This window comes from Eptesicus fuscus, chromosome 6 (genome assembly GCF_027574615.1).
Source record: "Eptesicus fuscus isolate TK198812 chromosome 6, DD_ASM_mEF_20220401, whole genome shotgun sequence".
NCBI lineage: Eukaryota > Metazoa > Chordata > Mammalia > Chiroptera > Vespertilionidae > Eptesicus > Eptesicus fuscus.
The window spans coordinates 35403780-35547958 of NC_072478.1; the positions used below are offsets into that span (position 1 = coordinate 35403780).

Below are 144179 nucleotides of genomic sequence, written 5' to 3' on the forward strand. Positions count from 1 at the left end.
AGGCAAGAGCATACAATGGAGTCAAAACAGTCTCTTTAATAAATGGTGCTGGGAAATTTGGTCAGATACATGAGAAAAAAAATGAAACTAGATCATCAATTTACACCATACACAAAAACAAACTCAAAATGGATAAAGGACTTGAATGTAAGTCGGGAAACCATAAAAATCCTACAAGAATCCATAGGCAGCAAAATTGCAGGCATGTGTCGTAGCAATATCTTTATAGACACAGATCATAGGGCAAGAGAGACTAAGGAGAAAATAAACAAATGGGACTACATCAAAATAAAAAGCTTCTGCACAGCACAAGAAAACATCAAGAAAACAACAAGAAAGCCCACTGCATGGGAAAACATATTTGCCAATGTTATCTCCAATAAATGTTTAATAGTCAACATTTACAGAGAACTCATACAATTTAACAAAAGGAAGATAAAAAATCCAATCCCAAAATGGGCAATGGACCTAAATAGACACTTTTTGAAAGAGGACATTTAGAAAGCCAAAATACATATGAAAACATGTGCAAAGTCACTAATCATCTGAGAGATGCAAATGAAAACAACACTGAGGTACCACCTCACACCTGTCAGAATGGCTATCATCAACAAATTAACAAATGACAAGTGCTGGTGAGGATGCGGAGAAAAAGGAACCCTCCTTCACTGATGGTGGAAATGCACATTGGTGCAGCCATTGTGGAAAACAATATGGTGTTTCCTCAAAAATTTAAAAATGGACCTGCCATTTGACCCAGTAATCCCACTTCTAGGAATATATCCCAAGAAAACAGAAACACCAATCAGAAAGGATATATGTACCCCTATGTTCATAGAAGCACAATTTACAATAGCTAAATTTTGGAAACAGCCTAAATGCCCATAAGCAGATGAGGGGATTAGAAAACTGTGGTACATCTACACAATGGAATACTATGCTGCTATACACTGAGTGGCCAGATTATTATGATCTCTGAACGCATAATAATCTGGCCACTCAGTGTGTGTGTGTGTGTGTGTGTGTGTGTGTGTGTGTGTGTGTTTGTATTAGAGGGCTAGTGCATGAATTTGTGCATGGGTGGGGTCCAGCCAGCCTGGCCACGGGGAGGGGACATGGGCGGTTGGCCAGCCTGCCTGCTGGTCAAACTCCTGGGCGAGGGGACAATTTGCATATTAGCCTTTTATTATATAGGATATACACTGAGTGGCCAGATTATTATGCCTTCAGAGATCCTAATAATCTGGCCACTCAGTATAAAAAAGAAGGAATTCTTACCATTTGCAGGAGCATGGATGGAACTGGAGAGCGTTATACTAAGTGAAATAAGCCAGTTAGTGAAAGAAAAATACCACATGATCTCACTCATTTATGGATAATAAAGAACATTATAACCTGATGAACAAAAAGATAGATACAGAGGCAGAGAAGCATCAAACAAACTGTCAAATTACAGCGGGAGGGCTGGGAAAGATTGGAGGGGGTGGTTAGAGATCAACCGAAGGACTTGTATGCATTCATATAAGCATAACCAATGGATGCAAGACACTGGGAATTGGGGTGAGGGCATGTGACAGAGGGGTAGGGGAGGCTGGGGAAAGGTCAATGGGGAAAAAAAGGAGACATATGTACTACTATTTGTAAGACTTAAATAATAACAAAGACACGAATGAATATTTAGGCAAAATATCATGGTTGCTTCCAAGTATTTGAAAGAATGACATGAGGAAGAGGGAGCGAAGTTTTTCTATGTCATACCAGGGTATAGAATCAGAACAAAAGATCCTTTTCTATTTAGGAGATACTTTAATATTCAACATAACAAACAACTTTATAAGTTTGAGCTGTTCAACAAAAGAAGGGGTTAAAGAAAGACTGGGCAATGATACTGAGGGCTGCTGCCCAAGAGATCAAGCATTGGATGAATAAGTATACAAGATGATTGCATTAGGATAATCCTTACAGCATGAAGACTATTTGACTAAATCCTGCCAGGTAGAGGAATGAGTTGGAAGAAGGTTTGGCATTATAGCTGGTTGATTGGCTTGGAGGTGCATGTCTCCTAATGAGAAGGTCTCTTACAACATTCAGGGCTGCTTGTAAGAAACCAGCAGGGCCTGTTATAGTTCTTTGCTCTGCATTCCTGTTTAGCCTGTCCATACACCCATGAAACAATTTTCTTTGCAGCTTGCAAAATCTACTTAAGCTATTACTAAACAAGAAACAAGAATACCACAATAAAGTAGCAAACACAGGAAGTTCATTACAATTTGTCCTTATTGTAAAATAGGTTCTTATGTAGAAACTTATAAATTCCTCAGAACCACCTTGGTAGATTCTAAAAGAAAATAGAGTGTATTATTTTACATTTTGATTTTGAGGTTTTGAGGTAGTTTAACCCATACAGTCTGCTTGGAATTCTTAAGAGTCAACTTTTGGTAGTAAGTCGTGTAGGAACTTTTTTAACCTTTATATTAATTTTATTTTTCCTCATTCTAGAAAGCACATGTTGGTATGTTTCTGTGTTTATCTGCACATTTATTAAGAAACCATTATTTCGTGCCTGGTGACCTGGTCCCAGTGTACAGTAAAGAGGAAGCAGAGTTGAACTGTACCATTGGAACAATAAGATTGATTGACTATATATATATATATAATTCACACACAAGGAAGTTATTTGGCATTCTCTATAATTTGTAAGAGGGTCAAAGAATTTTGAAACCAACAAGTTAAGAGAATACACTTTTTAACAGTACCTTTCTATTTCATTGTGTGGCTGCATGAGTTTGAAACCAGTTTTCTATTATTGGTATTTATGTTGCTCCTATTTTTATTATGAAACAACACTGAAAATCACTTCTTTGTACAGACATCTTTGCATACATTTCAAAAAATTATTTAGAAAAATGTATAGAAAGAGAATTGCTGAAGCAAGAAGTATATAATGAAGATACTTCTACAGAAAACAATCTCTATACAATAAGGACAGTGAGTTGTCAGTAATGGTGAATCATAGAATGGTCTAGAAAGGATGCTGAGAAAAGTTCTAGAAAAATATCCAATAACTAGAGGCCTGGTGCACAAAATTTGTGCATGGGGGGGGGTCTCTCACCCCGGCCTGCACCCTCTCACAATATAGGACCACTGGCTCCTAACCACTCGCCTGCCTGCCTGCCTGATTGCCCCTAATTGCTCGCCTGCCTGCCTGATCACCCCTAACCATTCTGCCTGCTTGCCTGATTGCCCCTAACCACCTCTGCCTCAGCCCAGGCTGCCATGGTTTTATTCAGAAGGATATCCAGAATGATACCTAGTCTAATTAGCATATTATGCTTTTATTACTATAGATTTGTCTATACTTATTTCTCTCTCTTCACCTTTCCTCAGTCTCTTTCATGTTTTGCTTCTCTAATGTTTCCTTTTTGTTTCCTTTGTCTATCTCTGACACTAGGTAAAGTATTTGGGGAGCTGTTGTACTTGACCATCACTATCAATATTATGCTAATCAACTTAAGATAGTATTTTCATGAGATTTGGGGGAAAAAGGTTAATGGGATTTACATGCTCATTAATTTCTTATTACACATTTATGAATTCAGTGTTCTATGGATATTTATTCACAGTGCTTTTGTTTAAAGGTGGAAAATCTAAGTGTCTGGAGAGGCCTACAGCCTAAATTAGCATTTCTTACTCAGGTTGGAGAGTGGATGATTTAGAGGGCTTTGAAGAATTTCCAGGCTCTCTACCACAGAAAAATGAATGTTCTGGACTTTTACTACATTCTTAGGAGACAGAGGTGCAAATATATAATTGATGAAAAGGAAATTACCATCAGCTTCCTTAGGGCTTAATCCAATTAGCTGTTATATGGGCAAGTCCTAGGTGACTCCTTAAAATGAGGGACAAATCTCTCCCTTAATATTTTAGGGAGTTAGAATGAGCTAGCATAATCCCTGAACAAAATAAATTATCTACAGAAGTCAAAAAAATATATGTATCTTCCTTTAATGTATACATGTAAATATAATAAAAAATGATGAAACTATTGGCATAGCATTCCTAAGAGCTGAGCACATAAATGCATCAGTGTATTCCCTCTTTCCATGCAAACAAATAAAATTTGACTGCTATCTGACACCACACATTAAAATTAACTAAAATTGATTAAATGTTTGAATATAAGACCTGAAACTATAAAATATATAGAACAATTACAGGCATCAACTTATGGGTCTTGATCGGAGAGGGGTTTTTGTGAACTTGACTCCAAAAGAAAAAATGAATGAGACTGCATCAAACTCAAAAGTTTCTGTTAACAAAACAAAAAGGCAACCAACTTACTAGAATAAGATATTCACAAATGATACCTCTGATAAGGGGCTAATACCCAAAATATATAACTAACCTATACAACTCAACAACAACAACAACAAAAAACACAAAAAAACAAAAAACAAGAACAAATAATCTGATTAAAAATGGGCAGAGGATCTGAATAGACATACTCCATACAGGACATACAGGTGGACAACAGGCAAATAAAAAGACACTCAATATCACTAGTTATAAGGGAAAATGCAAATTGAAACCATGAGGAGATACCACCTCACACCTGTTGGGATAGCTGATAAAATTAGAAATAACAAATGTTGGAGAGGATGTGGTAAAAAGGGAACACTCGCTTACTGCTAGAGGGAATGTAAAATGGTGCAGCCACTATGGAAAATTTTAAGAATAAAGCTACCATATGACCCAGCAATCCCTTTTCTGATTATACACCTTAAGTATCTGAAAACACTTTTCATAAAGAAAAGTATGTACCCCTATGTCCATTGCAGCATTATTCACAATAGCCAAAACATGGATACTACCTGTCTGTCAATGGATATTTGGATAAAGAAGATGTGGTACATATATACAATGGAATACTATTTAGCCATAAAAACGATGAAATATTGCCATTTGCAACAACATGGGTTTGCAAAGAAATTTAATAGAACTGTTACTCTAGGCATGTCATTGGGAGTTAAGTGTAGAGAAAGAAAATCATTCTTTCCCCTATAATCATTTTAAGTTCATTGACTGAGGCCCTGTAAATTAAACAAAAGACAAATTAACAAGAGAGAGGCAAGCAGGAGCTCATTAACATGTACACTGTACATGCACATGGGAACACCCAGTAATGAATCACTCCAAGTGGTGATTAGAACTTGGGTTTATATAGCATCTTAACAAAAGAAAAATAATTTTGTAGAGAAGTGACAACACAAAAGAAAAATATTCTGAGCTTTTAGAGGCATCAAATTGTGGAAAGGCAAATACATGAGGAAACTAATGATAGATAAGGGCTAGTTTTAGCAAAGTTCTGCCTATGGACTTATAAGGGTCTGGAGTTTTATTCGGTGATTAACCGCTGTTCTTCTTGGGAGAGATAGGAGAGGGGACACCTTAACAGATGTTATGTCCTGCTTTTCAGAAAATAGTCAGAGTGTAGAGAGCTTTTTAAATATCTACTTAATTGCCTTTAGCAAAAAAAAAAAAAATCCTTATGCCAAAGTAGTATATTTTGGGTTGTCATATTCTACTACCCTTCAAGGTCATCACAAACCTTCTTCAATGATGCAATTCAGAAAAATGTATTTCTTCATTTTATTAAGGCTTTTGCATGGAAAAAATAAATTTTATTCTGTGGGTGTTTAATTCATGGAAGTGGTTTTAGATTTAATTAAAGAGAGAAGCTGTATTTTTTCCGCACTTTGCCAAAAAAATAATTTTACAGTACCATTCACCCTGAAAGGCTTGTGTGAGTTTTATTTTTCATGTATATTTAAGTATTGAAAAAACATAATAAAACAAGGCCACTCATTATTAATATGTACTCTATGGAATAACAGATGTTACAAAGTATCCTGAGGGCAAAAGAAGCTGCCAAAATTAAACACATCAGTTTTAATAACTCTGGAACACATTTTTTGCCAAATGTTTTAAGTACAGGAAATGACTTGAGCCACTCTGAACTTCTTTTTATTTAAACAGCGACTAAAGGTTGAGTCTCTAAGAAGATCTGAGGCTAATATCCAAAATTTATAAAACAACACCAAAAAAAAACACCAAAAAAACAATCCAATTAGATAATGGGCAAAGGACTTGAATCCACCATTCTCCAAAGAGGACATATGGATGGCCAGTAGACATATGAAGATATGCTCAGTGTCACAAATCATCAGAGATATGTGAATTAAAACCACAATGAGATATCACCTGACATCTGGCAGAATGGCTATCACCAATAAATCAACAAACAATTGTTGGCAAGGATGTGGAGAAAAGGAAACCCTCGTGCACTGTTGGCGTGACTGCAGATTGGTGCGGCCACTGTGGAAAACAGCATGGATTAATTTTATCAGAATAGAAGTTTGCTTAAAGGAAGAATCAGAAATACTAGTATTTGTGGACTTGTACTGTGCATCTATGTGCACATATTTATGTTACAACCACAATGATTAAACTGGCATACAAGTGAAGGTCAAGTTAGTCTCAGTGTGTGACAGATGAGTTTCTTTTAGTCTCTGACAACATCCTTAATTCCAGCTCTATTGTTGACAATTTTATTATCAAGGACAGAAAAACAAGTCAAAGTACAAGTAGATTGGGCCAATAACATCAATATTTGCATATCCAGTGAAAGTCTTAAAATGTACTCATCTATTTGCATTTGCCACATGCCCAGGTTATATTGCCAATATAATCCTAGATTATATCAAGGATATTGGAAGGGAAGTGGCTTTCAAGTGTTTAGAAAATCTAAGTGTCTGGAGAGGCTTACAGCCTAAATTAGTATTTCTTACTCAGGTTGGAGAGTGGATAATTTAGAGGGCTGCACCCTCTCGCAATCCAGGACCACTGGCTCCTAACCACTCACCTGCCTGCCTGCCTGCCTGATCACCCCTAACTGCTCACCTGCCTGCCTGATCGCCCCTAACCTCTAGTAGTGTAAATGACACCTGGAATTGTCAAAATAAAGAAACTAGAGAATGATGACGCATTTGTTTTGTAAAACCTTACCCGTCTCTCAGAACCCAGCTTAGAAATTATTTGCTTTGGGTAGCTTAACTAATCTATTCTCCATTTACTCCCATTTGTAGATAATTTGTTTCCTCTCACGCTATCTCTATGTATTTTTAATGACTCCTGTACTTACTCCACCTATTGTAATTTATTTATTTGCATATTTGCTTGTCTTATTAGATCAAGAGTTCATTATAGGCATGGATTTTTATTACTCCAGCTTCTAGCTCAATGCTTTGTACATTGAAAGCATTCATTCAAAATGTGTTGATGCATATTGCTAAGTTAAAGAACCAAGTCTGAAAAGGCTACATACTGCATCATCCCAAATACGTGGCATTTTGGAAAAGGCCACGCTACAAACAATGAAAAGATCAGTGGCCAGAGCTTTGGGTGGAAGGGAAGAGAGGTGAATAGTTGGAGCACAGAAGATTTTAGGGCAGTGGAACTATTCTGTATGAGATTGTAACAATGGATATATGGCATGAAATGTCAAAACGACATAGCATTATACGGTGGTTGGCAAACTGCGGCTCGCGAGCCGCGGTTTGCCGCTCTGTTGACTAATGAGTTTGCCGACCACTGGGATAGGGGCTTAATCACAAGGAACAGCAACAGCCTGTAATTATTGGAATCGAGAGTCTAGGTCAGTGGTTGGCAAACTCATTAGTCAACAGAGCCGCAGTTTGCCAACCACTGGTTTAGCACAAAGAATGAGCCCAGTGTAAACAATGGCCTTTAGTTAATATTAATGTACTGATACCTGGGTCACCAATTGTAAAAAACATACCACACTAATACAAGATAATAAGGGAAATATGTTGGGGCCCAGAACTGACAAGTTGGGGGAGCTGAGAGAGTACATGAAAGCTCTGTACTTTCTGCTCAATTTTTCTATAAACCTAAAACTGTGCTAAACATTCAAGTGGGTTCTCCTAAGAAATGTATTGAAAAATAAAATATTTGGAGGGCATGATTTTGTTTCAAGTTACTGAGTAAGGTTAAATTTTTTTTTCTTGAATATTAGAACTGCCATTTTAAACTGTATTTAAAAACTCTAATGTCAGCATATTAAGATAAATTTGGCTTGGGAAGTTAAGGAGATAGCGCCACAATTCAGAGAGATATGCACATGGGAGGAAGATCCAATTCTGTGAGTAGTTGGAGGTGAGGAGAGGAGAGTGATAATAAAGTAAGTTAAGAATTTTTCTCATGCTTTGCTCTTTCAGTTGAAAACAGACAAAATATACCATCACCTGCTCTCCTCACTTCCACCAACTTATAAGTTGCTTAAAGTCAGAACTTATTTCTTTACTTTTAAAAATCTTTGCCACCAGTCACTTTGACTATAAGTGGGAGAGGTAACTTTAAGTTAAACTGAATTGACTTATCCAAGCTGGATTTCAGTTTGTACTGTACTCTATAAAACTAATAATTTCATATTTTTCTTTATTTGTTCTTTCTTGGCCCAAATAATTTCTCGTTTTGATTATCTTGAATTTTCAACTGTGCATATGCTTTCTACTCCCCTGGGCCTGCTCTCAGGTCTGTTTCTTTAACACAAGGGATCACCTGACCCTGCCATATTCCAGTCTGGCTGCCATCTACTAGTTCACAGCAACAATTGAGATCATGTTTACCTATTTATGCTGAAATTTAAATTTGATTTTATTCATTACAATCATATTTTCTAGTTGATTTTTATTCTGTTGCTTTCCTTTAAGAATTACCAAGAAACCCTTCCAAAATTGCTATATATTTCCCCTTTCTCAAATCCTTTTGCTAAAATTCAGTCTTTGGAAATGTGTTTCAACTTCGCCAGGAACTTCCTGGGATCAATGAACACTAAAGGATGTTCCAAGCACAGGGCTGGATACTTTCACATCCATCTCATCACTTACCCTGCCTTTAACATTGTTATAAAAACCATTATCCCCACCTCAAATTTTACACAATAGCTGAGAAGGCTTAAGTGACTTGCCTCTGGTTACACAGCTGGTAAGTGGTAAGCTGGGATCCATGTGTATTGCTCTTTCCATTTAGGAAGGCTTACCTTTCCCTTCTTCTTTCTAAAACTCAGCCCAGAAAAATCTGGGTACTCAGCACCACCTAACCATACAGTTACTCAATGCCCAGGATCTTATCCCATATAATTCTAAAAATTGCCTAAATATATCAACAATGTCTTCTAGAAATGTTACTCAATCCCAACATAAATCAGAAAAAAATGGTAGTAGGTAATGAGCATCATACAATTTGGCAGACTTTCAAATGTACAGCAGAATAATATAGCAGTAATGCACAGGATGGCGTCATATTCGACAGCTCTGTCATTTACTAATGGTGTGAAGTTGGATAATTGACTAAATATCTCTAAGCCTCACTTTTCTCTTCTGTAAATCAGAAGAAATCATAATTGCAACTTCATAGCATCATTTTAGAGAATAAAAGAGATAATGTGTGTAATCCTCTATAAAGCCTATTATAGAGCAAGCCCTTAATAAATAACTACCATTTTCATTATCATCACCATCATTGCCACTATCTTGGAAACATGTTGCAGGAAACTAATGCACATCTATTTAACCATATCAAGCCACTGTAACCCTAAACAGAAAAATATACTCCTCTTCCTAGTCTAATGTGAGGTTTCTGGGTAACTTTCAGTACCCATAAATCCCATTAATTTCTTTTTTTTTAATATTTTATTGATTTTTTACAGAGAGGAAGAGAGAGAGGGATAGATAGTTAGAAACATCGATCAGCTGCCTCTTGCACACCCCCTACTGGGGATGTGCCTGCAACCTAGGCACATGCCCTTGACCGGAATCGAACCTGGGACCCTTGAGTCCACAGGCCGACGCTCTATCCACTGAGCCAAACCGGTTTTCGGCCCATTAATTTCTTCAGGAAGATAGCATAAAATGTACTCCCTGGAACAGTGGATATAGCTGATAAGAAATCTCCCAGAACAAACAGTTCTTTCCTGTCCTGCTCTCACTCTTTGTTTCTTATTGCAAGGAATTCTAAGCCTGGATGAGAGAGAGCAAGAGAAGAAGAAAAAGAAGAAAAGGAAGAGGAGAAGGAGGAGGAGGAGGAGGAGGAGGAGGAGGAGGAGGAGGAGGAGGAGGAGGAGGCAAGGGATTGGGAAAGGGAGGGCAAGCAACTTCCTTTGAGAGATACATGGGCTCTCTTATTAAGTCAAGTCCCAAAGTTACAGAGGGGGAACCTGAGGATTTCATTTGCAGATGCCCATGTAGCTTGATCACATCAGCCTATATTAGGGCAAATTCCCTTGACTTCCAAGTCACAGATTCTAGACATTCCAAATCTGGTGTTCGGTTATGTATTCTAATTCTCAGAACCAAAAATAGCTTCAATGATGAAAGTTTTTTTTTTACCTTAATTTATAAGGGCTATTACATTTACTACCTTAATAACACTAAGGATTTATGAAACATGGAAAACCATGTATTAAAAAATCTCTTCAATGCCTAGGCAACGAGCTTCTGAAAGTTTGCAGTACCCTCTCCCCTCCTCTCTGGACTGCTCCTAAACTGCTCTTAGGATTCAGGAGAAAAAGCACCTACTACAGGAGCCTCCTCTCTCCTCACCCCCCTCACTCCATATGTCTTTCTGACTCACACTCCCATACACCTGCCTATGTCCAAATTATTGTCTGCCTCCCCAGCCAGCCTAGGTTACAAGTGCTATTGAGTGTAACCATTTGTTTTATCTACTGCATAGCTTCATGTCCTAGTGCAGGACATATCTTTGGTGCCCAAGAAACATTTTTTTGTATAAATTGTACAATTTATATATGCTTAACATATGATATGCAAATAACTTTGGAGCAGTTGCCACACGATGTGGGAACACAGGTATAGCAATTAGTCAGAGGTTCCTCACTCTCAATCCTGGGGTCACCTGCAAGAGAGGAATTTCTTCCTCCCACCCTCACCCTCTGTCACACGCCACTGCCACGTTTTTGGCAGCTGTAACCTTGGCCATTCAATTCTGTTCCCACTTCCTTTGCCTTCCACTTCTTACCACTCACAGGAATATGATGCCTCGTCAATTACATATCACAACTCTGGCTCAATTCTTAATACATTTATAAGGTTCCCCGATATAGTTTTGGCAATAAACACACTTCTATTTCCAAATTGGAAAACCTATCTTTTATAAGAGGAATTGTGCCCCCAACCCCACATTCATCTGTTAGAAGCATCACCCCCAGGACCTCAGAATATGACTGTATTTAGAGAGAGGCTTTTAAAGAAGTAATTAAGTTAAAAGGAGGCTGTTAGGATGGGCCCTACTTTAATCTGACTGGTGTCCTTATAAGAAGGGGAAATGTAAACAGACAGGAAGACTCCAGGGGCTCATGCACACGGGGAAATCATGTGAAGACACAGCCAGAAGGTGGCCATCTGCAAGCCAAGGAAAGAGGCCTCAGAAGAAACCAAACCCGCCAACACCTTGATCTTGGATTTTCAGCCTCTAGAACTGTGAGAAAATAAATTTCTCTTGTTTAAGCCACAGACTGTATTGTGCTGTTATGGCAGCCCTGGTCGACTAATACATCATGAAAATTTAAAATATCTCACCTGTACTTTGGAACTATAAATCTATCCTTATCATCATTGTTTTTCCATTGTTAACTAAGTGTTTATCTCTGAGTCTAGAAATAAATATAAATATTCAGGAAGAACCTAATAATAATAATTTATCGATCACCAAATAGTGCCAGGCACTATACTGGGAGTTTTATGGAATGTCAATTTATTCCCCACTTAGCAGGAAACCTAGGAATTAGCCAAGAGGAAGAGACTGCATTTAACAACCATTTGTCTAAGACAGCTGAACGTAGTGGAAATAGCAAAAGCTTTAGAATTGCATGAAGTGGGTTCGAACCCAGGTGTGCCGCTAAATTTCAAAGTGTGACCTTTGGGTAGGTCACTTGTCTTCCATGAGGCTCATCTTCAGCTGTAAAAAAAAAAATAATAATAATATTTACCTTGCAGGGTTGGTAAAATGATGACATTAGATAACATAGAAACAAAAACATAGAAATAATCAAGAATAGTCAGCTCCTCTGTTGTAACTTGTAGAGGCAAAGCCAAGACAAAAACCCTGCCCCAATATTAGAAGAAATTGCCTTATTTATGCAGGGTTTTTTTTTGTTTGTTATTTTTGTTTTTTTGTTTCAATAAAGAAAAAAGCCTAGCCCGGCCGGCATGGCTCAGTGATTGAACATCAACCAGTTGGATTCCCAGTCAGGGAACATGCCCGGGTTGCAGGCTCAATCTCCAGTGTGGGGTGTACAGGAGGCAGCCAATCAATTATTTTCTCTCATCATTGATGTTTCTATCTCTCTCTCCCTCTCCCGTCCTCTCTGAAATCAATAAAAAGAAAAAAGCCTATTTCTGTATTGATTTACATGTTATTACTTAAAGATTAAAAACGCTTATGCTTACTAAGTGACTAATGTGTCTGTCTGAGCTGGGCCTGTGACTAGCTGACACTGGGATGTCTGTGCTCACTCCTGGGCACAAGGTGAAGGAAAAGCAGGCTCTGCCTTAGCAGGTCAGAACTGAGTCAACTGAGACTAGCGTGTTTGTGAAAATATGTATTTGATCCAGAAATTTAATTTAAAAAAAAAAAGTGCTACTCAGGAGTCTGTCATATGTTGAGTCAAAGCCACCTCCTTCAATATTAGATAAGTGACCTTGGCCCAACTCCCTCACCTCTTTAAACCTGTTTGCCTTATCTGTAAAACGACCTCAGTAAGAACTACCTCACAGTTGGGTTGTAAATGCAATTATATACGTATAGTGCTTAGTGATAATAGCATTTACATAACATTTGCTGTGTGCCAGAAACTGGTCTAAGCACTTGACTTGTATTTATTTAATTCGGTATAGTCTTCATAACACCGTTATGAAGTGGGTACTATTATCATCCTCATTTTATGGATGAGGAAGCTGAGATTCAGATAAGTGAAGTAACTTGCTCAAGGTGACACAGTTTGGAGGTGGGGGAGCTGGATTCAAACCCTGGCAGTCTCTCTGTGCCAGGCTGTGCTTTTAACCCAGGATGTCTGCTCCTGACTGTTCAACACCCAGTACCTGCAATAGCATGGCAGAAAAATAATCATCCCTCTTAATTTGTCTGTCAGTTCATTTTGCTTCATTTTATTTGTTTTTATCTTTAAAAACTTTAAACAACTAAACAAAATACAACCTGTAAATAGGAATGCTTTCACAAAATTATATATGGATGGTGGTTTGTTTCAGTTTTAACTTAGTTTTAGTTAAGAATCATATTTTTCATAACTCTAATCACGTTGAGGATAGAAATATATAACTAATGTAAATGAAACTGAGTAATGCTGTAAGAAATGTATATCAAACTCTATCTCCGCGCCCAGCTGGTGTAGCTCAGTGGTTGAGAGATGACCCATGAACCGGTTTGATTCCCAGTCAGGGCACATGCCCAGGGGGTTGCTGGCTCAGTCCCCAGTAGGGGGTGTGCAGGAGGCAGCCAATCAATGATTCTCTCTCATCATTGATGTTTCTATCTCTCTCTCTCCTTCTCCCTTCCTCTCTCTAAAACAAAAACACACAAAACCCCTTGGTGTGTGTGTGTGGTGAGGGGGAGAGGGAGTTAGAGATGTGTTTACTGGTATACTATACATAATGCCCTGTAGAAATTTTTAAGTCAATATGGACATTTAATATAAAATATAATAAAATGTCAAAACATTCTTCTTCATACCAATGAATTTTTTTCTTTTTTCTCTTTGGCATTATACTTACGATTACAGTGTTATTATAAAGGATACACATAGGATGAGGTATGGGAGGGATGCAGGGCTTCTGTGCCCTCTTCATGAAGTCAGGGCATATCACTATTCCAGCATATTGATGTGTTCACCAACCATGAAGCTCCACTGAGTTTTGGTGCCCAGGGTCCTTAGTGAGGTTTCATTATATAGGCATGATTGACTATATCATTGGCCATGTGATTGAACTCGATCTCCAATACCACCACCACTCCCCAGAGGTAGGACTGGCCCAAAGTTTCAACCCTCTAATCATGTAGTTGGACTTTCTGGTGATCAGCCCCATCCTAGAGGTCCACCATAAGTCACCTCATTAGCATAACAAAGACATCACTCAGGAAATTCCAAGGCCTTTCGGGCAGTCCATGCCAGAAATCCTGGACCAAGAGGAGACAAATTCTTTGTCATAGCACAGTTGGGAAGATTGCCTAGAAGTTCAGTAGATAGACATTCCAAGTGAGTCAACTATTTTAATATGACTGAGGAGCCACTGCCAGCCCTGGCTCCAGGGATCATCTCTCCTCACTCTAGCTACCGACCTCCCTGTGAGCAAAGCATTGTCATGTGAACAAAACAAGCCCCTATTTCTCAGAGACCCTGTTAGTTGAATCTTCTGTCATATACATTTGACCCCATTCCTAATGGATATGAGGTTTCTACAGGTTTAGAATTCTAAATTCTTATTGAAGACTAATAAAGTATAAAACACTGTCCATGGTGCACAAATATTGTTAAATATAGTCCTGCCTTCCAGGAATGCACAGCACTGGGAGGAGAAGAGCTCAGGATCCATGGACATGTTGCATTCTTTGTGAAGTCAGAATGGTTTGAATCCAGACTCTGTAACCTTGAATGAGCTCCTAAGCTTGGTAATCTCATTCACAAAATGGGGGAAATGATGCATTACTTATTGTGAACTGATGTGTGGAGGGTGAAAGTTAATCTTTTGTAAATTTTATTTTTTAAATTAAATTTATTGGGGTTACATTGGTTAATAAGATTAGATAGTTTTCAAATGTACATTTCTATGATATGTGATCTATATATTTCATTGTATGCCCACCAACCAAAGTCAAATCATCTTCCGTCACCATATATTTGGTCCCCTTTACCTTCCCTCTGATAACCATCATACTGTTGTCTGTGTCTATGAATTTTAGTCTTATATCCCACATATGAATGAAATCATATGGTTCTTAGCTTTTTCTGACTGACTTATTTAGCTTAGCATAATATTCACAAGGTCCATCCATGTTGTTGCAAATGGCAGTATTTCATTTTTTCTTATGTCTGAATAGTATGCCATTTGTCTTAGAGAATATTTTATGACTCTGACCCCAAAAGTAAGGAAAGTAAAGGGAAAAATAAATTAATGGGACTATATCAAACTAAAAAGCTTCTGCACAACCAAAGAAACTGCTAAAAAAAAAGGGAACCAAACAAATGGGAGACAATATTTGCAAACAACAGCTCCAACAAGGGGTTAATATCCAAAATACTATATAAAGAACTCATACAACTCAACACCAAACAAACAACGCAATTAAAAAGTGGGCAGAGGACCTGAATAGACACTTCTCCCAAGACATACAAATGGCCAACAGATAAATGAAAAGATGCTCAACTTCATTAGTTATTAGGGAAATGTAAATCAAAACTATGAGATGCCACCTCACACCTGTTAGAATGGCTGTGGTCAACAAGACAGATAATAGCAAGTGTTGGAGAAGTTGTGGAGAAAAAGGAACCTTCATTCACTGCTGGTAGGAATGTAAATTGGTACAACCATTATCAAAAACAGTATGATGATTCCTCAAAAAATTAAGAATAGAGTTACCATATGACCCAGCAATTCCTCTTCTGGGCACTCACCTGAAAAATTTGAAAACACTTATTCGCAAGGATATATGCACCCCTATGTTCATTGCAGCATTGTTCATGTTTCTAAGACATAGAAACAACCAAAATGTCCTTCGATAGATGATTGGATAAAAAAAAGTGGTACATATATCCAATGTATTTTTTTCAACCTTACTTTTAAGTCACATTAAAAGGAACCACAGTATATAGAAAATCTCATCATCTGGTTCAAATTTTCTGACTTCTCTTGATTGAACACCCATCTCATGTTTATCTGAACTTCATTCATCAAGTACAAGCACATACTTTGAGCTGGATGCTGGAGACATCCAGAGATAAAGACACAGGTCTCCTTGCAAACACTCAAGAGATAGTGAGATAATTACAATGTGATTGGTATATTCACTGTAGAGTTTTCCCAGCTGAGTTGGAAGACAAGTGAAGAAAGAGGGAGATGAAGGACAGTCAGGTGAGCAGATGCTGTAAGACATAGGCCTGATGCTGGGAGAGTGGGGAAGGTTTTAACCCACAGGGTTTCCCAGTGTGCAAAGAGGGGCTATGGCAAAGACATGGGCATAGAATGCCTCCCAAGTTTAAATATCTTAAGGATTTAAAAATGAAGATATCTACATGTGATCAGATCTATGTTTTAGAATATCTACTTGGAGGTCTGTGGAAACTGAATTGGGTTTAAGAAATTCGGAGGTAAAAATTCAGAAGGCTAACTGCTATTGCTATCATCACAGGAAAATGTCTAAGGGTATGAATAAAGACAATTGGAGTGGAAAATGAAAAGAAAAGGTTAAGAGGTACAAACTCTGCCTTAAATTCCAGTATTTTCTATGCGCTGAAAACAAACAAAATAAAACAAAAACAACAAGCAAAACCTCTCACATTTTCCTCTATCTCATGTATTTTATATGAATCCAGAAGTAATTAGTTAGCACTAATTAATATGTACTGTGCCTTATAAATTTACTAACACTAATTATTGTCATGAAAACTTCAAAGCATTTCTTTTCCTAGCTTTCTTTTCCTATGTTCATCAGAACACTTTGCATCATTAACTGCTTCTATCTTCTCAAGACTATTTTCCCTATATGTGCTGCAACCCTTTGCTCTCCCAACACGTTCCTCCTGTCTCTCTCTATCTGTATCTCTCTCTCTCTCTCTCTTTTTAAGTGTGTCCATGTTCTTTTATTTTTTTCTTTATTGATTAAGGTATTACATATGTGTCCTTATCGCCCCATTGCTCCCCCACTTCCCCCCTACTCGTGCCCTCACCCCCCTGTTGTCTGTGTCCATTGGTTGGGCTTATATGCATGCATACAAGTCCTTTGGTTGATCTCTCCCCCTTACCCCCACCCTCCCCTACCTTTCCTCTGAGGTTTAATGTCTGATCGATGCTTCTCTGTCTCTGGATCTCTTTTTGTTCATTAGTTTATGTTGTTCATTATATTCCACAAATGAGTGAGATCATATGATATTTATCTTTCTCTGACTGGTTAATTTCACTTAGCATAATGCTCTCCAGTTCCATTCATGCTGTTGCAAATGGTAAGAACTCCTTTTTTACCGAAGCGTAGTATTCCATTGTGTATGTACCACAGTTTTTTAATCTACTCATCTGCCCATGGGCACTTAAGCTGTTTCCATTCTCCAGTCGCTTTTGTTAGTTCTTTCCTGACAAAGAAACTGTTCCTGTTCTTCTCCTGTGGTCTGTGCATGTGCTAGAGGTGTTGAGCTTTGTTTGTTTCCTCTTATTTTTGTCCGCTGCTGTTCCCTTTCAATCTGATACCTCAACTTACTCTTCACATTACAATTTTAATTATCATGATAGAATATAAATATCTCTCTCCTTGTCTTAATTTCTCAATATTTTTTCAAAATTTGTTTTCTTATTCTTTTAAAAGAAAAATATTTTTATTGATTTCAAAAAGAAAGGGAAAGGCAGAGAGAGTTAAAAATATCAATAATGAGAGAGAATGGTTGATCAGCTGCCTCCCCCAACAGAGGCACATGCCCTGACTGGGAATTGAACCCTTGATCTCTTGGTTCCTAAGTAGAAGCTAAACCACTGAGCCACACCAGGCTGGGCAAGACCCATTTTAAAGCCACTTTGAGGACCTGCTTCCGTGGCTTACTGACAACATCCATCTCTCTTATACAGCATCCCCAGGCAGCCTTCCCCACTGAGCCAATCCCCTTCCTTCTGTCTCCTGTAAGCAGCAAAATAAAAAATACACAAAAGTCACCTCCCCAGCTGCTTAGATTTCTTTGTTCATGAAAATAAATGCCAGCGGGTATTAGGCTTACGGACAATAAAACTGAAGCCTTCCGGTGATAACATGAAACAAAGGGAAGACAAAGAAAGAAAGAAAAAAGTGACTGGATCATCAGTACAGCCCTGGCTGAGCGCATCTCAGCACACAGCTCCCACTCAAGTTCCTGGAGGACAGGGAGCCTCTGTCCCATACTTAAGTCCGAGCCCTGAAGCAAGCATGATTCAAGGGGGAAGCATTCCATTGAAGCCACAATTCACCGGGCTGACAGCCACCTGGAAGTCCCATGCAAGGGAACGATGCACATCCTTGCAGGGAGCTCTCAAGACAACACGCAGTTGATACTGATCTGAAACAGAAGTGCCAACAGGGTTCTTAAAGAACCAGCCCTAAAATCATAGATTCAAGTTTGTCAAAAACAGCGGTGTTACTTATCTCGGCTCGCCCCATCCCCACTCGGAAGGCTCAGAATTCAGACAAAAAAAAAACACGTAGATTGGGACAAAAGAGCAACATCCTTAAACTTGTGCTTTGTTTGCCTTTTTCATTCTTTTGGGGGGAGGGGGGCATTCGGGGAGGGGAGGCAGTAAGGGAGTGGAGAACCCGGTCGCAGGAGTGGGGAACGAAGCTCCCAAGCCTTTTCTCCCACGTCCTTTTATGAAGACCACCTTCATGAAGGCGCACTGAAGGGACAGATTTTTTTATTTTTATTTTATTTTTCAATGACAGTTGACATTCAATATTATGTTGTATTCATTTCAGGCGTACAGCATAGTGGCGGACAATCAGATACTTGACCACGTGTCTCCCCCTCTCCCCCCATTCCCAGTCCCCACCTGGCACCATACATCGCAATTACAATATCAGTGACGGAGGGCAATCTTTTTCAGAAATAACCTTTCTGCTTTCCCCGTCCGCTCGCGGCCAGTACCGCAGCCAGCGGTGGAGGGAAGGCTGTGTGACCTGGGTTCAGCGAAGAGTCAGGAAGGCAAAGATCGCGCGGCTTGGCTCCTGGGAGCGCTCGGGGCAAGGTGACACAGCCCTGGGTGCCCTGGCGCTGGCTTGACAGTTTCCTCCCCGCCCACTCGCAGGAGGGCGCCGGGCCGGGGTGCAGGCGCGCGCCCGGGGAACATAAAAGCTGCGGAGGCGCGGAGACGCCCAGCAGCGGCCGCACCATGCACGTGAACGGCAAAGTGGCGCTGGTGACCGGCGCGGCGCAGGGCATCGGCAGGGCTGTGGCAGAGGCGCTGCTGCACAAGGGCGCCAAGGTAAGAGCGGCGCCGGGCCGCGGGAACGTTCTCTGCTAACCCGGAGGCTCACCTCCCACCCCCCACCACCATCCCGCCTGCCAAGCCGAGGGGGGTCCCAGGGAGGTAGGGACGTTGCGCCCCCAAGTGCCCACCGTGCCACTTCCCAAAGCTGCCGAGGCCGGTGCCCTGGAGTAGACCTCCAAAGCGGCTGGGAGAAAATCCGACCTTGAACCTCTGAACGTCAGGTGCCAACGGGGAGCAGCGTCCTGTTGTTTTTGTGCTGTTCGTCGGCGCGTCTAATTCCCCGAGCAGCGCGGGACCTGGGCTCCTCTTCTTTCCCCGCAGGTAGCGCTGGTGGACTGGAGCTATGAAGCAGGTATCGAGTGTAAAGCTGCTCTGGATGAGCAGTTTGAACCCCAGAAAACTCTCTTCATCCATTGCGATGTGTCCGACCAGGAAAAACTGAGAGGTAAGCGAGGAGATCTGTTCATCAACGCGGGACGGACGCTCCTGGAACAAGCGATAACCTGAAGGCAGCCGGTGCCAGAGAGTCCGCGTGGGGCAGGCAGCTGGAGAGCAGCTCCCTCCAAGCTCCAGGGGATAGCTTGGAGTGTTCTGCTTCCTACTGACATCCCAACAGACACTAAAAACGAGGAGGGAGGGAACCCAACCCTGAGAAATCCTTTTATTTTAGTCATTTGGCAGCGCATAATGTAATCAAAATCCCTTTGTGTATTCAAAGACAGTGCTGCTAACAGTAATTATTAAATGATTGAAACTGCAGATGGAACCTGGAAAGTTAAACATAGGCTAAGGGACTGTGGCAAACAACAACTGCTCCCAGAAAGTTGGAAGACACAGATGACAAATGTGGCAGTGTTTCTCTTTTTAAAAAAGTACTAGAGTGCAAGGTCGAGGGTCATCATCACAGACATGCTAGATGCTGTTAACCACGTGTTCTCTTTGGTTTTTCCCCTATGAGATAGTAGTTTAAAAATAATAATAGCTGTGCTACAGTGTTAGAATGGCAGAAGAAAAGTTTCTATCAGACTTTCCTCAATGCTTTCCTGTTTCCGTCTACTCACTTAAAATAGAACAATCTACTTGTGAAATACGATATTGGCATATAAACGGATTCGGTCATATAGAGGTCCAATAGATATGCATGGAAAAAATGCTTTTCTGGAGAAAAAAAAAATAGAAGAATAAATATTTGTATCTCACAAAGTTTTATTGAAACACGGAGTAAAAAAACTTTCATAAAAGTCACTCTGGCCCTAGCCAATTTGGCTCAGTGGATAGAGTGTCAGCCTGAGGACTGAAGGGTCCCAGGTTCGATTCTGAGTTCAATTGTGGTCAAGGGCACATGCCTGGTTGGCTCGATTCCCAGTGGGGGGCGTGCAGGATTCTCTCTCATCATTGATGTTTCTATCTCTCTCTCCTTCTCCCTTCCTCTCTGAAGTCAATAAAAATATATATATTTTTAAAAGTCACTCTGCTACTCCTGTTCTTAAAGGAACACTGAAGTATGGCTTTCTTTGAAAATGTTGGGCTATTCTGTAAGAGATTAGAAATAGAATAGCATGTTAGAAAGGAGTGTTCCCCTACAGTTAAGAGAAATTATTTTAAAGGAAGATATGTAATTAAAATCTGAAAATGCTAATAAAGATTTATAATATGTATTACAAGCATGAGTAGAAGAGAGCTATAAACACAGGGCTGGTGGAACATATTTTGCCAGAGGATAAAGGTTTGTTGATTGCACATGACATTTTGGATCAAGAATAGAGGCATGTCAAATCTCAACATCCATGCAGGATGGAATAATCCACGGTATAGATCATCTGGAAGCTATTTCTGTCTGAATTTATGTAGTTTCACATGTGACATTTAACCTTAATTGTTTTTGCTTTTCTGTATTTAAAATAAGTACCTTGGCTGTAAACACATTCCTTAAGGATAAGTGATTGTGGAGGAGGAAACTTAGACACATAATGAGTGACCAGGAGAAGGCATGTGGTCATGAGAAATCCACATGTTGTCTGGACATCAGCACATATTTGCACTTCAGGAAAACACGGCATTAACTCTTCCAATTTCAGGATTTAGTGCTGCCTTAATTTTTCAAATGGTCTAGACATGTGGCCAAGGGAGACTTCATTGAAACCATGCAAATACAGAGGTGAAAATGTTCTTGGAGAAGAACAAGACAGAACGCATTTTATAAATGAAGAAATGCAACCCCATGGTGGTGGTGCTGGGGGGAGTGGGTAAGTTATAAAGAGTACCACATCATATAAACATCACCAAGAGCTAGATTGCCAGTTGGTGGGGCCCAGCATTCAGTGGTATGTCAGAAAGAAGATAGTGTATTGTACATTGGTAAGGTCAGAATCTAAGAAATGCAATGGAGACTAAAATGAGAAAAGAAAATTAAAAAGTAATTTGACGTACATATTTTTTGTTTGTTTTAGGATAACTCTATCGACAGTTGATTTATTTTGAAAAAATCCAGTATTAAAGAGTATCAATACATCTTAGGATTTTAATTTACTAACTCTCTTCATACAAAACACTGGACACTTTATACATTAGCTCAAATGATGACTAATAGACATACATATTTAACAACCTAATTTCCTATAAGGTGGATGTGGAGTTCTGAAGGGAACCTTCTTAGGATGGAATGCAAAAATAAATAAACAAAAAGAAAAGTTCTTAAGTGTTTTCTACTAGAGGATCTTTCCTAGAATCAATTTGAGATCTTAAGAATTATTGTAAAAATTCCATGAAAAAGGAAACAGTTTTCATTTTGTTGTTTTCCATTCCAGTATGGTAAAGGGTACTGGAAAGGGCACATATTAAAAAATCTTGTCACTATTTTTGACAATTAAGTTGCATAAGGAATTATCTTTTGGGGAACTCAATATGCCCGGTGGTTGTTCACAATTCTATGATTTTACTTGGATGTACTTTTTTTCAAGGAACTCATAAGTTGGCCCCAAGACCTGAGAACATATATTGTCATTTGGAAGAGCAACCACAATTGTTATTTATAGTCTCAAGTAATAGAACTACTACCAATGGTACAAGGCCCCGGGAAACAGTTTAAATCAATAAAACTATGCAAAAGTCAACACTGAGGAATGTGTTTCTCACACAAGAGTAGGAAAACCTAGTGTGAACTGGCTAAGGAGGGTTTGCAAGAACTGGATATGTAGTTGGACCATGGAATGAGTGACCTTCAGGCTTCAGAATCTATGCAAACTATACCTTGCTTAAACACAGTGGAGGTTTTTTTTTGTGTGTGTGTGTGTGTGTGTGTTGTGTGTTTTAAAAATATATATTTTATTGATTTCAGAAAGGAAGGAAGAGGGAGAGAAAGATAGAGATAGAAACATCAATGATAAGAGAGAATAATTAATTGGCTGCCTCCTACACGCCGTACACGGGGTATGGAGTCCACAACCTGGGCATGTGCCCTGACTGGGAATTGAACCTGGGACCTCCTGGTTCATAGATTGATGCTCAATCACTGAACTACACTAGCTGGGCAAAATTAAGGTTCTTGATTCAGTAGGTCTGTGGTGGTCATAGATTCTGCCTTTCTAGTAAGTTCCCAGGTGATGCTGACTGATGCTGCTGGCTCACAAGCCACACTCTGAGGAGCAAGGCATTGAGTCACTAAGAGTGTAATGTTCGCTATCAGGGTGGATACATAAAAATGCATGCCATGGCATAGGATATGACTTACATGTATATGTGGAAAGTAAGAACATATCTGTAATGTCTCTTTTTTGATATTAGATACTTTCAGAAAAGTTGTAGACTACTTTGGAAAACTGGACATTCTGGTCAATAATGCTGGAGTGAATAATGAGAAAAACTGGGAAAAAATGCTGCAAATTAACTTGGTAAGCCATCTTAGCCATGTTAATTGCCTAAAAGTGTTTAATAATGTGATTTTTCAAGAAAAATTGTTCTTATATTCATAGAAACAATACAGTGACTACAGAAAGCTAGAAAAAAAGCATTTCCTTTTATAAATAGGAAGATATTTGAGATTTTTAATTATGAAAATATATGTCTTAAAATAATAACAGAAAATATGAAAGAGAACATAATTTATTGCATAATTTAGGAGTTGGCAGACTATGGCCCACAGGCCACACTAGCCTGCCACCTGTTTCTGTGTAACCTGCAAGCTAAAAATGGCTTTTACATTTTTAAGTGGTTGAAAAAGTGAAAAGAAATGTAAAAAAAAAAAGACAGCTATAGTTATTCATTTACAAACTAGAGGCCTGGTGCACGAGATTTGTGCACTGGGGGGCATAGGAGGATCCCTCACCCCAGACTGCACCCTCTCACAGTCCGGGACCCCCTCGGGGGATGTCTGAGTACTGGCTTAGGGGTTTGGGCCTAAGCCAGCAGTCAGACATCCCTCTTGCCGTCCGGGGCTCTTGCAGTCCAGGACCCTTCATTCCTTACCACCACTGCCGCTGCGCTCACCAGCCATGACCCCGGCTTCTGGCTGAGCAGTGCTCCTCCTGTTGGAGCACACTGACCTATATTGAGCATCTGGTCCCTGGTGGTCAGTGCGTGTCATAGCAACCGGTCGTTCCACCATTCAGCTGATTTGCATATTAAGGTTTTATTGTGTAGGAGGATTATCTCTGGCTACTTTCATGCTACAGTAGCAGAACTGAGCAATCGTGACAGAGGCCTATGATATGTAATGTCTAAAAATTTACTATCTTGTTCTTTACAGGAAAAAAAAAATTGCCAGCCATGACTTAACTTATTTATTTAAAAATAAATCTTAATTTAATAAATCTTAATTTATTAAAAATAAATCTTAATCTTAATTCTAGGAATATAACAGAAAACAAAGCCAGTGACTTTTGAACTTTGTAGTTACTAATAATTTTATCCTGAAAGTTAGTGGGTATATGCATGTGTGTGTCTGTATGTGCATGTAGTATATTGTGTAAGTTTTACAATGTTTGATGATTCTTTCACTTTTACTTAAATTATAAAAATGTAAAATTAGGAAGTAAAATTTGTTTCATCCATTGTATCACACATTTGTTGGTTATCCCATTTTATGTACACACCTGACAAAAGATATTGGGGTTTAATAAAACCCAAACCTTAGCTAAAGGAAAATGTCCCAGCTGAGCTGTGCATGAGGCCACCCTGGCCTTGCTAAGGTCACTCTCACTTGCTAAGTGGGTATGGGTAAAGAACAGGGAGTGTCCCCTACTTCATGATATCCAAATAGGAGATTATAAACTCCTTCAAAAAAGGAACTGTGTTATGTACTTTATATTCCTCTCTCATAATCAGCCCAATATCTTGAAAATAGTGCTTGGTCAATAAATGTTTGACTTGTGCTCGCTTCAGCAGCACATATACTAAAATTGGAACGATACAGAGAAGATTAGCATGGCCCCTGCGCAAGGATGACACACAAATTCGTGAAGCGTTCCATATTTTAAAAAAATAAAAGTAAATAAATAAATAAATAAATGTTTGACTTGAATCAACATTCCCAGAAGTAATTACTTAATTGTATTAATAATTTGATGGGTGTAATGAGAATTATACTAATTCACAAAAGAGCTGAATCTATAAGCATCACTTTGATAAGGGTACAAAGTTGCTCCCCAAATTTGATAGATGCCTAAACTCCTTTAATTGAAAACAAAAGCTTCCATTTAAAAGTACAAACACCCTCCTTAAAATTCTTTTTAAATTTTGTCTCAAGTGTTCCTGGATAACATTATATTCAAAATAATTTAAGACCTATATATCAAATTTCCTCCAAAGTCTTTCTGGTGTGTGTGTGTGTGTGTGTGTGTGTGTGTGTGTGTGTGTGTGTGTGTAGAGATACCTAACAACTGCTTTTCCTGAATTAAGACAATTCTATGATTTATCTTCTACTTTAAACTAGTAATCTATACTAATAAAAGGGTAATATGCTAATTAGACCGGACATCCATCCAGATGTCCTTCCACACAAAGCCACAGTGGCAGGGGCCAAGGCAGTGGTGGTTAGGTACAACCAGGCTGGCAGGGGAGGGCAGTTAGGGGGCAATCAGGCTGGCAGGCAGGTGAACAGTTAGGAGCCAGCAGTCCTGGATTGTAAGAGGAATGTCTGACTGCCAGTTCAGGGACTGGGCCTAAACCAGCAGTCAAACATCCCCCAAGGGGTCCTGTATTGGAGAGGATGCAGGCCGGGATGAGGAACCACTCCCCCACCCACACGAATTTTGTGCACCGGGCCTCTAGTGTAAGTAAAATAAAATGAAATATTTTCTAATTGTGAAACATGATTATATCTCTTGGCTAAATAATGCTTTATCATGGCATATCAATGTTTAATGCACCATTGAGTTTGCTTAGTTATACCTAATTTAATTTTGTATTTGTGTCTCTACTTATACATGATTGTAGCTTATAATTTTACTTTCTTGCAATATTTCCATTTTGTTTGAGTGGCAATTATTTCTTTGCTGACTTTTATCTCCTCAATCTGTCAGTTTTTGAACAGAATGAAATCATATCTCAAAGGAGAGATGTTAATCTGCCTGCCTTTTTCAGTAATTCTGTTAGTTTGGACTTTATTTTATAAACCTATAATATTTGGAGCATAAATTGCTAGTGATTATAATTCATTGATATTTTATTTGATTTTTAAGTTGTATATCTTTTTGCAACCTATGATGTTTTGATCCATCCATATTTCCATATATGAAATCAGTCATTTACCTAGACATATCATCTTGTATTACATTACTTTGAAAATATAAGTAACATTTTATGTTAAATTTGTCTCTTGCTGACAGTATAATATGAGATCTTACTTTTTAAATCCCATCTGGGAACATCTGCTTTTTGTACTTGTGAATTTAAACCACTTATATTTATTTTTACTTTTTTTAAAATATATTTTTTATTGATTTCAGAGAAGGAGGGAGAGGGAGAGAGAGATAGAAACATCAATGATGAGAGAGAATCATTGATTGGCTGCCTCTTGCATGCCCCCCCACTGGAGATTGAGCCCGCAACCCAGGAATGTGCCCTTGGCCAGAATCGAACCCAGGACACTCTACCCACTGAGCAAAACTGGCTAGGGCTATTTTTACTTTTTTATTAAGATTTATTTCTTCCATTTTACTTCATATTTTATATTTACTAACTTTCCTTTTTGTTTTTGTTCTTTTTCTATTTCCTTCTTAAATTCCATTGGATAGCTCTAATTTTCTTCTGCTGGTAAGAAAACTGTATGTTTTATATTTAATCTTTGGTGGTTACCCTGACTTACTATGAATTATATTTCATTGTATTCTTTGGTTGAAGGATAAAAAAAAAGATAATACAACCAATTGAGAGCTTCATGAATTTTTAAGAATATATTTTTATGAACTTATGCTACTCTCCAGAACCACATAGTGACAAGAATTTTTTTTTTTTTTTTTTTTTTTTTTTTTTTTTTTTTGCTTCGAGCTAACCTAATGAAAAGCACAAATCATGCTGCAGCAGCTTTCTCCCTTTCAGCTCTGATCACTGGCCAGGCCGAGGAACCCCACCCATGCACAAATTTGTGCACTGGGCCTCTAGTGTTTTCACAATAGGCACCTACTGTGTCTTACCTCTGAGAAAGCAAATGTCAGAAAAGTGTGCAACAATATAAGAAACATGGAAATAGTAAAGAGATTGTCACAAAGGATTCGAGTTGTCTGTCTTCATCTAGCTGAGAAAGCATGTTTGCTTGAACATAGCCTAGGTGAATAAACATCTACTCCAAGCTTGGAAGTTTCCTAAACTACCTGAAAATAGGAAATTCTGAAAGACGAAGGATATTTTATTTGACTCCTTTAGTTACAATTCACTGTCCTGGATTCTTCCTCATTGAAATTTAGCTGGCCTGTATTTTTCTTTGGACTCTTCTAACATAAGCCACTCCTTGGCTTAACACCAGGGGCTGGTGGCATTTGTTTAATCTTACATAGAATAAGACATAACCTTTGTTACCCATATATAACTAAAAACATGTTACTGCCCCACCTACTTAAAACACTCATTGCAAGAGTAGATTAGCGTCTGACCAATCATTGTCCTTCCAACTTGATTATCTCTGTTAGTATAATGCAAATATTTGCGTGTGTTTTATATAATAATATTTTAGACACTGTTCTGAATGTAATTTGCCACACACAATTCTGTGTGTTCTTCTGTACATTTTTCTATATTCTGTCCTTGTAAGAAAGTAACCACTTAGTTAAAGAACCTTACTACATCTCTCCCTCTTCTGAAATCTCACACAACATATTTATATGATGTACCAATTTTAATTTTTTATTATTTTAATTTTTAAAAATCTTTATTGTTGAAAGTATTACATATGTCCCCTTTTCCCCCCATCAACCACCTCCAGCCCCCCCAGGCCATCACTGCCCCATTATCTGTGTCTATAGGTTATGCATATATTCATACAGGTCTTTGGTTGATTGCCTCCTACCCACCCACCCTATCCCACCTTCCCTCCAAGATTCCACACTCTGTTCCATGCTTCCATGTCTCTGGATCCATTTCATTCATCAGTTTATTTTGTTAATTAGATTCCACATAAGAGTGAGATCATGTGATACTTGTCGTTCTCTGACTGACTTATTTCATTTAGCATGATACTCTCCAAGTCCCTCCATGTTGTCTCAAAGGGGAAGAGATTTTTTTTTTTACTGTTGCATAGTATTCCATGGTATAAATGTACCACAGCTTTTTTATCCACTCATCTACTGATGGGCATTTGGTCAGTTTTCAGATCTTAGCTATTGTAAATTGTGCTGCCATGAACATAGGGGTGCATACATTCTTTCTGATTGGTGTTTTGGATTTCTTTGATGTACCAATTTTTAAATTTTATTAAAAGTATCATTTTTAGAATGATTTTTATACATGTGTAATTTATGATAGTATGCTATAAATTCTTCAAGGTAGAAAATTATTGATTTGTGTATGGAGTAGATATTCAATTAATATTTATTGGGTAAACAAACTGCCATCCTATGATACTTTACATCCATGGATATTTAATTTTGGATTTTAATGCAATGTTTGGGTGATTTCCTAATATCTCAGTATTACCAAAAAGTATTATCTGTCTTTTCACCTTGACTCCTTATCAAACTTACCCCTTCCTTATCCTTTGATCTCACCACTCTTCCCACACAAGAGGTACATTAAACCCCTTCCCAGTCTTTTGTTTCCATTAGGTTATTCTGTACTTCCTCCTTAGTCTGAAGCCAACCGCAGCAGCCTTCTGTGTAGCTGCTCAGAGCTTACTGGGAATGTTCAAAAAGAACTATTTGCATAATTAGCAACGGTTATCTTGGCAATTCGGCAAAGATAAATTTAACTTTAAATATTGATAAGGACATTCTGTAATTATTGTACATTCTGAAGCTTTGATAAACCTAAAAAATTCAACCCCACACAAGTGGGATTTATAATTTAATTTGGACATGTAACTAGCATATATTGAATCCTTTGATATACTATCTAATAAAAGAGTAATATACAAATTGACCATCACTCCAACACACAAGATGGCCACCACAAGATGGCCAGCAGGAGAGGGCAGTTGTGGGTGATCAGGCCAGCAGGGGAGGGCAGTTGGGAGGGACCAGGCCTGCAAGGGAGGGCAGTTGGGGGGGGGGGCAGGCCTGCAGGTGAGGGCAGTTAGGGGTGACTGGGCCAGCAGAGGAGGGCAGTTGGAGGCAACCAGGCCTGCAGGGGAGGACAGTTGGGGAGGACCAGGTCGGCAAGGGAGGAAAGTTGGGGGGGGCCAGGCCTGCAGGGGAGGGCAGTTAGGGGTTACCGGGCCAGCAGGGGAGGGCAGTTAGGGGTGACCGGGCCAGCAGGGGAGGGCAGTTAGGGGTGACCGGGCCTGCAGGGGAGGACAGTGAGAGGCAACCAAGCTTGCAGAGGAGGGCAGTTGGAGGCAACTAGGATGGCAGGGGAGGGCAGTTAGGGGCAACCCAGCTGGCAAGGGAGGACAGTTAGGGGTGACCAGGCCAGCAGGGGAGGGCAATTGGGGGCAACCAGGCCTGCAGGAGAGAGCAGTTAGGGACAATCGGGCTGGCAGGGGAGCAGTTAGGCGTCGATCAGGCTGGCAGGGGAGTGGTTGGTAGGTGATCAGGCTGGCAGGCAGAAGTGGTTAGAGGCAATCAGCCAGCCAGGCAGGCGAGCAGTTGGGAGCCAGCAGTCCTGGATTGTGAGAGGGATGTCCCAGATTGGAGAGGGTGTAGGCTGGGCTGAGGGACACACACCCCCATGCATGAATTTCATGCACTAGGCCTCTAGTGTTTAAATAAAAATGAAACAAAATAGATGGTTACTGCTGGTGATTTTCTTTTCAGAAATACAAGATTTGAACTTGGAAAGGGTATACATTTAGAATTAGTTAAAACTACATTTTAGTCCTGAATTTGGAATTCATGAACTTTTATTTCTCTGATCTTGAATTTCCTGGTTTGTGAAAGAATAAAGATAATGTCTAGCTTAAATAAACCATGATTTGTATGAAACAACCAGCACAGTGCTACTACAAAATATTCACTCAATAAATTGCCTTTCTTCTCCAAAGTATAAAAAGCTACATTTTCTTCTTTCTCGCTGTCTCATTTCTATGTGAGTTGGGTTCCTCTCTCCTACTCTACTTCAAAATGAAGAGTTGAAGAAATGGTTAGAAACATTGTTGTCAAATGTACTCCCTTTTCTTGGTTACCAAGATGTTGATTACAAATTAAATAAGTAACGACTTTCTATTATTACTACTCTATAATTTCTAAAGATCCAGTTGAACTATTATCATAGTTAGGCAGAGCTGGCTAAATTGTAAGTAATTTCTTCAAGGGGGAAGACAATAATATTTACCCCCTAAACAAGCAAAAATGGAAAAATACTGACCATGAAAAAGGATTTCAGGGGGGAAAAAAGAAAGATCATATATATTACTATATTTCTTGAGAACTGTATTGGAGAAAAGACAAGAACCTGAAAGGCAAAGCATTAGACCTTGTCATGTAGAGTTAGTCCAAGAGTGTTTCCATTTGAAAAGTTACTCAGTTCATATCCTGACAATGGATGAGAAAATTACCCTTTGTGCTCCTCCTCCACCAAAGACGTGGAAATCAATCTTGCTTTAAAAAAAATTATAATAAAACGTACACATTCCCAACTTTTCTAGCTGGTTGCATCTTGTAGATGTTGAAAACACAAATGTGGGGTGTCAGCAGAGTATAAATAACTGAGAAAAAGCATAGTGCCAATACGCATAAACAGAAATTCTGTTCAGACATGCTGGAGACTTGGGCAAAAGCTAGCAGCATCTAACTAACTTCAGTCATTTCAGCCATCCACAGTTTCCCCTTCTTATATAAACCATTAATGTTTTGTGTTTCCATTTTAAAGGGAATCATGTGGAGATTTTACTCATTATTCCTAAGCCTACTTAATATCCCAATGATACATGGCTTAAGTGAATAGAATCTTCAATTTACTTTTTTGTTCTAAACTCCTGTTAGGTAGAGAGGCAACTCTGAACTTTTCAAAAAACTCCCAAAGGACTTTTTAAATTAAAGGAAGGTAAACAGTAATATGTGCCCTCATTTCCAGACTCATTTTGTATCATTTTCTTTGCAGTAGTATAAGGAATGAAAAAGGTAGGCGTTAAGATCTCAAAAGAAAATTTCCACCTTTTAGAAATCTGAGTTGGAAGGAAGAGAAGTTCTTAAAAAGGAAAATAGGATTTCAAATATAAGTTTCACATCACAAATTGCTTTGAGTAGTGGTGAATTCTTAAATGTTAGAATACAACAGAAAGGGTGTCTACCTATGGCGATGAGCAGGGAAGCAGAGTAAACCAGCAAAAGCACACTTGTATGCCGTGATGAGCACAATGAAGTGACAGACATTACTGAAGACCGTGTGTCCCAACTAACAAAAATCTCCCATTCGAACTGGGTAAAAGTTATGTGACCTCACTCAGCAGGGTTGTAGCGTCAGGACTGTTTGAAGTTGCATCTCAGTGATTTCATCAGGACCCAGTTTCTTATCTACTTTTCCACCTGCCATCCTTTATTCCTTTAGTTTCATGATGAGGATGCTGCCATCGCGCCTATAGAAAGCAATGGAAAAGGAGTAATATAATCATTTCTTTCTGGTTTTCTTAAAAGAAACAAACATTTTTCCATGAGCATCTTCTCCTACCACCCTTCCCCAACCCAACTCCTTCACTCCCCTCTAGCCAACTGCCCCCACCTCAGGTCTTACTGGCCAAATATGGGTCACGTGCCATCTCCAAAACTAGTCTCTGGCAAAGAGAATGGGATTTCCATGACTGAATTAGGTTAATCAGTGTCTACACTAAAGCTGGGAGATCACCTTCCTCTGTATTACCTGGCGGGAAAGTAGATACAAATGCAAAATAGAGTTTTTATTTTCTTAGATCTTGTAATATATAATAGTGGAAATTAAGGGAATTCACTATTATATATTGCAAGATCCAAGGGAATTAAACAGAGCAGATGAATGCAGACTCCCCAGGCATGAGGACCATATGCTTCTAATAAGGGTAAATGAATTTTGTATCCAATCTTTTGAAAAGAAAAAAAATATATAGAATTCTTGATGATGCTGAACATTGAGTTAAAGTTGACAAAACACCATAGGGTTACAATCTTTGTCATAAACTCTCAGATTGGGCAACTAAGTGAAGTTTTGCAGAGATGTGATAAGCTCCACAACTTTAAGCAAACAAAAGAGAATCCAGGTCAATGCAATTTCAAAACCCTTCATTGATAACAGTTGTTGAACTCTGCCTGGGATAGTAATAAATGCATGGATGTATGATTATATGACAGCGTGTAATGTCTGTGTTGCTTTTCCCATTCATGCCCCTGGGTTAGGTTTCTGTTATCAGTGGCACCTATCTTGGCTTGGATTACATGAGTAAGCAAAATGGAGGTGAAGGCGGCATCATTATCAACATGGCATCTTTGGCAGGTAAGGACACTTGTTTTGTTAATAATAATTTCTTATTGGTGATTTGGACCACAGAAGTAAATCTTCAAAGTACATTCATTGTCATCTCGGGTTTGAAATTGAAACCTTGTTTAATTTTTGTTTGTTTTATTAGTGGCTCTATGGAATTTTCTATTGCATATCAAATGTTTGGACTATATATTTACTTCTATTATTTTAAATCGTGACTTCTTAAGTTATCTTACTGAAGTACTCTATAAACACACACACGTGTGTTTTCCCAGAGTTACTGTTTGTCAATGGTTTTCGTGAGATTCAGTAATACATGTGAAAGCACCTTTGGCAAAGTGAAAAGTACAGAAATACGTAGGGTATCGCTACGTGATTTTAATAAGAACATGGAGTTTTAAAATATGGCAGAAGTAGTGGTTGGGATATGCTGTCGGGAGGCCAAACTTTACCTCTACTTTCTTAGGGTCTCTAGCTAGGCATGAAAATTAAGCTGACATGAAATAGATTCACTGGAGAAAAACATACAGATTTTTACAGGTACATGGGAACCTCCAATGGAAAACGAAGAGCCAAAGAAGTGGCTAGTCCTAAGCGTTTATAAACGAGGTTGAACAAAGAATATCAATTGTGGACAAGTAACTAAAATATACAGGAAGGCTAGAGGAAGATAACAGATATTTTATTTTAACAAGGTCTGCTTGTACAGATTTCTCTTGGCCTTAATTCCTGGTCTCCGGTGATAAAAATGTTTCTTTCTTTCTTGTTTAGACAGGGCATTTTTACATTAGATTTTTAACTCCTGTTTTCTGGAAGAAAGGGGAGGCCCAAATGCCTTTCATGCACCTGCTGTTTTTCAAGTCTTTTAACCTCAAAATAATCCTTATGCCAAAGTGGCATACTTGGGGGTGGCCTAGCCTGCCACCCTTCAATGCTAATGTGTTATAATAAATAGACTGAAGGACATAATGCCTAAACATAGGATACTCAGCCCAGGGTGAGGTTCTTGTTGCAGGGAACCTCTGCTGGAGGCAGTCATTTGGAAAACAAGGCTGGCAGACGCTCTGTCTTCACTATGGAGCCTTCAAGGTTACTGTGGCATTGGTGGACTCCTCTCCAATAGAAAGAGAACACCGAGAGGGCATAGCTGCTCTTTTGAACCCCTCTCCCTCATGACCACCCCCCCCCCCACCACCACCACCACCACCCAGTGATGGCAAACTTCACTCTTGCTCACATTCCAGTCTGGATTTGCTCTCATGGCTCATCTAACTACAAGAGAGTCTGGGAAATGCAGTCTAGCTGTGTGCCTGAGGAAAAGTAGATTCCAGTAGACAGTTAATGGTCTCTACCACCACGTGCAATCCAAACTGCTCCACTCAGGGCAGTAGGACCTACTATCAGCTGGTATCATGTTACTCAAAAGTAACTATCAACTGTCAGCCAGAGCTTTTGGAGCTACTTAGCCAGATCCCTTACTTTTAAAATTCCAGAAGAGAAATGAATGGTTCTTAACTAGTTCAAGGGATATTATGAAGTTTTAGAAGTCTGATCAATAGTGACAGCAAGTCTAAACTATTCATGTCTACAAATAGTGAGACTCTCTTAAATTATCTGGTTGGTTTCCGTTAGTGTGGTCATTTCACAGTAGGTGCCCTCTGACCTTGTCCCCACCTCCCAGCTCCAATAATATCTGGGTAGTCAAGTTTGGAGGTACCTATGACCACACCTGTGTCTAATGGTCAGCATTTTCCTCATTCCACTGGGAATAGACGGTCCTTAAACCACCAAAACCTGCCACCAGTGGAGACTTAGGAATCTCCTTTAGAAGTTTTAAAAAAACAACAACAACAAAAACTGTTGCTTAAAGACAAAATGGCATCCCTAAAGTTATTATAGACCTAATTCTATAATTTGTTCAGGATAATCTGGCTGTTATTCCTAATATGACATCTACTAATTTCAATTCTAAGGCTAGATTAAGAGGTAAGAGCACGGGCCATATGTAAAATACTTGACCTCAAAAAGGACCAAATTTCAGTTTCTGGGAGGCTAAAACCTTAAAGGTAAATTGTCAAGGTTTAATCTACATGATTTAAAAATAAAGCCATAAGAAAGAAATACATAAATGATAGGAAAATTAACAAAAAATATTTAATTTTTATTTAAAATGTAAATGTGAATAAACCTGTTGGTGTTCAAGAGACAATTGCATGGACTCTCTCTCTACAGCTGGGAGGGTTAGCAAAGCTTGAACCAGGAGCACTATCCAGGAAGCCCCTTGCCCTGTGTCGCTGGAGGCACTGATTTCTTCTTAGGAAGGCTGGAAGGCCTCGGGTTGGATCAATTTAGGACTCTCTGGAAGACATTCTGTACCATAAGAGGAGGTTTCCTTCCCTAAAGACCATAAATAGAGAAATGCAATGTATACTGCTTTTTATCCAATAAGAACATTCATTGAGCACTCACTGTTTCCATGATACTAGTTTAAGTATTGTGTATGCATTTACCTCATTAATATTCACAACAACCCCGTGAGGTAGATTTCATAATCTCCACTTGGTGGATAAGGAAACCTCGGCAGGAGAGTTTAAGTTTCTTGCAATAGTGTTTAACATCAAGGAAGTGGTAGAGCTGGAATTCATGTGTAAGCAGCCTGATAAAAGACCTCACGTCTTATCTGAATTATCTAATTCTTCTCTCTATGGTGTATCTGTTAATCTCTCTAACCACGTCCATCTTAGCCCATGAAATAAAAAAAAAATTTTTTTTAAATAATTCTTACAATGTGATTAAGCCACTGTAATTTTCTAGTGTCTTCAGGCCTCTTGGGCACTGCTTTAATATATTTTTAATGCATTCTATTATATATTGGTGAGATATATTTATTAACAAGAAAAATACTGTAGCTTTCTTGAGGTCTACGGATCTTTCTTGTGGAGCAAATATTTCAGATTAAAAATAAAAAATTATTAATATATAATGAGTTAATATAACTGATAATAAACCTCTATATTTTAAATTAGGTGGGCAGAAACATAAACCTACAATTCACAGAACAGATAGAACAAAATGGCTAATAAACAGGAATAGATGGTCAGTCTCATGAGTAATCATGATGATGCAAATGAAAACAAAAATAAAATTTAATGTGTTCGCTATCAGATCAAATAGTCCTGACTGGCCAGAATGTGGTGAACAAGGATTGTCAAATACTGCTAGTGTTTGTGAGCCACTGCTTTCATCTTACAATTATGTTACTAAACCTTCAGTGGAATCTTAAATTTTTTCCCCATTTTACACACAGAGTAAAGCCCTGAAAATATTTGGGGAGCTTACCAAAGTCTCAAGTCAAAACATGCCATTTGAGAAGAGCAATTTGGGGATTACAATTAGAGTTCCATTTGGCTTTCTTGGCTAACAGCTTGGTTTATCATACTACCCATCCCTGGGTGTTAATTCTCTTCTTACCTATCTAAGAGCCAATATTTGAAACCATAATAAACAGTATCTTTTTCTCGTCTGCTTGATTCAGTACCTTCATCAGTATGAAGGGAGACACCCTCCCTTCTTGATGCTTGGCGTCCACACCCGGTGCATTTACACTGTTTCCTATTGCCAGGGGCCAACCTGGACAGCCTCTGCTACCTCTCTGCTCACCCAGGGCTTTGTCACTAAGGTGCCCTCATCTCAGAGAGAATATTAAAATGTATTATCTTGTATTTTGTCCACTCACCAAGAGCTTCTATTCTTTCCATAATGAGATTAGTTTGACAAAAATTCAGAATGTTATAATAGTAGAAGATAAATGTGTGGACCTCTCTGGCTGCACACTTTTCTCAGAAATATTATCAACAATTTTATACCCTTGAAGTCATAGCATGTTGGTGGAGGTCAGCCAATCAAAGGTCTTTGAGAAGTTCTAGAGTCAAATTATTTTTCACCCAGCTTTATTGAGGTATAATTGACAAAATTGTAGAAAAAGTATTTCCAATGTTTGCTTCCTTTTGTTTTCCAAACTTTCCTTCCTCACAGATTTGTCCTGTGCCCATCCTTATGCCCTTCCTCCCCTCCCCCATTCCCACTCCCCGCTCACTCAATTAAAGGCATAGCTGTGGGTTACATTCAACTCAACCAGTCTATCATTATGATCTGTTGCATAGATTGAGTGGAGTCCTTCACTGTCATAGTAAAAACCTTGACACACTGGTTTGGGCAGAGAAGTTAATGAGTAATGACCACTGACGCAGAGTAAACCGAGTATCAAATGCAATTAATAAGTTTAACAAACAGAGGAGTAAAGTGGAGAGTGATTCCTCAGCATGTTGAGGGAAGGGTGTGCTCCAGTCAGGAGGCCCAGAAGTTGTTCTGATCATTGTCAAACACATAGACATTTCATATGAATTTTTATTTGTAAACAATATATAAACCTGCACTCATTTTGCCACATTCATCCTTAACTATCAAAAGAGAAAGAGTTGGAAGGAACAACAGAAAAGAGTGAAGCTGGTTTAATGAGATAATTAAATGTCTGTGTTCCCATAAAACATCCCATAAGAGTCAAATATGCTTCTTAAGTACTTAGTTGCTAAAAATGGTATGAAGGACAAAGTAGTTGTCACAGGAAGAAGACTCTATAAACCTGCTTCCATCTGCCTACATACTCAGCTACTGAGGTCTTGGTATTTGGGGGGCATTCTCTGTGCCTCTAAGTCACGAAGTGGCATTTTGTGGGAGATCCCATGAGAGTCTTATTTACTCTGAGCTGAAACATTAGAATCTCAAGAAAACACTTGAAAATCATATATTTTTTAGCATGTCTTAAATATCAATCCAGGGACATACCTGCTTGTGCTATAAGTTTTACCTAAAACTAGAGGTCCAATGCATGAAATTTATGCAAGAGTAGGCCTTCCTCCCCACCCCCCCCCACCCCCCCCGCCCACTGCCAGTACTGGCTTCTCTCTGGCACCCAGGACCAGGCTTCCCTCACAGCCCCAGCTTCCTCTGGAAGGTCATATGGAAGGACGTCCAATCTAATTAGAATATTATGCTTTTATTATTATAGATAATATCATTAACTTGCAGTGTGTGTTAAGGTGGAAGTGCTAAAGTTACTACTTTAAGCAACAAATTCAAGTTAATCAAACGTATGTTGAGTATTTACAGAAAAACAAAAAGGAGGGGGGGACACAAAATAAGTAGGCAAAGTTTCCACACCAAAATCTATGTAATCAGTATCTTGTATCAATATGGCAGGACGAAATCGAATAGCATAGGCCATTTAAAGAGAAACAGGACACTGAGTTGCAAGGTCCTGGGACCCTCATAGCCTGAAGAGCAGTGGTTGAACTGAAATGTCACAACAGACCAGAATTTTCAGGCAAAAAAACATTGATCACCTTCCTTCATCTCTAGGCTAAAAATAAAAAAATCATGTGGTTCCACCTCTGCATATATGCTTGAGACAAGGCACAGGGCCTAACAGAGTTAGCAACTGCCAAGTCCCAGGCTTTATGATAAATGATTGGCTCTGTGATATCACATTTAACTTTTCAAGACCCTTTAATAGAGATCAATTTAAAAATCTTCAATATATAGTTGAACAACTAATATCAAACAAGTTTCATAACTTGGAAAATGTGGTGAAAATTAGCAGTGGTAATAAAAGTAACTTTATTTGCTATATTTTAGTGTATATCATGGATGAATAAGCCTATATTTCTGGATCTTAATTGGTCAGATGCCAACGGCTATGAATATGTGAGCTATCTTTCTTGCTTAGTCCTGGCACAGTTCTCCATGGTGTTCACTTTGTAGTCTTATGGCATAAAATCATTAAGAAGACAGACTAGAAGGAATAAGTAAGAATGATTAAATAGTTATAAATTGACCTTTTGAGGAATGGATAAATGTTATGGTTTCCTAGCCTGGGGAATGAAAAGACTACTAGGTAATATCTTCTAGGATTTACCCTGCATAGATAGTACCTAAGGACTGGGAGTGGGTCCTAAAATTCTACTGCTGAAATTCTGATTCTGGTCCTTGAACCACACTTTGAAGAGCCAGCCTCCAATTTGCAGAGAGATCTTCTTTGAGGGGCTAGGAAGCTCATCTCAGCACAGGCAATGACTGAATTTTTAGGAAGGTGGATTTTGGTGGAACATGAGGAGCAATTTTTAGGAAGTTAACAATGTTAATTCTTAAAATTACCTTTCTGGAAAGATTTTAATTATAGAAATGTAGTTTTATGAAAGCTTATGTCACTTTTTATGTCAAGTCACACTTCAGACCTTATGGTATTTGTTATGGTAAACATGAGGTTGAGGGTAAAAGCAGCATCAGATAACATGTCCCGTTATGTGGGAAAATCACATAATGGGGAAGTCCAGCAGTTACTTTGGTCAGCTTTCTGCACGAACATTGATGAGAAGATTTTCAGTAGTTCTCCTTTTTTCCTCGTGTTAGAGAAGTGATGGTTGAAAACAGAAAGGTGGGTAGACCGTTTTGTGTTTGTGGGAGGGTGTTTTGGGCGGTAAAGAAATGTGAGGAATTCAGATTTCTGCTTTCTGGCACTGCTGCTGAGTTTGAGTTGTCAGGGAAAGATCATTATCCTTAGATTCTCAACTTATTTTTCTAAGTTGAATTTCTTTCGCACTTCTGTATAGTTTGTTTTACAGGGCTTCTCTTTATTTAAAAGAAAATGATGATATAGTACACTTGCCCTATCTGAGCAGATGCCAGTTTTTAAGATAATTTTTTGAGCTTTTTATCTTCTGTAAGATGTAGGGATTAAAGTTATCTCTTTTAAATGTGGGTAGAAAGAATATTAAAGATAGAAAAACAAATATGGAAATTATGTTTTATTTTTCAAAATGACTTCCTTATTTCTCCTATAATTATACATGTAATTTCCAGGCATTTATTTTTTTATAATTATCTCATCAGTCTGTGGCCATTTGATGTTATTATCTTGAGTGGTTATAGAAAATATGTCTCTGTCTTATGGGTAGATTCTCTCCCTCTATTGATATTGTTTTTCTAAATCTATAGTTATGATTGACATACACCTGTTACTAATTAGACATGTTATAGTTTAAAAACCTTTATACAATTCTATAAGTAAACTTGCACAATGGTGGGCCTAGAATAAGTATTGAAAAATGTGTACTTTCAAAATGTAAGTTATTCATTTTTAAGCGCAAATAAAAGATTTCTCACAACATTAAACAAATTTATATTTCTTTAGAGACTACTTTCTCATTGTCACAATCCTTCGCTTTGTTGTTACTCTTAAGTCCTTTAACAGTAAGACAAATAAGTTCCCTGTGCATATGGGAATTAATTTGCAAGATTTTAAAAGCCCAAATTAATTCCAGCAACTAATTGGTCCTGTGTCATTCTACTGGCAAACCTTCCCTAAAGTTGGATAGGGTTGATCTGGCTGTTCTATCAATGAAGTGCTACTCTACCCCTGTACCTGGAGTCCTCCCATTGGTTTTACACATTTCAATAGAGTATTTTTAAATACTACTTCATTATATTTTGTACTTGAAAGGTACTATACATAGATCTTAGATAAATGCACTTCTATAAATCCTTTTGAACTAGGATTAGCAACAGTCCACAACTTGCCAAAATCCAGAAACTATTCCAAGTTAGGATTCTCTAACAGATTTTAGTGGCATTTAATTAATATTTTTTAAAAAAAGAATAGCAAATAGTAATGCTTATTATTTGCCAGGCCCTGACTTCAGAATTTTACGTAAATTATCTCAAGCAAGACTCAACAGTAATTACTATTCCTATTCCAGTTCACAGAAGTAAAACAGTGTTACACAGCAGTTACCCTTCCAAAGCTAACATAGCTCATTATGGTGGATTCAGGATTTGAACTCAGCCAGTTTGACACCCAAAGTCCAAAACCACTGTGCTGTAATCCCTCTTGATAAACTTGATTAAGAGGACATTTTTAAATGATTAAATATTATAAGAAGTAACACTCTAGTGAAATTTATTGGGGTGACATTGGTTAATAAAAGTATATAGGTTTCAAAATATATAATTCTATAATACATCATATGTATATTGAATTGGGTGTTCACTACCCAAAGTCAAGTCTCTTTCTGTTACTGTTTATCCCCCTTTACTCTCTTCTACCTCCCACCATCCCTCTTTTTCTTCTGGTAATCACCATACTGTTGTCTGTGTCTATGAGGTGGGTTTTTTTTTTTTTCTTTCTTTCTTAATCCCTTCACATTTTCTCAGTCTCTTTTGCTTATTCATTTTCCTCTACCATAGAGGACTGCTCTGTATAGTTGTGTAGGTTGTAAACTGCACACATTAGGGGGTGCTGTTTATGCAAACTACCACATGAATGGCGTCCCCAGAATCCACACCATGCACACTTGGCACACTTAGCACAATTCTCCGTGTTGACCCTTATTACCAACATCAGAACACATTTTGTTTGAAGCACATAGAAACATTATATTTTGGTGTGTGGGTTTAAGGTAAATAATAGAAGTATGGTTAACCAATACTGAAACTAAACCATAATAGCAATAATGCTATACTTATAAAGAAAAAAATGTGTCTTAAGAACCAATAGAAAATGTTTGATTTCTGAAAATTTTTCACCTAACTAAAATTTTGGATACGGTTGATCTGGCTTGAAAAAGAGTTTTTCTTCCTCCATTTAATATACCTTTTCAAAGCAACAGACTGAGGTAGATAGTAAATCTCTCGATTGTAAGTCAATTGAGCTGCTTGAACCTTTCACCTTCCTCCCCAAACAACATGAGCTTCAGCACCTGCTCCAGCTTCTCCACAAACTACTGGACCCTGAGCTCTGTGCAGTTAGTTGCCAAGCCATCGGGCCCAGCCGGCCAGCAGCCTGTCCAGTGTCTATGCAGGTGCTGGGGGCTCACGCTCCCGGATTTCTATGTCCCACTCCACCAGCGTGTGGGGCGGCTGGGGGCCTAGAGGGTTGGCTTCGGGGATGTCCAGGGATCTGGAGGGTTATAGGGGTCATCCAGAGTGAGAAGGAGACTATGCAAAAAAGGCTGATAATCAGAGACTAGAGAGCAAAATCTGGGAACACCTGGAAAAGAAGGGACCCCCAAGTCAGAGCCTGGGGGCATTATTTCAAGACCATCGAGGACCTGAGGGCTCAGATCTTTGCAAGTTCAGTGAACTAAGCCCACATCACTCTCCAGATTGACAATGCCCATCTTGCTGCTGATGACTTCAGACTCAAGTATGAGATGGAGTTGGCCATGCACTGGTCTATGGAGAGTGACATCAATGGGCTTCAAAGGCAGTGTGACTGATGATGCCAATATCACTCAGCTGCAGCTGGAGACAGAGATCGAGGCTCTCAAGGAGCAGCTACTCTTCATGAAGAAGAACCACAAGGAGGAAGTAAATGGTCTACAAAACCAGATTGACAACTCTGGGTTGACCATGGAGTTGGATGCTCCAAATCTTAGGACCTCAGCATCATGGTAGATATCTGGGCCCAGTATGAAGAGCTGGCTCAGAAGAATCAAGAGGATCCAATCTGGTCCCAGCAGATTGAGGTGAGCACCACAGTGGTACCTTGCTGACCACTGACTTAGGTGCTGCTGAGATGATAGTCACAGAGCTGAGACATATGGTCCAGTCCTGGGAGGTCAACCTGGACTCGATAGGAAATCTGAAAACCAGCTGGGAGAACAGCCTGAGGGAGGTGGAGACGGGCTATGCCATGCAGATGGACAGCTCACTGGGATCCTGCTGCAGCTGGAGTCAGACCTGGCCCAGCCACGGGCAGAGGGGCAGCACCAGGCCCAGGACTATGAGGCCCTGCTAAACAAGGTCAAGCTGAAGGCCAAGATCACCATCAACCAGTGCCTGCTGAAAGAAGAGGAGGACTTCAATCTTGGTGATTCCCTGGACAACAGCAACTCTACACAATTTCATCTAAATGACCACCACCCACAGGATTGTGGGTGGCAAAGTGGTGTCTGAGGTCAAGGACACCAAAGTTCTGAGGTGTTAAGGGAGCAGACGGGGGGCACCCCTTGGGGGAGCAGGAGGCCAAGAAGAAGTTTATATTATTGGGAAGTGGGAAAGAAAGTTATTTGACAAGTTGGGGAAAAAACATTATAGATCACTAACCCATCCTACCTATTGGACATATAAGAAGCAACAGCTAACATCTACATGTATTGTGGAGATAAAGAAAAGCTCTCTATTTAACTAAATTAATTGCAACTTGCCTAAATAAATTAATTGAAAAATATAATTCTTTTTGTTTATCATATCCCCAAACTGGAAAGATCCCACATATCTATCAGCAGGTGAATGTATATACAATTGATAAGTTTAAATTTAACTTTACAGTGAAATACTATTCAGAAAAGAAAAATGCCCTATTGATACACACTACCACATGGATGAATCTCAAAATTATTATCCTGAGTGAAAGAAGTCAGACAAAAAAGAGTTTCACTATATGATCACATTTATAAAAACTTCCAGAAAAAGCAAACTAATCTATTGTGACACAAAGCAGCAGATCGGTGGTGGCCTAGGGGGAGGGGAAAGGCAGGAGAAAGAGATGACAAAGGGACATCAGGAAACTTAGGGAATGGGTATGTATGTCTATTATCTTGATTGTGGTTGTGGTTTCATGGGTGTACACATATGTCAAAACTTATATTGTATGTCAATTATACCTCAATAAAGCTGTAAAAAATATAAAGAGAAAAGGATGCACAATTTCTGCACATCTGAAATTAATTTATGCAGCTTTTGATCTGTATAATATCAAAAAGTGAAACAACGCAAGAGTAAACGTCTTTGCAGGATAGCAGTGAAAATGTCATCGAAATGTTACAACAAGATTCATAAAACCAGGTGGCATTTTAAAAATGCAAACAAATTCCTTCTCTTTCTGGCTGCATGCTCAGTTCTACCTTTAAAGGAAAGTATATGACTTGTGCTTGCTTGCTTCTTAAACAGAAACAACACAACAGTATTTGACATATTGTCCATTTGTGACTCTTGGAACTAGCTTGGGTTCAGAAGTTCAGTGCCTCCGCTTACGTAACAAGAATTCATTCCAAATTCAACTTTGACAACACTTATGAACAGCATCCCTGTGCTTTTTGTGGCTGTGTCAGCTAGCTTATCTCTGATTCGGGTTCACGCTGCATTTCCTGCAGCCCGTGACCACCATCCCACAGCCACACTGCCTTTGTCTGAGAAACACTTAAGGAGAGGGTACAACAGCAACTAACTTCAAAGAACAAGAAGCGGCAACGCCTGGTGCAACTATTTATTGCCTTCATCTCAACTCCTAATACACCTGTGTACACGGTGCAGGCATCATGACTTCTTGTCGACTGATATCGCCGAACTTAAGTAACTTACACATTTACTTAACCTACAAACAAAACAAAACAAGGAGGGAACCACCTGTTACAGTACTTAGAGATCACTGGGCGGACGCACAGTGTGTGAATTATCATTCTCGGGATTTAAATTGCTCTTGGCAGGCACCCAGGGAGTGGTTAAGGTCTGCATTTATTGCTGAACTTTGGCACAACATGCTCACCTGATTGGTGGTGCTCTGGGACTAGTTAGCTGGGTGGAGATGAGCACGCCTCAAGCAGAATAATTGAGCATTATTAGCATGACTTTTGATAGTAATATCATTAGAGTAATCAGGGATCGCTGTTTCTTGACTCAGAAATCATGAATTTTAAAAATGTGAAAATGAGTTTCTTCAAGGAATTAGATAAAAAATGAAATTAACAATTGGTTGTAGTTAAAAGTCTTACTGTTGATTAGATGGAGAATTGACAATTATGAGAGATAGGCTTGATAGTAATAGTTACTATAGTAAAATGAGTTTTTCTTGCTGTTTTTTTTTTTTTTTGTGGGGGGGAGAATTGGACTAGAAGGTAGGGGAGAAAAGATGCTATACATGCTACAGTATTGCTTTTTCTCCAGACCATGAATTTAATTATATTTTTGATTAGTTCCTATTGCCTACATGTGGAAAGTTAAGCAAATTCTAATATTGTTTGAATTCTGTACATGATTATGAAAGGAAATGAATTAAAACCATGGATTCTCTAAATTCCACTTAAGCAATTTAAGCCTCTTCAGCCATTTGGAAACCTTTAAAAATGTAGACTGTGTACTTTTGAAAATCCAGACTTAAAGACTGAAAATGAGATGGTAATTTACTGGATTTAAAGATGATTCTCTCTAAGTTTTAGATAACATTGACTTCTCTTGACAGAAAGTCAGGGAGACAGAAAAAGTTATATATTGCTTTTGATTGCATCCCTCAGCTGTAACTTACCTACAGTGCATTCTGGGCAGTGCAGTAGATAGAGATCATGGAAGGAGTGACCATGCTAAGATGAGTGAGTTCTACAAAGCTGTCTGGTGATTATTTCAGTGTATTTTCTAGATTAATTTTAAAATGAACAGGCACAAATTATTTATTTGTAAAGCAATTATTGGGTTTCATCTGCTTATTGTTTAATAAAATTGTTTAAATTTGTTGTTTGTTTTAGGACTCATGCCAGTTGCACAACAGCCTGTTTATTGCGCTTCAAAGCATGGCATCATTGGATTCACACGCTCAGCAGCGGTGAGGATGTAACTACCACAATATCTCTTTTTCTCTCTGTATATATGTGTAGCATGCATTCTACACAGTCGAGGGGAATAAGTTCAGAATTCAGTGCATCTGAGTAAAGCAAGAATATTATAGTTCAGTCTTTATTATAAAAAAGAAACCTAGAGGCCCAGTGCATGAAATTCATGCACTCAGGGGGTCCCTCAGACCACCTGTGCCCTCTCACAGTCCAGGAGCCCTCGGGGGATGTCTGATTGACAGCTTAGCACTGCCATGGAGACTGGAGAGGTGCCCACCACCACTGCTGTGCTCACCAGCCATGAGCCCAGCTTCTGTCTGAGCAGCGCTTCCCCTGTGTGAGCACACTGACCACCTAGGGGCAGCTCCTGCGTTGAGCAGTGCACATCATAGCAACAAGTCATTCTGCCGTTCAGTCGATTTGCGTATTCACCTTTTATTATATAGGATAGTTTTAGATCACATAAAGGGCCAAATAAAGAGTAGATCATTTTATTTTTTTAACATTTTTATTGATTTCAGAGAGGAAGGGAGAGGGAGAGAGAGAAACATCAATGATGAGAGAGAATCATTAATTGGCCACCTCCTGCACACCCCTTACTGGGGATCGACCTGCAACCTAGGCATGTGCCCCTGGCCAGAATCGAACCTGGGACCTTTCAGTCTGCACAGCGGCACTCTATCCACTGAGCCAAACCAGTTAGGGTAAGAATAGATGATTTTAAAATGAAGTAGATTCTGAACATAAATGTGTTATTGAAAAATATTCTAAGACTAAATAATGGGAAGATAGTTTTTAATTTTAAAATTTACTCCAAATCTAAAAAGGATTAACTTCAGCTTTCCTTAAAGAGAACTTGCAGTATGCTCCAGCCGTTACCTGTCACTGAGTGAGAGCATAGGGAAGGGCAAAAGGGGTGGGGCAGGAATTCACTGGGTAGTCAAGGAGGATGTCTCCATGGAGCCCTAGGGTGTAAAGTGTACACAGCTTTAAAAAAAAAATTTTAGACCTAATTGACCATGTGCATTGATAATGTAAAAGGGGCCCAGCTGGCATGGCTTAGTGGTTGAGCATCGACCTATGAACCAGGAGGTCATGGTTTGATTCCTGGTCAGGGCATATGCCTGGGTTGTGGGCTCATTCTCCAGTTTGGGGTGTGCAGGAGGCAGCCGATCAATGATTCTCTCTCATCATTGATGTTTCAATCTCCCTCTCCCTCTCCCTTCCTCTCTGAAATAAAATTTTTAAAAAAGATAATGTAAAATGCCTTTCATAATAACTGGAAAAAAAGGTAGCTTGGATGAAGCTAGATAAGCAAGGGAAAGTAGGATGAGAAATGACTAAAGATGTAAGCAAGAGCCAGATCAAGAGGGGTTTATGGGTTGTAGTAATGAGCTTAGATTTTATTGAATGTGAAACCATCAATGTATTTTTTACACATAGGAGTGACAAGATCAGATTTCCATTTCAACAAGACCACTCTGACTGCTATTTAGAAAATATGTTGAGAGGACAAATGTAGGAGATGAGGAAAGTGGGAGGTCTCTGCAGTGGTTAGTCTAGATGAGATACAGAGAGAGTCCAGACAGATGAAGAGGGAAATATTAACAACAGAAGAAATACTAGGATAAAGAAAACAGATGTGTGACCAGTAAATGTTCAATCAGAAAAGATAAGAAGCTCTCACAATCTTAATTTAAATTCACTGGAAATTTAATTTGCCAGGCTTAATCTTTAACTCAACTTTGAAAGAACACATAAAAGTATTAAAAATCAAAATAAACCTCAAAGACCAGAAATCTCATATTTACAATTACAATACTGGGAACTTACACAGTCAACTCTTATTTCTGATAGTTATGGTCTATAAAGTCACTTTTAAACACTGAATTAGAATTTCCTTGGAGCCTCTGGTCACAACATTTTGGTCAATTAATACATATGTGAATTTCTGTGTAAAGTTTTATGTGACTTTCTGTTTAAAGATGCCTTATTTAATATGTATTGTATGGATATTGAACTCATGGTCAATAGCACCTATACCTCACGCTTGAGTGAAGCTTATCTAACACACGTATTTTCTCTATAAGGCCTGCTTGGGAACTAGACATCGATTCAGCACTATGCTTGGGCGAAGGGGCATTTTAAATAGCAAAATCACAAACAAAAAGCACAAAAATAAGAAAACATGGACTAAATGCACTGTGAAAGGGAAACTTGTTTATAGTTAGAAGAACTGAAATAAGAAAACAGAGTATTATTCTGTTGAACCTCAGTTGGAACATTGGCATTGGGCAACTCAAGTTTCTCACTGCTCTGCGGCTTGTCCACAAATGACCCTAAAAGCCCCAGGGAATTTGGGGGTTACAGATTAATTTTACCAAGTAAGCAAATGGAATCCCCAAATAATCAACTACATTTGGTTTTACAGCTAGTTCCAATAAATCAATGGGGTGGAAATTAAGCCAAAGATTGTCAGTCTGAAAATACTTAAATTTGTCTTCTAGATAATTAAGAGTATCTTTAGAATCAATCAAAGTCTTAAAACTTTCCACTAGCAGTATTATTTAAGCAACTATTCTGTTATACAACCCTAATCTTTGAAAGAAGCAGTGTTCACTAGATAAGAGCAGTTTAGATAATTATTTTCAAGAGTTTTCCAGTAATATTCATTTAAAAAATTTAATTAGGTGAGGCTTTCTGGAATTAATTCAACACTTTAGATACATATTCTTTTACTTTCTGCTATGAACCAACTTTAATATTGTCATTGTTATAAAGCCACAAGGATATCTGACTAGTATTTTTCACATCAGAGCCTTTGAATAGCTTTAATTATCAGTTTGTCCTATGCTGTGCATTTGCAAGTCTAACGAAAACTGACACTTTCTTCTTCAAATTGGCAGATGGCTGCTAATCTTATGAACAGTGGTGTGAGAATGAATGCCATTTGCCCAGGCTTTGTCAATACGCCCATCCTTGAAACCATTGAAAAAGAAGAAAACATGGGACAATATATGGAATATGCATGCCATATCAAGGATATGATGAAATACTATGGGATTTTGGAGTGAGTAAAGCTATACCTTTTTTTATTTGATGGAGCAAAGCACTATCTATACTAATAAAAGGATAATATGCATATTGGTCAGGACGCCCTCACATTAACAACTGAACAGCAGGCTGTGTGGGGCAACATGGCCGGCAGGGGGGTTAGTGAGGGATAACCAAATGACTGAACAGCAGGTTGCGTGGGGCGACCAGGCCAGCAGGGGAGGGGGGGCAGTTGGGGGCAACCAGGCTGGCAGAGGGGGACTGTGAGGGGTGACCAGGTTGGCAGAGGGTGGCATTGAGGGGCGGTCAGGCCAGAAGAGGGAGGCAGTGAGGGGCAACCAAGCCAGCAGGGAGGGCAGTTGGGGGTGACCAGACCGGCAGGGGGGGCCATGAGGGGCAACCAGGCCGGTGGGGATGGAGGCAATTAGGAGCCAGCAGTCCCGAATTGTGAGAGGGATGTCCAACTGCTGATTTAGGCCCGATCCCCGGGATTGGGCCTAAACTGGCAATCGGACACCCCCAAGGGGTTCTGGATTGGAGAGGGTCCAGAATGGGCTGAGCCCCCCCCCCCTGCACAAATTTCATGCACCAGGCCTCTAGTCTACATATAAACAATAAAAAGGGGGAGGGGGAATAAAGTTTTAAAGTTGAGAAACTAATGCAAACTTCAAAGTTTGGTTTTGGCATACTCTGTGAAAGAAAATATCTTTTCTGGGTTTCTGAATAGAATGTGTTTATACATTATGAATTTTGCTTAAAGATATAGACAATGCATTATTAATACTTTTAGCCACAATCAGGCATAGTGTGAAAAGGTGATGTTTAGTCATCTTTGGAAGCAGTGATCCCTTATCTGCCTAAATTCCAAGCCATATTTACTTATACCCTTTGTGAAATTTCATATGGCCCCCTAACTTGAATCATTTCTATACTAAACAATGGATCAACACATGTATTTGGTGAACAATGTCTGAATTAAAACAGTCAGATTTCATAGTCATAGCTATCATGCTGATGGAATCAGACCATCTGGGATCAGATCCCGACTCCACTTCTGACCATGAACTTCTCCATCAAGCTCAGTTTTCTCACATGTAAAATGGGGATAATATTAAAACAAACTTAGGGGACTTTTGAAAGTTCACAAATAAGTTGATCCATGTAAAGTACTTAAAACAGCAACGGAATCAACAGACATGCAATAAATGTTAGCTATAATTCTTTCTATTTTTACTCTAATAACATTTCTGTCTGATAAGTCTAAGATGTACCGGTAGGATAAAGATGAGAAAATAATAATTTTGTCAATGTAAATAATAAATATAAATCCATAAATTCTTTCTATCAAAATGATAGCAGGTTAGGCTTGGAAATCTACTAGTTAATTTATCATATAACTTAGTTAATATCTAATTGAATAAAAAATAAAAAATGTTTATCAGCTCCCTGATAAATATTTCCCTATTACATTTTAAAGGTAGTAAATTATTCAAAAGTATCTAAAAAATGAAGTGAAAATTATGCCTTCATCTTTAGTTTAAAACACCAGCATTCCTTTCCTTTTAGCCCATCAACGATTGCCGATGGATTAATAACACTCATTGAAGATGATGCTTTAAATGGCGCTATTATGAAGATCACATATTCTAAGGGAGTTCATTTTCAAGACTATGAAGCAACTCCACTTCCTGTAAAAACTCAGTGAACATCTTATGTACCAGCTATAACTGAAAATAAACACAAGTGACTTACATTCAGACCATATCTTCATTTGAATATAACTTTCAAAGTGAAATGTTATTGTAGGACACTTTCCTTCATGCATTTGATGTTTATTTTTTTTCTAAATGATTAGTTAAATATATAGATAAAAAAATTAGGAACTGTCAAAAATATGATGTGAACCAAAGCTAGATTTTGATCCTATGGTCTAGAGGTAATGATTAAAACAAAGGATATTCAAGGAATATTCTGCTTTTCAAAAAATGTATTTAAATTTGTGGTTCATAAATATTGTTTTTCAGAACATCATTTTAAAGGGGATACTTGAATTGTTATTTAAATCAAACCAGATGTAAAAAACACGCCTCATTTTGTTTCAATATTAGCATTTTAAAAGAGGGAGGCTACTGACAATGGCAAATTTTTAGTAACAATAACTTTTACTTATACACCAGCTTTCAGCTGAACATGTCAGCTTTTAAAGTTGCGGCATATTTGGCAGCAGTAGTTAAGGAATAAATTACAGTGTGCATACAATCCTAAATGAAAATCTGATGTATAGGAAAATGACAGAATGTAACTGGCTAAGTTGCTGATCCACAGTTCAGCTTCCCATCTGGGAAAAGCGTTTTTTTCCTCCTTGCTTACTTTAAAAACTTTAATTGAATCCAAAAATCTCAGGAATGAAATTTGTAATAGCTACAGCAGAAAAAATAGTGCTCCTAAAGTGTTATATTTAAGATACACTTATTAAGAAAACAAATACAGATGTAATTTTTTTTTCAGATTACTTCTCATTTATTTTTACTAATTTCAAAAGTGCCTTCCTTTCAATGAAACTTTTTTCCCCTCTCATCTCCAGAAGTTACGTAGTGTTCTATGTATAGCTATGCAGAAGAAGCCAATTTGTTGCAGCTTCAACTGTAAATGTTTTTGTATGCTCAGAACCATAATCACAAGAGGTAAAAATAGCTGTGGTGTATTTCTGTTTTCCCTGTCAGGTCTTTTAAGATGGGGTCATTAAGTGCACCTGCTTTGGGTAACCCTATTTACAAGCAATAATTAAAGCTAATAATAGTGAAAGCACAAGATTTCTATTTCATTCCTTTCCTCTTATAACTTATACAAAATACAAAATGTAAATGTTGTATAAGTGATTCACTGTGTCTGCTAACTCCAGAGCTCCCAGCTTGGAACAAAATGTATCCACTTGAGATTAATAAATATTTCCTAGAGATCCTGAAGTGTTGCCATATCCTGCTCTGTTTTAATTCTTCCATAGAGAACAAGTGGCCTTCACTTTTAAAAGGGAATTTGAATATGAGTAACTGTTGTCTAGATCTTCACATAATGTATTTTAAAAACCACCAAGAAATGAACATCAATGAATGTCTAATAGAGATAAATTGTATAATTAGCACAACTTTGTTCGTACATTATGGCAGTGACCAATCAGTGAATAACGTGGGTACTATATGTGGTGTGTCACTTATTGTATGTATTTTTCCACTGTAATGTTTAAAACTTTAGCTTAAGCTTTCCATTTATGGATAATTCTTTGTATTGGCAGCCTTCAGTATACTTTGTACTTTGAATTTTAACTTTTTTCAAATTAATAAACTATGAAGACATTTACAACGGAGTAGAACTAAAAAAAATGTGATTTATATTTTAAAAAGTTCTTTTACATTAAAATTTATCTCCTATAAGTAGCTTTAAATAAATCGATAATGTTATATGATATCTCTATATGCTGGTTGAGAAAAAAATAAATATTAAATTGGGGGGAGGTTTAGTTTCCTTAATTGTATTTTTCAGTGAAAATCCTAATGTGACTAATATGTATTTTTCAAATGTCTTTTTCCTATAAATGAAGTAGGGCTCGCAAAGCAGCAAAACTAAAAATGTGTGGGCACTGAAAAAAGATTGAGATTTGCTATTGACATTGAAATGTCCAACAAACTTCTTTTTTCAATATAACAATACTCTTAGATATTTATAGTACCATTTAAGATACAAGTGATGATGTAAATGATTTCCATCTATGCTTTATTTATTCATAAATTTAGGACACAGAAGAGGTCTGAAAATGTACATTTTTAATAAAATCTAAAGTCATTCACATACTAAATATCATTTGATGGGTAGCTTTTTTCTTACATTAGAATTTCAAAGGGCGCATTTACTGGTGCACTGGAAAAGGTGATTGGATCTAAGGTCACAAGTGATGTCATCCATCCTCCATCTCTGTCCTCTTGCTGGCTTCCCTCCTAGGCAGCTTTCTTCATATGATGCTTCCAGGAGCTACAGCCTGAACCTCTCCAACCTCCAAACTGGCAAAACAAGAGCTTGTTTTTGGCAACAGAGCTCATTTGCCTTTCTTAGCTTCTGTGCAGATTACCGAGACATTTCGTGTAGTCGGAGAGACACCAAATGACATGCCTTCCCCAGACCTGGTAGAATTTGGAGGGTGCTGGCGGACACAAAACATGGGCAGGAAACTGACTTGCATCCTATGGTCTAAGAAAAGGAGAGGGATAATTTTCAAGAGGAAAATTATGCTGCCATTACCAGAACAAAAACCAGAGATAGCCTCTGTAGAGGAAGACAGAGTGAACAACGGATTTGTTATGCCTTAATCCTTTAGATAAATTTTCACAGACTATCGTGGTTCCTATAACATGCCTAGATCCGTATGTATCACATTGGATAAGATACGACAGAAGAAAATGAATAAAAAATGCAGCAGGCATATATGTTCGTGCTCATGCATATATGTTCGTGTTCATTCTCAATGTAAAATATATTTCTTATTGTGGGCCCAAGCGAAAAGGGTTCAAAAACTACTTGTTTTAACCTTGACTGCAATCACTGCCTCTAGACATCCTTCATTTCTGAATTTCTGACTGTTACCATTTTAATCCTATAGTTCCATTCAAACTTATTAGCACCACTTCTAATTCTTCTTACTAAAATTTCACCATCAGCATGTAGTTACACCAAATTTTAATAGGGCTTTGTAAGTTTAACTTTGAATCATTAAACTATTCCCCATCCCCAGATTTCAAATAACACTGACACACATATATTCACTCATTCAACAAATAAATTACTGAGCAATCTGGGGGCAAAATTTATATACACAAGTTTTAGTATAGGGTGTCTTATGTAAATATTAGTGCAGACACATATTGATTAAGGTCTGATCTGGAAAATGGCACTGAAGTCTGAAAGAATCTATTGGTTTCAAAAGTATTAGAGCCTGGCCAGTGTGGCTCAGTGATTGAGCATTGACCCATGAAACAAGAGAGCCCTGGTTTGATTCCCCATCAGGGCACATGCCCCAGTTGCAAGCTCGGTCCCCAGAAGGGGATGTGCAGGAAGCAGCCAATCTATGTTTCTCTCTCATTGATGTTTCTATATCTCTAGCCCTCTCCCTTCCTCTCTCTCTCAAATCAATTTAAAAACATTTTTAAAAAGTATTAGAAAACTAAAGAGCCAAACATGGAATGATAGTACAATCCAGTGTCAACTGGAAAACAGAAATAACTAGGTATTCCATCACTGAAAATGATTTATTCAGGAAAAACAAAGGATTGCAATCCAGGACATGCAGACATGGTGAGCCACTTGCACACACTGCCCCCAGACAAAGATGCAGAAATTGTTAAAGTGTGTATATATGTTTTGGGGACACCCTGTACAAAAGTACAAGAGATTTAATATTAGAATTCATGACGACTTCAGCAAGTGTTATAGATTAAAAATATGATAAACATTCTTTTTAATTTCTCAGTTTTCTTTTCCTATAGAAAGGAAAAGAAAACTGAGAAAAGGGGTGGTTAGTCTGGCTGAAAAGAAAGAAACGTCAATTGAGCCATCAGCTGTTAAAGTGTGTATATATGTTTTGGGGACACCCTGTACAAAAGTACAAGAGATTTAATATTAGAATTCATGACGACTTCAGCAAGTGTTATAGATTAAAAATATGATAAACATTCTTTTTAATTTCTCAGTTTTCTTTTCCTATAGAAAGGAAAAGAAAACTGAGAAAAGGGGTGGTTACAGCCACAGAGCTCTGTTGTAAACATTGAGTTCTTCCTATACAGTTCTCATGATGACATAGACTGCTTTTATTTGAAATTGTACAGGATGGTCTATTAAGTGCAATCAGGAAATGAAAGGAAATGGCAATGTAAAAATTGGAAAGGAAAAACACTATCATTATTTTCAGTGGATGAGACTATTAATATATAGAGTGTCCCCCCAAAAAATGTATACACACTTTGAATGATTATAAAGTCAGTGTTTATTAACATACAGTTCATTTTCAAAATTTAAAATAATCTACAGAAATGAGTAAATTTTTTTTTTTGGTCAATGCCTGCTTTCAAATCAATGACCATTCTGGTCCAGGCCCTGCTGGTAATGTGAAGCAATGGAATTGCAAACATCAACAATCATTTTGTTTGGTATTTGTGGGCCCTCAATTCGTCAGCTATAGTTGGTTTTGTTTCATAAGCTTTACCGTTTATGTATTCCCCTAAAATAGTCTAGTGGGTAAATTTTCTTTGTTCAAAGCTTAGTCTGGCTTCAGCCATTATTTAAATCAGTTAAATCTGAAACGGAGTGAAAATTGAGTTATCAGCTTTTAAGGTGTGTATACATTTTGGGAGTGTTCCCCCCAAAAAATGTATACATACTTTGAATAAATATAAAGGCAGTGTTTGTACTTCAACTGCATTTTCAAACTTCCAGTAGCATTTTAGGATAAATCTCCTTTGTTCAAAGGTTAGTCTGGCTGAAAAGAAAGAAACATCAATTGAGCCATCAGCTGTTAAAGTGTGTATATATGTTTTGCGGACACCCTGTACAAAAGTACAAGCGATTTAATATTAGAATTCATGACGACTTCAGCAAGTGTTATAGATTAAAAATATGATAACCATTCTTTTTAATTTCTCCAAACAAGAGGTGGAGTCTATTTCTCCTTCTCTTGAATATGGGCTGGCCTTGTGACCTCCTTTGTCAAAACAATGCAGGAGAATCAATATTGTGTGGTTTCCGAAGAAGCTTTTGTATGCATGTGTCTGCTTTTGTGCTTGAAATCCTGCCACCTCATGAACAAGCATGAGGAGAGCCTGCTGATGGATGAGAGGCCACATAGAGAAAAACCAAAACACTTTTTAATTGCCAGTTCCTAGCCAACCCAGCAGCCAGCAGCAGAGATTGAGTGAGCCCCATAGGAGATTAGCCAAGGCTGACTCACAGCAACAGAACTAAAGTCTCAGCTGAGCCCAGCCCAAATTGCCAACCCACAGAGTTGTGAGATAAATAGTTGTCTTAACCCACTATTGTATGGGTTCTTTATAATGCAGCAATTGCTAACTGACTCAGGAAGGCTCTGAAAACAAGGATATTACAGGAAAAAAGTGAAAATCCTAAAAGATAAAAAAAGACATTTAAAATAGAGCATTGCTGAAACTGGTTTGGCTCAGTGGATAGAGCATCGGCCTGCGGACTGAAAGGTCCCAGGTTCGATTCCGGTCAAGGGCACATACCTTGGTTGCGGGCACATCTCCAGTAGGAGGTGTGCAGGAGGCAGCTGATCAATGTTTCTCTCTCATCGATGTTTCTAACTCTCTATTCCTCTCCCTTCCTCTCTGTAAAAAATCAATAAAATATATTTTAAAAATAAATAAATAAAAATAAAATAGAGCATGTTTAATAACAAAAATTATTAAGTAGCTTCTGGCTTTCTTGGGGGGAAGGGAAGGGAAGGGAAGGGAAGGGAAGGGAAGGGAAGGGAAGGGAAGGGAAGGGAAGGGAAGGGAAGGGAAGGGAAGGGAAGGGAAGGGAAGGGAGAGAGAGAGAAGAAGAGAAGAAGAAAAGGAAGGAAGGGATAAAAACAAACCTTAAAAAGCTTGGTCAATGCAAAAAATCTCATTGATGGCAGAGGAAAGCCACCCAGGCAATCAGAATTTGAGAGACCAAGACATTGGCGAAAAGAGAAGCTCACTAAAATGATTGTGGTGTTTTTGGTACTTTTCTACTGAGGCCAATTTTTAAATTCACGGAGATGATGAGAAACTAGCATAGCATGGCAACTAAATTGCAGAGAGGTAGAATAAAACAGTATTAAAGTGTTACATGGCTGGAGGTGGGGATTGGAGTTTAGGACTACTAAATCATCAGAATTTGAAAGGAAAATATTATATAGAGAAAAGAACTACAGAAAAGAAAGATCTGGACCAGTTTCACTACAAGCCATTCAACACTAAGTAGAAGGTGGCCGCTAAGAGACAGGAAAAGCATAGCTCTCATCAGATTACATGTGAGGGTGAAAAATAATTACGTGTTCTTTATGATTGTGAGGCAATAGAAAATCCCCCAGGCTTTCATTTTGTGGCCCACAAAAAGCTGTACTTTACAGGTAAGGGCAAACCAGAGATAGAGACCAGGCTTTACAGAAACTGAAACCCAGACTGAAATGAACTTAATTCCTTATTAGATTTAAGTGATGTACCACTATTTTACTTGTCTGCCATAAGCCAATGAAACCTTCTCTGGAGAAAAATTATCATCCAAAATTATCATCTAATTTTTATACACAATTCCTAGCATTAAATTTAAAATATCTAGACTGAAACAAAAAGAAAAGGGAGATGGACAATACAGAAAAACAGCATGAGAGGAATATGAAACTCAAAACAGTCTAACAGAGGTACAAGTAGAGTTTTAGAAAAGAAGAAAAGAACAATAAAGGCAGAAGCACTAGCCGGTTTGGCTCAGTGGATAGAGCGTCGGCCTGCGGACTGAAAGGTCCCAGGTTTGATTCCGGTCAAGGGCATGTACCTTGGTTGCGGGCACATCCCCAATAGGGGGTGTGCATGAGGCAGCTGATCGATGTTTCTCTCTCACTGATGTTTCTAACTCTCTATCCCTCTCCCTTCCTCTCTGTAAAAGAACAATAAAGGCAGAAGCAAAATTTGGAAGTAATGTTCTAGAATTTTCCAAATGTAATCCAAGCTACTGATTTAAGAAACAATACAAATAACAAGAAGAAAAGCACACCTTGCCAAATGATAGTAAAAACTACAGAAAACCAGTGACCAGACCAAAACAAACAAACAGCAAAGGGAAAAAAAGCCAGAGGGAAAAAAAAAAAGACAAATTATCTTTAAAGTAACAAAAATAAAATTGGCAAGTGCCCTCATAACAGAAGCTACATAAGTCAGAAGACAATGAAATAATATTTCAAAATTCCAGAACAAACAAACAATAAGCCCAGAATTCTACACATGCAGAAGAAAAACTTTTAAAATTAAGGGTACAATAAAGAAGATGTTTAAAAAAAAAAAACACCAGAAAATTTGTTACAACAGATCTACATTCAAAGAAATGCAAACAAGGAGTTTTTCAGGCACCAAAAAGGATCCCCGGATGGAGGAAGAGAGATGCAGGAAGGTATAAGGGGTCATGAAAAAGGAAAAGGTGTGAGGAAATAAGATTTCTTGTATGAAGCAGTGAAAATCACTACTTCTAGGATTAGAAATATATGAAAACACAAAAGTCAAGAGGGAGCAAATAGAAAAGTGTTCTAAATTATTTATATTTTCTGGGACTTGGTAAAAACCACTAAGTAATGTTAGCTATTAAGAAATCAATAGTGTTTAATGTAATATATAAAATAATGTACAAACCAGTCAGAGAAAGACAAATACCATATGACCTCACTTATATGTGAATCTAATGAACAAAATAAACTGATAAACAAAACAGAACCAGAGGATGGATACATGGAACAGACTAAAAGATGTCAGAGGAGAGGCAAGTGGGTTGGACTAGATGAAAGAAGATGAAGGGATTAGCCAAAGAACATGCATGCATAGCCCAGGGACACAGTCAGTGTGGTCAGGGCCAGAGTGGGGGGAGACCAGGGCTGGGTGGAGGGGAGAAAAGAAGGAGGGAATGGGAGACATCTGTAAGAGTGTCAACAATGAAAATAAATTAAAGAAATTCAAATAATAGTTGTTAAGTCTAAAGAATAGAAAGAAGAAAAAAATCAGTATGTATAATGAGAAACCCAATAGAAAACAAATAGGTGCGTAAGTAATGAAATTGTAAATGCAAGCATCTTTACCTCTCTCCACAACCCTCAATGGTCTTCCATTGCAGTTGGAATAAAATCTCACCTGTTTTCACTCCCCTTCTGTCTGACTTCTCTCTAGGCTCAGGAGCTTTGCTGACCCTCGTATGTGTCAAACTTTCCCTCCCCTCCAGGCCCTTGTGCTCACTCTTCTAACTAGATGGATGTTGTCCCACATATTATTGGCTCTAATATAACCTCAGTATGACCTCCTATTACCACTACTCTAAATTAACCTATTTAGCAATTCTACCCTAGGCCCGTGGTCGGCAAACTGCGGCTCGTGAGCCACATGCGGCTCTTTGGCCCCTTGAGTGTGGCTCTTCCACAAAATACCACAGCCTGGGCGAGTCTATTTTGAAGAAGTGGCGCTAGAAGAAGTTTTAAGTTTAAAAAATTTGGCTCTCAAAAGAAATTTCAATCGTTGTACTGTTGATATTTGGCTCTGTTGACTCATGAGTTTGCCGACCACTGCCCTAGGCTATCACATGGCCCTTGTTTTTATTTTTATCTTTATAAGATTGATTCTCTGTGAATTTATCTCTGCTATTTTTTTTTAACGTCACATGGTTTTTCTACTCTGTCACAACATAAGCTCTATAGAAACAAAGACTTCATCTGTTTCAATTCATAGAACATGGTGTGCATGAAATAAAATGAATGAGTAAATGAATGAATGAATTGTTAAATGAATGAGTGAGTGAATGAATGAATAAATGAAATATCTGTTAAAAGGCTAAAGCATCCTAAGCTGCCTTAAAAAATATAAGTTCCCTGCCTGACTGGTGTGGCTTAGAGGTTGAGTGTTGACCTATGAACCAGGAGGTCACAATTTGATTCCCAGTTAGGATATATGCCAGGGTTGTAGGCTTGATCCCCAGTGGGGGGCATGCAGGAGGCAGCTGATTAATGATTCTCTCTTATCATTGATGTTTTTATTTCTCTCTCCCTTCCTCTCTGAAATCAATAAAAACATATATATATATATACACACTCCCCCAAACCAGATGTTAATATTTCCACTCTTCTTTGTATTGATCAGATGACTTCTGCAATATTATGTTTGAGTTTAAGTATCACATTTTAAGAGGGCTTAACTATTTGAGTTTACGTTTTGTCTTAAGTGCAATGGGAGAAGTATACAAAACTTCAAATTCTGGAGTTGTTGTAAAGAAGACAGAATGGACATAGTTTTCTCCAGAGAATAGAATTATTAGTAATTGGAGATACAAGGAATATGGTATGAGGTACCATCAGAATTAGGATACTCTAAATGACATTACATTTGCCCTGGAAGCAGAAAATCCATTGATCATTGAAATGGTTGAGGCTGACAGCCACCTATTGGGGATATTGTACCAGTACACAGCATATCTGTGTAAGTGGAAAGTTGGACCAAAGGGCTTTAAATTACTTTTAATTTTGTTTCTATTCTATAGTACTATATAATGGTCCTTGTGGTTAAGCTTATATCAAGTTAATAGCATTCATAGTCATTTTTCCCATAATCAGAAAAGGCCAGTATGGTTTTCATTCACTATTTTGCTTTTTTCTAACCTTTGTTAATATCCAGTTTCTCCTACTTACTTAATAGCAGGGATATTTGGTAGACGGCTTTTCAGAACTGTGTGGACCTACTTTGCTGCTTCTGCACTTGCTACCCCATCTTGTACAGCCACCGAGGTATGAACTTTCAGCCTCTGGCAAGGACATCTTTAAATGAGTCACAGAGGCCACCCAATTTTGGATCAGTCCAGTGCTTATTTTATTTAGATTTTGTGTCAAAGAGCTTACAATATGGTAGTTGATGAATGGTCTGGGCCATTCTTCCTGTCCATGGGAATGGGTGTGGGGAGATTTCCTTGGTAAGGAGGATGTTTGGAGTATAAGTTTTCTTAAGTAAATTTTATCATCCCTATCTGATGGCCCTTAAAGTGTTATCATAAGATTTTTCTTTTTTTTTCTGTCTTCTCTTCCTATATCTTATTTACAAAGGATTTTGTAAATGTACAGGAGTGATACAAGCAGACACCTATGCTTTTATGGAGGCAAACATGCCGCTATTTATGAAATTGAGTCAGAAAATTACATCTTTCTTGCCTGAAATCTTTTATTCGTCCTTGCACTTTTTCTCTGATCCATTCCAAAGTCAAGTTCTCACAACATCTTACATGTGCTAATGTATTTTGATTTTTATCATAACTGCTCTCCAGCTCCCAGCGTCTGTCCTGGTCAATTAACCCTAAATACTATGTTGGTGTAATCTAACACATGCCTCTAAGTGGGTCAGTCCCCAACTCCAAACCTTCTGCCTCCTATTTCCAAAGGCACAAAGTCCAGCCCTCCAGACAATCATTCCATGCCTTACACAATTAAACCACAATTCACCAGCCCCGCCTTATCTGGGCTAATCCTTATCAAATTACAGGATCCCCAAATTCCAGCTCTAGATTTTTCTTACTTTATCCCTCTTTTATCTTTATCTGTAAATTTTCTGGGGAGAGAGTAGGAAAAAGTGCAAGGGGGATGGGTAGGATAGAAATCCTGCACATGGAAGAAAATTAATATTAGGGGTGGGGTAGGGGGGTGATGGGCCTTTTAGGGTAAAGATAGTAGGAAGAAACTTGGATGAATTTCAGGGAAATATGTTTTTCATATTTAGCCTAGTATAAACGCATAAGGAATACATTTTTTGAATTTAATTGTATGCGTACAGATGTTTGCAATCATTGTTGATTTGGACTCAATGGAACAATGAATACATTTTTCATATGATAATCATAGTACCTAACACAGAACAGCAGGCCTTTCCAGGTTGCCAATAGCTCATTGGTGCATAGTAAGTGCTTACTTATTACTTGCTGGTTGATTTGAACTGTTTTGGGGTGTGTGTGTGTGTGTGTGTGTGTGTGTGTGTGTGTGTGTGTGGCAGGGGAGGGTATCAGCCATAATTCCAGCCAGTTCTTTTTACTTGTGTTCTAAAACATCACACATCAGGCCCCAAGGTTGCTGGGTTTCTGGGTTGCTCTGTGTCTCTCAATATCATTTTATGCACAATACAACAGAGCAGTGATTGATCTCTGCTTTCCATTATCTTTTTTCATCTTATTACAAGTTGTGGTGAGTGACTAATGAGGAATGCTGAACTCCAAACAGTTCTGTTTCTTGTCATTGCTGTAAAATATTCAAAACTTTAAAAACTAAGCAGAATAACTCTATTTGGAGAGCTCTTCGCACACATAGACAAACACAAAAACATAACTTGATGAGTAGAAAGCCAGGCAATCTCCCATAAAACTTTCTTTTTTAAAAGGCTACTCATTTTTTGAGGTTTCTAAGGCAAATGTTAGTGTCTCTTTTCATTACCGCCTCTTGGCTACTTGAGCATTTTGTAGTAGAGAGAAAAGGCTGAATCATCCCCACAGTCATTTTCAATCATGAGCTTCACTGAATCTATCCCTATTGGTGTTCTTCCCCTTTAACATGGAAACAGACAGTAAGAAATGGGGAAACTAGCCCTTCTTTAAACTCCCCCTTACTTAAATATAGTCAATCAACACTTGTATTTCAGCTTATGTAGGACAAATCAAATTTTAATGATGTATTAACCTGCATGTTAAAAATGAAAGTAATGAAAAACTTTTTTATTCTTCCCTGCCCCACTATCTAAGGAGACAAACTTGTTTTACTTTAATTTAGTGCTCTTAGAATCTAAAACAGTCATTTCCCCCAATAGAAGGAAATTTTGTGAGAAAACTTAATTTTCTTGAAGCTCTTATGCAGGGTATTTACTGAGTGAAGTTTTAAATTTGATTTAGTTTTAAATTTCAATTACATTTAATATTATAAGTTCTAAGGATACCAATAGTTCTACCTTTGGTTTCCCATGCAGATATTGAATAGCCATCTTGTGCCAAGCACAGTACTAGACTCCAAAGAATTAATGATGAAATAGTCACAGGCCTGCCTTCAAGAGGCTCACAATCATGTTTGGGAAACAACTATGTACAGGGGGAAAAAGTCATCAATCCATGTTATAAAGATTGTAAAAGATTTATGGGTAAGGATGATGGGAAAAGTATAATGGAAACTCTGCTTGAGGAGGGTTAAGGAAGGAAAAGGCTTCATAAAAAAGGAGACACTTGAGCCCAGTCTTGAAAGATGTTTAGGAATTTGGGGGGAAGGTGTTCCAGGGAGAGGAAAAATGTATAATTAGCTCAACAAATGATGATTATCAGTTCCCTAAGAGTTCACTATACAACTTAGGGTTGGAGTTGTCTGAAGCTTTATAAGAGGTTTGCACTTTTGTTGGCCAATAGGGAAACTTCCATGGACATTGATAAGAAGTAATATGAACAGGATGGTGTTTGAGAATATAATCTTGGGGTGGGTTCAGAATGGAGTAGGTAAGGGCTGGCCTGAAAGTCTGGATAAGTCAGTGGAGAAATGTTCCAAAATTCCATAGGAGAGATGGTGGAGGCCTCAATAAATGCAGTAATAATGGAGATGAAGAGGTAAACATGGACAGGACACAATTAGGAATCAGAATCAGCAGCGTCACATGGACCATGAGCAGAGAAAAGGAGGGACCATTCACAGGTTTTCTAGATGCCCCGTACAAAGTTTTATAGCAGCAGCATCAATAACATTTATTGAGGGCTTACTCTGTTCTGGACAGCAAGGCAAGAACTTCCTTCCAAATCTTGTAACAATCTTATAAGACAGACACCATTATTACCCCAATACTACAAATAAATGAAGTGTAAACTGCTTTGGGGAGATTATTGAAATGTAACTGCAATTCCAGCAACCTTGAACTAGAATTATTTTCAAAAATGTTCGAAGTTCATTATTTATTTTCTCCATATCCACATGAGGCAGGGGTCAAATAGAAAATCCACTTTGTTTTAATAAATGGGGAAGTTGACCTACCTGTGTGTGTGTGTGGGGGGAATGATGGCAGCTCAGGAATGAAACTCAGTCTCCTCATACCCATGCTGGAAAGCTTCTCTGGCTCTTCTAGAATGACTATGACTAGAGAAGGCATTGTCTCCAGTTTGCATTTCACAAATTACATTTCTGCAGAAGAGATTCTAGGAAAAACGTAGATGAGTTCAGGCTCTTGGTTTCAAGTGCAAGAAATTATGACACCAAGGTGACTTACAGAACTCAAGGGACAGAAATGCGACTAATGGCAGAAACAAGTGGACCCAGGATCTCCAGAAGTGTCAGCACTGCAGTTTCTTCTCTTCTATTTGACTATTTTCTCCCGGGACTCTGATTTCCTCCCACATCCCAACGATATGCATGTGAGGGGAACTGGTGTGTCTATATTGCCCTAGTCTGAGTGCGTACGGTGGGTCTGAGTGGCCCTCAGATCAAAGGGCGTGCTGTCCAAGGAGAGTGCTTGTCTTGTCCCCTGAGCTGCTGGGAAAGGCTCTGGTCACCTGTAAACATGAAATGAGGGGGCTGGAAAATAATCTTACTTGTTTTGATTGATCTTTCTTTAAATGTATGTAGAACTCACATTACTGATTAATATTGAAATGGGGTCTTTATTTCTAAGACTGGTGGTGATTTTTTTTAAATTTCTTTATTGATTAAGGTATCACATATTTGTCCTCATCCCCCCATTCCCATCCCACACCCCTCCCCACACATTCCCCCACCCCCCTGTTGTCCTTAACCACTGGTTAGACTCATATGCTTGCACACAAGACCTTTGGTTGATCTCTCCCCTTTACCCCCACCATTCCCTACCCTCCCTCTGAGGCCCGACAGTCTGATCCATGCCTCCTTGTTTCTGGGTCTGTTCTTGTTCATCAGTCTATGTTGTTCATTATTTCCCCTAGATGAGTGAGATCATGTGCTATTAGAAATACACTCATAAAAATCTAAAATGAGACAAGCAATAATGGTTATGGTGACAGGCATATGAATCAGTCTGTAGTGAGTTTCTTTCTGGGCCAACAGTTCTTTTGAGACCCAATTTCAATGTCCAACAGTTCTTTATGTGTACATGTCAGCACTGACATTGCAGTTCTGGATGGTGGACAAATGTTGGTAATGCAGGTCCGACTCTCTCTGGTTTGGTCCTGGACAAACTGGTGATGATTTTGTAGCAGAAATATGCCATAGGAACTTCTTTTGTTCATATTATTAGCCTGGTAAAATTGGTTTCATTTGACACCATTTTGCTTAACGTAGTCATTTCCAAGAATCTATCTATGTTAAGTGAAGATTTGTTATACTAAATTATTGATTTGATGCTGTATTTCATTTTAAATCTTTTCAGGAAGGCAATTTTGTTATTCAAAGAAAAATTGGTATTGACATCTCAGTGTGTTAAAATTACTTTTGATCTATGATTTGGGGCCAGGATGAAAGACGTGGGACTGTAGACATACAGATTGATACTGCTCCTGCCTCGGACAACAGGATTCAAGACAATTTCTTTTTCTAATATTTCCATCTGATTTGAATAAATGGAATTCTGCCACCAGAGATTTTACTTGACAGTTTTCACCACTTAACTGTATTTTGTATTTGTTTAATGTTTCCTTTTAGATTTAGGTAACATCTATTGGAGCTTGCATCTCTTTCATGTCTTTGTTTGATTTAAATACCACACTAGTTTCTACATTCTGATTTGTCCTATCCACAGAGTAAAATACACGGCCACATATGGCTTCCACACTTTTACCTTTGTACCCATATTCCTGACATACTGACAGATATTTACTTTCATTGTAAAACTCTTACAAGGATTCCAGTTGATCCAGGTCAGTTATGGTGTCCTTCTGTGAACAGGACAGTGACAGGAGAAAGGAATTATAGAGCAGGCTTGATAGTACCCATGAGAATGAAGGGTGCTGAGCAGACAATTCTGAAAAATTTCTAATACATAGGGATTAAAACTCATGGGATGCAATATTTACATTGCTGTGAGTTGATGAACAGAAAAGATTTAAATTATCAGCCCAAACAATGGAATATTTCATAGTAGTAGTCTTCCCAACTCCTTACCCAGCTGGTCCTTCTCCTTAAGGGCCACTCTTATACACTCATACCCCCGTCTTCTCCACAGCAATGTCTCACCATGCCTGCTCTCTTAGGGCAGCAAACAGAGCTACACATCTTTCTCCTTTCACCACATGTAGGTGAAAAAGACATGCAGCCAAGGCCGGAAGGGCAAGAGCCAAGCATTTCACATTCCAAGCTTGACACGGTGATTTAACCTGCATATTAGTAGCATGTTTTTCTATGCACGCTGTATTAAGCATTCTAAAAAGTAACTTGTCCAGACAAGGTTTAAATGCAAATCAGGAATGATCCCACAGATAAAAATTCTAGGCACCAGAGGAAGGTAAGGAGATATTTTTGGATAGAGAGACTCTGGTAGAAATCGAGTTGGGTGTCAGAACAGGGCTGCCACAGGCCCATATGTCAATACCTAGCAGAAAAGTAATTATTTGCTACTTTCTGTCAATGGGATTGTCCTTAAATATTTGAACATGATGATCTGAAAGTGAAGAAATTTGAAGATAGATTTATTCTTTCTTTTCCCTTCATTTACTTAAAAGAAAACCCCTTTTTCTTTTGAGATGAAATAGGAGCTATCATAAGGACACCAAATTAAAATTTCTAAGGGGTTTTCTTTTAAATAAATGATTGTTAGAAACTATAGCAGCCACAGAACCAAAAAGAGAGATGAGGATCAAGAAAATTGATTCCTAGCTATCCCTTTAAGTGCTAAATTGGTTCTTTCCTCAGAATTCTAGTTTCATAAACTAGATATTCATACCTGCCCTGTCTTCAGTTGTAAACCTTACACCAGACCATGTGGAACTCACACCTTTGGCTGGTACCATCTTGGTCATTTTCCTCATAAGTTAATTGTATGTGGTCTCTTAGAACTCCTCCACATGTCTTGGGGCTAAAAGTGCCATTGAATTATATAGTACTTAAAATCTCTCACATGGTTAGATATGTATATTCATTCTAAGAAATGAGTAAATATCTGGTTACTATAGACTAGAAAGGGACTTTCTTTGCCAAACTAAATACGAGTCACATACAATTTTCCTGTTTGGCAAACAAACCTCTGTGTCAATGTTTTACTACACTTTTTTCAAATATTGAAAGAATAGACTCCACATAGAGAAACTTTGTGAATAATAGTTGGTTATGTGCTCAGAATTTATTTCACTTTTACTAACTGCGCTTAGATTTTTCCTTTGCAAACACCCCTCACCCCCTGTGCAATAGCCAGGAATTTTGAATGGATTGACTCCATCCAGGTTCCAAGCTATATTATTTTTTTCCCTATTTAAAACAAAAGAATTGGTCCATTAGGGCTTTCACACAAGCCCAGATCTATCAGCATTTGGTTTCTTTCTGGCCACAGAGATTGGTCTAATCAGAATAAATCTTAAGACTTTCGTTAAATGGTTATAGAAAGTGACAATCTCTCTCCCCTTGGGTATGAATCATGTAACATGTTGCTCTTGTTGCCACTGGCAGCCATTTTATGACCATGATCAAGTCAACCTGGGGATGAAGCCAGACTACTAGAGGAAGGTACAGCCAAGAGAATCATAGAAAACTGGGAGATCATCTTAATCAAAACATGCAAGGACTTTTCAGATATGTGAGCCAATAAATCTGATTTATTACTTATGCTAATTTGAGTTGAGGTTTAGTTACTTGCAACCAAAAATAGCCCAACTAATATATGAAGCATCTACAAAGGTGGACTTACCCAGGAAATGAACACAAGGATACAGTGAAGGTTAAGTGGAGCACTGCTGTTTATTTCCATTCACGGTAGCATTTTGTGAACTCAAGAATTTCAGATGGAAAAAATGCAGTTAATTAGGACCAAACACTCTTCTTATATTGTATAATATGTAGTCGTCAATTCAAGTGCTTTTTAATGATGCCAACTTTGAAAGTCCAGTTGCTTCATCTAAAATTTTCTCTCTACTAATAAGCTGCTCTATTGCATAAAATGGCCAACATTAGTCATGCTTACAAGATAAGACTTTGAAAGATCTTACTATTCAAAATTATAATCTTAGATGGGCAAGGTAAGAGCACTCATTTATTATTAAACAACTCAGCAGGCATTAGTTTATCGGGCAAGCTCCAGCAGAGAAATAACCCTCAGGAAATCAAACACAAATTGTACTAGGTGGAGAAAGAAAGAGTTCTGGACCATGATAATCTACAGAAGAAAGTAGGTCTGAGTGGAGACCAGATCATAATGATGGTTAGGGGTGAGGAAAGAATAGAAAAGTGATAAACATTATTTAAAAATCAGCCTCACTTAGTTTAATTTACTCCAGAGCCAGTCTATGTAGAAATGTTAATAAATTATATCCTAATGTTTGGGCTACTTATTTATATGAGTATGAACCCTGACACCAACAATTGGCAAAGTAATAGGAACATTCCGTAGAACTAGAAGAGGGTTCAAGCCAGCAACCTGCTACAAACAAATGAAATAGGTGCCACATATTAAGCCTTACAATTTGCCTTCTTAGTCCCTTTCCATACCCACCTCACCTTCCCCAATCCTGCCAGTCAATGCTTTCTTGGTAGTCTGTCCTTACAAGATATTTTCATGATTTCTCTGCTATACTTTACATCCAAACTGAAAATGACCTAGCTTTGAGAAAAATTTCTACTTGTTTCACTGGGAGAAAGCAATGATTAACCACTAGGTTTGCATCCAGATAGAACTGAAGCTGGTTCTGTTCTTATTTAATAAACTTTGCATTTCTAAAAGAAATGGAGTTGTGGGTTTTTTCCCCTTCTATTCTGCTATCTATGTGCTACATCTTTAATTGCCTTTTCTCTAACACATCAAATAAAAGGTTATTTGATTTGAGAGGGGTTTCCAAATATTTATGGAGTTTCTTGAAAGAAAAATCTTTATAAAACCACTTTGGAAAATACTTTTTTCTTTAAAAAAAAAAAAAAAGACAACCTAAAAATATGCTTTGATTTCTTCTAACAGAGAGTGAGAGAGAGAGAAAGAGAGGGAGGGGGGTATTATTATATTATTAAGGAGTAAAACTACCACTTGACTGCTTGGTATTGAGTTAATATTTTATAAAAATTTATAATACTAAGAAAACTCTTTGGTGTGTAAAATTGTAATCTTTAGAAAAACTAATGCCATGTACTATTGTTTTGAAGAACAAAATCTTGCTCTGTCTATCTGGTTATGGTATGCTTTCAGGGGATAAAGAGTCATTTAAGCCTCATTTAGATCCCTCATGGTGCAGTGGGGTTCACAACAAGCCAGCCCAAGATGTACCTCAGTGGGATGTAGATTATTTTATGCTGAAGGCAACTGAAACCCTGTAGGCTCAAAAGAAACTCCTGGCCCCTCCCCCAATATCTAGAATTTGAAGGAGGAGCCTTGCCCATAACAAGAGATTATCAGAGATAATCTTTTGGGCCTACATGTATGGCAGGGCAAACTACTAATTACTGAACATGTGCTCTCCCTGCAATGACCTTCTGAAGCCAAGGTGCATTAGCTCACCCCTAGCTCAGAATGGTTTACTAGTATATACCTCATTTTCCCTTTCTGCCTCAGAACTCTCATGTATGTGGGGGTCTCTGACTCTCTCTTGCATGTGGTGCTCCCGTGAGCACAAAGTTAACTTTGATTTTTTTTGTGTGTGTGACTATGTCTCTTGATTTGATCATTTAGCCAGCCAAAGAACCAGAGGAGGCAAAGTGGAATTTTTCCCCTTCCCTCCAGTACCAGTTTACCAGTGGATGAATGCCAAAACTTCCCGTTTTTTGATATTCTAACCTTTCACTTTTATTTTGTTTTATCGGGAAATATTTAAAATTACAGTTTATTTTAGGTTTATGAATTTCACACCAGCTCATTTGCCAGCAGCTGTTCTTCTCTCTATATGGAGCTTTGGCAGAAGTAGACTAAGATGGGTAGAATATCAAAGCTTCTCAAACCACAGGATCTACAATGTCTTAATTTTCCTCATTACTCCCCATCCCACACACCCAGTCCCACCCTAGAAATTAGTAATACAATCCAGAAAGGAACCTGCAGTTACTAAATCAAATAGAGTGTAGCAGAGAATCCTAGGCTTAGAAGCAAGGTCAATTTAAATTTGTTTACAAATTTATAATCAAACATTTATAAGTATGATGCCAAAAACTTAAAATTCAGAAAGTCCACTTACATATCATTCTCACTATGGCCCTCATGATGAGTTGATAATTATACATGATTCTTACAGCCAAAGAATCTGAATCCAATTTCCAGAAAATATGTAAAGTACTTATAAAAAAAATTCTTGAAAAAAAATGGCATGAGGCAAATTCAGGAACTTATTTTTTAATTTCCTCTGAAAATCTCTACCTCAAAGATAGAATCTTTACATCTCTAAATGAAAGCTTGAGAATATGGCTATATTTTCTAAAAGTCTTTTTAAGTTAAATTTATTGGGATAATATTGGTTTATAACATTTTATAAGTTTCAGGTGTGCATCTTAATAATACATCATCTGTATATTCCATTATGTGCTTACCACCTGGAGTCTAGTTAAAATCTTAAAAAATTAAATTCTCAATATGATTTCTAACCTTAAGTGTACTGGCATATTTTCAAGAGGAAAAACAACCAAAACAAAACTACAGAAGCCACCAGATTCTATGTGAACCAAATACTGAATATATTTATATTTTTATAAAATCAATATTTTCAACAAAAGTATCTACCATAACTTATTATTCTTACTTTCCTAGGTAAGAATAATTATTATCCTAAGAATAATAACTCACCAGCATTTCTCTTATATTTTACATTTGCAATTTAAAACTTGCAGTTGAGTTACATATCCTATTTAATAAAAGTGTAGTATGCAAATTGTACCCTCTACCAGGAGTTCCTCCGGGAGTTTGACCAGGGGAGGAGCCAGCCAGAGGAAGGGAGGGAGACCCAGCCAGCCACCACCAGCCACTAGGGACCCTACTAGTGCACAAATTTTGGGCACTGGGCCTCTAGTATTATATATAATATTATTTTAGATTTATAAGTTGTCTACTAATGTTTCATTTTCCTACTTTGGACCCATGGACCTACCTCCTCTATTTCTTCTCTGCCTCTCCCACACATTTTCAAGGAAATGGGCCAAAACATTCATTCAATATTTGGAAAATTAAGCCCCACTGAAATATTTTAAGATTGTCCTAGCCAGTGTTGCTCAGTGGTTTAAGTGTCATCTATGCACCAAAGGGTCATAGGTTTGATTCCTGGTCAAGGACAGGTACCTGGGTTGCAGGTTCCATCCCTGACCCTGGTCAGGGCCAGTTCTCTCACATCGATGTTTCTCTCTCTCTCTTTCTCTCTTCCCTCTCTTCCACTCTAAAATAAATAAATAAATAAATAAATAAATAAATAAATAAAAAATAAAAGTAAACAATATCCTTGGGTGAGGATTAACAAAAAAACAAAACCACAAAAAATATTTTAGGACTATAGCAATGAATTTTATTTTTGATGATAATATCTTGAATTTAAATGTCTTTCTTTCAAAGCATTTGAGCATATTGCTTTTGTTTTTATTATTAATAGATTACCTAATGCTCCTGTGTCATATTTAAAGGCACCTGACTCACTGGCAGAGCTAAGACTATAACCTGAACCTCCCACTAATGTTTAATGTTTACTCCACTAGATTATATATTGGCCAATTCATAAGGTACCCACTTCAATGACAGAGTCCAAAGGCCTCAAAATAAAGAAGGAGGTCATACCAATTAAGGTTACTTTCCCTCTGAGAGTGATCTCTGTTCCTTTGTGGTAGAGCTCACTTTTATTTTTAAAATCAGCTCCTTGCTTTTTCTTCAATAATTACTACCTAAGGAAAGACCTATCTGAGGTGCTACCTTTGAGTCTAGCTATATACACATACTTTTGTTAAAATATAGTCAAGAGGTTTTAAAAATACTAAACTTTACACTGGAAAGGCACGTCTTAGTTGATTTTTTACAGAGAGGAAGGGAGAGGGAGAGAGAGTTAGAAACATCGATGAAAGAGAAACATCCATCAGCTGCCTCCTGCACACCCCCTACTGGGGAAGTGCCTGCAACCAAGGTACATGCCCTTGACCGGAATCGAACCTGGGACCCTTGAGTCCGAAGGCTGACGCTCTATCCACTGAGCCAAACCAGTTCAGGCTGTTTCTTTTTTCTTATAGCTTAAACTTTAAATATGGCCTTTTTGTTGTATTTTATAGCAAAGACTCTAGAGCACGAGCTGTTTGCAACTATATTGGATTTGAGATGACCTCAGGGGCTAGAGCTCCATATAATTCAGACTGTGGTAAATCAAATAAACATTTCAGCCTTTGTTTAAAAGAAGTCACTTTTATTACATGTCTTTTTTCTTTTTTTCTGGGCAGAGTGCCTTTACCTGCCCTGTTTTCTTCTGTTTTATCAGCCTTCTTTATTTACATAATAGTTTCCTTCAACTTTACAACTTACAATTGATTTGACATGAAGCTGGTTCTTTCTGGATCAGAAAAAAGAAAATATGTCATGTAGTATTATCCTTCTTTTAATCAAGCCATCTGGACATCTGGAAGCAGAGTCCAAACCTGTCAACTTCTTAGGATATAAAGCAAATGGGCGTTATTCTATGGAAGTAACTAAAACAGAGGTGCTCTTTTCTCATCTCTCCACCTCATGGAAAGAAGTTTAATTTATGGGGATTTCTGTGGAGAGCGGTCTGTGCCAGAGAGGAACTGCCTAGCAATCCCCACCCCCCCAAAAACAGAGTTTCATCAAAACACTCCCAGATCTTTGAAAGTTTGTTCAAACTTTATTTAATTTTTGACAGAGGCTTTAGATATATAGGAAGAGCAGGAGAAGCTTCCAAGCCAAAATGTTCTCAATGGATGGCAACCACGGAGGAAACAATGGTGTGTTGCTTCCTCAGCCACTCAGCCCAGTTTGTGTTGTAAGACTTCATCAACAAGGAGTGTTTACAGCATACTGTGACTGTGAGAGGAGCCAGGTGGCGTGTTAAGTACCATCATACCTAGCTAAGGTGTTTCACTTCCTAATTCATCCTCTCAAAATAACACGGTTACACCCTGGGTAATGCCTCTGAGCAATTAAGAGCGATAGATGACACTGTGAAGGTAATAGGATTTAACCTGGTTCCGTGTTTTCAGTCAACTGCTTTTACACAACCGAAAGAATGCATTTCTGGGTAACAAGAGACTTAAAGGGACATAATATGCATTAAGGGTTTGGACCACTAAATCCACAGCTCAATTATCAAAGTTTCAAAGGATCAGTAATAGGAGCTGAAACATAAGTGACTTTCCTTCTCTATTCTAACAAAGAATTATTCTCTACCGAATAATCACATACAACATCCAAAACACGGATTTTTTTTATATAAAGCTAATATCTCCACCTCACCAACATTTTCATAAACAATAAAACAGAAGAGTTTTACATTGCACAAAGCAATCTGTCTATAAAGCATTCATATCCACAACGTAAATGCATAGACAATGTCATTACACCCTATTCATCTGGACAATTCTAGGATTCTCAGAGTTGAATCAGAATTTTTATTCTAGTCACTTGTACAGAATCAAAATACACACCAAAACACTCCTTGAAGATACTATCTTACTTTTATTCATCTCTGTGGACTGATGCTCTCTTTTCCACTCCTGTACAGCTTCTTCTCCCTCCAACCCCAGCCCAACCATTTCTAGGATCTAAGGTGTGTTTGGGATTCTCTGAGGACCCATTCTACAAATTTGTCTGTTGTATATCACTTTTCACTTGTAAGGGGCCTCCAGGCTGCTGTTCATGCTATAAAAAAAAGACTCGGGTTTAGGAGAGTCTGTACACATGCTCAACTTTCTCTCACCGATGTTTACAAAACCCCCTCATTGCTATAGCTTTCCCTGATAGCTGGGCCCAGGCCCTGAATGACAGGTTAAGTCTTGTCGATCTCTGAGATTTTAGACTCCCCCAGGCTAGATTTCTAGAACTTGGAAGCAACTTTGAAAGAGCAATTTCAATCCTTTGCTCTAAGGAAGTACAGAGTTTCCCACCATAACTATTCCAAAGTGCATCTTTAAAGAACCAAAGCCAACTGATTTTCATCCAAGTCAAAGAAAATATCGCTGCTTTTCAAAAATCCATCACAGTTCCTTTACAGCTCAACTCTTTTCATTAGCAAAGAAAAGCTACTTAATTCTCTGGATTGTATCTGGAACCGGCAAAGACAGACTTTTAAATCACAGGTTGGCTGTTTTAATTTAAGTGAAGACTTCCCACATATGCTATAAAACAAGATTTATAATTCTCATTGAATCTTTGTACCTGAAAATAAACTTTATTTTAAGCCACACCTTTCTGTGAGGTTTGACAAAAGAAGGCAGCCAGATTTGGGAGGTTATGAATTCTGTGATGGAACTTGATTCATGGCTTCTAATAAAGACATTTTAATGTTCCTGCCAAGTTCAGCATCAAGGCTTGCCAGAACATAGAATCTTTAGTAAGCCTACCCCTTAATTTTGTGTGAGAGAACAGGCCCAACAGCAACCGGACTGGATATGAGCTCATGTCATATCCTAGTGAAGACCAGCTGTACTAGCAAGAAGCAACACATCAATAATACCTGGTAGTATTCAGAGCCATCAGCAAGAAGAGAGGGTTTCTGATCAATCGAGTACCTATCTACATAGGAAAACCCCTTGTTTGAATTACCTATTGAAATATGTTTGTTTTCCCCATTACACAGAGACAGCTTTTGATTATTCAACAATTGGAGTGAGAAGGAAAGGGGGGGCGGGGGTGTGGATACAGGACCAATCGAAGTGACAAGCAATTAAAAAATTCAACAGTGGTTGGCCTTCAATTTTGTTTTTGTACTTGTAATGGAATATGGGTATGCTTGACATTCTGGGAATTTGCATTTCAAAGTAATACATTTAGACCATAGAGACCTGACTCAGAAAAGCTGGAAAGTCATTTTAGCTCATCCTCTGCTCAATATCTGGTCATCTCCATTCCCAGGGATGGACATATCCACATCTCCAGTTACCACTGACTTTACTAAGTGGAGTGGCATGTTTCTCATTTCTTAACCAGAAAATGCAAGCATGGTTTTCCAAGGAATGGGGCTATGAAAACTTGAGCAACAGATATTTTATTGTTTCCTAAGAAAATTAATGAATTACAGTTAACTTGCTTCTTAGGAAATTATAACCTGTCATAGATTTCTGAGATATTTAGCCTAATGTACTTGATAATTGCATACATTTTGCAAAATGAGATTGTTTCTGGAACTTTTACTTACCTCATCTCATCCCCACCTCACTGCCCACACCTCCCTACACACACATCCCTGAGACTGACTGAGAAATGAGACAAACATCAGGTAGTGGAGCAGAACAGAAATCCAGGAAATACCAAAGGAGATTTGTCCTCTAGCAATGGGCCATCGAGAGATGACATAAGAACGTTCTTCAACTGAAGAGAAAACCCTCCCCAATGCTGGGTTAGAAATATTACAAAACAAAGAATATTTAAAAATTTATTGAACCTATACATTCTTCCATTTTCAAAAGGATAAAATAAGTATTTATATATTTGGCAGGTGGGATATACTAAGTGCTCACTTGTAGAGATACTGCCATTTCTGTGGCTTTTTAATTTTTTAAAATATATTTTTATTGATTTCAGAGAGGAAGGGAGAGGGAGAGATGGAAACATTAATGATGAGAGAGAATCAGTGATTGGCTGCCTCCTGCACACCCTCCACTGGGAATGGAGCCCACAACCCGGGCATGTGCCCTGACTGAGAATCAAACCATGACCTCCTGGTTCATAGAACTGTAACATTCTGGTTCCTTGTTCAGTGCTCAGCCACTGAGACATACCAGCCAGGCTCTGGCCTTTTTAAAAAGAAAGTTTTAGCACATGATTTTGATGTTTTACAGTCATTTCCCTATTGCCAAGTCCTTTGAATTACTCTTTGTAATTAAACAAATAGAGTGTACAGATGCCTTAAAGCTGGGAAAATTGCTCACCAGAAAATGTTTCATTTTAGTCAGAGTTGTCTCAGGAGGACAGATATCTCTAAACAATGCTAATTCAGGGACCTGGCTAACATACTGGGTATGGAAAGTACTGCTTTATTGCCAAGTTTGGGAGGTGTTTGCACAATATCTAGATCGAATCATATACATGGCTAATCAAAGAGACAAATATCAGTAATATAAGTTAAATTTGTAATGGTATCTAATGATAGGACATTTAAATTAAAAATTAGGAATTCATCCCTTTTCTAAAATGAAAGTGAAAAAATTAGCATTTCTTGTTTTATCAATCTATGCAGAAGCAAGTAATATAAAATATTGTTAAATTGGTAAACTATTAATTTTATGTTTGATGCTTTTGACTAAAATCTTCATTATCAGGACTTGTATGTGTTAATCAAGCACTCATGAGATTATCAGTAAAATGCAGCTTACCTCAACCTGGCACTTTTACTCAATGTAAAAACATTTTGTTCTGGGAAAGAAAAAAAAAACCACAACAGATAAAGAAACAACAGAAATGGTGAAATGCAATTGCATATTCATAAGCCAACATTAGATTAGAAATAAACAAAAAGAAATCCAAATGCTCTTTGACATAGTTGGCATAAATAATGCCTGAAGCATGAGTCATAAGTACACAGTCAAGATAGATGGGAGAGTTTGTAAAAAAAAAAAAGAGCAATATTTCTTTTATAATGCATCTAGAACTTACTGTGATAGACTTTAGAGAAATATGTTACAAATAAAAAGAAAATATGGGTATTATTTTTCCAAGGATTTGAGCTTACTCAAGGGGTGATGCACAAACTACAGAATATATATTACCTTTTTTTTAAAAAAAGATACCAATTTAGATTATTCTTTCTTAGATTCTTCAGCATCATTACTTTGGAATAGCTGCACTGAGGCTATAAATTTACACAGTAATAAAGCAATCAGAGCCACAGATAATTTTGAACAACTTGCTCAGGACTTTGTAATTTTTTATAAGGCTTTCAGCAGGTTCACAATCCTCATTCAGCTTTGTATGTACAAAAAAAGGTTGTGTACAAAGTCGGAGATCAGTAGCAGGAAAGGAATTCAAATGTTCCATTTCTGGCTTAAAGATGGAGGGGTAATGTGTCAAGAAATGTGAACAGGCTCTAAATGCACAGAGCAGACCTTGACTCTCAGCCAGCAAGGAATCAACGACCACAGTTCTATAACCACAACAAACTGAATTCTGCCAACAACAAAAATGAACTTGGAAGGTGGATTTTTGCCCCCCCAGAACCTCCAGATGACAATTCCGCCCAGTCCACACTTTGATTTCAGTCTTGTGATACCCTAAGAAAAGAATCTGGCCATACCATACTAGACTGTTGACTTATAGAACTGTGCTGGCCATGGTCTTTCTACTCTTGTTATCACCCAGGGGAGTCAACTGGTCATTTAAGCATCACATCAATTCACAAACCTGGGCAGCAGAGAGTTCTTGTCACGTCAACGTTGAGAAGAAGCAATGAAAGACTGGGGCCTGCCTCTGAGGCTATAACATTTTTTTTTTATCTACTTGAATAATGAAATACTGACACATTTGCATTAAGTTTGAAAACTGACTTGGTGCTTCAAGTATTAAATTGAAGTTGTTTCATGACTGGTGTGGCCCAGTAGTTGAGTGTCAACCTATGAACCAGGAGGTCACTGTTCCAGTCCCCATCAGGGCACATGCCCGGGTGGTAGGCTGGCTTCTCAGGAGAGGGTGTGCAGGAGGCAGCCGATCAATGATTCTCTCTCAGCATTGATGTTTCTCTCTCTCTCGGCCTCTTTCTTCCTCTCTGAGATGAATAAAAATATATTCATTTAAAATTTATGTTTTTAAATGAAGATATTTTTGAAATATATTTTTAAAAATATTGACGTTTATGAGGAAAATTTAAATGGAGAGTTGCATGCAGAACAGAGCTAAGAAGGAAAAAAAAGCACAGCAGGAATAAAAGAGAGGGAATAGGCTCCCAATGAGCATAACTGAAGAGACCTGAGGATGGACCGGGTATTTGTGGTCTTTAGAAATTAGAGGTGCTTCCTCCTTTCACAGTCAGCAGTGCTGTTATTGTGCTATTATTAGGAGCTTAATGTGTAAAATAGCCTGTGGCATATGCAAACTGCAATTCTTCACTCACTGACAACCGGACTCTGGGTTTAATTCAAATATTTTCAAAGCTAGAGAAATGAAATTTGAAATATTAGGTTAAACCATATGAAACTGCATATATAACCATTTATGGTCTATGAAAATGGCAGTTTCATATGGTTCAACTTAATAGATTGTTAGGAGAATATTAAAAACATGACATGGATATAGCCACATAATTACCTTGGTGAAGAGAAAAGAATAGTGACTGAACAACCAGTAGGTCTCTTCACTGGGGACATTAAAGGAAAAATTGGGCTTTGCCTTTAAGAGAAATTACTTTTAAAGTTCACTTTTGTAATAAAGAATATCTCTCTGAGAGTGGGGATGCTATTGACTGTAATTAGCTACCTCTCTTGAAGGTTTGAGGCATGATTTAATATTTTTGTGTGGAACAGAATATTTTAAAGTAAAGAACATTTATTTGTAGTAAAAAAAAAATAATAAGATTATATGATTGAGTCACACATTAAGTCACAAGAGACAAACCTGAACACTTACCCCACAGGTACGACATCTCAGAGAACCTCCTCTAAGCTCCTCTTATGTCCTTTTATACCTTGGTGCCATTTTTATTGTCCCAGCCTAGACTTCATGGTAAGTCATTTCATTGATGTCCAAAAATTCCCTTAGAGTCCTCTGTTACCCTTAAATTTTGTCATACCAGCAGCGAGAATTCCCTATCTTGGATTAATCCCAGGGTTTCCATCATTCTTATACCCACTACCAAGGATTGGACCCATTCAAATTATCTTTATCTTCACTATTTCCCCTGAGGATAGTTTAAATAATTTCCACAGTCCTCAAATTCCTAATCCTTCCTCTACATCCAAACCCAGGGACTGTATCATTAAAAAGATTTAAGCCATTAACAGTAAACTTTCATTTCTTTGTTTTCTAAAAGTTTACCTTATTTCCTCAGACCCACTCCTTCAATTTTGTCACAAAGAAATATTCTGCTTCCATTTTGAAAACTAACCCCTTTCCCTATCCTAAGATTCTTGTTTTCACCTGCCTCCTCTCTATCCTTATTTTGTAAGTTATTGCTTGAATCTTAAATGAATTCTTCCCTGATGACTTGATTGCAAGCAACCTCACTGTTTTCCTTTTATTCTCTTTAACTGGTATTCCTCAGTCTCCCGTATAAGCTTCACTTTTATAATTTTGACACATCAATGAGGGCTGGCTTTCTGAGGATATTTTGTTTGTATTGTTTTCGCTCCACATTCTCTACCTTGGTGACTTCATGTCTAAATACCTCTCTTTTTATTGTTTCACATAAATTGCTATGGCTTTTACATTGAACTTTGCTAAGAAAACAACTTTGCTGCAAGGAAGAATTGGAAAGACCTACAGTACCATCTCAGCCTGAGGTAACTTCAAAGACTACTATTTAGATTTTCTACTTCATCTTGTGTCCATTTTGGTAATTTGTATCATTCAAGGAATGTGTCCATTTAATTAAAATTATCAAATGTATTGACACCACAGTGTATTATTTTATTATTCTTTAAATGTTGAAAGGATCTAGAGTGATGGTGCCTCTGTTATTCCTCATGTCATCAATTTACGTCTTCTTTCTTTTTTACTGATATTCTTAATGAGGCCTTTCCACTCTAGCTATTTGGAACTTAATAGACTCTCAGTCTGATGTGAGTTCTGAAACCTGATAGATTCTCAGTCCTGTGTGAGTTCTTTGCCTGGCCTCATGGAGTTTCACTGTATCAATGCACAACTTAGGATTCAACAATAAAATCGAGAGAGTCGGTACACACAAATTTCTGTAGCTCTTTTTCTGCTTCCTCGCTGCTATTTTGCCACATAAATTGAAGCCCCTCATCCTACATTAAATCTGAATCTATCTCCTCAGTGGACTCTTTGAAACCACTTCCTCTGCTTGATTCCTCTTCATGTGAAGCAATACAGAAAGGGTCTACAGGCAGAAAACAAAGGTAATTGCTGAGTTCACCTTATTTGTACCTTTTCTCTCAAAGATTATTGTCCTGTGCTGCCTGTTTCCAATGTGTAAACTCAGTTGGTTAATATATTTTTCCAATGGAAGGGCAAGATCATGGTCAATTACTTGATGGAGGGCAGAATTAGAATTTCTTTGATGTGGGGTTTCTTTTGGATGTGCTTATTTTATCATCTATGTCCTCCTTGGTGCCATGTGCATCTCCCCTATTATCGGAATCTAGCTACAATTGTTTTCTGGACCTCCTGCCTTGACAGTTTGTCTTATTTTTTTTTTTTAATGGGACTCAGTAGTCTTTACTAACAGTCATGCATTCAATGAAATATCCTAGATTTTGAAATAATAATGGTAATTCAAGTACTTATTTTTTGACCAGTCTTCTATTCTTGCATGACAGTGGTAGAATGGAATGTTAAGGTGCCACCTTGTAAATGGCAAATTCTCCAGGAATTGTAATACATTCTTTGATTCTTCATTTTCAAAGAGATGGCCAAGTAGCTTTCCTTCCATGGAGGGGACAGATTGCATCAGACCATTAGACATGGAGGAAAATATCACAGAAAAGGGAGAAATCATCTCACTCTAAAGCTAGTTCCGCATGACTTTTTCTGTCTGTGGAACAAACCAGCTTTCTGTCCTTGCCCAGTCACTTAGAGGTCAACTGGGCTTCTCATCTTCCAGTAAGCCATGTAGGGCCAGAGGGTCTTCTTCCCCTTTGGGAAAAAAGTGTGGCTCACGCAGAAATTTGAAAGGTAGAATATGATTTGGAGTAGGGATAAATTACTTTTATAAGCAGTTTTTTTTTTTTTTTTAAAAAAAAGGGAAATTATAGAAAATAGTAAATTATTATTTCTAGTTACAGAATAGAGATAAGCAGATAAGCACTTCAGAAGTTACTCATCTTTTCTTGGTTATCTCCCATGTACACAAACAGTTAATAAACTGTTTACTCTTGTTAATTGTGTTTTATTACTCAGAAGGTAGAGGGAAAATTATTTTTCTGCCTATACTGTTACTACATGTTACTATTGTCTAGATTCTTGACAATGAATTGGACAATGGCGTCCCTAAAATATATGAAGCCATGTTATTCTAGTTCTGAGAATTGTTAGCACCTATTATGCTAAAAAAAAAAAAATGAGTTTATTGTTCAATCAGAAAACTAAGATAGACATGTGATTTTGCTTCTCAGGACCCTTAATAACATAGGTTCATGACAAATCTCTAAAAAGAAACTATATTACTAGTAAGTATACTTGACCTATAATATATTGGATTGGGCTATTAGCTTATAAAAGCAACTGGTAATTTTACAAATTTTGAGTCAGTAAACACAGCCATTATAAAAATTAAATTACATAAACTTATAATTAAATAAATTATATGAAGAGCTGAGGTCATTTATACTCAAAATTCATAACTTTATAATTATGTTATGAATGGATACCTCAAAATATACCCCTCTGGCATATTGACTATTTTGAACTGTTGGTCCTTGAAAAAAAAGCCAATACAGGGAGAACCTTCATCTGCTTACAGACAGGTCCTCCAGCCCAGCGGGTGTGACTCAGGGGTTGAGCCAGGAAATCACGGTTCAATTCCAGGTCAGGGCACATGCCTGGGTTGCAGGCTTGATCCCCAGGTCGGGGGGGGGGGGGGGGGGGGGGGAGGGAGGGAGGGAGGGAGGGAGGGAGGGAGGGAGAGAGGGAGGGAGGAAAGGGTTCTTCAGGAGGCAACCAATCAATGATTCTCTTTCATCATTGATGTTTCTATCTCTCTTTCCCTTCATCTCTGAAATCATCTCTGAAATCCATAAAAATATTTTTTTTAAAAAAAGAGGCCCTCCAAAAGGAACTCAATTGTCATAAATTCTCTTCCCAAGAGTTTTATCCACCAGGGAGGATTGACTCTTGTCAGGAGAGGAGAGGAGAAGTAGATACTGCACCCAGACAAATTTTGTCACAAGTAGGTGTACCTCCCATTTATGCTTCTCAGCGCCCATTCATCTTTCCTAAAAATAATTTCCTCTCCCCAAGTAATCCTACATGCTTCCTCCTCTTTCCCTATCAATATGGCGTTTAATCCTGAATTCTAAGCACTTCAGAAGTTACTCATCTTTTCTTGGTTATCTCCCATGTACACAAACAGTTAATAAACTGTTTTACTCTTGTTAATTGTGTTTTATTACTCAGAAGGTAGAGGGAAAATTATTTTTCTGCCTATACTGTTACTACATGTTACTACTGTCTAGATTCTTGAAGATATTTATGTCTATTGTATCTGAAATACTATTAAACGGTTTGCTACTCTGCATCACTTCCCAACAAATGCTACAAATTAGAACTTTTAATTTTTTTTCAATAGACATTTACCAGCACACTACTTCCCATAGAAAACTATTTTCTCTGACTAAGCAAGCCCAGTGACCTCAGAACACACTTTCAGAAATGCTGACATAGAGAAAAAAAAAATTCTTTCCAGCTCAGTCTCCTAACAGTTCCCACATTTATTTTTTGCCACAGCAGTATTTAGCGTACCTGTTTTCCTCAACTTCTACTGATTCTCATAAGCCTCAGCTCAGACATTGTCCTTTCATGAAACCTTCTCTGATCTATGCCAAATCAAGAGATCCTAACTGTCTCCATTGAAGATCGAATATTAGAATACCATTGTCCTACCTATAATCCAGTGATTAATTCAACAAATATGCATTCTGCCCCTATATGTATCAGGCATTGGACTAGATGTTGGGAACAACATTGAATTTAGAGCCATGGTCCATTCCCTGATGAAGAAGATAAAATCAAACAGCTACCATTTTGACAAGTGCTCAAAATAAAATTATAATTGTCTATATGTCTATTTAATCATTATTAAAGATTCTTTTCTCTCATTTTCCTCTTCTTAATATCAAGTGCCTCACAGAACATATGTGTTAAACAAATGTACTGAGATAGAGAATACACAAGGAGGGGAAAAGACTTGCTTGTAGGTTGTTTGTATACTGATATTAAAGGACCTTGAAATATATATGAAATATATATATATATATATTGCAGATTCATATATGTGTGTGTGTGTGTGTGCGCGCGTATTTTTTTTTTCTTATTGCTCAATATATATTAACTCACAGGAGAAAAGATCATGGAAAGAAAAAGGAAAGGTAAGGCATTTGGAGATATAACAGCAGTAAAGATAAAATGGAGTTAAGACTACACTGTGATTGTGGAAATGAAAAGAGAGAAATCTAGAAAACATCAGCATGAAGCATGCGTTGCAAATGGTGATGGAGGTAGAAGGTAAGAACAGTAGTAAAAGAAACAGTTATCTCTGACAATCTAGAATATCATGACCTTAGAGCAATGGCCTCATCTTTACACTGATCCAATAACTGGCAACGTTCTTGCCTAGAAAGAGCTGTTTCAGGGCATTTGCATTGGAATGTGCACATAAGACAGTCTGGGGCTAAAAAGAAAAAAATAACTTGAGAATCATTCAATCTGTCCCTGACCTCCAGCTAGCTCACTATTCATTTCATTAAATCCTCCAAATAACAAATTATTATATTTTTCCATGATGAGAATTTCCTAGCTTACTAAAAACAGATATAATCCAAGTGTCCTGTTGGCAAACACCCACTGAGAATAATATAAGCATTCAAACACTTTGAGGAAACTCCCTTCATTACTGCCAAATCTTCTCCCTTGCCGCCACCCGCACCCCCCCCCAAAAAAAAAAAAAAAAGTCAAATACAACTCCTGGAATAATTGAATAATTTCAACATGATACACACAATTGACTTTGCAACCAAAAACATGAGCTTTATATATTGGGATCTCAACCAAATTTGTCTTCTTAGGAGCATTTAAGTTTAAACATTAACATATTGTGAGAAGTTAGAGCACTCACATGTCTGCAAAACAAATGATTCAACAATTTCTCAGGCTTTCTCACTAAGGAAATGTAGACATATAACCTGAGATAAGAATAAACAAAGAGACTTAAAAGTACTAGAATTCAAGACATAGATATGACAATATTATGAACTGCCCTCTTGTGTTTATTCACATTCCTCTGAAGATTGGCTTTGGGGCTATTTGTTTTGAAATCCTATAACCATTAGCACTTGACAATTACATTGGAGAAGTATTTTTCTTATTTCGTACCACATTTAATTCTGAAATACTTAGAACCATAGGTATTCTAGTCAACTAGTGGCTTTGAAATTATATATTCTAATTTTGATGCCAGTAATTTTTGATCACAGACTTCTTTGAAAATCTGATATTATCTCTGAACTCTCTGCTAAGAAAATTGCATGTGTTCCGAGTGTCACACAGAAGTTTCAATCTGTCAACTTCCTGAAACCCATTTATGAATGATGTTACTGTTTCGGTAGGGAGGGCAGGACCCACTGGCCCTGGGTGAACTGTCTCTTATTTGGCCCAAGCAACTTGTCTTCAAGGGGGAAAATGAAACCCAGAGAAGCTACTTGACCTGACCAAAGGTCACACAACAATTGAGGAATAGAGCCACCAGTGAAATTGAACTGTCTACCTAACTTATGGGCCCCTGTGTTTCTACTACCTCCTGGGAATTCAAATAACCATAAACTATCAGGATTTTGGATATTGGCCCTCCTCTCCCAAGACTGTATCATAAACAAGAGAGAGTAAGGTCAGATGTTAGAGAGATTTGGCATTCTATCTGGGTGATTGACTATTGAAGCTATTGCATGACTGGACATAAAGACTTTTTATGCATCAATCTCTCTATCTGCCATCTCTCTATCAATCTCTCTAATTGAAGTAAAAACAATTCTGTCTAGTAAATTCCAACCACTGTTGCAAGAATAAGTGAGCTCATTATCTATAGCACATAATATCAAAAGCATATAACCAGAGGGGAAAAAATTCTTTCAGAAACAGAATAATAACCTGTGTTTTCTCAGAGCATTACAACTTAGGAAGAACTGTGAAGTCACACGTCTAGTACAAATAAGTATCAGCAATGTGCCCTGATTCACTGGAAAAATTGGTGAGACACTACGTTGTTATTACTGAGAGTTTCCAGCTGTGTCCCCTCTGCCCTCCTATGAAAGCCATCTCAGCTGCCATATGACACTACCTTCCTCCTCCTCCTTTGACTCCAGCCTCTGTGGAAAAGACTGTTGAAACCTGCCAACTGCCCTATTATTGCTGCTGCTGGTGGGTCTGCTTCCTACGCACACCATCTCCTCACCAAAGTGCCATGTTGGTGAAGCTGCTTGCAGGAGTGTTATTGGCATGATTCTTACTGATAACCAACAAAGTCGCCCAGGATCATGTTACGCTGCTCTAGATGTGCCCTATTGAAAAGCAGACCACACTCTGTTATATTTGTCCCAATGCAAGGCTACTGAGCATGTTTTACGTCCCACCAAAAGTTTTCTATTTCTGGTGGCCGGTACATACTTGGTACCAAATAAATAAATGCTGATGGAAATGCATTATGAAGGACACCAAATTGGGAATATTATCATTATTTCACTGTGTTCGTATAATTGCTTGACTATGTTGCCAGTAAACATATTGAGTCTTGGTCATGCTGATAAAATAAATACAAGAATAACACAATTTCCAAAGTAGACCTATCTGAAATGATTCAAATGTCAACTTGCAAAATATTCTTTCATCTCTTAAATTTCAATTTCTGATCAAGTTAACTGAGAAAGTTTGTTGAATACATATAATTATTTAAATGGCAAACTTGACTTTATACTATGAATATAGTAATAGATATTTTTACTCTATATTGTGGATCTTTTAGACAAAAATACATTAAACTGGAAAATACAGTGGATATTTAAAATATGACTATCAGTGTATGAGCTTGAGAAATATCATGTTACCAGAGAGAAAGGGGGTGAGAGGAGGATGAAAGATTTAAGAGGGTCAAATATATGCTAATAGAAGGAGACTAGACTTTGGGCAGTGAAGGAGACTAGACATAATGCAATATACACATAACGTGCTATACAATTGTACACCTGAAACTTATATAATGTTATTAACCAGTGTTATCTCCATAAATTCAATTTTAAAAAGACAAGGGGACCATCATCTGCCAAAAAAATAAAATATAAACACTTAAGGACAACATTTACATTTTGGATTTTATTTTCGTTCATTGCAAGTTTCATAATTGAGGTAAAGACGTTTAACCAAGAGAAAGAAAGACCTGGAACTTATTGCTATTCCCAATTATTTCTCCAGAGTCTAAAAGCTTTACTCATTTATGTAAAAAATGTAAGCAGTAATGTGTGTAAGACACTGCTTTATACAGGGGATACAGTGCTGGATAAGTAAAATACAAGTCACATTTCTGAGCAATTTACAGTCACATGGGAAATACAGACAAATAAAGAGACAGTTACCTGGTGACAAATCCTAGGACTGGTGCCTTACTTTTCCAGGAGAAAGTGCCAACTAAGATAGAAAGCTGATAGATATTAGGCAAAGGAAGATATAATGAAAGTAGAATGAGTTGTATGTACAAAGACCCAGAGTGAATGTTTGGAGAAGTAAAATCAAGTCAGCCTGGCTTAAATGCAGAACGTGTAAAGGGATACTAACTGGAAATAGTGAGGCTAGAGAGGTAATTACTCAGGGGACAAATCAAGAGGGGGTCTTAAGGTTCTTGTTAAAGAAGTTTAATTTTATCCAGAAAAAAAATGGGGAATATTGACAGATTGATAGTTCAGTGGTGGCATCAGGTTTACATTTTAAACTATTCTGACTCCAGCCTGAAAAATGTCGCCACGGGAAGTTCAGAGAACAAAGCTAAGGGCAAGGGCATCAGCATCACCTAAATCTCCAAAAATAACATTTTCCTCACAACTCCCTGAGGTATTGCTTTGGTACATCATAACCATGTTCCTGGTCTACTTGAAGTTGCTGCTCACTGGCACAGTGCATTCATGGGCTACAAGTCAAAGGTGAAATGTGTCTTAATCATCCATCAAGACCCAGAATGTCTAGTGAATCAGCCATCAGCTATCTGGTGGAAGATTTATTTCACAAACAGCTTAGTTACACTAAACGATGTAGAGGGTGATAAATATGCCTGAAGACCTGCTGTGATCTAAAGCATAGGTTTTCAAGGCTGAACTTTAAAAACACCTGGGAGGACTTGAAAAATGATGGATGCCCAGGCCCCACTCCACAATTATTAAGTCAATGTCTCTGTGGATGAAAACCCAGGTATTAGTATTTTTTAAACTCTCAGTTTATTCTCATGCACAGCCTAAGTCATGAGTTTAAATTCAATAGGATTTGGGTGATTGACCCAGGGTACTCCCATTATAGGGGTTAAGACATATGAACTCTAAGTTACCCTAATAAAGGCTTGAGCTGTGAAAGCATGTGCTTAAAAGCCTTGGAGTCTCTTCTTGCACACGCAGCAGACACAGCAAATGATCAGATATGTGTGCAAGCAGGAACACATGTTAAAGAAGACTTTTGTCTAGCAAAATAATTTTAAAAATTTGTTACTAAAACTTGGTGAACAGAGAGTAAAAAATCATCAAAATTGTTGTTTTACAGGTCTAAATTCATCCTTAGAAAGAGCTATATGGATATTTGAGAAGAAAACTTAAAAAACAAAATTCTGTATAAAGGGGTCTCATGGTGTTTAAAAGAGAGAGATAGAGATAGAGAGATGAGAGAAAGAGGGAGAGAATGAGAGAGAAATTGAAGAGAAACAAGTTGATGAACAGAGAACAAACATGCAAAAACCAGGTTTCCCTGGTTAGAGGTCACCAGTTGACTCTAAAATATTTAGGCTTAACATGGAAGCCTATCTGCACTATTAAAAGAGAAACATGCAAATTGACCATCACTCCGCTACACCCACCAGGAGCGAGTATGCAAATTTGCCCAACAAAGATGGCGGCGGCCACAGAGCTGGAGCGAGCAGGAGGCTTGGGTTGCCCCTGGTGATGGAGGAAACCAAGCTTCCCACCAACCCTGGCTGGCCCTGGCCTCCGCTCAAGGCTACAAAGTTTCAATTATAGAAGATAAATAAATCCCAGATACCTGCTTCCAGCCGGCTCTGGCCTCTGCTCAAGGAGGCACTGAAAAAAATAAGAAAGAAAAAGGCCCTCAGCCCCTCACCCAGGCTGGCCAGGCACCCCAGTGGAACCCCCCACCCTGAAAGGGGTGTGGCCAGCTTGAAAACAGCCCTCAGCCCCTCACCCAGGCTGGCCACACACCCCCAGTGGGGCTCCTCACCCTGTGGGGGCATGGCTGGCCTGCAAACCACCACAGGGCCCTCGCCCAGGCCACCCCATGCCCCAAGGGAACCCCCACCCTGATCCGGGACACCCTTCAGGGCAAACCAGCTGGCCCCCACCCATGCACCAGGCCTCTATCTATACTAATGAAAGGGTATTATGCTAATTAGACTGGGAGACCTTCCAGGAGACCTTCCGGATGTTCTTTTGGACAAAGCCATGGTGGCAGGGGCTGAGGTAGAGGTGGTTAGAGGCCAAGAGGGAAGGACAGTTGTGGGTTATCAGGCCAGAATGGGACGGCAGCTGTGGGTGATCAGGCTGGTGGGGGGTGGGGCCGTTGAGGGTAAGCAGACCAGCAGGGGGGCTTGTTGGGGGTGAGCAGGCCATCAGTGGGGGTCAGTTGGAGGTGATCAGGACAGCGGGGGGAGCAGTTTGGAGTGAGAAGGCCAGCAGGGGGGCAGTTGGGGGCAAGCAGGCCAGTGGGGAGGGAAGATGGGGGCAAGCAGGCCAGCAGGGGGGGGCAGTTGGGGGTGAGCACACTGGCACGGGGGCATTTGGGGGCAAGCAGGCCAGCAGTGGGGGGCAGTTGGAGGCAAGCAGGCCAGCAGGCAAAGTGGTTAGGGGCAATCAGGCAGGCAGGCAGGCAGGCAGGTGAGCAGTTAGGAGCCAGCAGTCCCAGATTGTGAAAGGGATGTCCGACTACCGGTTTAGGCCTGATCCCTGTAAACCGGCAGTATGACATCCTTCGAGGGGTCCCAGATTGGAGAGGGTGCAGGCCGGGCTGAGGACATCCCCCTCCCCTGCCCCCCGTGCACATGCACCGGGCCTCTAGTCCTTTAATAATTCTCCTGCAATGATCAACTGACCATTCTAATTTCTGGGAAATTAAACACACTATTTTCACCTAATAAATATTGAACAAATACAAGCATCCCAGAAAATATCTCTTCAGACAATACTGAAGCTTTCAAGATATACAATTCCCAAGTTAACAGTGATATCTACTATTTATTCAATACCTATTATGTACTGGGTTTTATTTGTCGGGTTGCTATGCAACCCAGTGATTTATGTATTATTAGTTCCATTTTCTAAATAATGAAATCAAAGGCCAAGTTCCTTTCCCAAGATCATAAAGCTGTTTATTTCTCAAGATCCAAAACTTGAATTCTTAACCATTCAGCTGAACTGCCTCCAACATGGGACTTTCTCAAAAGTAGCAATACAAGGTTTTAAATTTTTTTTTCCTAATAATAAGGATAATAGGTATCAAAAAAGAATCTTCACCATGTCAGTTATAATATTCTGAGACTATAACCTATGTCAAGTCTATTGATGAGTGTATCTTTGCCTAAAACATAATGTTGAAATATCACTTCTTATACTCTACATATATTATAAGTGCATGTGGGTGTAAACATAGGCACACTAAAAAAGATAGGCGTTGTTCACAAGGTGGTAAATTTTCTAGAGATGTTATGACAAAAAAAAAATCATGAACAAACAATTATTGTATTGACAACCCTATGAGAACCTCAGAGAGAATGTAAAATCTGTATTGCCTGTGGTCTTCTAGGATGAAGTACCTTCTGGGGTAAGGCTTTAGGGATCATATTGCCCAGTTCAGAGAATGCATGAAGTACATGAAGAATACAAAGACTGCGGTGTGACAAGGGTTCACCTATTGTCACTAGACACTTTAAAGGGATTCTGAAAGAGGGAGGCGTGAATCCTGCCTCTCTCAAATCCAATTAACCACCCTTTCTGTTTCTAAGCAGGGCAGACTCAGGGGCTGGCAGGGTACAAATATGGCCTCTGCTCTTCCACGAATTTGCTGAAGAAAGTGAGCACAAGACCTAATTCCTCTTGTACCAGAGAAGAACTTGGAGAACTGAAGTTGAGAGTCCGAGGGCATAGAGTTCTTGGGGCTCCTGGAGAGAGGCAGGCCCCAAAGCTCCATGGATGTGTACAGAGATGTATAAATAGATACTCACCAAAATCTCATTACCTCAGGGTGAAGAGCTTTCGTTTTCTTTTAACTTTCTTACATGTATTTGTAGTGGTAATTTTTTTTACAAGAAACTGTATTATTCTCGTAACCTTATCCGTTATAAAATAGCATTAAAACAGAAAGAAAATTAATTACTAAAAGTTTAAAAAACCAAATTCTTGGCTCAACTCAAACACTTGAGAAACCCAGTGACTTTCTAAAACTGTTCAAAATGAGCCCTTAGGTCCTGCAGCTGCAGGGCTAAAGTGGCCAAGGAATCACACTAGTTCTGGGTAACTCAACCTTTTGCTTTTCAATGAAATTTATTAAGCTCCCAAATAAAATATACCTGTTTCTTAAAATGTTGTCTATTTTAGATTCATTTGTTTCAAATAATGGTGCTGAAATGTTCACAGCAATAACACATTATAAACTGACACTTTTGAATCATTGTATAAATTTGATTATTGAAGTTTTGTATTTGCTAAAATACTCTTTATTGATCCATCTGGTACTAATAGGTGCACCTGCATCCTGTTCTTTAGTTTACTGATCTAAAAATATAGCAATAACTACCATAAATTGAGCTTCTACCTATGTCAAGCATGGTGCTCCACAAAGAACATATATCATCTCATTTTTTTTACCTTAAAAAGTTTGATTAAGCCTTATCCCTTTATTAATGAGAAACTGAAACTCCCAGGAGGATAAAGAACTTGCCTATTTGTGTAAGCTTTCCTGTCACTGCTCATCCACTTATGAGTAGAAAAAATGTAAGATTCACTACTATTGTATTCACAACCCTATGAGAATCACAGAGAGAATGTAAAATAAAGGAGCTCTTTGACCTTTAAAAAAAAAGAACTAACTTAAATGAGGAACAGGATTGGCTTTCTATATCCTTGAGAAAAATCAGTTGTTTGTTGGCTTAACAAATTGTGTTTTCACTGGAGAATGTATTTGATTAACATTGAGAGTGGGTGACTGGCTAGCAGCCACTGGTTATCTGTGTTAAGAAGTAATACTTTGCCTGTCTTTTGACTTTCTGTTTCTAGATGTTATATAATTGTAGTTAGACATCAACTTGCACTTATATAAGCTTTCCTGTCACTGCTCACCCAGTTAAGAGGGTAAGATTCTTTACTAATGGTATGACAATCCTATTAGAGCCACAGAGAGAAGAATGTAAAATAAAGTAGCTCTTTGACCTTAAAAAAAAAAAAAAAAAAAAAGAACTTGTCTAACTTCACAGTTTGTAGCTGGCAAAATAAAATTCAAACCTTGGTCCTACCTGAGTGGAGAGCCAGTAGACTTTCTATTAACCTGTGTAGTCCATGGATTTTTTAGGATAGTTAGTAACTCCAATACTTGTATTTTGTCATATCCCTCAAGAGAAATTGCTCAAAATCATCAGTTAAACTAATTTTCCTGGACTAAGTTCTTGAGGAGTGGAGACAGTCTGCTTAACATTCAGTTCCATTATCTTATCATGTTGGCATATATCCTGGCTTCTGCTGAAAAATATTTTTAAATATACTTTTAATATCTCAGAGGAATCTACAAGGTAGAAAATCCAGAAACAGATAAAATTAATTAACTTTGAACAATGCAAAGGATGGATTGGAGCAGAAGAATAAAAGCCCAAACTACTGCCTATCTTGATTTTGAAGTCTAGGTTTTATTCTATTTTAATAAAAAATCTCATAACATAATTCAAAGATCCAGGAATCAAATATTTGCAAATATCCTTTGTTTTTGAAATTCTTTCAAGTTCATTTTCACATTGAACTGACAAGAAGGTAGCTCGTAGCTACCCGTTATCTTCAGACATATTAGCTCTATTTATGTGGCCACTGCCAACATATGAGTCACTGAGTCAGACTGTGACATGCCCACAACATTTCATTTTATTTAACCCATTACTTCAGGAAACAGATAAGGAAAAATGCACCCTCTACAAGCCAATGATTTTAGCACCAATGCTGAATTCCACATAACAAAATAAAGATGCATTTCTTAAGCAGTCTAGATAGCAAATCCAATAATTCCATGCAAGTCAGGATCATGTTTTTTGAAAGTGATAACACTTTTGTAAAAATTTGTTTTCCCCCCTTACTCCTAGCCTGAAAAAGGTGATAAACTGCTTAAATGAAAATTTTGAAAACTGAAAAAGTAATTCTTGTTGTCTGCATTGGAATCTTTAGCATGTGTGCTTGTGGGGTCATTCCAGTGATTCACAGAGAGCACCACAAATTATAGTTGAAAATAAAAAAGCAGGTTTTCTTAAAATACAATTAATCAAATGTAAAGTCACATTTTAGCCAAGTAGTATTGGCCTCTACTTAATGTTTTTGTCCTCCCCAATTCCTTCCTCTCCATCCTTCTCCCCCATTTTCTTTCTGGTCAAAGTTCAAGTTGGTTTCAGATTTCAGCCAAAGTTTGAGAGTAAAATGTTGCATACCTTAAGAAAACTGTTTCCTGTATTTCCAATTATTGCAAGGCCATTTTAGATAAGGATTAAAAATTAAGTAGATGTGTGGGTTTTTTTACATTGGTCTGAGAGAAAATGCTAACCTGGAAGGTTTTGACAGAGCTCACAACTTTTAGGAAAATCTAGACTCTTGTAATTATTCAAAGAGAAAGGAGTACTATTGAAAGCATTTGTCTAAATTATGGTGTTGTATTGTCAATCAGTAAGCTAAACAAGACACCTTAATGAGGCAATTAGTTAGGAATCATCTTTATTGCACGTGGGTTCAGAGCAGAATACCTCTGTCAAATTCTGAACAAACACAGGAAGGAGTATTCCCTTTTTATATCCTTCTAGGTCTTTGTGTAAGTTTATTTTGCATACAGCTTGTAACGTTGAGTATATATCATCCTATCTAATAAAAGAACAATATGCAAATTGACCGTACCTCCGCTACACCCACAAGCCACACCCACCAGCCAATCAGGAGTGAGTATGCAAATTAACCCAACCAAGATGGCTGAGGCCTCGGAGAGAGTAGGAGGCTTGAGTTGCTCCCAGCGATGGGGGAAGCCAAGCTTTCCGCCTGCCCTGGCCTGCCTTGGCCTCCGCTTAAGGCTACAAAGTTTCAATTATAGAAGATAAATAAATCCCAGATACCAGGGCATCCACTTGGGTCGCCGTGGGATGTGGCCAGCCTGCAAACCACCACAGGCCCCTCACCCAGGCCACCCCACACCCCAAGGGAACCCCCACCCTGATCCGGGACACCCTTCAGGGTAAACCAGCCAGCCCCCACCCGTGCACCAGGCCTCTATTCTATCTAATAAAAGGATAATATGCAAATTGACCATCACTCCAACACACAAGATGGCTGCCCCCATGTGGTCAAAGATGACTGCCCCCATGTGGACACAAGATGGCTGCCACAAGATGGCCAGCAGGGGAGAGCAGTTGGGAGGGACCAGGCCTGCAAGGGAGGGCAGTTGGGGGTGACCAGGCCTGCAGGGAGGGCAGTTAGGGGTGACCAGGCCTGCAGGGGAGGGCAGTTAGGGGAAAACACACTGGCAGGGAAGCAGTTGGGCATCAATAAGGCTGTCAGGGGAGTGGTTAGGGGGTGATCAGGCTGGCAGGCAGAAGTGGTTAGGAGCAATCAGGAAGGCAAGTAGGCAAGCAGTTGGAAGCCAGCAATCCTGGATTGTGAGAAGGATGTCCGACTGCCCGTTTAGGCCTTATCCTACCTGGATCGGGCCTAAACAGGCAGAAGGACATTCCTCAAGGGGTCCCAGATTGGAGAGGGTGTAGGCTGGGCTGAGGGACACACACCCCGTGCACGAATTTCATGCACCGGGCCTCTAGTCTACCTAATAAAAGAGTAACATGATAATTGACCATATCTTCATGATGCCTACCAGCCAATCAGGAGTGAGTATGCAAATTAACCAAACAAAGATGATGGGTTTATTTGCATACACAGGCACTGAATGGCCGCGGGTGGGGTGGGGTTGGGCAGGAAGCTTACGCCATCTCCATGGCGACGACGCAGGCGTGCCACACCACCCTAGCTGCTCCGGGCCTCTGGGCAGCATAGGAAGGCGAAAAGGCGGCTCCAGCCAGAGCGAAGGCGGTGCCGGCAGCCAGGGAAAGGAAGGCCCATTCTTGCATGAATCTTCATGCATCAGGCTTCTAGTATCTAATAAACACCTGTCATATCTATACAGACAACTTGTAACCGTGAGTACATATCATATCTATGCAGACACCTGTAACCTTGGATACATAATGAACAAACACTTGGCATAAGAAGATGGGAATTATTATCAGTATTAGCGTATCAGCCCCTTTAGATGGCTGGCTTGCAAGGTCAGACAGTTAAGTTTATCTTTTCTATTATTTAAGTTAAAAAACAAAGTTATTTTTACAGAATAAGAGATGGTCTAAAAATAACAGAGTTGACTTATGGAACAAGGGGCTATCTAAAAATAACAAAGAATTTCAAACAGCAGTTTTAAACAGCAGTTTTGCCAAAGGAGGGATCATTACTATGCTTCAATGGAAAGGACCAACTTAATGGTTTTGTTTTTAAAAAAAGAAATGAAAGTAATTATGTTATAATAAAGTCAAAATCTTTAATTATTCACTTTTCAATTAACTTCTCTCTTAAAATTAAATGTATGTTTTGCTTCCTTTTTTCTCCAAAGATTCAGTTAAGCTGAGGTTCTGAAAATAACTTAATAGTTTACTTTAGACTATATAAGCTTAAAATTCACTAAATATCAGCATAAAATTGAAAGGAGTTTCTAGGGGTGCAATAGGCAGGTTTAGGAAATTTTAAAAAATTAAAGGGTTCATGTAAAAAGCACAGGGCTACAGAGCTGCAAAAGGTACATTTCCATAAGATATGGGATTTGGGAGTGGCAGAAGTTACATTTCCATAAGACAAGGGAGCTGGGAGTAGCAAAAGGACTATATTTACAAAATAAAGAAGGAAGAAGAAAGCCCAAAGGGAATAGGAGAACAATAAGGGAGAAGAAGGAGGGAACTTCAGGTGTTGCTATAGTGACCAATTTAAGGGAATAATGACTAATCAGAGGGATATCAAGACACAAAGATCTTCAGCCTTTATAAACTGCAGGGAAAGGGACTCAGCGGGACTCTTTCCCCCTCCCATGTGGGAGTCTTTGCTTGTTTCCCAATAAATTTCCACCTTTGCTATACCACCTTTCGTCTGTGGATTCATTCTTTGACTCCACTGGACAAGAGCCTGGGAACCATCCTGCCTAGGAGAACATCACACATTTCTAGTCCAAAAATGCCATATCAAAATCTTTTAACAAAGCATTCTGCATAAGAACATATTTTGATTTTTCATAAATCTAATCTTCTAAAGTCTAAAAGCCCAGCTCAGGATTTATCTTGGCAGGTGAGCATAGAGAGAAATAAAAGCACTTGGTTTTTTTTCTTGAGCATCTATAAGTACAGTGCATTTTAAAGCCCTTTATAATTGCATATGAGAAATAAACACAACCAGGAATTGTAAGAACTTTTTTTTATGGAACAAATGGTCACAAGGAACTCCCTAGATGGTTAGTTACAGGGGAAAACAGTTGCAAAGATGTAGAAGAGAAAACAGTATATCGCATTTTAGAAACTAAATATTTCAGAAGAGCTAGAGTATAAAACAGGGAGATGATAATGATTTGCCTATTATATTAAGGATATTGAGGAGCCACTAAAAGATTTTTATTGATTTTTTTATTTTGCTGTCAATTAAATCAATCCCCATTCATCAATGGAAATGTTTAAATGGGGAAAATACAAAGGAGAAAATCAAACACACTTTATATACTATCAGTAAATAATCATGTGGCTTGACATATTATACCACAGCTGTGCCTCTACCAGCCTTGCAGTGCTACTGATCTAAGGCATATATGTCCCCAATTCTCCTGACATCAACCGTATGTCTCCCATGTTTCATTTATTTTCTACAACAATGAATTCTGTCGGTTTGGGTTCCTTCAGGTTGATTAAATTTCCCCTAGACGTTAAAGATACTTCTTCACTTTTGTGATATGTGTCTGCCATTTTCTGCTCTTAGGGCTAAGAAACTTAGTTTGCTTTTTTATTTTAAACACTAGAGGCCCGGTGCACAAATTCATGCAAGGGGTGGGGGGGGTGTCGTCCCTCAGCGAAGTCTGCACCCTCTCCAATCTGAGACCCCTTGAGGAATGTCTGACTGCCCATTTAGGCCCGATCCTGGTGGGCCTAAACGGGCAGTCAGACATCCCTCTCACAATCCAGGACTGCTGGCTCCCAACTGCTCACCTGCCTGCCTGCCTGATTGCCCCTAACTACTTCTTCCTGCTAGCCTGATCACCCCATAACCACTTCCCTGCCAGCCTGGTCAACGCCTAACTGCTCCCCTGCCGGCCTGATTGCCCCTAAGTGTCCTCCCTTATAGGCCTGGTCGCTCCCAACTGCCCTCTCCTGCTGGCCCGGTCACCCTTAACTTCCCTCCCTTGCCATCCTGGTTGCCCCTAACTGCCCACCCCTGCTGTCCTGGTCACCCCCAACTGCCCTCCCCTGCAGGCCTGGTCCCCCCACAACTGTCCTTCCCTGTAGGCCTGGTCACCCCTAACTGCCCTCCCCTGCAGGCCTTGTCCCTCCCAATTGCCCTCCCCTGCAGGCCTGGTTGCTCCCAACTGCCCATCCCTCGTCAGCCATCTTGTGGTGGCCATCTTATGTCTACATGGGGGTGGCCATCTTTGACCACATGGGGGTGGCTATCTTGTGTGTTGGAGTGACAGTCAATTTGCATATTACTCTTTTATTAGATAGTATGTCCTAATCTTGTTTTTCTTTCTAATGTATTGATCAATCAAGAGAGTTTTAGAAATTTGCTCATAAAAGAAGCTTGGACAGAACCCCAGAGCATGTTTTCTTCTTTTATTTCAGAGTAAGTACATGGAAGTGGCACTGCTGGGGGAAGAAGTGCTATTTAAAGGGGTTTGGTACATAGGGCAGATAGCTTTCTGGAAAAACATCAGTTTTCATTCCTATCAGTAGCATATGAGATGCTCTTTTGGAGCAAGCTTACTGACCCTGGTGTTATCTTTCATCTTTGCAAACAGTGCGGGATTCTAAAGAGCCAGGGAGATAAAATCAGATTGCCCTTTATTATTATCACTCTTCCTGCAGTGTGCAAGATCCATGGATGGTGGGGTGTAGTGCTGTTGTAGTCTGGGGACAAGGTGGTGAGTGAGATAATCAGGATGAGAAATTAACAGGGGAAGTGGCAGGAAGAAGAGATAAGGAAACAAATTTGAGAGATAATAAGAAAGTACAGCCCAGCCTGTGTGGCTCAGTAATTGAACATTGACCTGAGAACCTGGAGGTCATGGTTTGATTCCAATCAGGGCACATGCCTGGGTTGCAGGCTCAATCCCCAAAACGGGGTGCACAGGAGGCAGCTGACGAATGATTCTCATCATTGATGTTTCTGTCTCTCCCTCTTCCTTCCTCTCTGAAATCAATAAAAATATCAAAAATATCAAAAAAAGAGAGAGAGAGAGAGAGAGAGAGAGAGAGAGAGAGAGAAAGTACAAATAGTGCAACCAAGAACATGTTGCTCCAGGAAAGATGAAAAATAACTGAGGAAATTTCTGCTTTCTACAAAAACACTCCAGGCACATTAGCTCATACAAATATCATAACAAACTTAGAAAATGTTGTATTTTTCTCATTTTTCATATTGTAAAATCAGTTAAGTACAGGCATACTTCATATCACTACACTTTGTTTTATTAAACTTCGCAGATATTGCATTCTTTTACAAATTAAAGGTTTGTGGCAACCCTTGGTTGAGCAAGTCTCTCAGTGGCATTTTTCCAACAGGCTTAGGTGAGAGCATTTTTAGCAAGAAAGTATTTTTTAATTAAGGTATGCACAGTGTTATTTTTAGACATAATGCTATTGCACACAATAGACTACAGTATCGTGTAAACATAATTTTTATATGCATTGGGAAAACAAAAAAACTTGTGTGACTCCCTTTGTTGTGGTTCTTCCTTTATTTCTGTGGCTTGGAACTGAACACACAATATCTCAGAGGCATGCCTGTACCTATTCAGAAAATAATCTACCCATCCCTACCCTACACTCAAGTGCACTACGCTTTCCCCCACACCACACTGCACTAAACTAGCTTCTGAAAAGATGTTTGAGCACCTGGGTAATTGAACTAAACTTCTAGATCCAAGATGGAGCTGCTCCTGTCCAGAGTGCACACCAAAACTTGGATAACTTTGTGTCCCTATAAATGTTATTCTTGACCAGAAACGCAGTATATGTAGCCAGCCAATTGCCAAACACCAAGCCAGCTCTGGGTTCTGTGCTTACTTCTTGTTCCTTGATCTTTCTAAATAAGGTCAGATAAACAACTTCAGCCAATCAACTTGAGCTGAGTATTTCCTCCTGGTTTCCTGCTGACCTCTTTCCACTAAAGCATGCAGCCTTTCCCCCTTACTTTGCAGTTCTCTGGACTCTCAAGAGTAGAGACTGCCTGCTTCATGAAGTGTGAAATAAAATTTGTTTAGGTCAACTAAATTGTTCTCTTCGATTACTTTAATACTAGAGGCCCAGTGCATGAAACTCATGCACTGGGTTTGGGGGTCCCTCAGCCTGGCCTGCACTCTCTCATAGTCCGGGACTTCTTGGGGAATGTTCACCTGCTAGCTTAGGCCCGATCCCCTGGTCGCAGTCTGGGACCCCTCGCTCCTTACTGCCCGCCTGCAGTGGAGGTGGAGAGGCTCCCGCCACTGCTGCTGCGCTCACCAGCCATGAGCCTGGCTTCTGGCTGAGTGGCGCTCCCCCTGTGGGAGCGCACTGACCACCAGGGGGCAGCTCCTATATTGAGTGTCTGCCCCCTGGTGGTCAGTGCGCATCATAGCAACTGGTTGTTCTGCTGTTCATTCTGCTGCTTGGTCTATTTGCATATTAGGGTTTTATTATATAGGATTGGTGATGAGTCTATTAAGTGGAAAGAGAAAAAGCAAAGAGCCAATATAGTAAGGTAATCAATATGGCCATGGATTGGATGTGAAGTGCTTGCGAGACATAAGTTGCAGAATTTTGTAGATACAAGAAAATGTGGGTTTGGAATTTAAGAGAGAGAGATGGATCATAAATTTAAAATTTTGGTAGTCACTGGGACATTCTGGTCCCTCACTACATGTAAACCATAAAGCAAGACAAACCTTTCTCAAACATATGAATACAAAATATTGTATGACTGTAATGTACATTTCTCAATAATTTTCGACCCTCAAAGAAGTAAACTGACTCAAAAAAAAGATAACATTTAATCTACACACTATGCTAAGAGTAAGACTGTTCAGTGTGGAAAAGAAGAGAAAAGAACGGGTGGGAGAAGGCAGAGAACAATGCCTTATAAAGTACAGGTGTTTGCACTATGTAAACTGAGCAAACTGTCTTGAAGGAGTGAGATTTTAAAATATATATCTGGACATTGTACATTTAGGAGAAAAAGAGAGAAGTAAAGGCTTTGTTTAAATATGACTTGACAGAATTCGGTGGCTCACTTTAGCTCCAAAGTGCCAGATTCCAGAGCAAAATGGGTCAGAAATGTAGCTTTAAAATCCAGCCTCAGCAGTGAACCAATGATTTTCATAAAGCATAAAAATGCAGGCAGTCTACCCAGGAAAACAATTACTATTACATCACTATGTACCAAAAGTCTAAAGCATCAAACGAAATACCCAGCCATGTGAATCTTAGCCTTGGCTTTAAGGTTGATAAAGTGGAAGGCTTTTTGAACAAAATAAATGAGTAGTGATTAAAAACGTTGGTGTTGATTAAATTTGGCAATCTTAGGAACCGACTTGATACTTTTTTCCACATTAAAATTTTACTTTCTTATTTTTCTCAAATTTCTCAAATATAACTAGCAAGTCAGACAGTTACCTTGCCTTCTGTTTTTTAAAAAGCCCATTTCATATATGAGACTATGTCCAATCAAAACCTTTCAAGTCTATGTTCCTTTTATTGACAATTAATAGTGAGTCAATCGGCTCTATCAGAAGCAGTAACGTAAAAACATGTTCCAATGTACCTGAGACTCAATATGGCAGCTAAGTGTACCAACAACCCCTTGGAAAAGTGTAATGTCCTTTAAAATGTAAATATTCAGTGCAGGTGATTAGATTCCCCTTGCAAAAATTTCCAACGTAAATCACTATGTGCAATTTTAGGAAAATAACGTATTTTAAACTTTAGGTTTAAGTAGAAAAGATGACATTGAGATCTTTTTTTCCCCACCACATTTTTACCTAAAGTTATCAAAGACAGGGAAGCTCCAGTTCCTCTTATTCAATGTTCAATCTAAAGGACACCCACACTAGATTATCTGGTTAGAAAACAAACTTGAGCTCCTTTTTTTTTTTTTTTTTAATATATTTTATTGATTTTTTACAGAGAGGAAGAGAGAGGGATAGAGAGCCAGAAACATCGATGAGAGAGAAACATCGATCCTGCCTCTTGCACACCCCCCACTGGGGATGTGCCCGCAACCAAGGCACATGCCTTGACCGGAATCGAACCCGGGATCCTTGAGTCCGCAGGCCGACGCTCTATCCACTGAGCCAAACCGGTTTCGGCCAAACTTGAGCTCCTTTACAAGTTGTTTAGTTACGAGTGCATTATGATTTAAATCTTAACTATATGTATTAATAAAGAGGTGACCAAGTAATGCATAATAGAAAAATCATAGTTCCATGAAGGGAAGCCCTAGATTCATGACCATGACCCTAGCTGTGGCATGATGTGAGACCTCACCTGCTTTACTGAAACACTCTGAACTAATTCCTGGCCCTGGTCAGGAGTACAGGCAGGTGGGAACCAATTGATGTGTCTCTCTCATGTCGATATTTCTCTCTCTGTCTTTCCCCCTCCCTTCCACTCTCTAAAAATCAATGGAAAAATATCCTCACGTGAGGATTAACAAATAAAAGACTGTTAAGATCAAGAGAGTCTATTTCTTGGATTTTTACTCAAGAAAGTCAAATTCCAACATAGTATCACTTTCATTTCAGAAACTTTTCAAAGTCATTCCATAAATATATTAAGTAAGAATTTAAATAATGAACAAAATTATCCAATTGAACTTGAAGTATATATTGTAATTTTATTTTTACCTTTAATTATTGAGCAACAGTCTTTAGTAAAATGTAAAATAATATTGTTGCATAGAAAGAAAACTTATTTATTTAGGAAAAGGGGAATATACTGTTTTTTTAACATTTAAGATACCTATAATTCCATTGTTGAAATAATCACTATTAAAACTTTGATGTGTATATTTCTAAATTAGACTATATTAAAAAAAATATATAAGTTTTAGGATTAAAAACTGGGATATAGGTGTAAAGATGTAACTTTAAATAAAAAGTGGGCCAGCCCTGACATATTATATCCTATTTCCTTCAATTAGATATGATAATACATATCTTTCATGTTCAGATATATTTACCTACAATATCATGCATTGGTTATTTAATGTATTTAATGTAGGACATTTAATGTATACACCATAATTTATTTAACAAAATCCTCTATTATTGGTCATTAGAGATTTTCCATGTTTATCTACTATAAAGAATTTTTTCCTGTACATTATACATCTAAATATTTGGCTATATCCTTAAGAATTTATTTAGGATGAAAGGAATTGTTGGGTCAAGAGATGTGTATTTTTTGCCCAGCCTGCATAGCTCAGTGGTTGAGCGTCAACCTATGATCGAGGAAGTCACAGTTTGATTCCCATAAGGTCTCTGTCACAACTAGGAAATGCTTCAGCCATAGAGAAGACATAAACAAATAGGTGAGGTTGTGTTTGAATAAGGCTTTATTAACAAAAACAGGTGGGTCGATGTGGTGGCTGTAGCTTACTCTATCTTTTCTGAACTCTCTTTTCATTTCAAACTTTCCAAAAACTTAATCATAGCAGTTTCTGTTTTTGGACTAACAACCAACATTTGCATTTTCTATTTTATTTTTTGGAATGCTTCCCACAACTTTATAGGAAGAGAAAAGAAAAATGTGAATGAAATAAAAGTAATCTGATAATCCCCATTAAGATTTCTTTGCGGTTTCCACTCACCTTGTAGAGGAGTTAATTAGTGTTAACTCAAGTGGAAAGTCTTCAGCAAATGCACATACTTGTGGAATTTGTCACCTCTTGAGTTCTTCAATGGTGGCCCCTTACTTTCTAGTTTAAACCTCTAGATAGTTCCAAAATCTCTGAACTGATTCAACCTACAGTCACTGAGGTTTCTACTCTGGTCCCCCAGGGAGGCAGGATCTGTCCAAGTACAGCATTTCTCTGGCCCTCTCCAGGCTCAACAATGACATTCTTTGTTACTCTGGTGCAACTCTTCGTGTGTGGTAGGAAATATATCTCATATTTGTCTAGACCTGCCAGAAATGTGTCAAGACTAATTTTGCTCTCATTAATGTAACATACCTGACTATTTTATACCACAAACTTTTTTACTTCACTTGGAGCAATATATTTGCATAGGTTTTCACCTTGTGGATCTTGAACATAATGATCAAAAATGTTACTCAGAAAGATGAAGACTTTTGCCATGATGGATATGCTTCAAAAAGTCAGATTTCCAACATCTTGTAAATAATAAAATCCAAATGAAGTTTATATCATTAAGGAAATTATAAGTCAAAACAGATGTCATGCCTAACTTAAATCTTCTACAATATTTTACTACCAATGGAAACTGCATAAAAACAGAATACTTTTATAAAACTTAGTAACTTTCCCCAGTATTTGATTTTACCCATATATTAGAAAATCACATCTATCTAAAATATAAAGTTTAAATATTTTCTTCAGTTGTCTTAGTATCTTCAACTACTCACTTCCTACTGATTGTTCAGTAGAGTAGGTAGCAGATTTGAGCATCTCCTATATTAAAAATTTTTTGTTACTAACTGCACATACCCTTCCAGCTATCCCTCTGTCTTTCTCCTATCTCCTAATAATTTTTCAGATATTTCTCTTTTCTCAATGGCCCCACCACTGTCCTATTCTGAGTCACCCCAGGTACTCAGTTGGGTTGCTTAAACTGTCTTCTAACTTGCTTACTTCTGTCCTTTCTGCCAGATCATCCTTCACAGTGAAATGTGTTCCTATGATCCTCTGAGTCCTTGTTTATAACCCTTCAATGGCTTCCTGGTGCTCTTAAGGGTTCAGGGGGCTCATAAAAGCCTTCCTATGTGTCTAGCCTCCTCTTCGGCCGCTTTTACCTCACACATCAAGCACAATTAGTGTAATTCTTTTAGCACATCTCCTCTCTTCCAGAAACATTTTTAGCTATTTTCTTTTCCTAGTTAGCTTTTGTTCATCTTTTAAGTTTCAGCTTAGCCCTAGCCCCTTTGGCTCAGTGGATAGAGCGTCGGCCTGCAGACTGAAGGGTCTCGGGTTCGATTCTGGTCAAGGTCACATACCTTGGTTGCAGATTCCCTGGCCCTGGTTGGGGTGCCTGCAGGAGGCAACCAATCGATGTGTCTCTCTCACATCAATGTTTCTCTCTGTCTCTCACTATCCCTTCCACTCTGTATAAAAATCAATCGAAAAATATCCTTGGGTGAGGATTAACAAAATAAAAAAAGAAAGAAGTTTCAGCTTATATGTCACAACAGAAATTTTTTTCTGACCCCACCCCATATCTCACACTTTCTAGATATTCCTGCCATACATTTCCATGACAGTATAGTATTTTCTCTAAAGTTATATATCACACTTTAAGTTATTACTTGTTTGATTTTTTTTTCTCTACTAAACTGTAAGGTCCATGTGATCAGGAAACATTTTTTATCTTGTTCATGCTATATGAATAAAAAAATAATGGATGGACACTTATACAGTCTCTGTCCTTATATAGTTAATAGTTTAATAGAAGAAACAAATATTATGCAAATAAGCAAATTGATTAAATAAAAAATAACACTTGATTGAGAACAGTTCTTAAATTTTTTTTAATTTATTGATTTTAGAGAGAGAAGGAGGGAGGGAAAGACAGAGACAGAGAGAGAAACATCAATTTGTTGTTCCACTTTTTTATGCATTCACTGATTGATTCTTGTATATGCCCTGACCAGGGATCAAACCCACAACCTTGAGATATCAAGATGACACTCTAACCAACTGAGCTACCCAGCCAGTGTCTGAAAACAATTCTAAAATTGAGTGCTCTGAAATACAGAGTCCTGGGACTACTGGAGGATAAAATCAGACATGATTCAATTTAAAAATGTTTAAATAACTCTTTCTGCTGCATGAAAGACAAAGAGAAGCAACAGTGGAAATCAGATCACCAGGTAAAAGACTGTTGCATTAGTCCAGTAACAATGGTAATAGATACTTACCTAAGATTTTATCTTTCATTATAGAATAGAAAAAGCCCAGGTTAAAAGAAGGTGAGGGTCTTGATTTCTAGTTTAAAATAAAAAAGAAATGTATAACTCTTGGGAAATCTTCGAAGACCTCACAAGGTCAATCTTAGAGTAGTTAGTTCCATTCCAAGTTTCCTTGCTCGTGGAATCCAAAATTCTGTAATAAAGCCAGAAACAAAACTATACTTTATTTCTGTTTATTTTCCATTTTATCTCATGTAGGATCAAAATGTTGGTGCTTCTGGTGCTGCTGGGAAAGGCTCATAGGAGGACTAGCCATCTCCAGTTGACCAACTAAACCTCAAAGTCACAGCAGCCCAGAGGCTGAGCATGATAGCTGATGGTCCCAGAATACACACATGGCAATAAGCAAACAACTGTTTTCTGAGATCCCTGTCACAAATATTCATTTAAGAGTTGGAAGGAAAAGAGACCTGAGAAGTAACTCATTAAAGTAACTCCCTGGAAATAAAAGAGGAACAAGGAGCTGAAAAGATGATAGAAAAGGGAGAAACAAATAGTTTTTATTTGTACCATGCACTGTGCCTTTTTTCCATTTAGAAGGATGAATGAAAGACAAGGAACTAAAATACAAGATGCCTGGGAGGCTAGATACCTACCGCTTTCACATCCGGCATTGCAAAATTAGTCTGCTACAACCACATTTTAAAATACCATCAATGAAACAGAAAAAAAAAAAGAAAGAAAGAAAAACTAGTTCTGTACAAAAGAGAAACTATACTACATTTTTTTAATTAAAAAACTTTTTAATCAATGGGAAAACAATATGGCCTATTGCATGACCCATCAGTCTAACCATTTTAATTATGTAATATATAAATAGCCAGTTTCTAATTAACTTGCACAATGTTGAGGTCATTGACTCCCTAAAAAATTATTTTCCTGATTCACATTTTCTTCCTGGCTATGTGGTGTGACTAAAGTAACTCCATGATCCAGAATTTTAGTATGGCTGAAAACACTCGATGATTTAGAAGATTAACTGTCTTTGTCTTTAATAGCCACTTAAGGCAAACACGGGATTGCATAACTCTTTCACCAGTGTGGTGGCCCGAAGTTGTTTGTTGCTGGGGTGTAGCAGCAGATGACTAACGGACCAGATTACTTAAAGATGGTATTTCATCAGGAAATACATTCCCAACATCAGAGCCTATTTCTAATTAAAGCATTCTAGACATACTCCTTCTACCTTCTTGGAAATTCAAGTTCCCTTAGATAATGATCCTTCCCATTTCTCCCCTGAGATCCTCTTTAGATAAATGAATGAACTATTCTTCTTCCAACCTCTACACTGTCCACCTGCTCATCAGCATCGCCACAATCCAATTTCCAGACAAGGGCAAAGTTATAAAATAATTCCTTCTTTCCTAACTTAATGGTAGGTGATGTCTCTTTACTACCTATATGGTCTGTGTTGGAAAGGTTTCTCTTCTGAATATCCAGTATTCGAGGTGGCAGTTGGTTTGGGTTTTGCAGTCTCCTCTTTAATCAGACATTTATCCCCTTCTTTTCTTTTCTCTCCTCTCTTCTTTTCTTCTAATTCACAGGGAGGCAGCAAACACATTAGACTGCTAGTGTGTCATCCTAACTGATACAGCAGATGAGCGAGAATTGGACACTTTCTTTCAGGGGTTGAGAGCACTTAAATTTACCAGCACCATACTGACCATTCTGTATAGCCTCCTAGAACAGTCACCAGTTAGTAGAAATTATCAGATTCTAACTTCACTAACAATATGGCTTGGAAAATTATGGTGTTAATTCCTAATTACGGCTGGACAGGAGCTCATCTTAGACAATGTGGTCTTTGTGTTGTTTATAAAAACATCTTGGAAAGATTAACTCTGTTTTGATAAATTAAACTTTCTTAGCCGTAAATAAATTATCGTTCTTATAAACAAAGAATGATACAGCTACAGAAATACAGGAGAGCTTTATCAAATGTCACTCATACCCTGGAGTGTAGCTTCGTCCTTATCTTTGGTTATAAATTGCCTCAATCTCTATTTCAAATTATTTATTTGGTAGAATGATAAATTAAACAGGGCTTTCCTATAATGAATATAATTTTACAGGTTGTTCCTAAGATTAACTGTTGATTTAAAAGCTTGTTGTGATCTTAGTAAATCCTTTTATTTTTTCATTATTATAGATACTCAGGAAATATTTATCAAAGAGTTCTTGTTCTTTAGAAATAATTCCATGTCAGATTTGAATATGTCAACAATGCTTAATTAGATGCATACAATCTTATAACAAACAACCCGTGTTAACAATAAATATCCTTTCTGCCTTCAGCTCTACTAGTAACTCCTGTATAGCTCAGATCCAAGCTAAGGTCACCCTGACTCCTAAAGAAATAAACAATTTTGACTCAAACTCTCAATTTTATAGCCTCAGTCCAAAGCCTTCATTAAAAGCCATGAATTCTCAAGGACTTATCCAGCCAGGCATTTTTCACACACAGAAAAGCTGGATTCCTCCCTTAGAAGAATTCTCATATCAGCTCCTAGGGATACAATCTGTTACTGAGATCTTTCAGGTGACTCTATTAATCATAAGCCTCTACATGCCACTGGCCATCCAATAAAGACTTAAAATTCCAGTGAAACATTTTTAACAGATAGAAATCTAACTTAACATTTATATACAGACCAGCACATTTAACATTCATATAGATGGGAACCCATCCTCCTAAGTATCCAATTTCTAAAGGGGTGAAGTTCATACCTGAGTTCATATCTGTCACTTTTCCTGTTTTATGTCAGTTTCTCCTTGGGATTTCTTGTTCTGGTCAATGGTGCCATCATTCTCTCGGAAACTGCCCATTTCAGACCCAGCGTTGTACTTTTCCATATTCACTAGTCCACAGTTTTATGATGTCCCTTCAGGATGAACGCCTGCCACCAGCATATGTTTGTAACCACAGAGAGGAGGCATTGATCTTAGGAGTCTTAAACTTACAAAGCTTACAAATCTACTTTTTTAAACATGTTGCTCTCCTAAGGGCATCAGAGGAAGGGATGTTGGGGATTACTTTGTCCAACATTCTCATTTGAGAGGTTAAAAGGAAGAATCTCACTGTCACCAGAGACTCAGGGACGAGAACTCAAGAGTCTTAGTGCCTTCCATGTGGTGGAGTCAGAATAGCCTGAGTAAAAGGAATTTATTTTCTCGTCCTACTGCTATAACTAACATTTGTGACATTTGTGCAAATTATTAAACTTATTTAAATCTTCTCTTCCACTATCCCTCAAATAAACTTTAGCACAGTGGTCTCTAAAGTCTCACCAAACATTAATTTTTCATTGACTTAAAGATTCTTTGATACCTACTGCAAGTTATCACCTGAGGATTACAGTCAACTGTGTAAAGCCAAAGAATTCATTTTCCTTTTCTGGGAAATGTCTGTTTCTCCTTGGAATTTTCTTGTCCTGGTCAATAGCATCATTATTCTCTCAGGAATTAAGTATTCCAGACCCCGTGTTACTCTTCTCCAGTTTCACGAGCCCTTTGTTTTCTGATGTCCCTCTAGGATGAGCGCTTGTAACTAGAGGAGACTGATCTTCCCTGGAAAGAGACTTTCTAAACATGACGTCCTTAATAGCAGAGGCCAGTTCTTAGAGCACCATGAGCTCAGCCCATTGCATCTAGTCCCCAGGTTCCTTGAGAGGCACTCTTGACATACCTTGTCCAGTGCCTCTTGTTGCACACCTCTTACCTCTTACCTGAGCTCTCTTGTTGCTGCTCAAGCATGAGAAGATATGTGACTGCATGAAGTTCAAGCACTAGCACTGGCTCCCGCAACCAAGTCCTGAGGCAGGTGAGCAGGCAAAGAGTAGACTTTGTAACACCAGCTGGCTGGCTCACCCAGAGCCCTAGACACTATCTCGGCTGTCCTGGGATCTGGCTTCCCCAAACGCTGCCCAGATGATGGGGAATTAATGTCCTATGCTATGGACTTGGATCAAGAGGAGATGGAAGAGAGCAAATGTCTGGCAAATAAAGTAAACTTCATTCTCCCCTTCTTCCACCAGATAGCCGAAGTCCAAGTGATTCCATACAATCTTTCCAGAAAAGTTCCAGATGATTGGCAGAGCAATCATCTGTGTTTGTTGTAAAGCTGTGGCCACTTGGCATTTGATTTCTCTCCTTGTCTATCTTTCTATGTTCCCTTCCCTGAGAATTCACACCCAAATAAAGTCTTACCAAGTAAGTTTTGCTTCAGGCCCCTACTTTTTAGGAAAACCAGACTAAAGCGGGTAGCCAGAAATCCTCAATAGCTCTGTCACCCTCAACCCAGTCAATTATTGATTCACTAGAGTTCTGGTTACTTTTCCTTATAATGTTTTTCTCATTTATTCCTTTCCTTTGCCTTTTTGGAGTCACCATCTTAGTCCCTGTCCTTACCACCTTATACCTGGAATACTACCAAAAAAAATCTCTTAACTAGTTGTATTAGTCAAGAGTTCTCCAGAGAAACAAAACCAATAGCATATGTAGTTCTAGTCGGAAGGCTGGCAGGCTCAAGACTGAGGAAGAGCCAATGTTTCAGTTGGAATAGGAAAGCAGGAAAAATTGATGTCCCAGCTAAGGGCAGTCAGGCTGCAGGAAATTTCCTCTTACTCATGGGAGAGTCAGCTTTTTGTTTTGTTTTTTTATCTCTTCAGGCCTTCAGCTGATTGGATGCCCACCCACATTAGAAAGGGCATCTGCTATAGTCAGTCTGCCAATTCAAACGTTAATCTCACCCAGAAATACCCTCACAGACACATAATATTTGACCAAGTGTCTGGGCACTTCATGGTCTGGTCAAGTTGACACATAAAATTCACACTCATATTTTCTCTTTCAGTCTCTGATCCCCCAACTCCACCGCACACTATAGCTACTTTAATCTTCTCAAAAATGCCATCTTCCTTTTTTTTTTTTTTTCAGTAGACTTATTGTTAGTATAATATCCAAACATCTTTCTCTGGATAAAACGTTCTTCATTTTATTTCTCCTACTAATTGACATGCCTATCCCCTTACCATCCCTTGTACATTTATTCTCTATTCCAGAGATACTCACTGGACACTCATTTTTATTTTATGAACGAGCTATACGTCTACATGATTGTACAGGTCACCCTTCCTCTTGACACTCCTTCCCACTGTCTATGTAAACTCCGTAAGGACAGAAATCTTATCTGCCTTGTGCCCCCTTATGCAGTGCTAAGCATTAGTTTTGTAGTGGATAATGACCAGGCCTTCTACCTTGAAACACTGTGTGGACCCAAAACAGAGGGAAATGAGACATAAAACAATGTTGCTGTGGCTCAGCACTGATTTCTTCATGGCACAATGGGGTAGAGCCGGAAATGCTGTTGTGACTCCTTACAATCCATAACATTGCAAACGTGCTCATCTGACTTGATGGATTCCTCATTCCCTGCGAGCTGGAAGTCAGGAGCTCCCGTGGAGGAACAGGAGAGGCACAAGGGAGCTTCAACCACTCACTGCCATTCTTGATCTCTTGCCAACTCTTACCCTGTTTGTTTGCTGATAAAGCAGCAATTTGAAGTGAAGGCAACCTAAACCAAGCCTGAGCAGTCATTCTGGCCAGTCTTCAAACCTGAACCCATCTATGTGGTCTGCGGTGTTTTCAATAAGTAACAAGTAAGTATATGTCAACGGAAGGAGAAAAAGTGAATGAATAATAAAGCCCTCATCTTCTCTGAAGGAACAATTCAAGTGATATTTTTTGTCATAAGACGTTTCCCAACTGCCTTTTCACTCTAGACAAAAATGATGCTCTCTTAAATTTCTTTGGGAGGCAAATTTGCTTTATTATGTTTTTAGGCTCTGCAGAACTACATGTAAGATTTTTAAGTCGGCAAAATGAGGCTGGTTAAATGATGAAAAAAAGCAGAATGCAAAGAAATGCAATTATTTTCGTATCATTCAAGAGCAGATTATTGCCCTAGCCAGTTTGGCTCAGGGTATAGAGCATCAGCCCATGGACTGAAGGGTCACGGGTTCAACTCTGGTCAAGGGCACATACCTCAGTTGCAGGTTTGAACCAATTGATGTTTCTCTCTCTATTGTCTCTCCCCTTCCCTTCCACTCTCTCTAAAAATCAATGGAAAAATATCCTCAGGTGAGGTTTAACTAAAAATAATATTTTTTTAAAAATGGGGGAACAGCCCATTTGGTTGTAGGGATATGGGGAGGAATGTCTCACAAATGTGACACAGCAAAGTACCACTTGTCTAGAGTAAGTATATATATATAGAGGAGTAAAAAGATATTTTCTAGAATTTGGTTATACAGAACAAAAAAATCCTCCTCCTGGTGATTTGGTTTAAAAAATATTTACTTTCAAAACTAAACTCTTATGCTACTTTTTCTGATCCAATCTTCAAGCTGTAGAAAGACAGAGATTAACTTCAAACAGTGGGCTGTGTGCCAGTGAACTACTGGAAAAACACAACAGGCTATCTAAGATTGCCATCAAAAATACCTTTAAGATGAAGAATGTCCTGTCACAGTAAATACCAAATAGAACTTCCAGATAGTGGCTATTCGTTGTCAATCTTGAATTCAATTTTCTGTTCTTAGGTTGCGTCAGGAAGAACAAAACACGTTCACTAGGTGTTTCATGAGGTCAAACATTCTTTTCTAAAAAATAAAATAAACGTGTACACCTGGCCTTGGGATGGTATTATCAACTTGAAATTTAGAGACATTTTTTTTCTTTTCTTTCCCTTCTTAGAGCCTTGTTTTTCTCTACTGGCTACTTCTGCCTTTTCACCCGTCTCCCTTTTTCATTACTGACAAAGGCTGAAGATGGTTGAACAGACAAATGTTGTGCCTTTAGTAGTTAACAAATACCAGAAAACTAATTTGACCCTGAAGCATGGTGACATGGTTTGGGAAGTTGTTTTTGTTTATCTTGATGGAGGAAGATTGGTTTTGGTTTGGTTTTTAATTAAATGCCTAGAGACTTCCCCCTCCCGCCTCTCCCCCCGCACCCCCCCACTACTCCTCCACATCAGAATGTTTGTACTTTACTATGTAGAGCTAGTGATCTGATATAACATTTTATTTTTACTGCCTTTGTGCTTTCCTATAATTATTAACTGGCATCTAGTACTGATGACTTTTTTAAATGTAGTGGGCAATAATTTTTTTTTATGTGGGCAATACTTTACCACAATATTTTAATTACATCTATTCACTGCAATAGTTAATTACATTAAAAGTAAAGCAAGTTCCACCAGATGTCAGATAGGCAGCAAATATTTCCCTTGTGTAAAAATCAAAGTATTTGGATTCAATTCAATAGGGGAAGAATATTCAATCCTAAATAAGTTAAAGTAAGCGTACCATGCTTTGCATTTACAGGTGGCCATCAAGGTCATCTAGTCAAACTACACTGGTTTGTAATTTAAAAACCTGAGGCCCATAAAATTTAAATGAGGAATTTAACCTGCAAAATTAGTTGCAGGCAGAAATGGGACTGAGCTCTGTCCCATTTACACTCGACCAATAGAATATTAATCATGAAATATTAATCATGGCTTTGCAGCTGTGGAGCAGAAGTAAGTGTCCTGGGTTCCACAGAGAGCACTGGGCCTAGAGGATAGAATTCCAGTCCCCAGATGCAACTCCAGAGGAACAGTAAGCTTCATGGTGCCAGCACAGTTTTACTTGACTTTCAATGTCCTAGTAATCTGGTAAAATCCCTTTGAATAATCTTGAAGGCATGCAATTTCAGCCTCAATCATGGGAATAAGCTAGCCAAAAGATAATTTTAAAAAACCACCTATAGCCCTAGCTGGTTTGGCTGGGTGGATAGAGCATTGACCTGGGAACTGAAGAGTTCCAGGTTTGATTCCAGTCAAGGGCACCTGCCCAGTTTGTGGGCTCGATCCCCAGTAGGGGGTGTGCAGGAAGCAGCCAATCAATGATTCTCTCTCATGGTTGATGTTTCTATCTCTCTCTTCCTTTCCCTTCCTCTCTGAAATCAATAAAGATATATTAAAAACAAAAACAAAACAAAACCCACCTACAGCTAGCTACATGGCTTCTGAACATCCCCAAATATGGACTGGCCATTTGAAGAACATAAGAACCACTTCCCATATCCATCCTAAGCACCAAAATAACTCCCTAAGAGGACAACACACACACAGAGCGGGTGTTAAGATACCAAATAAATATCACCAGTCAGTGGTTATTATCTGAAATTGCATAGTTATGGAAGTAAGGGATAGGTTTGGCAGATCTAACTCATTTCAAGGTAGGCAGACGTTTATCACAGTTCTAATATGATTCCCTTTGAAATCAGACCTTAATCTGAAATGCATAAAGGATAAAGCCCTTGCTCCAGGGGACCCATCTTCCTAGACTTTTCTGAGCAAGGAGTCTATTGTAATTTTGTTCTCACAGCAGCTACCATGCTGGTCCCCAGCAGGAGCCTGAGGCCTCTACTTCTGAAGTGTCATAAAAGAACTTTTCCTGGCTATAAAGAAATATATAGTTTTTCAGCAGCTATAGATGCTCACCCTCTCTGGAGAACACTTGCACAGAAAGCTCTGAACTTCAAAAGAAAGATATATCCCATTATTTTCTAAGTCAACATATTGTTTGCTTCTTACTAAGGCAAGAGTAAATCCTTAGGAGGAATAGATGTGACTTTACTAAAACTCTGGGTAACGTCAGGGTTAGGTAGAACTGTGAAGTGGAAGTTGACCTTCAGCATTGCCCACCCTCCTCTCTGGGTTCTCTCCTTCCCGGCAGCCCTATTCCTCCGAAGCACTTAGCGCTTCATGCTCTCCTCCTCCCCCCACAAAGAACTTTCAGCCCTTAGGAAAGGATGGCCCCTGATGGACTTCATGGAATTGAAGGTCAAAGTTGACTTTGTCTCTTGACAGTGTTGTACTTAACCTATTCTGGAAAGAAAGAAATAATGCTACACATATCTAGAAATGCAGAATAAAATGTAATAAACATCCTTTGAGAAAAAAAATAGAGAAAGATCATTTAACTAAACATACTCTTACCATATGATCCAGCAATTGTATTCTTTGGTATTTACCCAAAGGAGTTGCAAACTTATGTCCACACAAAAACCTGTACATGGATACTTATAGCAGGTTTATTCATAATTGCCAAAATGTTGAAGCAACAAGATGGCCCTCAGTAAGAGAAAAGATAAATAAGCTGTGGTACTCCTGACAATGTCTAAAAGGAAATGAGCTACGGAAAAAATGTGGAAGAACTGTAAATGCATATTACAAATGAATCTGAAAGGCTATATGCTGTATTATTCCAACTATATGATACTCTGGGAATAGCAAATCAATGGAGAAAGTAAAAAGATCAGCAGTTACCAGGGGTTGGGTGTGAGAGAATGAAAAGGTGGAGCATGGATCATTGTCAGGACAGTGAAACTACTCTGTATGATGCTATAATGATGGATACATGGTATCATGCATTTGTCTAAACCCATAGAATGTACAACACCAAGCATAAATCCTAATGTAAACTTTGGGTGGTTATAATGTGTCAATGGGTAGTTTCATCAGTTGTAACAAACATACCACTCTGGTGAGTGGCGTTGATAATGAAGAAAGCTATCTATGCATGTGTGTAGGTAGAGGGTATATGTGAAATCTCTGTGCCTTCCGTTCAATTTTGCTATGAACCTAACATTGCTCTAAAAATAATAATATGCAGTCTTGTTTTTTTAAAGATACATTCAACCTAGAATTCAGAAGTTCAAATTACAACCACTATATCATTTCACATCATCAGAATGGCAAATGTTATAAACTTGACAATGCCAAGTGTTGCCAAGTACATGGAGAAATAGAACTCTTATCCAGGGCTGATTGGAGTATACCTTAGAAAAACCACTTTAAGATCGATTTTCAAACTCTGGTTAGGTTGGAAATGCACACACTCTACAACTCAGAAATTCCACCCTGGAAAAATCTGCCAGGAACCCTGTCAAACTTGTACACAGGAAGTATGATTTAAAAAGCTGATATCAACAGTGGGTATAATAGCAAGGAATTGGAAATAAGCTAAATGTTCATCAATGAGAAAATGGATAAATATATCTTTTTCTTGTGTGTGATCTCATTTAACAATAAAACAAATGACCTAGTCCTACAGGTATTAATATGGTTGATTCTTACAAACATTAATAGCAAGTTACCCCAAAAAAGGTATAATTTTATTTATATGAAGTTGAAAGATGTACAAAATTTTTACACATTTTTTAGCAATAATTATATATGTCTCAATGCTGTTGGGGAGAAAAAATAATTATCAACAGTACTGATAACTACTGTTTTCTAAGCAGGGTGACCTGGACATGAGTAGTCATGGTATTATTTTTATACTGTTTGACATATCTTATTTCAAATTATTCATTTTCTTTATATTATATATAGTTATCTGAAATATGTTTGTGCTTATATATTATTTTCATGACATAGCATTTAAATAAATAAATAAACACTTAAAATGTCAACATTTTGATTTATTTTAAAAATCATTACTGTGTTTAAAAAACAGAGAAACCTTTGGCAATGGAATCTGGAGATAAAACCTTCTTTGCCTTTAAATTACACTGCTCATTTTCTCTACCTTTCTGACTTGTAATCAGAGACAAGTCTGGACACGTGAGTCTTAGTTTTCCACTATGCTACCACCACTTATACTCTCTGATGGGCTCTAAATGCATTGTCTAGAGATTATTGCTTAGTGGGTTTACTTTTTAAAATGCTCGTTCCAACTGATCCTCTAGGAGTCATGGACACATGGGCCTAAAAATGAAATAACCAGAAATTCTGTACTTGAGCACTTCCAGGGCCAATCCAATCCTTCTAATCTTTCTCTCATCTCCTCCTTCTCTATCTATCTATCTATCTATCTATCTATCTATCTATCTATCTATCTATCTCTTTCTCTCTCCCCTTCACATAGACAAGGGCATGAAGAAGTAGGGACTATGCAGCCCTCGTCTCCATGTGGCCTGTCTCCACATTTTCAGCCATTAGCTCACCTACCTTGTATTTTACTGTTAGAAGCAAGCTGATGACTAGATGCTTCCTGCTTCTTCAACTCTGGATCTAGTCCAAAAAATTAACCACAATTCACTGCTAATATATAGGAATTTAAGTTATCTTTCTTATGAAATGTCCTATAAATAATAATCTCTTTTTCCAATAAAGTTATACAAGTCGAGACTTATTTTTCTAACTGGCTCAAGCATATTGTGTTTCCATGCGTCATTTGGTCATTAGCAGTCTATCCATACCTCCTGAACTGAACTGTGTGGTGAAACAGGCCATGAAATCCTAATTAGTACCACTGGGAGTTTGAGGATGCAAAATGACTCTCTGGATGTCTCACTGTAGCATTATATTTTTCTATGCTGCAGGTAGGAAAGTAGCTTATATATTTTACTCGTTTCCATTACTGGAAAAATGGCCAATTCTGTTAAGGCACCTGAATGTATTACAAGTTTCCCAGTTAAAGGAAGTGGCTCCCGGTATGTGCAACCCTGTTTGTGAAACTGTGTTTCTTTGCAACATTTGGAAGGAAAAATAAAGAAAATAATTGGAACATTCAGGGCTTTGAATGTAAGGCCTTGGTGAAGTAGAGTGGCAGATTCATATACTGGAATGTTAAGCATCCATTTAAAGTAATATTCGAAAATAATATGTACTGATATAGAAACATATTCACAGTATATTGTTAAGTGAAAGAAGTATATCTCATAGCAGTATATATAGCATGATTTCCCTTTATGTTTAAAAATAATAATACATAACATAAAATGGAACCAATATGCAACAAAATGAAGATAACAGTGAATAGTGATTACCCCTGTGCTATTGTAGTTACAAATGCCTTTTTTTAAAACCCTTTGTGTATCTGGATCTTCCAATTATTTCATAACAATCCTATATCACTTGTTTAATAAAAAAGAAATCCACTGGATTTAAATCCACTTACATACGATTGACGATTCAAGCAGAAATCACAGTGTAGGTGTTAAAGACAGAAAAAACAAACACTTCAAAACTGTGAGCTCTCAATTCTCTTTCTGCATCAAATACATTTTTAAAAAATTACTAGTAACTAAAAGCAAAATTAAAAGAAAATGTTGTCAAACTTTTTTAAAAGTAAGATTTACAAGATAGAGCCAGCTAAGGGAGGACTAGGAGGAATTAGTCAAATCAAGCAGTACTAATGAATGAAGGTATTCAATCTGATCCGTTCAAATTGCCAACCCTCCAGGAAAGAAACAGCCAAGGAACTTCATAAATTGCTTCCGTTGTTAACAGTGGGATTGGTCCATTAGGAATGCCTGAAATAAGGATTGAGACTTGGGTTTGAGAAAGAATGATGATATATGTCTTTCTGTAGAGTTATTTTGATGGATTTTTCACCTCCTTAGGAGTACATGGCCTAAGGCATCTGGTAAAAATATTTATTATTAGGATTTTTTTTTCAATTTCTTCAAATAGATAATTCCTCACTAAAAAGAAAAGAGATTTTTTTTTAAATAGTGGTTTGATGTCAAAATACCTTAGCATTTGTAAAAAATTAGGTCTGCCTTTTTTCTAGCATTAATTTATTAGTTGCACAGTCATCTAGACATTTAGGACAGTATAAAACTTCCAGATTTGTAAATACACTGTGAATTATTTTTTTAATCTTTTTTTTTTATTGGAATCTACTTTTTGTGATCCTCTTGCTGTTTTTTGCTCGAATTGGCTTTATGTCTTTTCCTTTATCATCCTTTTTTAGTCACACTCACATTTCTTTGATTCCCTGCATGTCCTAGTAGTACAGGGTTAAAAATATGATCTCCATTTTCAAGTATAAACCAATAGCTTTAAAGTGCTCTGGGACGGGGTGGGGCAAGGCTGGGGCCAGGGAAGCTTTTTTCCATCGATCTGGGCTGGGAGGCCTGTCCTGCAGCAAAGACCTCTCTCACAGCCTGTGAGGGTGTGGCCCTGCACAGAAGATGCTCTGAGAAGGCGCAGGAGGATGGAGAGTTGCCCGCTCTACCTGACCCTGGTGGCTGTGTCACAGCTTCTCTCTCCTTGTGATCTGCATAGGAAGGACTCCGGGAGACCCGGGAAATCTAGAAATGAAATTGTATGGTCGAGAGAATGTGTGGTGGGGAGAGGGTAGGCAATGTGAAGAAAACGTCAACCTCTAAATCTCTCTGAATAAGAAAACTCTTCCTGGAGTAAAACCGTGGAACACAGTGTGTGTGTGTGTGTGTGTGTGTGTGTGTGTGTGTGTGTGTGTGTGGAAAAGTCTTTATTCATTATTCATCTCATAGTATGCACCTCAGATGTCAAACTGGATACAAGCCATCAGCATCAGAATTATGGAGAGAAGCCATATATCTACAATGTATGTGGGAGAGCTTTCAGTTATCTCCAAGGTTTTGAAGAACATGAAGAAATCACACTAGAGAGAAAACGTATAAATGTAAGGAACATGGGAAAACCTTTAGTCCTTCAACTTCACTTCAAATACATGAGAGAATCCACACTGGAAAGAAACTATATCGATGTAAACAATATGGAAAAGTCTATAGATATCATCACACTCTTCAAACACATGAAAGAACTCACGCAGGCAATAAACCCTCTGGATGCTTTTATGGTAAAACTTTGAGTTCTCATCTAGATTTCCAAACACCTGAAAGAACTTGCACTGGACAGAAGCCCTATGCAGGTAAGGAATGTGGAGAAGCCTTCATGATGTTACTAATGTGTTTGAACACATGAAAGAAATCCCACTGGGCAGAAACCCTGTGAATGTGAGGAATGTGGAACAGCCTACAGATATGATAGTATCTTACAAAGACACAGGGGGACTCATATGAGAGAGAAACCCTATGAATGTAAGGGATGTGGTGAAGCCTACAGAGATCACAGTTCCTTAAAAACACAAAATAAGCCCTGGCCTGTGTGGCTTAGTTGGCTGGGCATCATCCTGGGCACCAAAAAGTTGCTGGTTCAATTCCCAGTCAGGGCACGCACATGCCCAGTTTTGGGGTTTAATCCCCAGTAGGAGGTGTGCAAGAGGCAACTAATCAATGTTTCTCTTTCACCTTTGTCTCTCTCTCTCTCTCTCTCTCTCTCTCTCTCTCTCTCTCTCTCTCTCTCTCTCTCCTTCTCCCTTCCCCTCTCTCTAAAATCAATTTTTTTAAACCCCACAAAATAATTCATACTGTAGAGAGAAACCGTATGTATGTAAACAATGTAGCAAAGCACTTCAGTGTCCCAGAGGTCTTCAAAAACATGAAAGAAATCTCACGGGAGAGAAACTGTTTGAATATAAACAATGCGGCAAAGCCTACTGAGATCCCAGTTCCTTACAAACACTGAAGGAATTCATACTGGAGAGAAACTGTGTGAATGTAAGGAATGTGGAAAAGCCTTCATTTGTCACAGAAATTTTTAAGACAATGTCCATTGGAGAGAAACCACATAGAATTTCTTTCGTTATCCCAGTTTCTTTCCAACACATGAAAGGACTCACTGGATAAAACCTCTTGAATGTAAACGGTCTGAGGAAGACTTGAATTGTCCCACACCATTACATGTAAAGACTCCCATGGAAAAGAAATAGAAATGTAAGTAACAGGAGAAAGCTTGATAGAAATTAATCCATGCATAATATGCCAGAAAACTTTCAACATGAAAGAGACCTTATTGATGTTGTAAATATATTGTGTTTATTGAACCTTTGTTAATAAGTAAATATCCACTAATTTCAGAATATATATATATATATAGACACCTAGACACAGACAACAGTATGGTGATAGCAAGAGGGAAAGGGGTTTGGGAGGGAGGTGGAAGTGGGCAAAGGGGGGATAAGTGGGGAAAGAGACTGGACTTTGGGTGGTGAGTGCACGATGCAGTATACAGGTGATGCTTCATTGAATTGTATACTTGAAGCTGGTATGGTTTTATTAATCGTCCCCAATAAATTCAATAAAATAATAATAAAAAATAAAAAGAATGCTCATGTGAGATAATTCCAAGAGTTGTCTTTCAACAATAGTACATAAAATAGGTAGTTCTTTGCCCTAAAACATTTAATGATATTTTCTCTCCATTTGACGCCTGTTAGATTTATAGGCGAATGGAAGTGTATTGTTATATGCAATTAGGTTAAATATCTCTTTATAATGTTTTATTTGTTCTGTGTTAAGAGGCTATTGAAAAAAAGATAGTTTGATATTTGGATTTTTCTAGTGACCTTGTGGAATTCTTTTATATTCCTAGTCCATTATATATATTCTACCTTTTCCTCTTTGGTATCCCTACTCTATTATATATATTCTACCTCTTCTGGGGTACTGGGAATAGGGGAGCCTTTTTCTGTTTTCCATACTGATAAATAATTGGAGTAAATTTTATGTATGGCAAAAAAAAAAACAACACCAAAAACAACAACAACTGCTCAGGGACTTTGAGAAAGGTTTCATGAGCAGCTGCCTCTAGGACCTACCTTCCCACAGCACAGGGAGGGAAAGAGATAGAGAGAGATAAAAATGAAACAAACTAACATGTGAGGGGCAGAGGGAGTTGGGTATGTGTGCAATAAATTTAGTTGGACTAAATGTTTTCACAGGGTTTGTAAATATATTCTAGAAGCAAACCAGAAGTGAAATTACCTCTTCCCAGCCTCCCTTGCTCCTAAAAGACTAAGTAATATTGAAAAGGTATGGATAGGTTCTTCATTACTAGACCCCATATCTAGTGATTAGAGATAAATCTCATGAAGGGCTTCCTTTAACCAATATGAGTAGTGAAGATGGACTTGAAGAGAATTCATTACAGTCAGTATAGAAATAGCTTATTAAAAACATATCATTAGGATTCCTCCAGTATCTTGGGGCTTTGTGATTGGGAGATGGATCACTGAGAGAGATAAGCTAGACCGCTATGTTCAGCTGCACCCTTCCTTACCCATGACCAGCTTATCTCGGTGCTTAGCTCTCCCTTCATACAGGTAGGCTTTTCCATGTGAGATATACAAGAGACGTTCTATTTGGATAGCCTGGACAGTGTACTTTTAAATTAGAGGTCTTTAAGTTCATGGGTTTGATTCACTAAAAGGACCTATCCAAGAAATGACACCCAACCCAAATGATAACTCTACAATAACAGTAAATTAAGTTAAATTTTCTCAAACTGGCCCTGTTATGCATTAACTTGTGTAACCCACCAAATTCACATATTGAAGTCATTACTCCAAGTGCCTCAGAATGTGTCCTATTTGAAAACAGAATCACTGCAGATGTAATTAGGTAAGATGAGGTCGTACTAGGGAAGGATGAGCCCCTTATCCAATATTCCGGGTGTGGTATCTTTATAAAAGGGGGCAGTCTGGACACAGACAAACATGCAGGAGGAACTGCATGCAAAGAAAGATAATGGCAGAGATTCGGGTGATGCTTTTATAAGCCAAGGAATGCCAACGATTGCCAGCAAACCACTAAAGCTGGGAGAGAGGCATGAGACACATTCTCGCAGCCCTCAGAAAGGACCAACTCTGCTGACACCTTGATCTTGACCTTCCAGCCTCCAGAACCGTGAGACAATACATTTCTGTTGTTTAAGTCACCCAGTCTGTGGTATTTTGTTATGGCAACTCTTGTGGACTAATGCAGGCACTGAGAACAATCACGTTGTTTGGCTGCTTTTATCCTCTGTTATCCACAAGACAATCTCCGTCACCGAGCACAACCACAGATGCTAACAGCTGATAGGAAACATAGCCCACTGGGTTTCTTTAATTTTGTAAGCTAGCTTACTGAAATGTGCCTACCTCTAGCTGCAACACATTCTAGAGACATAAGAAAATGTGGTGAAGAAAAACAGATTTCTGGAATTCTTGCAGGTGAAAACAAGGCAACTTTCTGAGATGATATTATTAAAATGAAAAATGCGTAAGGAAAGAAAAGGTGAAATAGTATTAAGAGAAAAGAGTCTGTCTCCATGGTTACTTCACTATACTTTCACTCTCCCATACATTTTCCTCTATCATTGACTCCTTAATCCAGACAAAGCCTTTCTCCTACCTCTTCATCCATCCACTCTGCTGTCATTCATTTCATATTTTCACCAGCCTTCTATGTACTTTCTTCTCAAACTCCCTTCATTCTTCCCTCATTACTCTCTCATACACTTTTGAACTAATCTCTCCCCAGTGCTGCAAACATGCCTGTCATTAACTACAATGGAGGCAAAATGTAGAAGTGAATGTGGAGTTCATTTTGCTGTTCCCATTAAGCTACTAGATTTCTAGTGGGTCAAGAATGAGATGAAGGAGATTTAGGGCTCGGTTTCTGACAGCAAATTTCAACACTATAACTCTTGCTGGATTTAGGGAAGTAAGAACAGCATGAGTCCTTAAGCCAAGAAAGATTGGATTAGATCAAGAAGGAAGTGGATAATGGTGGGAATTGAAAGGGGTGAGGAATAGAACGTATTAAAAGTGTCAGTATCAATAATCCTACCTAATAATAGACCAATATGCAAATTGACAGCACCTTTGCTACGCCCAAGCCACGCCCACCAACCAAGCCACACCCACCAACCAATCAGGATGAGTATGCAAATTACCCCAACAAAGATGGCGGCTAATTTGCATATAAAGACAGCTTCGAAAGATGCCAAGAGCTGCAGAAGGGAGCAAAGCTGCGGAGAAGCAAGCAAGCAGGGGGGAGGAGAAGGGAGGAGCAGAGGCGGGGCCGGGGGAGAAGGGAGAAAAGCAGGCGGGCTGGCAGAGAAGGCGGGGCGGGGGAGAAGGGAAGAGAGGAGGCGGGGCCGGGGGTGAAGGAAGGAGAGCAGGCGGGCTGGTGGAGAAGGCAAGGCGGGGGACAAGGGAGGAGAGCAGGCAGGGCGGGGTAGAGTGCAGCAGGAAACCCTATTGCAGGATTTTTCCTGCAACGGGAACACTAGTGATGATGATAATAATCAAAACTCACTGGTCTTGGCTGGGTAGCTCAGTTGATTAGAACATCATCCTGATACACCAAGGTTGTAGGTTTGATCCCCAGTCAGGGTACATACAAGAATCAACCAATGAATTTATAAGTAAGTGGAACAACAAATTGATGTTTCTTTCTCGCTCTTCCTTCCTCTCTCTCTAAAATCAATTTTAAAAAAATGAAACTCATATGCTTAGTACATTGTATTCCTAAGACTCCAAAACATCGAAACATATTTTTAAAACAATGTTCCCATATTTTTAAAATACATATCTGCAACTTCCAGAAAATGGCTTGAATGCTGACAAGAAATTATTTTATTTTCCTGATTGTCCAATAGGCATTTGCTAAACAATTTCATAAGGTATTGAATTTCCCTAGAGATATTTAAAAAAGAAAACAAAAAACTATTCTACTCATCAGACAAAATCATTTAAAATTACAGGAATTTTTCACATGAGGTACTTAATGTGCTTTTTCATGATGGTACAAACAGAAGGATATTGAACCCATGGCCTTATTTTCAAAACTTATTTCAAAAGTATTTAACCAGAAGATGATGAACTTAGTAGTGTGGTTTCTGGAAGTCATCAACCTCTGCCTCTGTGTTATCAACCTCTGCCTATTTATGGCAGAATTCACCCACCACAGTAACGTTGTGGTCCATTAGCCACACTCACACTCATAGGGTTCTGTACTAACTAGGAATGTCTGGAAGGGGTTGACCAAGCTAGGAATTCCAGGAAAATTTACCCCCAAAAATAATACTTTAAATGCCTATTGATTCAACCAACATTTTATAGACACCAACTTCTGGCAGATTCTCCATAGTGTTCTAAGGATTAAAGATATGCTCTCCCAACCCTGCCGTTGAGTAACTGGTACTCCGGTTGGAGAATTACAGCCTAGAGAGGAAGTACTATAAACCTTATAGCACACTCCACATCAACCTGCGAAAGTACTTCTAAAAAACAAAATGCTCGCCTGGCTGGCATGGCTCAGTGGTTGAGCGTTGACTTATGAACCAGTAGGCCAAGGTTCAATTCCCAGTCAGGACACATGCCCAGGTTTCCAGCTTGATCCCCAGTGGGGGGACATGCAGGAGTCAGCCGATCAATGATTCTCTCTCATAATTGATGTTGCTATCTCTCTCCCTCTCCTTTCCTCTCTGAAGTCAATATATATATATATATATATATATATATATATATATATTATAATACATATATATATATTTAAAAACTGTTTTGTTTTTCTTATTAATCTGTCTTTATCAGTTTGATTGAGGGCCCCAGTCTTTGAACCTAGGACAGTAGAGGGAAACTGATTGTTCCTCCACTACACTAACTAGCTCCTTGGTGAGGCCAGTGCTGCTGGTCCCCTAGCCACACTGAATAGTGAAGTCCTAGATGCTACCTACAAATGAGTAACCTAGCAACAAATACCTCAAAACCAGTGCACTATGTACAAGACAGTAATTTTTACTTTGTGACAAATACTATACTAAGTACATCAGGGAGCTTTTCTTATTTAATCATCTCCACAACCTAGTAAATATTATTTCATAAATTTAATAATGTGAAGATGAGGAAATTGAGACTTAGAAAAGCTATGTAGTTTGCACAAGGTCCCACAGCTAGTAGATCTGCCTAACTGTAAGATTTATTCACCCTCCATAACTGCAACTTTGTACCCTTTAACCACGACCTCCCCATTTCTCTCACCTCCACACCCCTGGCACGCACCATTCTACTCTCTGCTTCTGTAAGTGGAATTCCACATATAAGTGAGATCATGAATTTTTTTTGTCTGTGTGTGTCTGGCTTATTTTATTTAGCACAGTATTCTTCAGGTTCATCTATCCATGTTGTTACAAATGGCAAGATCTCTTTCTTTGTTAAAGTTATATGTATATAGCAATGTCTTTATTCCTTCGTCCATCAACAGACACTCAGGTTGTTTTTGTATCTTGGTATTGTGATTAATGCTGCAATAACATGGGAGTGCTGATATATATATCTCTTTGAGGTACTGATTTAATTTCCTTTCAAAAAATACCCAGAACAGGGATTGCTGAATCATATGGTAGTTGCATTTTTAGTTTTTTGAGGAACCTCTGTACTGTTCCCCACGATAGCTGTACCAATTTATATTCCCACCAACAGTGTACAAGGGTTCCAACAAGGAGTAGGTCGTGAGGCAGACAAATCAGGGCTTATCCCTGGCTCCTACCTGCTCCCAGCTGTGTGAACTAAGTCGTTTCACCTTTCTGCATTTTAGTTTCCTTGTGTGTGTAACTGCAGAACCAGCTCAAAACGATCCTATCTTGTTTGACGAGATACTAAGTTGCTTTTCAGAAACGACAGACCAAAACTGCAAGTCATGCAGCCAAGCTTGCACTGAGGAGAGACCTTTGACCTCCAGCTGCACCCAGAACCAAAGTCTCATCCACCTCCCACTCCATGGAGCCGAAGGCCTGGGACGTAAGCAGAAGTTGAACACTGGAGACTTTTTGGAAGTAAGATCCTGTGTTGAAGCCCCTTACCATCAATGGCCAAGCTTCAGGGGCCTCCCATTAAACCTGTTCCGCCAGCACTTCTACATATACCCTTCCATATACCCTTAAAAACCTGTTCCCTCCATATACCCTTAAAAACCCACTCTGAACCCTGAGTCAGGGAGTTTGGGCCTTTGAGCATTAGCTTCCCAGTCTCATAATAAAATAGCCAATCTTTCGGGCTGCTGTCTGTGGACTAGCCCACCCTGTCTCACTGCTTCACTAATAAACTCACTTAAACAACAAATAAAAATAAATAAAACAGCCAATCTCTCTCTACTGCAATGTTTGTTAAGTGTTTGGCTCTGCTGGTGCTGGGTGGAAAAACTCGTTCCGTTCTGTAACGTGTAAAAGAAATTTTCATCATAGGATTTGAAGATTTGATGACAAAACCTCTGTATAGTGCCTAGCACAATGTCAATCATGTACAAGGTATTACAGTTATTTTTTTTTTTTGGGGGGAGGAGGGGTGCTCCCTTTCCTGATTTCCATTCAGTTGTGAGTTTGGTAACTAGTGCTTTGGCCCTGGCTGGTTTCACTCAGTTGATAGAGCATCGCCTGTGGACTGAAGGCTCGATTCTGGTCAAGGGCACATGCCCGGGTTGTGGGCTCAATCCCCGGTAGGGGGCATGCAGGAAGCAGCCGATCAATGATTCTCTCTCATCATTGATGTTTCTATTTCTCCCTCTCCCTTCCTCCCTGAAATCAATCTAAAAAAAAAAAAAAAAATGTAATGCTTAAAACAAAACAAAATAAAAAAGTAACTAGTACTTTGGTATGTGAAGCCCAATGCTTCTAAAAGGGTTGGGAGCGCCCTGACCAGTTTGGCTCAGTGGATAGAGAGTCGGCCTGCAGACTCAAGGGTCCCAGGTTCGATTCCGGTCAAGGGCATGTACCTTGGTTGCGGGCACATACCCAGAAGGGAGTGTGCAGGAGGCAGCTGATCGATGTTTCTAGCTCTCTATCCCTCTCCCTTCCTCTCTGTAAAAAATCAATAAAATATATTAAAAAATAAATAAAATAAAATAAAAATAAAAGGGTGTGGTAGCAATGTACTCCACCATATTCTAACTCTCTGCTTTAATGTTGTCGCTGATAAAAATGGAGTAATCACAATCACCTCTTGCTACTTTGTAGAGAGGGCCAAGATGAGGTTGAATGCGTTGCTGTTTAAGACCCAATCTGAGCATTTAAAGACAGTTTCCATGTAAACAGCCAGTCGTGGCGATCAAGTCACTGCTGCTCAAAGGAGAATGCTCTGACATCTATTCTTACTCTAAAGCATAAAGTACTGAAATTTGCAGTGAGGCTAGTTCCAAAGGGCCTCTTCTTTATGATGCAGTAGACAATTTAGTTCGTGCAAAGATTCAGGCAATTTTTCAGGAATGTGCTGCTTTGGGCTACAGATGCTGAGCACATGAATCAAATTAACTCCCATAGTAAAACATTAATCTATTCCCCTGGTGCTTTTCCTAAAAGTATTAAAAAAGAAGTCACTTAAGAATTGTTGCTAGGAGATTCTGGAGACCAACTCTAAGAAACAAAACTCAACTTCTAATCATCTGGGTAATGTCAAGGTTTTATTTAAATATGATGATATTCATCCCTGAAAGGTTTAGTATCTATTCATCTTCATAAAAAGTAACACCTAGATTCTGAGCCCCTGGGCAAAATTCTTTCAGTGCCTGTCTGTAGTTATCTGTATTATATATACCTTCCAAAAGACTTACTTGAATCAAGAATAGAGTTTTCAAGTGGAGAAGTCACAAGCCAGGAAAAAAATCATAAAAATGCAGGGGTTGGAAGGGTAGGTTTTAGAGGCAGTAAAGTGAGGAGGAATGAAAAATACATTTTATGCAAGATTATTAAGTGCCTCAACGTATGTCAAGTTTTTGAGAAAAAATAAACTAAGGGGAGACTTGATAAAATGTATATATTCTCGTGGCTTTCTAAGAATCACTTAATTATTGATCTCTCTTCATTAGCCTCGGTAGCCCCAGAGAGTTTTCTTCAGCAAACTTTTCAACTTCGAAATCCAAGATCATGTTTGATCAAATTGATAAACCGTCATTCACGAAATCATGACTCAACAGTGTTTTGATCGTGTTAAGGATTTTGTCCAGCTGTAGGATAAGGTAAATATTCTGAGCGCATTTGAGGTGGGCTAGGCTAAGTTATGAGGTTCAATAGGCTAGGTATACTTAACGCATCTTTGACTTCTAATATTTTCAACTTATGATGGGTAATTGGAATGTGACCTCACCCTAATGATAATGAAAGAAAAATAAAATGGAATAAGTATTGCTAAGAGAGTCACTTAAAATAGAGTCGGGAAGCTATTAGGCAAGTGGGACCTGTACACAGCTGGTACCTCAGTTCCTAGAGTTGCTTTTAAGTGGCTAAACCTATTGCTAAACTCAGTCCAAGGTTGAGCCATAAACATCCTGGAACAGCAGCTGCTGTGTGGGCACTTAAGGATTTGACCTTGTAGCATTTGCCTTCCTCATTTGCATATTGGAAGTAACCAATCCTTATTAACCTAGCCAGTAAAACTTCATTTGCATAAAATTACACTTATGGTTTTGTCTGTATAAACCCTGCTTTCCTTTGTTCTCTCCAGTGTAATTTGGGTGGCTACCTGAATCTGCAATTCCTGGGTTGCAACTCTTTTACTCAAAAAGGTGCATTTTGTTCTTTTTGACAGCCTAAGCTTTTTTGATTGCCAGTAAATTGAAGAGCATCTAAATTTTATTACCATTGCAATCTCACTGTGGATGTCTCATTATAGATAATTCACTCCTCCTTCATTGTCTAGCATCCATTAGGTTTAGATGACATTGTAGCCGTCAGACAAAAAATTGGACCAATTCTTTGTAAGTTATGAAGCCTGACTCATATGGAATCATAAATCAGTTAATTTGCTTTAACACTATTTTGAATATTCAGCTGAGATTTTGAATGTGTCTCTCCTACATAAAAGAGTTCCAGACCTAATAGTCATTGTTTTATTCCGTCTGACATTAGGATGACACAAAAGAACAGTAATATGCAAAAAATACCTCAGAAATATTCTTGACGACAAAGTATAGTTAGAATGAGATGCATGAATGAGTTAACCTCACAAATTAACCTCTGTGAAGAAAAGCATAGGATCTCCTGAAACTTCATACTAAAGTAAATGTTTCAATTTACCCCTAGCAACTACATTTTACAGAAAATCCAGCAAGTGATATAGAAATTTTATCAAGGCTTTACAAAGATGAAAAGACACCGAGTATTTTGAAATTCAGTATCAGAAAAACAGCAGAATGTCGTTCCTCTGCTTCATACAGTGGTTTGCTGTAATCTATAAATCTAAGAGGAAGGCTTTTTTTCCCCAGACAAAAAGTGAGGAACAGCTGAATGTTGTGTAATTATTAGTAGAAGGAGGCAGAAATAAAGGAGTTGCTTGAAATTTCTGAAAGTCATTAAGATTTTGAACCAGAAAATTCTAAATGCCAATTTGTTTTTTCTCTAAAATTGTTCCCTTTCATCCCAGTTAACCCAGGTTTATTTTACAAAGTGTTACTCTATGCTGGTCTTTCACAGTATGTGCTATTAAGTAGGTTTTATTTGACTTAACACCAACACCAATTTTTTTTTAGTGATTGCATTTGCAGCTTAAACCTTGCTAATCACCAGTGTCTATCATTACAGATTTTTATTTGCTAAGACCAGAACCAAATGTGTCCCTTTATTTTCTCAGCTTTACCCCAGAATGCCAAGTGAACAAAAACCCAAGCCTCTGCTGCCATCCAGTGGTTGCTCTGAATTTTTTTCAGATAAAACATCTCTGCTGCAGGAGTTTCTCACTAGCATTTTCAAAGGATTTTTTTTCTTAAATTGCTAAAAAGTTTTAAATATTTTCATCTGAAACAACTAGAGATAAAAACTTTAAAAAAATAAACTATACATTTCTATTATATGTATCTTATCAATAATGTCATTTTTAGCATAGCAACAAAACAATGAAAGCAAAAACAGCCTATTCCCATCTTACTGTGTTTGACGTGACTATGTTCACTTTTTATTATGAAGTAGAGATTCACATGAGGTTTAAAAAAATATATTCCCACGAAGAAACTGCCAAACTGTTTTCAGCGTGGTTGTGTGCCATTTTAGTTTCCCATCAGGAATGTATGAGAAATTCAGTTCCTCAACAATCTTACCAGCATTTGGTCTTATCACTGGTTTTTATGTTAGCCATTCTGACAAGTGACATCTCACTATTTTAGCATGCATTTCCCTAATGGCTAATAATTCTGCCCTTTTTTTTTTCCCATGCAATTATTTGCTATCCACATCTTCTCTGTGGGAAATAGCTGTTTATATCTTTTGCCCATTTTCTAATTTTTTTTATTATTGAGTCTTGAGAGTTCTTTATGTATCCTAGAGCTGTATATAACAAATCAACAGGGTTTTTAAAATTACTTCCATGTGTGTGTTTTTTTCAACTAAATATGTCTTTTTTGTTTGTTTTGTTAATCCAAGGATATTATTCCATTGATTTTTAGAGAAAGTGGAAGGGAGGGAAAGAGAGGGAGAAATATTGATGTGAGAGAGACACATCAATTGGTTGCCTCTGGCATGCAACCAAGGTAAGTGCCCTCGACTGGAATCAAACCTGGGGCCCTTTAGTCCACAGGCCGACGCTTTATCCACTGAGCCAAACCAGCAAGGGTGATCTCCATGGTTTAAATTCTGGATAGGCCCTTTATTGGCTATAGGAACTTGGGGCACTAGCTACTAAACATTTCAATTTCTGCATTTTTTATCTCCAAAATAGAAGTAGTAATCCACTTATTACCTTATTTCACTGTGAGGCTCAGGTGATAAATTTAAAACACTGAGAACAGTGTTTGACATATTAAGAATACAATAGATGTCAGCTATCATTAATAAAATCTGATTTAAAAAGTCTGATAATTCCAGTGACAGGTTGAGTCAAATCTATCTTCTTTCCCCCAAAATCTGTCTTTTAAGGTAAAATACATTTATTCTAAATCTTGAGCAAGTTCCCTATTCTATGTCATTCTTACTGTAAAATAAGATTGTCGTGAGGCGCAAATGAGCTAAAGTCTTATGGACAGTGCTCAGTTACATAGTAAATACTCCTTTAATAAATAATACTTTTCTTAAATTTAAAATACTATTTATCATAATTTACCATTATCAACAATAGCAAATGTTTCAGGAGCCCTAAAGTATATATAAAGTATTGTGTTAGCTACCAGGGTTAAAAAGCAATTAAGGCAGTCCTTAAGCCAGACTGGATCTTAGCGTCTACAAGCTAAATTAGGCCATTCAAAACAGAAAAGGAGGGAAGCTATTGCTCGCAGAGGCTTTCAACACCAACAGTTCTATTGACCCAGTTTTTAAAGAGAGGACAACATTGAGCAACACATGAAAATTAAGTTTTGTCTGATATTCTAAGAGGAAAAAGAATCACAGATTAAGGAAATCTTTTGCTACAGAACAGCAGAGTTTGATCAACTTAATTGTCATACAGAAGCACTGATTGTTGACAAAGAAAATGCCATGTGGTGCATTAAGGCACTGTGGTCACTTGTCTCTTATGAAAACAATGATCAAATTTATAATATCATTTGTTTAATATATCATTATTTTGAAAGAAAAGTAGAACAGATTGCTTGCCAACTAAGTTCCCGTAGTCTTTCTGAACATCCCAGGGTGAGCCAAATCACTGGCCCCCACACCACTGCTCCTCTTGACAACTCACCAATTTTCAGCGTGTAAGTAATGGCACCTGCTGATTCAGCCCATTTCACCGACAGCAAATATCTCCCTTGTCCAGAGAAGCAAGATGACTCAGAGAAGCCAAGTGAACCCATTATAAGCAAAGCCAAAGGCCGCACAAGGAAGTAGTCACTGGAGCAAAACCATAGGTGGCTGAGCAAGCTTAAGATTTTTTTTTTTAAATCCTGTTCATATTTGTGCAATTAGTAAATAGATTCAACTTGAAAATCCAAGTCTCCTCTTGACTTCATGATATCACTCTCTCCATTCTATTCTATTAATGTTTTAAAATAATAACAGTAGTGTACTCATTTTTCTATGGATTACTTTGCTGTATAATATTTTGATAACAATAAATCATAGAATTATGAAATTTATTTATTTATTTATTTATTTATTTATTTATTTATTTATTTATTTATTTATTTTTAGGAGCACATCCCTGTTTTTTCAAAAGAGAGAGTCCTAATAACATAGCTAAGACCTGAATGGCTCACTGAAGCTGAAACATTCCTGGCGTGGGAGCGGGAAAGGGAATTTCCTCACTGCACAGTGCAAACTCTGACCCCTTCTGAAACTTTCTGGGGATGACCTAAAATGCCTGAGCATCTGAGTGTTTCTCTTTTTTCCTTCACACCTAAATATAGTCGAACGTTAGGAAATGTGATCATAACCTATTTGAAGGGAGGAAGGATGCAGGAACTGGGCCCTAGATTGCTGTTACCCTGTAGAAATGAAGGGGTATTGTTCATTCTTGGTATTTTGAAAAAAAAGCTCACAAAAACATTAATGCAAAGCTTTACAGTGAACAAAGTATTCTCATGTACAGTATTTAAGTTAACTCTCACAACCTAAAAACAAAGGACAAAAGCATATATGCATCAGAAAATTAGATATATACTACAACGTTTGGGTTTGTTTTGTTTTCTAGAAAGCTCTGGATAATCTTTGAATTGTCATTCTCTCAGGTAACACATGAAATGATTTTATGTATGCAGGAAACAAAACAAAAAAAAGGAGGAGAATTATATCAAAGTTAATTGAACAGATCCACTCAAGCAAATAGCAACCTGCAGAACAAAGTAAAGTTTGTTCTACAATCTTACAACTCACAGTCAGCACTGAAATGTTAGGCAAACAATATAGAAATCTATATTCTTGATCTGCTAGAATAAATAGTTCAACCTTCCTGAAAGTGATTACAGTGCCTGAAGAACTTAGCTATAATTCATAACTCTTTTCTGTAGGCAAAGAATAATATCACATATCTCTGTGATAAAATATAGTAATAAATGGTGTCAAGTCAATGGGAAATAGAGTATTAGATATCTTAAGAAGAGAAAGAGCAAGGGGGTTTGGTAATGTCAAGAAGATTCAGGATAATATAGTACTTGAACTCTGTATTGAGAATGGGTATAATTTGGATAGTTCAATGGAGAGGAATAAGCAAGATGGTTCAAGTAAAGGAGAAAGCATGTATGGAACACTGCTAGTAACCCAGGCATGTGCCTGGACCAGGAATCCAACTGTGACCTCTTGGTTCATAGGTTGACACTAAACCACTGAACCATGCTGGCCGGGCAAGGATTTTACATTTTATTTATCCTTTTGAAAATGGGAAATCATTGGTGGCTTTTAATAAGAAAGTGACATAATTAAAGGTATACTTTTGGAAAATTAACCTAACACTGGTATATAGGCTAACTTAGGAAGGGGCTAAACTGGAGACAGAAAGACTAGTTAAGGACAGCAACTGACCTTCAGCCGTGGGCATGAAGGACAAAGGTACCACGCTGATCATGACTATCACCTATTGAGTACTTTCAACGTCCTGGCCACTGTACAATTCCTTCTACCAAAGAAGCTTGAAAGAAAGACCAAGGAGAAAAGACATAGGTTGTTGTTGTTTTTTTACCATATTTGTCCTGACCTTGAAGCAAATTCCAGAAGAAACTTGGATTTCCGGGGAAACTATGCTGCTCACACTCCCTCTGTTGAGGCTGTTCCCTTCTCTGAATTACTCAAAGAAATGCTTCTTAGAATTTTCAAAAATAAAAATCATAGTGAGCATCTCACTGTAAATATATTGAGAGAAGAATGTCCATAGAAATTTCTAGGTGGCCTTACATTTCAGTAATCAGACCTTGGCTCTCAGATTATTCACACTCGATGTATACAGGCTTTTATGATTTGTCTCTATTCCTAAGGAGAGAGTGAAGCCTTCGGACTGCAAGCAGACTATCCCAGGTCAAGCTAGCAGGTGATAGCGATTTGAAAAAAATTGTCATCTCGTCAATGTATGCTCAAATAAATAAATAAAATAAATAAAAGACAACACTTGACTCCATAGTTAAAGTTGCCAAGAACATAAGTGTAGATAATAACTTCAAAAATACCTGTTTGAAAGAATGGTACAAAACATAGTTTTATGAGGTATCTAATACAGAATATAGTGTAACCATGATCGCTGACAGAGTAACTTAATCTTTCTATTCTGAAGACCATGTAGGTGAGAGTAATAGATTCACAGGGATGTACTTAGTTTAGGAAAAGTCAAGGCTGAGTTAGTACAGATGAACAAAGAAGATCTGGGATATTACTAGTTTAAACTGAGGGATTTAAACTGAAGAATTTCATTAGATGTAAGAAATAACTCTGTCAAGGTTTTAGCACATAGTAATCAGTTTCTTATTGCTCTTTCGTCCACATGCCTCCATAAAATAACAGTAATTATTTGAGAGGGAGACCTATTCCTCTCAAGTTCTTACCATGTGATTTTCTGCTCATACTTTATCTATGTGTCCCACCAGTTCCCTCTATACAACTTCCTATGTGACCCCAAGATCCTGACAACAAGGATATATTTCCCTGGTGATTTCTATCTACTGTTCAAAAATTCCATTGCTTTATAGGAGCAGATATTTCAATTCTCTCTCTCTCTCAAATCTAATTTCTCTTCTCAGATGAAGGAAGACTGTGTGGGTGAAGGGAAGGAACTGAGCAAAGGAGACTCCACTGTCACCACCTCAGGGTTTGGACTCTGTTTTATGGCCTATTTTAGAACAAAAATAAAACAAAAATACCCCACAACCTCCAAGCCCCCAGCATCATATTCCACCAAGAGTGGTTGTTTATAGTTGTTATCTTAAACTTGGTTTTCTTCCCTTCTCTTTCTTCTTCTGGTTCAATTCTGGTCAAGGTCACATGCGGGCTTGATCCCCAGTAGCGGGGCATGCAGGAGGCAGCTGATCAATGATTCTCTCTCATCATTGATGTTTCCATCTCTCTCTCCCTCTCCCTTCCTCACTAATGGAGCCTACTTTAAAACATTTTGAACTCGCCCAGCTGGTGTGGTCACGGTCTGATTCCCGGTCAAGGCACAGGCCCAGGTTGTGGGCTCAATTCCCAGTAGGGGGCATGCAGAAGGCAACCAATCAATTATTCTCTCTCATCATTGATGTTTCTTTCTCTCTCTCCCTCTCCCTTCTTCTCTGAAATCAATAAAAATATATTTTTAAAAAGATATATAAGCCCCTGAGTCTGACCACTTCTTTGGGGTTTTCACTTCTCTGTGAAGCTCCCCATGCATGTAAAAACACTAAGGTCAATAAAAATTGTATGCCTTTTTTCTTAATCTGTCTTTTACTTGTTTAACAGGTTCCCAGTCACTGAGGCTAAGAGAGTAAATTTTTCCTCCCTTACACTTGCTAAAGATTACATAATATAAACTTGTGATAAGTTATTTGTTCCATTTTAATGATTTCCAACATGACCACACAAGACTTATCTCATTCAAATACAGACATAATGTAATAGAGCTAGAAAATATTATCCCAACATTTGGTCTAGAGTTCTTCTGTGTGAGCTATTTCTGTTCAGAAAACATGTTAATAAGTGCTGGGAATCTATCAGCTAGGGACTTTAGAGGAAGGGGAAGATGCTATGCATGAGGTAAGAAGAGGAATGTGTTGTTTTGCTACTGAGAAGGACTGGGTGGAGAAGAGTGGAGTAAAACGGGGGGAGCAGAAGAGGAGAGACAAGCCAGCAAAACAGAAAAGCAGGTGCTACAGAGAAAGAGCCAAGAGAGAAATTCCTGGAGGTGAGTGGTAAAAATGAACCTGGGGAACAGGACACTATAATAAGTGGTGTGTTTTTGCCTCCTCACCTCTCCAATCATCAGTTAAATCACATATGCTATAAATGCTTCGGTTTAAATTTTGAGGAACACGCTAAAGGAGCTGTTTTATATCCATATCAACATGAGGCAGCACCTAATAGCATGTGTGGAATAAGAAGCCAAGGAGCAGAAGAAGTCATGAGATAGCAAACTGTGCAGAAATTAGCCAACAGTCATGGAATACCTTTGGACTTCTGCAGCAAATGGAAATATGGGGTTCAATCCAGGTCTATGTAGATCACCAAGCATCAGATGAACTCTCATATGGCACATGAGTTACACCAATTTGTAAAGCCACCAAGAAAGCATTCACAATGTTTCTCTCTCTCTCTCTCTCTCTCTCTCTCTCTCTCTCTCTCTCTCTCTCTCTCTCTCTCTCTCTTTTGGTCTGGGTAAAGGAAAAGAAGGAAGGGGTAGTGTTTAAAAGAATGGTAAAAATGTTATGTCACCATTTAACTAGAACATTCTTTGGCTTTTATCATGCATTTATGCCCCCATATAATCTTAAAACTTTCTATTTCAGAGTTTATATATTACTGTATACTTATTGGTTTAGACATTTTCCTCTACTAGACTATAATGTCCTAGTATAATTGTGTGTTTTTTATTGTGGAATAATGAATGGATAAGTCTCAACCCTATTTTAATTGTAATACTGAAAGCAGTTCCTCAGTTCTCCTTTATAACTTATTCTAATATTCAACCAAAGTAGTTGGTTGAAAAATTTGAATGAGGTGATATTGAATCATGGTTATTAGCATCTATCTCCAAATGAAGGATGTCTGTCTGACAATCTTACATTCATTGTGGGTAGAAAAGGGAGTTCCATGGAAAGTAATGTTACAGGATGATCTGATCATGAATTCCTAACTAGGCAGGTCATGGTGGGTAGTCATGCCCCTGGCATATAATATTTTAGTAAAAATATAAAAAGGTTTATATTTGCCGTAAGCAAACTTTGTTCATTGTTACTGTGTATCTACGTTAACTCACCTTTGAAGTAACCACCCTCAAGGGAGACCATAATCTTGTTAACTATCCTGTAACCCAATTCCTTCCCCTCACCACCATGTAATCTTCCTTGGGTTCCCTGCTTAACTTCAAATGCATAAAAGCAGCGGCAAGACTTATTCTCCAGAGCAGTTGAGATCTGGCTCTCTGACTTATGTTGTCAGTTTGGCTCAGATAAAGCCATAAAAGTTCTCTGCAAGTTCGGATGTTTCTTTATGTTAACACATTAAATGTTATCAACTTATCCCCCCAAAACTCTCATTATTTAGTAATAGCTTCTCTCTAATATTCTGGTATATGCTTTCATAGCCACAAAAATTGTCTGTGTTGGTTGGATTATTATCCTATCTAATAAAAGAGTAATATGCAAATTGACCATACCTCCGCTACACCCACAAACCATGCCCACCAGCCAATCAGGAGCAAATATGCAAATTAACCCAACCAAGATGGCTACGGCCATGGAGTGAGCAGGAGGCTTGGGTTTCCCCAGCAATGGAGGAAGCCAAGCTTTCTGCCTGCCCTGGCCTGCCCTGGCCTCCACTCAAGGCTACAAAGTTTCAATTATAGAAGATAAACAAATCCCAGATACCAGGGCCTCCCCTTGGGTCACCAGGGGGTGTGGCCAGCCTGCAAACCACCACAGGCTCCTCGCCCAGGCCACCCCACACCCCAAGGGAACCCCTACCCTGACCCAGGACACCCTTCAGGGCAAACCAGCCGGCCTCCACCCATGCACCAGGCCTCTATCCTATCTAATAAAAGAGTAATATGCAAATTGACCATCACTCCAACACACAAGATGTCTGTCCCCATGTGGACACAAGATGACCACCACAAGATGGTCAGCAAGGGAGGGACCAGGCCTGCAAGAGAGGGCAGTTGGGGGTGATCAAGCCTGCAGGGGATGGCAGTTAGGGGTGACCAGGCTGGCAGAGGAGGGAAGTTGGGGGCGACCAGGCCTGAAGGGAAGGGCAGTTGGGGGGGACCCAGACCTGCAGGGGAGGGCAGTTAGGGGTGACCAGGCCTGCAGGGGCGGGCAGTTAGGGACAATCAGGCTGGCAGGGGAGCAGTTAGGCATTAATCAGGCTGGCAGGGGAGTAGTTAGGGGGTGATCAGGCTGGCAGGCAGAAGTGGTTAGGGGCAATCAGGAAGGCAGGCAGGTGAGCAGTTGGGAGCCAGCAGTCCTGGATTGTGAGAGGGATGTCCCAGATTGGAGAGGGTGCAGGCAGGGCTGAGGGACACACCGTCCCCGTGCATGAATTTTGTACACCGGGCCTCTAGTTTTTATAATAATTCCTTAATATGTAGCCCACAGAAATAAAGTGAGTTGTCTAGTCCATCATTATGTTTATGAAAATAATGCTCAGATTTTCTAGAAAGAATATCCCTGGTGCCAGCTAGGGTACCCAGAACATAGCTGATGACTAATAAAGATGTGTTGAATGCATAAGTGAAGAAATTAGGAAAAGAAAAGAAAAGAAAAGAAAAGAAAAGAAAAGAAAAGAAAAGAAAAGAAAAGAAAAAGAATAAATGAACAAGTTAAAGCCACAACTGGTGTGAGTGCAAAAAATACCCATACTTTTCATTCATTTAATCCATCAGCCTTAACAGCCCTGAAACAGGGATAAGAATTAGTCAGCAGTCAGTCAGAATCAACCCAAAATCTTTGACCAGTTATGCAGTAGAGAAACAGGTACTTCTCTGAGGAATGTACTTTCTCCATCATTCCACAGGCCACCTAACAACACCTGGGCCATTCAGATGTACCCTGGCATGTCTTGCAAACAAGATCACAAGGAGCTCTCTTATTCTCCACCTGGTTTTCTGGGCTCAGTTACAAAGGTTGCAGGGCAAGCGATGAAAAGGAAAGGCTGTTGAGTAGGACATTCACACACACCTTCTTACAGCACCGGAGGCAGATGCAACCTCCAGATATCACTGCCTTTCTGAAAGGCTCAGCCATCACTCCCAGGAGTGTTCAGGGGATGCACCCTTCTGAGAGGACAACTGGGCAGAAACAAATGAGAGCAAGATTCTGTTGTTGATTTTTGTGTATCATTGGATTTGATTAACTCTTTTCTCCTTTCCAGGGTGACTCCAGCAGGAGACAAACTGATATACTCTTTCCTTCCCACCACAGTCAATTTTATTGTGAGCCAAATTCTACCTCTATTTATTTATGTATTTATGTATGCATGCATGAATGTATGTACTTAAGAGATAGAGGAAGAGAGTGAGGGGGGGGAGAGAAGGAGTGGTGGGGAAAGAAGCATCAATTTGTTGTTCCACTTCTTTATGCATTTATTGGTTGATTCCTGCACATGCGCTACCAGGGATCAAACCCACAACCCTGGCACCCTGGGGGGACACTCCAACCAAATGAGCTACCTGGCCAAAGCCTCAACCTCTATTTTGAAGTATAGAATGAGGCTGATAATTCTCCTACTTTAGAATAACCATAGCTATAGCGACATAATGGGCAAACATTTGGATAGCTCAGAGAAGACAAATTTATGATATCTGTTTAACAACTTCTGGCCATTGGGAGAGGCTACGGAGTTCAAGTGTTGCAGGATGAGGTTCTGGCTGCCTTTGACACAGAAGGGAAGAGGATTCTTCAAAGCCTGCAGAGAGAAAAGTGTTGTATTATATGACCTCAGTGGCCCATTACAGCAAATTGAGACATATGGGCAACACATCAGCACCTCAAGCAACTGGTCTCCAAATGTATCCTCTTCGTAGATGCCGTGGCTCGCAATGCTTTAGTTTTAACTACTTCTTTAAGAATAGATCCATTGTTATTATCTTGAAACAGAACATCAGAAACACATCAATTTTATGCCTTTCACTTATCTAGAGTTCAAAGTATTGTAACAGTTCTGGTTCTTTTCCATAAGAAACTGCTACAGGTTGACCCTGAGTTTTCCCTACATGAAGTAAGTTGAACAGTGATGGGTTTTGGAGATTTAGCTCATGAACTAAATGTCCACATTAACCATTGTGTCAAGTTGGAATTACACGCTATTGAAAAGTAAAGGGCTACAATATAGTTCCGAGGAAACACTGAGTTTTGTCAAAAATCTGTCACTTTCAATGACAATGAAAATAACATTTAAGAAGTCACTCTGCTTCTGGTTTTGCAGATGTGGTTTTTACATATAAAATAAATCTGTGGAAGTAATCAAGGGATATGAAATACTTGGTGATGAAATAAAAAGGCCATCTAAAAATTATTAGTTGATTTTTTTGTTAGATATAAAAAGGTTTCAACCTGCTTTATTGGTAATTAAAATGATCTATTTTTACTTTATTCTTTATTTCATTTCCTTGAAAGAAAAAACGGCACATGATTCTCTCATGTGAAAAGCTTAACACATTTTCAACTGGTAATTGTGAAAGCACAATTACCAGTTGAAAATGTGTTAAGCTTTTCAGGTATTGAATCAAATTTGGTGCTTTGGTGCAATTATTTACTCAACAGTTTAACCCTAAGCTACAGGAATAAGAAGACACCTGTAGTGAATCATTAGCAACAACAAAGCTACTCCCAACTCATCTACAAATAGCAAACAGCAGCTCCCATTTTGGGTAAATGTATATATGTACTTTCACATGGAGTAAACTAAATCCAGGCTTCTTATCAGTGAACACTTGCTAATAAGTCTCCCTCATGCAGAGATTGTGGTTATTACCATATTAAGATTCTTGAGAGGAGAAACCACACCTTCTCCATCACTTTGCAGACCACCTAACAACACCTCGGCCATTCAGATGACCATGGCATTTCTTGCAAATAAGATCACAAGAAGCTCTCTGGAGTAAAGTTGCTTCTTCTCCTTTTTTCTTTTTTTTCTTTTTAATGTTCATCTTAATAATTCAAATCCAAGAAAGTGGAGAAGGTTATAGTTTAGTAAAATAGGCCATAAAACAGAGTCCAAACCCTGAGGTGGTGACAGTGGAGTCTCCTTTGCTCAGTTCCTTCCCTTCACCCACACAGTCTTCCTTCATCTGAGAAGAGAAATCAGATTTGAGAGAGAGAAAGAATTGAAATATCTGCTCCTATAAGCATTGGAATTTTTGAACAGTAGATAGAAATCACCAGGGAAATATATGCTTATTGTCAGAATCTTGGGGTTACATAGGAAGTTGTATAAAGGGGACTGGTGGGGCACATAAAGTATGAGCAGAAAAACATGTGGTCAGAACTTGAGAGGAATAGGCCTCCCTTTCAAATAATTACTATTATTTTATGGACACATGTGGATGAAAGAGCAATAAGAAACTGATTACTCTATTATGTGCTAAAACCTTGACAAAATTGTCATGGATGCCAAGCTTTTTTATTACCTCTATGGTGCTGAGTAGAAATATTTTATTTCAAAAATATTTTTTAACTGTTTTAAATCCTGTGTGTAGAGAGCAAAAAAAAAAGAAGAAAAAAAAAACAGAAAATAGCAAAGTAGGCCACTAGGGGGACATAGATTAACAAAACATAGTTTATATACTTAGGAAATTTATTGTCTTCAGAGGAAAATATACAGAAAGAGAAACTAAAATATAATGGGTCCTAGCTGGTTTGGCTCAGTGGACAGAGCGTCAGCCTGCGGACTGAAGGGTCCTGGGTTTGATTTTGGTCCAGGGCACGTACCTCAGTTGCAGGCTCCTCCCAGTCTGGGCCCTGGTCAGGGCTCATGCAGGAGGCAATCAATCGATGTGTTTCTCTCACATCAGTATTTCTCTCTGTCTTTCCCTCTCTCTCTTCCACTCTCTCTGAAAATCAATGGAAAAATATCCTCAGGTGAGGATTAAAAATAATAAATAAAATATAACATGGTAAAAGCTACTACGGAGATATGAACATAGTGCTGATAAGGACAGGGCAAGTGTTTCTTGAGGGAGGTCAGAGTTCTCACAGCACTTAAGATGGATATTGAAAAAATAACAGCAATTTTCCAAAAAAGAAAGAAAAATGCAAATGTGGTATTCCATACCATGGGAAAGAACAGTCCAAAAGTGGCATTTATTTGCAGGAGGAGAAGCTCACTGAAAAAGGATCATCAGATTCATGAGGAACACAAATGCAGGTGACACTGCAAGGCCTGGAAGCAGCCAGAACAAAAAGGTTCTTCTAGCCAGTCAGGAAGTGGTTCTCCAGCTTTAATCTGAATCATAATTTTAACTAAACAAGTGCATTCGGCTCCTTGCAGGAATGAAAGCCAAACTTGTCAGGTAGGAAATAGGTTTATTAAGGTGCCAACCTGGGTGAATGGTGGACTCCCATCCCAAAGACCATTTCACCTTCCAGCACAAGCCCATAGTTCTTATAGATTTAGGGAGGGGAGGGCTTTCTTCCCCTATCCAATCACCCTGCTAACTTTTGGCATGTTCATGCCCTATCCATTCACCTTTCTAGTCTTCGGCATGCTCAGTGTGAGAATCTCCCCCTGCATCGTCTTGGCCAATGAGGGGGACTCCCCAGTGTTCCGTGGCTGTCTACGGTAATTAAATCATCTGGAGGAGGGCTTGTTGAAATCAAGATCACTGGGACCAATGAGTTTGCTTTCAGCTTTCAGTAGGTCTAGGGTGGGGTCCAAGACTTTGCTTTGCCACCAAGTTCCCAGGAGTGCTAACTCTGCTGATGCAGGGATCACCCTGTGAGATACCCTGATAAAAGGTGTTCTGATTTCATCCTGCGGGTACTAAGAGATCATAATGAGAGACAATAGAGAACTTTATGGGAGAGATGTGCATATCATTGGCTTTGGCTTACAGTGTGAGATGTCACTAGAGTATAGACACCTGGTAACAACAGGAAGATCAATTAGGGTTTATTAAATATTCTAATTGTGATAAAAATGAGAGCTTCCTATCCTAGTAGAAAGTGAAAGGAAGAGGAATGGCTAAGAAATATTTATTAGGTATAAGCAGAAGAATTTGGCATCTTCTTGGATTTGAGAGTTGAGAAAAAAAAAAAAGTGAGAAATAAGAGTCTTAGCCCAGGAGAGTAAGAGCACAGGGTGTTTACTAAATAGAAGATAAAATATTGGAGCAGGTCTCAAGAAGGAGGATAGTATGGCTTCTATTTCCAGCAATATTGTTTTATAGATAGTTTTAAAAACATCCTTATACACTATTGAATTAAAAAATAAATCCTTTTTAGGGCACTGCAAATACTCTGTGTGAATTATAATGATAGATATATGTCACTATACATTTGTCCAAACCATGAGTAAACCCTCAGGTAAACTATGAGTTCTGGGTGATTGTGATGAGCCAATGTAGATTCATCCTTGGTTTAAAAAATAATGCTATTCTGGTGAGGATGTTGATAGTAAGGGAGGCTATGCTTGTGTGAGGGCAGGGGGCAATGGGAACTCTCTGTACTTCCCTCTAATTTTTTTTTGTAAACCTAAAACTGCTCAAAAAATAATATTAAAGTCTTAACACAAATCTTTCATTTCAGAGCTCAGCTTTTTACTGAATGTGTTACAAAAGAGGTCAAAAAGACCAAAGCCCATGTCGTCATCAGACTCCTCAGATTCTCCTTCTTTTGCTTCTACTTTCTTCTCAGCTGGGGCAGCAGCAGGGATGAAAGGGGGCGGAGAGGGCAGGACTTTCTCCTGATGCAGGTCTACCAGCCCCTACATTACAGATGAGGCTCCAGATGTTGACATTGGCTAGAGCCTTTGCAACAAGCCTGGCCAGAAAGGTTCATCATTTACACAGGCTGCTTTAATGAGGGCATTGGTCTAATCCTCCAGCACCAGGCACCTCATTGTCATGCAGGATGAGGGCTGAGTAGATGCAGAGGAGCTCCCAGATGAAAGCCATGGTGTGGGTCTGCCAGGTACAGTGCTAGTCATGGGATGAAGTCTTAAAACAAATGTTTTTGACAAAGGAGTGGCATATAGTGTCAAATGGTACTCAGAGGTTATAGAGGACGCAGAACAAAAAGTTGTTTGGATTTGGCCTACTTTTACCACTTACTCAGTGAAGAGAAAAAAAGCCAAACTGTAATCAGTTGGGCAGCGCATGGGAGTTAAGAAAGTGGACACACCAAGTGTGACTGCTCTTGAGAAATGTGATAATGAAGGAAAGGAAGGGTATAGGAATTCGATGGATGGTTGGGTCAAGATAAATTGGTGATGGTTGTTTGAGGACAAGAAGGATTTTTAGCATGTTTGGAGGGATGCCAGTAGAAAGGAAATATCCAAAATTCTTGAAATTGGATATAACTAACTGACAAAGGAAGGCCCTTAAGATGGCAGAAAGTATTAAAAGATACCAGCCAGAGAATGCTCCCTTTTCTACTCTCTTCCATATCAATAATACAGACACTTTTTGAATGTATGGGATGTGATTCTTGGTTTATAAGTTAAGTGCACTTCACTGCTTCATTTTATTTTATTTTTTAATCAAACTAACTTCAATTTTTAAGCTCTATCCCACTGGGCTACTGTGAAACTTGTCAGTGCTGTGAAAGTCTGCCCCTGACCAACAGAGTTATGCTTTGATTCGGGGTCACATGAAATGACAGGGCTTCTGGCATCTGTAATCACCCTCGCAGTTACCAGAGTTATCCCTTGACCCTACGTATGGCTCCTTCAGATTTGGTGGATCTTTGGGGTGCTCACACCTCCTTGGGAATCTACTGTGACACTTCCTAAGGTGCCCCTGCTGAGGCTCAGCAATGACTATCCCCTTGGGAGCCCCAGCTTTTCAGGCACTGCCCTAAGCATGCAAATACCTCTGTTCGCAGGATCCGCCAGTTCCTCCTCTCCCTCGACTTTGGGGACCCTCTGTGTGCTCTGGGGAAGCATTTGTTCCTTTATGTTTTTCCAAGGCACTCTATCTCTGTCTTCAACTTACCCCCCGGCCCGTCCCCCCGCCTCCTTCTTCCTGCTTCCTTCAAAACCTAAATCCTCCAAAGGTTTGAGGCTTTGAAGAAATAAAAGAACAATTTTCAAGCCAGTTCCAGTTTCTGTTCTGTGTGGAGGAGGAATACTCAGGCTTACAATTACGTCATGTGTCAGCATGGATACCATAGTTTTCATATGTATTGGCTCATTTACTTATCATATAACCACACAAGAGAGACAGTATTATCTCCTTTTTTATAAGTAAGAAAACAGAGGCTTAGGGAGATTAAGTTATTTGTCCAAGTTTTAAAAGATAGTACACAGTAGAACTAAGAATGCAACTGAAAAAAATAATCTTATCAGCAAATCCATCCACGAACCTCTGCCTAATGATAAGATTTCTAATGGTAAAATAATAAGGACACTCCCTAGATCTATTGAACAACAAGGAGTTTCACAAAGGGCTGCCATGTATGTATAGTTATATGGATTTCAAAGACATGGTTTAGCCTTGTTTGCTACAGAAATATATAAAAATGAACTTTAACATGAATATAACATCAAATATTCATTTTAAAATTACTATATTAACTCTAGACTTTTTGAGGACAAGGTTAGTACTTCTGTCTCCTCCCAAAATGCCTAACACCTTTCCTATAAAGCGTAAGTAATAAATAGAAATTTATATCCCACCTATAAATAGATTAGGGCAGTCACTCCATGAGGCTCATACAGCACTCAGGGGACCAGATGTTTACACGGAGAAAGCAGACCAAG

At 38.5% G+C, this 144179-nt stretch overlaps 1 protein-coding gene, 2 non-coding genes and 1 pseudogene across 6 annotated transcripts; all 4 read left to right on the forward strand.

Moving 5' to 3' along the window:
• Positions 1–18991: 18991 nt before the first annotated feature.
• HPGD (15-hydroxyprostaglandin dehydrogenase) lies at positions 18992–78656 on the forward strand. 4 transcript variants are annotated; one of them, XM_054717638.1, is made up of 7 exons: positions 18992–19325; positions 19653–19776; positions 23115–23221; positions 32282–32378; positions 44942–45018; positions 47932–48095; positions 78560–78656. In XM_054717638.1, the coding sequence occupies exons 1-7, from the start codon at positions 19233–19235 to the stop codon at positions 78639–78641; spliced, it is 744 nt and encodes a 247-aa protein (XP_054573613.1). In that variant the 5' UTR covers positions 18992–19232; the 3' UTR covers positions 78642–78656. The 4 variants fall into 4 exon arrangements, with proteins under 4 accessions (XP_054573613.1, XP_054573614.1, XP_008153466.1 ...); XM_008155244.3 differs by lacking the exon at positions 78560–78656 and adding an exon at positions 49646–51443 and having other exon boundaries at positions 19001–19325; XM_054717639.1 differs by lacking the exon at positions 78560–78656 and having other exon boundaries at positions 44942–45026; positions 47932–48031.
• Positions 19865–19946, forward strand: MIR9354 (microRNA mir-9354). Its single transcript, NR_129220.2, has one exon. It is a non-coding gene; the product is annotated as a microRNA mir-9354 (primary transcript).
• Positions 24698–24804, forward strand: LOC114227683 (U6 spliceosomal RNA). Its single transcript, XR_003613753.2, has one exon. It is a non-coding gene; the product is annotated as a U6 spliceosomal RNA (small nuclear RNA).
• Positions 41166–42408, forward strand: LOC129149444 (keratin, type I cytoskeletal 18-like; annotated as a pseudogene).
• Positions 78657–144179: the final 65523 nt, after the last annotated feature.

Bases quoted from the DNA above. Each gene is read 5' to 3' on its own strand.
- HPGD (XM_008155244.3), top strand. From the start codon at position 19,233: ATGCACGTGAACGGCAAAGTGGCGCTGGTGACCGGCGCGGCGCAGGGC. The intron at 19,777-23,114 runs GTAAGCGAGGAG...TTTTGATATTAG, and splicing joins CGACCAGGAAAAACTGAGAG to ATACTTTCAGAAAAGTTGTA. The intron at 32,379-44,941 runs GTAAGGACACTT...TGTTTGTTTTAG, and splicing joins CAACATGGCATCTTTGGCAG to GACTCATGCCAGTTGCACAA.